Source organism: Gigantopelta aegis, chromosome 11 (genome assembly GCF_016097555.1).
Source record: "Gigantopelta aegis isolate Gae_Host chromosome 11, Gae_host_genome, whole genome shotgun sequence".
Lineage (NCBI taxonomy): Eukaryota > Metazoa > Mollusca > Gastropoda > Neomphalida > Peltospiridae > Gigantopelta > Gigantopelta aegis.
In genome coordinates this window covers 23,321,703-23,452,454 of record NC_054709.1, presented here as the reverse complement: position 1 = coordinate 23,452,454, position 130,752 = coordinate 23,321,703, and the positions used below count along the sequence as shown (strand labels likewise).

Below are 130,752 nucleotides of genomic sequence, written 5' to 3'. Positions count from 1 at the left end.
TTTTCAAAAAGGGGGGGGGGGGTCCAAATGTGATGACTGATGTCTCCTTTTACACAGAACAGTTAATGTAATCACGTTTCTCCTTAAAGATTACGGTTTTCAAAAGGGGGGGGGGTTCCAAATGTGATGACTCATGTCTCCTTTTAGACAGAACAGTTAATATAATCACGTTTCCCCTTGAAGGTAACGGTCGGTTTCAAAGAGGGGTGGGGGGGGGGTCCATCTTCAGTTTTCTTTTTAAATGAAGAATAAGATATAGTTTTCCCTCTTATTTCCATTAACAGAACTTCTAGAAAAAGTTGATCATTAATTGTAAACTGAACATTTTCATCTGAAATTGTTTTGATATTTTCTAAGTTATAAACAGGTACTACATATTGACTCTTAACATCTAGAATGGTTTCTTTAATTGTTTCAATATATTTTTTATCTTTAAGTAACGAGTTGTTAAATTTCCAAAGTCCTTTACACTTTAATTGTAAAATGACTCCACAATGGTCAGACCTGTAACTACTCTCTATCCATACCTTTGCTACAAATGTCATTAGATTTTCGGATATAAGATAGAAGTCCAATCTAGCTTGTTTCACTGGGTTCTTTTTTGTCCAAGTATACTTTTTTCGGTCAGGGTAAAGTTCACGAAATGGATCTTTAAAAACTAAATTTTTCACAATTTTCTAAAACTCTTTCTGCTTTAGGGTTATTAATATGTATATAATTTCTTGTATCTAGATTTTGGTTAAGCACCAAATTAAAGTCACCACAAAGAATAAAGTTTTCATTTTCAAATTCTTCAAGTAATTTCAAAATGTTCTCATAAAGAAAAAAAAAAGAAAAAAGTGTTTCCTTTCACTATCTAGTCATATGTTATGTTAAGACAAATATTCAACAGTATTTTCTTTGCCTATCATCACTGTCTATGTTAACCGTATAATAATATTGAATTTTCACGATAACACCACAGACACTGTTGTACATACATAGTCAGAAAAAATGAAGCAATCAGGTAATGTTAGAATATCGGCTAAAAAATAATACCACGTTTGAAAATATTAACAAATCCACATGTTCATTTAACTTTTCATTTTCCAACTTAATATCATGACAGTCATTTTTCAATTGGTCTATATCTAGTTCATTGATAACTTCCTCCTTTATCTCCTTTTTCAAACCGTCTCGAATAGACCTGACAGCACTTTCCACAGCCGACGTGATTAAATCTTTCAGTTCGCACTTTTGGGTGACTTCTGACAGGGTCTGTCTTATGTCTGCCAACTCATTCGTTGTTTCTGTCACTTCCGACTTTTTTTACAGGCATGTTGCTTTGTTAATGTAAATATCAACACACAATTAATTGTTCTATATCACATATCACATACTTCGTTTCTGTCCGTCTTGCACAATCAATCCAAACAAACATCTAAATTAGACCATTACCATGCGTGCAGCACGTGCTGACCCTTGACCTGTATCAATCATGTGTGAACAAAATATATCTCTTTCTCTCACCTTAATTAATATTTCTCACATGAAAATATCAGCGTAGATGGTGCAGAATACGTTTAACTTACACTCCATAGAATGTTACGGTTTAAAACCCATCAGTACCAAGACGTTTGGAGTTTTTTGGCCGAGGAAATTTCTACATGTGCCCCCATGATACTTTCTAAGAGAACCATCTGAGAGTTAAAGCTGTTACTAAAATAATACATAATATACTTAAAATATCTAGGTGTGAGTAAAGCTCAGCTAATAAAACTGCAGAACAAACTACTTGTATTTGTCTTTCATATGCATTTCAGCTGATGAACAACATTACTTTTTGTGTTCATTCGTAGGAAAAACCCACAAAAAAACACAACAAAAACAAAAACAACAACAACAACGGTCAAATGTTTCCTTTCACTATCCAGTCATATGTTATGTTAAGACAATATTCAACAATATTTTCTTTACCTATCATCACTGTCTATGTTAACCGTATAATAATATTGAATTTTCTGGATAGATCCCTGACATATAGGCCTATAAGTAGTTGTATTATAGACTCATACTGTAAGTAATGACTTCAGGTCCCCCAACCCTGACATTACCAAATGGTTTCTGGGGTAATAAAAATTGTGGGGGGGGGGGGGGGGGGGGGGAAGAATTTCCAAGACTTCCCAACTTGAGTTAGCTCCTATATTGTTTGATCTTATCTTAATGTTTTTAACATGCTCCTATACCACTAAGGTTTCGAGCATGACCACCCCGGGCTCGGTATCTGGATGCCAGTGACCCAGTCCGGGGCATTAAATTACCTAGGACAATTGTGATTTTATACCAATGAGGGAAGGGGATTTTTATAATTTACTTTTTATTGCGTCGTTTCTAAACAATATAAATCATAATTATAATTTACTTTATAATTCTATTTAATATATTCAATTCTGACGCACTTTTAGAACGGGTTTTCCAAAATTAAATAATTTACAGAGCTCATAATTAACCCTTACAGTTCAGTTGAGTTGGTTTCTAGGAAGTTGGGCCTAGGCCACAGGAAGTCTGCTTAACAGCAAGGAGGAGTTTTATAAGAGACACCAATTATATTGGGAACTTCAGTGTGGCCAAAACCGGGGGAGGGCGGCCCGGGGGCGGTGGGCAGTCCCCCAGACACACCTAACACCCCCTACGGCCGAAACCGCCTACGCCTATGGCCTAACCTATTTCTGGTGGCATGCCCCCCACCCCCCGGCGATCCTCCCCCAGCCAACCCAACCGTCGTGCCCTCCATTCTCGGTGCTCCACAATATTGTGCGGATGAGCCACTAGGGGAGTGGCCCCCTCCGCAAGATTAGCAGATAGAGGAAAGATTGCGTCTGGCTAGCCTGGCAGAGCGAAACGTATTCGGATGATCGTGAAGTCCAGAGGCGCCTCTCCGTAGTCCACGGGAATCTAAAAGTTACATCATTTACCAGACGCTGTGACCCTTTAATTTAGAAGACTAGTGGAAGGATACCTGGTATATTACCAGGTTACAACCACTAGGATAGGAGCAGCGTCCCGCCCTATTAAGTTCCTATTTCTTTTTATTTCAATAAATCTAAAAACAAGTATAAAATAAATTAAAACAAATTAAAACGAACATGCCAGTAACCTATCAATTTTTAAAAAATAAAACCAATTAAGAATTAAAAAGATTTATACAATATATTTGGTCGGCGAGAAGGGGGGTGGGGTAGGGGGGGTGTTACTGCCAGATAACATTCCCCCTACCATCAGCCCGGAGTAAATATAACATTCACTCACACCATTCATACCACACAATACTATACAATTAAAAATATTATTTATTAAATATAATATAAAATATACAAATTTAAAATTAAAAAACCGGTACAGTATAAAATTAGTAAAGTCCACCAGTCCGCAGCGAGCCAGGCGCGACATGCACACGGAGGAGATTGAGAAGTGGAGAATTAGGGCGAGCAACGTCCTTCCAACTCCATAAGGGAGAGGAAGCAATTAAAATATAGTAATACTGCCGCACCCTTTAACATATAATATATGCCAGCTCCCAGGCGGTCACTTTTGCACAAATCTAACAATGCCTAAGCAGTGTCCGCCTAGAAAGTTGGTCAATTATTTTATTTAAATAATAATTTTAGATTGGTAAACAAAGGCGACCACCAACCTGTCCTTCACCATTTTATGTTCTTTCGGTGGATTTAATATATTAAAAGCAGTAAATTGTAAATTAATTTTACTTAGGTAATTAATCAGCTTTAGTCTAATTTTGGAATGTTTGGTACACTCAGTCAAAAAGTGGTTAACATTTTCTATTGTATGGCATACCAAACAATTAGGTGATGATATTATTCTAATTTTAAATTTAGTGTCATTAAATGCGGATGAGGTATCCATCCGCAATCTTGCTAAAATTTTAGTAGCTTTAACATTAAATGATACTGGACCGGGGGGGGGGGGGGGGGGCGCCTTTGGCTTAATACAAGCATGCCACACTTTGGCTCTGTGGTCCCACTCCGTCTGCCACAGCCAACCAAAGTGCGGCTCGGCTATAGAATTTATTTCATTATGGTTATGTTCCACTGGTACGCCGATCACAGGGTCCAGCAAACTCCTTTTAGCGTTCGCATCAGCCAGTTCATTGCCTGCTATCCGGATATGCGCCGGGACCCATTCCATGGCGAGCTCAATTACTTCACCAACAATTTTATTATAAGTTTTTAAAATTTTGCAGATAATCTCTGGCTTGACACTACGGGCGCCACTGATTGCCTGCAGGGCACTAAGGCTATCAGAAAATAGGACATTATCTGTTAGGGCTATTAACTTTATGATAACGTTCGACCTACTTCAGAGAGTACAGTATGGCCATCAGTTCGGTGGTATAAACTGAAATATTATCCGACAGCCTAGCCCTAATGACTATGGGATTTTTAACATTACTATTTTTAATTATAAAGGCCATTCCTGTTTTTCCAGTATCAGGGTCCTTCGACCTGTTTGTATAGATCTGAATTACATCCGGGTAGAATTCCCCTAACACTATTTGAAAAATTATTTTCTTTAAGTTGTTGTTATCTGTTTTTATAATTTCTTCCCTGATGTGGTAATGAACCAATGGGGTGCCGATCAGCCATGGGAGGGTAGGATCAATTTCCACCCTACTCAATGGCAGGCCCACAATCCCAAAGTCATTTGCGAACTTATTTAAATATGAGACTACAGATATGTCCCTATCTCTGTTAATATTATTTATTAATACAGGTTTAAGTTGGTTGACTGGAGAACCAGGTACCAGACTACGAACTTTATTAATATACCTTAAACCTTGCCTGATTCTCCTAAGGGCTAAGGGCATAACTCCCAGCTCAACCATAACACTATCATATGGCGTACAGATAGTGCCCCCAACAATAATTTTGAGGGCCCTACCATATACGCTATCAAGTTTTCGGAGCTGGGTTTGACTGGCACAGCCAAAGGCCTGGGCACCATACTGCAGCCTGGACACAATAAATGCCTCAAAGATCATGAGCAATGTTTTACGATCTGCACCCCATGGTGTTCCTGATAATACCTTCAGTAAATTGAGGTAAATAACACAATTACCAGTAACCTCAGTAATGTGTTCCCCAAAACTAAGATTGTGGTCAAAGATTACTCCCAGAAATTTGACCGATTGCACTTGATTAATTATTGTTTCATTAAATTTTAAATTCAACCCACAGATTGATTTAAATTGTCTTTTCTTATGGAAAATTATACTTTTAGTTTTTGCATTTGAAATGGTAACACCCCAAGCTCTGGACCAAAGGGCTAAATTATTCAAATCCACCTGGAGATCTTTTTGAAGGTCCTCGTAATTATTTGCGATTCTCCAGAATGCCATGTCGTCTGCAAAGAGACCGACACTTATCTTAGATTTAATACTTTCATTTTTTGTAATAAGCACCTCTGCCAAATCATTGTTAAAATTGCAAATAGGGTGGGTGCTATTACTGAGCCTTGTGGGATACCATTTTCAAGTGTTAAAATGGGGGAGAAAGAACCACTATCATTGACTGCAAATGTTCTCTGCATTAAGAATTTTGAAATAAATGTAAACATTGCACCCTTGACCCCCATTTTGTATGCTTTCATTAACAATCCCCGTCGCCAGACCATGTCATACGCCTTTTCTATATCTACAAACAATCCACCCACTTTGTGCCCATTCCGCATGGCATCCTTAACTTCGGTTTGAAGGCGCACAATATGGTCGGTGGTGGAGTGATGCTTTCTAAAACCACTCTGGAAGGTAGACAACAAACTATTTACCTCCAGAAAGTGGACAAGGCGGTTGTTAACCATGCATTCCATGATCTTGCAAACGCTGGATGTCAATGAAATAGGTCTGTAATTAGTAGGGAGGGAGAGATCTTTACCCATTTTAGGGAGCGCAAACACCTCTGCGTGCTTCCACTCCAATGGGAGGTACCCCTCGCTCCATATCCTATTAAATAATTCCAGGAAGAGTTCTAGCGTTTTGGTGGGCATATTTTTCAGAAACATATAACTAAAATTATCAGGGCCCGGAGCCGTGGCCTTTCGGCCACCAAAAAGCACTATACAATTCCTGCAATTTAAATGGTGCATTATAAGGCAGGTCATCTTTCGGGGAGCAGGGTTCATCAGGGATAGGACCGGATTTTTCAATATTAATTGTTCTGCCTTGAAATTCTTTATTATAATTATTAGTAGATGAGTTATTTTTAAAAGTGGCTCCCAAAATATTCGCTTTATCTTGATTAGTTTTACAGTTTTTATTATTTTTAAGTATTACTTTAATACTAGATGGTTTCCCTTTCACCCTTTTGATCTTTGCCCACACCTCTCTAACCTTTGAGTTCCTGTTAAGGGAACCACAAAACTGAGTCCATGAGGTATTTTTAGCTTTATTAATACTGAGTTTTAGTTTATATTTACTATCTTTAAAATTCTTTATATTTTCCTCAGTATTATTATTTTTTTTTAATTTTCTAAACTTATTTCTCAATCTCTTAAGTCTAGAGAGTTCATCTGTCCACCAAGGGACCGGGTTATAATTATTTTCAGTGGTATAAAAAGGTATAGTTTGTTTAGCAATATCTATAACAACTGTAATCAAAGTTTTATTAAATTCATCTATATTAATATTTCTTATTTGCTCATGATCTAATTTGGCACACAAGTGTCCAAACCGGGACCAATCAGCTCTATTGAAATTCCATTTAGGTTTATATTTAGTTTTATTGATCCATAGATCAGAAATATTATACATAGTTTTAACTGGGATGTGGTCACTACCCAAGTCATCAAGGACCTCCCACCCACAGCCAGCGGCCATATTGCTGGAGACCAATGTAATGTCAAGACCTGACCAGGTGTGGTACGTATCAGATAAAAAAAAGTACTGCTACCATCGTTTAGACAAACTAGGTCTAACTTTTCGATAAAGGAATCGATAGTGCGACCTTGGAGATTGGTAACCTTCGACCCCCACAATTTATTTTTACTATTAAAATCTCCTACAATATATATATATTTTTTTTATAGTTACCAATCGGTGTCAAAAAATTATTAAGATTTGGTTTAATACCGGTAGCAGCCGGATGAACATAATAATTAAATATATTTATATCCCCAGACTTAGCGTGTATGGTAACCCCCACCACCTCGATACTTGAATGACCATTCTCGGCCTTAATCTGTGAATGGGAGATACTATTTTTAACAAAGGTAGCCACTCCTCCCCTAATTCTTTTGTCATTCGTATAAAAGAGTCCAGTATATCCCAGAATTTTATATTCAGTAAATAATTTAGTACGTTTAATTTTATCTGTAGTGTTTGCAATCCAGGACTCTTGAATGGCAATAATGTCAATATTTTTTTAGCTCCGGTCCATTTGTTCGCAGGCCTTTGGCATTCCACTGTAGAATGACCAGGCCCACACTGTCAACTCTCTTATTATTAACTTTATTTTTATTATTATTATTATTATAATTAGTATTTTTATTTATACAATCATTAATATTATATGTAGTGTGACGGTACATGCGCTTAAATTTGTTTCGCCTGTGGCGATTTTAATTGTGTTAGAGGGCCGTGTGCAGTTTCATTGCCCGTAGCCCAGGTGGGCAACTTGTTACGTAATACTTCGCGCGATCGGGCATTCCAATATGCACTTAGTCCAGCTGTGGAGGCCATGTGGCTAGTAGTTACGTAATATCTCCGGTAGTGCTGTTTATGGCCAGGAGATTGCTCGCGGTTGGCGATAGCCAGACTGACGATCAGAGAGAAATATATCGACTCTAGTAGATGTAGAATATGAGATGATACGTGAGGTACCGCCTTGTACCCCCAGGCAAAATCCTGATTTATAATAAATAGCTAGTGTTTTAGAGATATCGGGGAGAAACGTAAAAGGAAACTTCCTGGGAACGTTAGTCCGTTTGGACTTTGGTAAATATCATTTCTGCTCTGTGTATAACCTTGATGTGATTGATGTGACTTTAAATATTTTAATACTGTATTATACCAATATTCTTTAGACAGTGTCTTCGGTCATCTGACGAAGTAAATCGTAGACTTTTTGTTCTAACATTATACGAGTATTTGGTAATATAAAGCTTAGCCAGTCATCCTAGACGACCTAGGTACACTGTAGGTTATTGTCTTTATTGTGATAGGTACCAGTATTAATTCTGTGTCACAAGGTTACCGAATGAGTAGTTAGGGGTAATTAAAAATTAACCCGTTAGGAATAGAGCTGTAATTCCTTTATTAATTAAGTTCCCCTGGAAGCGTTCCTAAATTATCACACGTTACTGAACGAGTAGTAAGGGTTAACTAAAAATTAACCAGTTAGGAATGGTGTTGTAATTCCTTTATTAATTAACTTCTCCTGGAAGCGTTTCTCAATTATCACACGTGTGGGTGTGGTGTAACGGTGACGTGATTCGCATATTGTGTAACTAGACACCTAGAGATTAACTAATTAAGTGATCAGTTCTGGGTTGTTATTATTGCTGTTATTAATTAACTACTACGGCTGTACATTTGTCAGCGTAGATCAATACAGATTCCTAAGTGTATTGTGTTTTGTTGTGTTTCTAGTGCGCTAAACGTGCTATAATAATATATACTTTATATAAGATCGTATCTCTGATCATACCTAGAGACGAGCCATACTAGGGTTTAACAGCCTGTTACAGAGAGATCTAATAGATATACAGTTAGGAGAGATATTTTCATAATCGTGTTCTATTCAATTACGGGAATTATAGAATCCCCGTGACATGTAGACATAATGGGGGACGGAACAGTACTGATTAATGGATAATAACTATAGGTTAATCCACCTCAGCACTAGCTCGCGCCTCCACAACTATTAGATCCCTGGCTTTATACCATGAGACACTATGGGTCTCAATGGCAGCAGAATTAACCTTAATAGCCAGGTGATCATTAAGTACCCTGCACGCATCCCTGGACGCCACAATAATGTCGTCCAGAAATCTTTTTTGATGAGGGGCTTTGGGTATCTCTCGTGTCAGGAAAATACCAGAAATAATCCTGACAAGATCGAGAGCAGTTATAGGTTGTTCAAAATCTGATTTACCCGCCCCATAAGGTAACGCCGGCATAAGTTTTTGAAGTAACAGACTGAGCCGCCAAATTAACACTAATGCGACTCAGTCTTATTAGTCATGCTTGCGCCAGTCGCCGAAGCGGGACGGTGGGGCTCAGCGACTTGACTACCCGTAGGTCTTGGAGGAGGGACCCCATCCGCCATAAGGCGGACCCTATTATAATCAGGACACTCCTTGGCATGAGTGCAATGGTCCCCCCTACAGTTCGCGCAGGAAACCGGTCTAGTGCACGGACTATCGGGGGTTCTCCTGGGGTGGGCGGCCCCACACCTAAAGCATATTGGGTGCTCCCGTGTCTACCTACATTTTTTGGGGGTATGGCCCCACCTCTGGCATCTGGCACATTTGATTGGTTTAATATGATAGAGGTGGAGCGTATGATCCACCCCCTTGACCCAAATAGTCCCAGTCCCGGGGGGGGTGGGGGGTGGGGCGGGCAAAGAGGACATCCAAATAGCCATTATTCCACACCGTGATATTGGTGATGGAGAGGTTCGGGTTGGCTAATCTGATTGGGTGGAGCAGCGCACTGCCCTGAACTCCCCTCAGATCAGTTTTAACAACTCTCCTAAGAGAAGAGGGGGAGGGGGGGGGGCTTGGCTCTACCCTGTTGAGTCAACCCTCCTCTGTTCACAGTTTGAAAGGGGACTTTTTTGGCTGTAGAAGTGGGGGGTGGTCGTACTTGGGCCGCACCCCCACCCTCTCTCGTCGGCTTGACGTTCTTGTAGAATTGGGAAACCTCCCCCACCCTCCCACCCCGGTGACCCGGGGCATCCGCCCCAAGGGGGGGGGGGAAGGCTCCACCTCCATTTCCACGGAGTTAAGGTTAGTAGGCAAACTAGTGTTTACTTTAGTAGAAGCTAGTTCAATCCTCCTTTTGGCCCTAGCTCGTTTGGCCGCAGGGGGAGGGGACACCGTTTTAGTTAATAAGAAATCCCCCACGGTGGGGGATTCTACAATATTAGAACCAACTAATTTATACCATCTCTTTTCCAGAACCATCAGTTGACCGACCAAAACCAACCAAAACCAACCAACGACCAGAACTGTACATACAATGTAAATAAAATATTATTATGCACTTATATGTATGTATGGTAGTAGATACAACTTCCTCCACAGCAGACCAAGGTGAGTAATAGTCACTACAACAGATCAGAAGACTGCCACTAAGAAAACAAGATACAAGTAAGATTAGCTAACCAACTATCTAAAGTAACTAGATATTCATAAATCCCCTAGGGGGGCCTGGGTGGGACTGGGAGGCATACCTATCGATACTCGTGTGAATGTTATGTACCTACTACCAAAAAATTTCATATGCAAAGCACTAGGTTTAAAAAAAAAAAACTACACTCATACTATAAGGGAAATCCCCTTCAAATTAGATAGCTAGAATAACTAATAACACCCCCCCCCCACCACCACCACCTCCTTGCATTCACTATGCAATTCAAGGAGAGGGGGGGGGGTGGGGTGGCTTTGATCAGTCGTTGGAAACATAGAATAAGGACTCAATACAGTAGGAACAACCATAACATAAAATATAGGCAAACACAAACACAGCATGCACTCAGCATACCATAGGGTGCATGGACTAATGATAACAATGCACCCGTCCATACATAAAACCAAAATAATGGCCCAGCACACACTCCAATAAGGAGTCGGACAAAAGAAACCGGCTCCGAGTACACCACTGCACTGCATCCAGAAGGGACTGGACAAAAGAATACCAGCCCTTCCCCCAAACCCAAAATAAAACTTTCCTTGGCGCTGGCAGGACCTTGGGCAAAACAGACGAACCTACTCCACCTCCACGGCAACAGCATCGGCAACAGCATCCAACATCAAGCTCTCCATCAACGCCTCTACCTCGTCCAACATACACAATTGCTCGAGTCTCCCCTGAGTTGTCATGCCACGATCAGAAGAGATCAGGCCCCTTCTAAGGGCCCTATGGGCAACCTAGGGAGACACCCTACAGCACCAAGACGGTCATAATAATGAGCTACTTTCGGAATACTAAAAGCAAAACCTATTGGCTCTCTTCACTATTTCAATTAGAACGACCATCAAAATTGCGCCAAATTTCCTTCATGTAAAACGCGCACCTCTTCCTCTTTGACATAATCCTACGGGACTTTCAAAATTCCATAGCACCAAATACCCCCCGCCTGTCACCAACATTGGACTGCTGGTGCTCCCTTGCACTTGCCAGTGCAGGCGTTCCCTCTCTACAACCCTCCCCCAATCCTATCCTGGCCAGGATAGGCGTGTGCTACAACAGCTTGCTCTGAATGTGCACGTAAATCTCTTTGTCATTGTCATTGTCATTGTCTTGAGGTTTTGTAGGCAGTTTGTTTTTCTTGTCAATCACTGCACATCTGTTTGATTCAATAGTGCAACAGTAGGCTGTAGACTAATTAACTACGATCTGGATTTGTTTGCTGTTACAAAGTCTGTATCTACTCATTCTGTAGAGGCTGCTTTAGACGGCTTAATATCAGAGCCGGTTTAAGGATCCGAGGGGCCCGTAGCACAAATAAAAAACGGGCCCCCTTCCCAGCATATATACCCTCAGGATAATTCGGAATGTTTTCAAATTATTTTTAAATCGCTGGCATGATTCTGCAAGTAAGGTTTTGATTGGTGGACATGAGCTCCAACTGGCTGCTGTTAGATCCACATGTAATAGTGGAGCTAATTTTAATTAGATTGATGTGTTTCAATGGAATAAGTTTAAGGAGTTGGGGTACTCTGAATACCCATGTTGTCTCTACATATATAGCTGAGCACACACACACACACACACACATCGGACAGTAAATATCTTCAGGAGTATTATTATTTTTAAAAATATTTTTTTCAAATATGACATATTGCATTAGTACAAAACTGTGCAAAATACATGTGCTTTGTGAGGTGTACATTAAATTAGGTTGCACTGTAGAAACAACAGTTTCAGTGAGGTTGTCAGTTTAAGTCAGAAGACACCAGGTCCTGGTTGTCATAAAAATACATGATCAGCCACCTTTTGAAAAATGTATGTTATCTGTATAGCACATATTCAGTGCATAATAAAAAAGATTATGATTTTTGTGATTTAATTAAATTAAACTATACTATTTGATTAATTAGCCGTCACTCAGCCATGCAAGTTCACAATGACCTTGACCTTGACAATAATTACTGTGCATGGCTCTGAATGGAGTTTGAATAAAAATTAGCACTGAGGAAAAGTTGGTTTGGGCCTATAATTCATACTATAAAGATTTGAACATTTTTATTTACATGGTGTTTGACTTGGCATATACAACTGCTCTTAAATATGGTAATATATCTAGGCAACCTGAACTTAGATTTTAATAGCAATTTATTTTTTATTACAAATAACGTGCCAATATTGGGTTAATGTCTTTAATTTTCATAAACATAGTTAATGTTTCATGTATGTACTTCTGAAAGCTTAAAGCTGCAGTCCGTGGAATATTTTTATTATTTAAGCATATAGAATAGATGATCCAGTTCTGTTTGGTACATGAAAGGTCCACCACATCGCTATAGTTTTATTATTTAAGCACATAGAATAGATGATCCAGTTCTGTTTGGTACATGAAGGGTCCACCACATCGCTATAGTTTTATTATTTAAGCATATAGAATAGATGATCCAGTTCTGTTTGGTACATATACGATCCACCACATCGCTATAGTTTTATTATTTAAGCATTTAGAATAGATGATCCAGTTCTGTTTGGTACATGAAAGGTCCACCACATCGCTATAGTTTTATTATTTAAGCATTTAGAATAGATGATCCAGTTCTGTTTGGTACATGAAAGGTCCACCACATCGCTATAGTTTCGCAATGCTCGCTTATCTACATTATCTAGGTCAACTACAAACACAATGGCCAGCTTTGTTTTTATTCATTTAGCGGGACGCCAGTAGAACTGGGACTTTACGTGATTTGCGCAGGTGCTGAGCTTCTCACGAGATTTTTAATAAATTTAACTGTCTTGATTGAGGGTCGTCTCATATCTCCAAAACATATTTATATCCATAGAGGTATGGCACAACAATTCCAGCGGTCGGTGGGGGCTTTGCCTTGAAATTTTGACAGTGGCCAGCGGTTGACATACATGTATGCGTTACATGTAAGGGGGTCTTAATAATTCCGTAACGCTCTATGGGTAGAGGAAGAGGGTGTTGTGTTCGATTTACGTAACATTTTTCAAGACTATATGTTATTTTTATTCATTACTTAAGACGTAAAAAGGTGTGTGTTTTTTAATGTGCAGTCAGTCTAGGATCGATCCCCATCGGCGGGTATATAAAAGGCCATGGTATGTGATATCCGGTATGTGGGATGGTACATATAAACGATCCCTTGCTAAAAACAAACAAAAAAACAAACAAACAACAACAACTTTACCCTTTCCAAACGAAAGAATATTTATTTGAATTTGTCAGTTTTAACACACGTAAAATTAAGAAGTGAAAACGTTCATTGTCTACTTTAGTATATTTTATTTTAAAAATATATACATGATCAGTGTGTTACTATTATCCTGTTCAATTATTTAGACCCAAAGTTTTTTGCAAATGTTACGTTTATTTCCTATTCGATATTCGTTTTCTTTGCATTTACATGAAAACAAACCCAAACCCCGACAGGTCTTATATACAAATCATCATATAAAATGCACGAAGTTGACTTAATTCCACTTTTTAAAAATCTCTGTGTCGTTTGAATGCACGTTATTTCTCCTATAAATAACAGGTCATTTGCATATCAAAAGCATCATTCTATAGTGCGTTTCAAACTAATGTTCGGTTCTATCGTCCTATCCGCACAAATCGTAGTATGATCTATATTTAAGAAAATATCTGTAAACATGAAGCAGGCGCGGATTCAGGTGGGGAGTTCAAGTGACAAAACCTCAGTTTGAAAAAAAATATGTATCAAATATTATAATTATATTGTGGAATACACAAGCGCGCGCGCTGAAGAGAGAGAGAGAGAGAGAGAGAGAGAGAGAGAGAGAGAGAGAGAGAGAGAGAGAGAGAGAGAGAGAGAGAGACAGAGACAGAGAGACACGGTCGTCATTTATGTAACGACGCACTCAACATATTTTAATCTATGGTTATATGGTTATAGGGAGAGAGAGAGAGAGAAGAATATGGTATGCATGCGATTGGTGGAGGTGTGACCCTCTGCACAACCCCAACCCCACTTAAGGCTTCTTTTGTATATGGAGCGGGACGTAGCTCAGAGGTAAAGCGTTCGCTCATGGTAGGTCGACTGATCGATCCCACATGGTGGACCCATTGGGTTGTGTCTAGTTCCAGCCTGTGCACCACAACTGATGTATAAAGGCTGTGGTATGTGCTATCCTGTCTATGGGATGGTGCATATAAAACGTCCCTTATTGCTCATCAAAATTGCTTATCGGAAACAGTGGCCCATGTGGCGGTAGCGAGTTTCTTTTTCACTGTCATAATGCTCCGTAACCGTTTCGTCTGACGCCACATAAACGTATATCAAATGCGTTGAGTGTGTCGTTAAATAAACATTTCTCTCGTATGTATGTGTAGTCTATATGTATTTCTAGTCGATTAGTTTATAGGTTGTTAGGTTGTTTGATAGTGAATGATATGGAAATAAATTGTTTTTGGTGTTAAAGAGTTCATGCATACATTAAAGTAATACTCCTGATGGGTATGGAGAAATAACTTAATCAGTCGACGAACTCATTTCTTCATCACTATCTTCGTTAAGGGGGACTATCACAGGGGGTATTTTATTTCTTATACAACTATTTTGTTTTCTAAAATCTTCTTCGATCTTTATTACATGTTTAACTGCGTCAGTGAAGTGTGTAGGTGTGACAGAGTTCAATGCATGTGCAAGTTCTCTCCGCACCGTGGTAATTTTACCATCATTATGACGAGCTATGTGCCCTTTGACTTGACTCCAGATCAGCTCTATCGGATTGAGTTCAGAATGTCTTGGCGGCAGTCTTAGACACAAGTGCCCATGGCGTTCAGCAATATCATCAGTAACAAATTGCTTTGCACATTTGTTACTTTTCACAAGTTCATAAAGAACTGGCTTTGTCATGTTACTCTCAAAAGGTATATTTTTGATTCGTAGCCACGACTGAATTTCTTCCTTTTTAGCGTTTAGTGCAGGACATCGTGTAATCTCAGTTAATTTGTTGTGGTAGCTTGCGTTATCCATGACGATAACAGAAGGTTCTGGTAGAGAAGGCATAAGTTGTTCTTCAAACCATTTGATGAAATTGTCATGATTCATCTCACCATGATAGTCTCCGTCTGGTTTTTTAGCCTCAAAGATCAATTCACAGCCATCTATCAATCCATATTTATCACAGCCAGCATGACAAATAATAAGTCTTTTTCCCTTCTCAGTCACCGAACAGAGTTTAGGAACTCGATCAGCAGCGTCTGATTTCGGCAGGTGATTGGCGGTACTTGTGCCCGGGTGGATATCTGTCCAGTGGTGGGATGTTGTGTGGTTGACATTCACCCAGGTCTCATCTTGATACACTATTAAATACCCCTGTTCTCGTAAACTGGATATTTCATGGAGATAAGACAGTCTCCTGTCTGATATATTGGCGTCCTCAAAAATCACTTTTCCGGTTGTAAACATATGTTGGTATTTAAAATCGAGGTCATGGAGTGTTCTTCGTAAAGTTGATATGGATATGTTGATTCCACATTCCTCCCTTAAAGCCACGTTAATCTTATGTAATGTAGGTAATTCGCCCTCTCTATAAAATCTGTATACTCGTCGTCTAATAACATCTTTATCAAATAAATCGATGAGTTTTCGGTCGCGTTTTTTAACAGTGATTTCTGTGCTTGGATTCGTAGAGCTTAGATTTTTCACAGTTCTTTTTACTGTTGAAACCGAAACTTTAAGTGCAGCGGCAACTCAATCGACAATTCGATAAGAAGCATACCTAGGTCTACCGCGCTGATATTCATCTTCAAAATAATCGAAAACGTTCTTAATACACAATTTTACATCAACTGAAGTGTTTTTCGATTTACCCATATTTTTCCTCAAATAACAATAACAAGAATGTCGACTACTACATTTTCAATGAATTTATATACCCTACCTAACTTGTATTTTACGTGGTTTACACATTGCTACAATAGCACGTGCAGTCATAGATCGAAATAATGATGTTATTGACCAAGCAATGCTATCGTATTTTGAACATTCAGGGCTGTGTCTGCGGGATGAAAAAGTGGTTGAACCCATACGAGTCCGAACAATAGCCCTTTTTTTCCGCATTACAAATGTAACACCCCACCCCATACCCAGCCCCTAGCACCACCCTAAATACTATATATATATATATATACGTATGAGTTCCCAGTTTAGAGGCAAATTAAATAACATTTTTATTATTATTTGATGTTGGTGGCCTTTGACATTTTATCCCCCCCCCCCCGGTCTTCTGGGTCCGGCCCTGCATTAAATTTATTTATAAATTTGGAAAGCACATTCCTGCGGTGTGTGAGGTGATTTGTGTTTATTACTGTGCTACACCTCAGTTGTGTTAGGTTAGGTATGGTATGCTAATATATAATTGATATAATAAAATAAAAATACATAATACATTAGCTAAATTTATTAAATATAATGCACCTACAAGAAAGGGTTACATGTTCTGTTTGTTTACATCTATGTTTAACGGAAAGATTAGACAATGCTGTTACACACTGCAAAACAATAATAACCTTGATTTAGTGAAACAAGCTATAATGGCCTTCACGTAGCCTCAGATCCCAATGTTTTGATATGCAAATGGCCTTAGTTAGTTATAGGAGAAATAACGTGCATTCAAACGACACAGAGATTTTTAAAAAGTGGAATTAAGTCAACTTCGTGCATTTTATATGATGATTTGTATATAAAACCTGTCGGGGTTTGGGTTTGTTTTCATGTAAATGCAAAGAAAACGAATATCGAATAGGAAATAAACGTAACATTTGCAAAAAACTTTGGGTCTAAATAATTGAACAGGATAATAGTATACAAAAAACTTTAAAAGTTCTACTTACACTTTATAAAATATTAATTCTGAAATAGGAAGGTACGATTGTTGATAATACATTGTCAAGATCAAACCGGTTTTAACGAAATACTCTAGTAGCATATCATCAACCGAATGTTCTTAGTACAGCGCAAGATTTCTCATTTAATTTTTTTAGACGAACCCTACAATTTGAAATCGGCAAACGCACGTGGTAACTGAAACTGACAACAGCTAGGCTGTCGTTTGTGTTTTGCCGAGCAATGGCGGCACAGGCGACGAATCGAGCGTATACTTTTGACGATCTCCGTTCATAGCGAACACACACAAATTTTTTTAAAGTGCATTTGAGCTTGTATTTCACATTTGTACATGATATTATAATATGGTAACCAGAGACTGTAACTTTAATAACTAGCAGACTAAAAACATCAACACTATCACCATTTTCTTGTTATATACAGTCAACTGCAGCTGCCACTATGTTAAGTGTTAGTCTCACTAACAAAACAACAAGATCATGCCAATCTGATTAAAATTAGCTCTACTGGGTCAGCCACATGTAATAGTGGAGCTAATTTTAATTAGATTGAGATCATGCATAACACGTTATCAGATCACCATCTTTAATATCCCCAAACCTCTGACGTCACTGTCCTGACGTATTACACTAAAGGTTCAGATAATATTAAAACAACACGTAACAATAGGTTTATCACTGAAACATACACAATGACTAACAAAACACCGTCCGTCTATATAGGCTATAGCCATAGTCTGCTTTTTGTTCTCAAAACATGTTTTCTCATATATAAGTTCTGTTTGTGTCTACGTAGGGCACAAAAGAAAACAGTTTTGGCAAAAACAGATGATGTTCTGTGAAAGTAAATAAAATTCTACAAAAATTGTATGATTTAAGGAAACTGTGGTGTATTTCCATGTTAGTCCTAAAATAGACGTCAATCACAGGACTCATTTTGTCTTCGTATTTATTAAATTAAATATCACACGTCTTAGTGTAATTTGTTTGACTAGTTCGTCACGTTTGACAGGCAGGTCATTTTATGACATCAGTTTCAGTAGATACAGATATGTGGGAATAATAATAAGTTTCATCGGTGACATTTTATTATCTTATATTGATTTACTCACCGAGCATTACTATATGTGAAAAAATGAAATAGGTGTAATGACTTTTAGATTCTGTATAGAATTGTAAAGAAAATAGTCAGTAAATGTTTTAAAAGTTCTTTAGTTCCATTGTATTTAAAACTCCGTTATAGTAGTGAAAATATGTACTTGTGTGCAGTCTGCTAGATGTCATTTAAGCAACACAACTACTGTTCTTTTTGTTGCATTACAAAAAAACATAAAATTAAATACGGTTAATGGATATAAAACATGATTAATTAGACTACACACAGAAAAAAGGAAACGTCATAGTGATTCATACACCTATTCACTTTATGGTCCGTGGATCAACATTTTGTCGGGTGACCTATGATTATTTTTTTTGACATTCCAGTAATATAAAGATATATCTATAATATACTAAAACGCAAAAGAAACACAGGTCCTGACAATGAGAAGGAAATACTCTTTTAAAGCAATATCTTTGGTGGAATTGAACCTGAACGGTGCTAACGGACATGGCACACACGCACACCGCGGTCCCACCCGCGTGTCACTTTTATTACCCGAGTGACGTAACGGATTCTCAAAACACGTTATTTGCACGTGCTGGATCACCCGTATCGTGAATCCAATTCAAAAATGCTCAATGAAATGCTCTAAATGCCGACACACCTGGATTTAATCGCATAAAGTGAATTTGAGTGGTGGGAGACAACAGAATCATGTTTTTCCATATGCCGCGACTGTCGCAAGTCCAGCGAGGGATGGCTATCGGGATGTTGCAAGCCGATATACTCGTACTGCTGTAGCCAGACAATTGGGATGCCATTATTCGACAGTCGCACGACTTTCCCAACGTCACCAAATCACTGGATCCGTTAACAATCGACCACGCACTGGCCGGCAGAGGGTGACAATCGCAGCCGAAGACCGATACATCCGGGTTACCCACCTTAGGAATCGGATGATGTCAGCAACTCACACCGTACACCAGGTGCATGGCCCACGTGGTCCAGTGTCCGCCGATACCGTCCGCCGCCGTCTGAGGGCAGCAGGACTCCGTAACCGCCGTCCCTATGTGGGACCAATATTGACCCCTCGGCACCGCCAATGACGTCAACAGTGGGCGCAACAATATCAACAATGGCGACGTGTCCAGTGGCAACAAGTTTTGTTTACTGATGAGAGCCGTTACAACCTTTCCAACGCTGATGGCCGAATCCGAGTATGGCGACGTCGACATGAACGTTACTCCGACTGCTGCGTTCTGCAGGCCGAACGATGGGGCGGGGATAGTCTGATGGTGTAGGGTGGGTTTACATTCAACCACAGAACACAACTTCATGTCTTCAGACAACGAATTAATACCGTCGTGTACCAAAATGACGTCATCAACAACCACGTCGTTCCCTTCTTTGCTGCCCACCCACGTGTGCGCTTGATGCAGCAAGACAATGTCAGGCCTCACACGGCAAGGACAACACAGGCGTTTCTGGCTCAGCACAACATCCCAACTTTGCCGTGGCCGCCTTATCACCGGACATGGCACCTATCGAACACGTCTGGGATGACGTCGCCTGCAGGCTCGCGGACATCCTCATCATCTCCAGGCGCTGGAGGCAGCATTGGTGCACGAATGGAACACACTCCCTCAGGCATTCTTCCAACGGCTTGTGAACTCAATGAGGAGACGTTGTACTGCCTGTTTGAATTCCCGGAGTGGTCACACACGATACTGACATTGACAATGCTGCAGGTCGTCTTTTTCACATTTTGTAACATGAACCCCCACCCTGCTTTATGAAATGAAACAATATCCAAAAATGAATTCAATCCAAAATGTCCAACACCAATGTGTGCAGAATTGGAGTAGCTCCAAAATAAATGTTGAAATCCGCATTTAGTGTTGTATTTTTTATATTTTGTATCCAATTTAATGAGAACCTGCGTTTCTTTTGCGTTTTAGTATATGTGAAAATTTCAAGGTGTACTGACTTTTAAATTTTGACCAAATAGTATCGTTTCCCCTTAACCAGCAAACAGTATGCAGTTATCGAGCAATAGTAAAGTACAGAAAATACTAAAAGCTAACAATGAAATAATTAATCCTCTACCATGGACAGAAAGGATCTACATGTAGTAATAATAAACAGTACCATATGCACTATTATTACCTGAACATTACAAAGTGGCAGGCCTAGTTAGGGAGTCTGGTTTGTTTTCTATATGTTGGGTATAAATTTACTGCTCACAAAAGCAGATCTAGGGTATTGTAACGGGGAAGATATGTACATAATACTAATGTACATTGTATGATGAACTTCAGTGGCTTTTCCCTTTGACGGGCCACTTAGGTTAGGTCCTTATGTTTATCTTCTTCTTTTTTAATGGCGTCAACATCCTGTGTGTACTACTTTAACTTGTAGTGGTTTATATATTATTATCATCATCATCATCATCATCATCATTATTATCATCATAATTAACAAGATATTTGTTTCTTTCTGATAAAGTGCCTTTAATTTTTAAAATGCCATACTAAACCGATTTCTAATCTTATGTTGCGCCGCCAAATCGCTGACCAGTCCACAGTCGATTTTGTAAGAAAGAGTTTTATTCGGAACGATGCACAACAAAACTAGCCATAACCTAGTAGGTTGATTAGCTAGTTAGCTAGATGCTAACAGCTGTTTAATCAGCTTTTCAAAAATGTTCAGTAGAATGTTGTCACATTTGGTATTTTTGGCGCACAGTATCGACACCTAACTAACATTTAACGATTTGTTGCACTGAAAGTGAAATGTTCATTATGTTGTCGCTGTGTTTTGTCACGTAGACATTGCGACTGTCGCTACTAGGGTAGTATGTTGTAGTTACTGTGGCTGTCCCAGACATATTGAATACGAAATGTTGATATATTTTTATGGTTTAGTTTACATTTGCATCTTGTTCGTCTGTATATTTATATTAAAACAAGTCCGATTTCTTATTGCAATTTTTTTTTTTTTAAATTATTTTAAAAATTAATTTATCCATTTCTTCAACAAAGGGCCAGGGTGTTTAGCATATTTCAGACGGAACTGATGGACATACGACTGCGCTCCTCAAACTAGTCTACTGAAATAAACCTTGGAGACAACCAGAGGTTTATTTTAATTAACTACCCACAAACTAGCCCGAGTACTCTGACAGTAACTTGTAAGAGAGCTAGACGGACATTTGGACATAAATACGTTCTCATTACAGTCCGAGACCAAGCTATGTATTTTTGGGGCAATTGCCGACAACCAAAAAGTTGGCAAAGATTTCCGCTCTAATACCACAACAATCCTATGTTTGATGTCAAATACCTTTACATCGATCATTTTCGAGTTGATTGATTAAAAGAAATTCAGATATTAATCACTAATACACACACTACAAAAAGAAACCCGACAGCACCCACATTCAGCTAAGCTTTGGCAAACTCCAGATAGCAGAATTTTAAGTTCGCCGACCTATATCGTGACAGCCATTCCGTCTTCCAGGGTCCGTCTCAAAACGACAAGTGTTTTGTGTAACGACACCACTACAGCACATTGATTCATTAATCATCGGCTATTGGATGTCAAATATTTGGTAATTTTATCACTGTGTTAGAGAGGAAACCATTAGCCAACTCTTCCATGTTGTAACGTCGCTTGGTACGAGACGGCCCCTGTAACTTGCACACGGAGGAATTGCCCAGTGGGTGATCACGTGATCTACGTCACGAAATAGGACACCGAGCTTTGTAATTCTTGTGACGGAGTGTTGCGAAGCATAGCTGAATGTGGGTGCTGTCGGATTTCTTTCTGTAGTATGTGTATTAGTGATTAATATGTGGATTTTTTTTAATCAATTAACTCGAAAATGATCGATGTAAAGGTATTTGACGTCAAACATAGGATTGTTGTGGTATTAGAGTGGAAATCTTTGCCAACTTTTTGGTTGTCGGGAATTGCCAAAAAAATACATAGCTTGGTCTCTGACTGTAATGAGAGCATGTTTATGTCCAAATGTCCATCTAGCTCTCTTACAGTCAGTACTCGGGTTACCCACAGACCAGAAGTCTGCTTTATGGGGCGATCACACTGGCCCGAATGAGCTTCCGTTTGTTTTCTGTATACGAAAGTGGTGTGATTTTTTAAACTGGCCGAATGTCCCTCTGAATGTGTTTTCCCCAATGTATCACCGAATGCTTTCCGTTTGTTTTCTGAATGTTTTAAGAATGCTTTCAGAATAGACCGAATACTTCACGCATGTTGACTTCGAAAGGTTTCCTTTCCAAACGCTTTCAGAATGCTTTCAGAACACGGCGAATCGACCTAGAATGGACCGAACTCTTTCCGCATGCTTTCGGAAAGGGTTCGTCATGTTCTATGTCCATTCGGGGTGTTCGGAAAACATACGGAACATACTGTGCATTCTGGAAGTGTACGAGCAGTTCGGAAAATGTTCTGAAAGAATACTGGAAGGGTTCTGGCTATTCGTTATACATTCGGCGGCATAAATGAAAAAAAAATCTGGAAAGGATACTGAAAACTTTCGGAAAGCATTCGTCATGTTCTAGGTCCATTCGGGGTGTTCGGAAAGCATACAGAACCCAGCACCTCCAAATTTTCATTCCGAATGCACCAAAAACTAAACGCATGCTTCCCGAACGTTTTCCGTACATGTCGTATGCTCCTAGAATGCTTCCTGAATACTTTCCCGAATACACATGGACGCCACATTCGGATGGTCGATGAAAATTATTTTGAACATGCACAACAAATTTTTGGAGCTACCGAATGCCGTTCCGTATGCATCCATATGGAGCCGAACAGCCAGTATGCTCCTAGAACACACCGAATGCTTCCCGAATATGATCTGTTCGCTCCCCGAACACCCAAATTCCTATTCGGAAAACAAACGGAATGGCATTCGGGCCAGTGTGATCGGGCCATTACAATTTTCTTGCCATTCAATTTTCTACAAGAAACTTTTTTTTTTAATGAAGAAACATTTGTCCCCCCTGCCCCAAGCTTAAGTTGGGTCAGATTGTGACCCCCCCCCCCCCCCATTAAAAAACAAACGAATACAACTGGCCTCACATGCCAGTTGTTAGCACTGGTCAAAAGTTAGGTTTTTTGGTTTGTTTAACAATAATAAGTACTACAGAACGTTGATTTGTATGTAAAGAACCCTTGCTGCAAATGGAAAACAAATATAGTGGGTTGAAGAAATCCTTGGACAACTCCATTTGCATGTTTTGCTGTAAAACTGAACTGAGATTAATGATGATCATCAGGCTTCAGCAAATCCACTAGCCCTCAGTCCCGGCTAGTGAAGGTTTTTTCTAGGCTAGTGAAAGTATGAACTAATGCAATAATATATAGGGCAGTAGCCACAGCTTCTGTGAGGGCTGGCGACTTTCTCAAGCATCTGTGGAACACTGACCTCGATGGCATCGTGGTTAGGCCATCGGTCTACAGGCTGGTAGGTACTGGGTTTGGATCCCAGTCGAGGCATGGGATTTTTAATCTAGATAGCAAGTCCAAACCCTGAGTGTGTGCTCCACAAGTCTCAATGGGTAGGTGTAAACCACTTGCACCGACCAGTGATCCATAACTGGTTGAACAATGGCCATGGTTTGTGCTATCCTGCCTGTGGAAAGCGCAAATAAAAGATCCCTTGCTGCCTGTCGTAAAGATTGATGGATTATAGATGTTAGGGGATTATGGGACTATGGCGACAGCGGGTTTCCTCTAAAAAAAACATGTCAGAATGACCATATGTTTGATGTCCAATTGCCGATGATAAGATAAAAAATCAATGTGCTCTAGTGGCATCGTTAAATAAAACAAACTTTACTTTACTTTACTGTTTATTTATGGCAACCACTGAAAATGAAAATGGTGACAACTTGTTTATTTTGTAGATGTACTGAATGAGAGAATGTCGGAAGAGGAAGCGCTCTCTAGTGGCAGACAGCTCCGACGTAGACAGTGGTGGCAGGACAAGAGGAATACGTTTGTGGAAGGAAACACTGCTCATAGGAACACAAAACATGGTTTGTCTGATCAGTACAATCCCGTCAAATCAGGGCTGCAAATAGAGGCTGCGAAGAGAATTTTCTATAGAGCAGTCTATATTTTAGACCTAGAAGGTGAAATTGAAATTCACCTGCTAAAATTACCAAAAACTTGTACCGGGCACTATATATCATGGGAGCAGTCGTGTTGGTATAACAGGGTATAATCTGCCATACATTTTGGGGCTGTTCATCGGCCCCATTCCCCTAATATCTATAATCCAATACGAAACATTTTCGCAATTACGACCCAACAGTTTCCTAATTAAGATTCCCAAAGTTGCTCTATCGTGGTCACTTGAAACTCATAATCCCCCATCATATCCAACTCTGCGAGCAATTCTTTTGTCTTCTAATTTGGTGTCGATTCCGCAATCATTGACAATGCCCAGTGATGGCATCTTAAAAATAATTGTTGTTATGCATCAGTGGGTACTGTGTGTCGATGTGCTATTGGCAGAATAGAGTTCTGCTTGGGTGGAGGGTACGACGTATGCTAAATGTTTTGTTTACAAATTTAGTTGTATATTTAAAAAAAAATATGATATCGAACAAGTTTCGTTACGGCTTTCCGATTGATTGATTAAGAATCATGTGACAAACAAGTCTGACCTGGACATGCAAATTAGGTGTATCCTGTTTCAATACAGTCTCAGGTGACAATATTTAGAAATCTGAGGTAACCAGAAGTCTGTTCACATGGTTTTTACCTAGGTAACCAATTGTTCGGTTACATTAATTATATTTGCGTAACCTGTGGGTTACCTGATCGGTAACCTCAAAGTTATGTTGAAATTATAATTTAAATACATAATTTTTAGCTCAAACATAAAGTTAAAACAAAATACAACAGAAAATGTTTATAAAACAGTTTCTTTAATGCTTGCAAATTCAAACAAGTGACTTGTAGATGTTTCTTTTGTTTTCGTATGGTTGTAGATTTATTATTATTATTATTATCGACCACTTGTCACTGGGATCCCCAAAAGTAATTTTTAGTTGCCCGAATCTAAAAACCACTGTCTTCGGGCATCGGGCCACTGTATTTTAGAATCTCTGTACTTAATAAAGTTAACACTATTGTAAAAGGACTAAATATTAGTTCCAGTATTGAAACAAAATAGATACACTTGAGGGAAAAATCCCATTCCCTGGTTCCTCTGAAGAATAATGTACAACACTTACTGGTGCATGATTAGACTAATAAACAAAAAAATATAAACGACAACAAATAAAGGCTACCATTTGTCACTGATAATATGTAAAATTTGGTATACAGCAGTTTAATCCCCCCCAAAACCCCCAAAACCCCCAGACAACAAATGTCCAGTTTCTCTGAGCTACAATGTATAAAACAGGCTACTCATTAGTGCATGATTAGATTAATAAAAATAAATCTTATAATAACATAACAAGAAAGACTACAATTGACAATGATATTTTGCAGTGGTGATGCTACTTTCACTTTATCGATGGTACTTCTATACTACAGTGATATTCCAAATGTTTGTTATTTAAAGCTCATTATGTGATGTTAGTATTTTTCAACTTTTGTGACACTTTTGGATTCTTGTTTACGTTAAAAATGTTTTCAACATTTGTAAAATTATAGGCAATCCAATATTATGTCTTACATATATTCCTTTAGAGATAAAATAGCAGCAGATAATTTAGCTGCCTCTAAGGTGTGTTAATTTGTTTTCTCCAAATATTTCTTTCTTCTTCTTATTATTTAAAAAAAATAGTTTTTGGTATCGTTTTTGTAATAAAAAAACCGTTACTACAGTAGTTGTAAATTAAGTGAATTTTTCAAAATTTAAATGCACAACTCACTCCCTTTGAAGTAATGGCCGTACCCAATGTCACATAATGTGGCGAACAGCACATGCGAGTTTGTACATGGTTAATAGTTCTGCTCAGCGACTATTAGATTGCATATTCAGGGAATAATTTGTACAGAAAAAAATGGTTAGCAGTTGCTGCTAATCATTTTGTGATTTGATTAGCACCTTTGTAAATTTAATTAGCAGTTTCCACGTAGGCTCAAGCATGTAAGTTATGGACAGCACAATGAATCCCTTCAGAGCCCAAGAGATTTTGTGATCTACTGTATGTCTTCAGGATGTATTCTAAGCAATAAGATATACTGCGGAGTGTGAATAAATCATCATTTGATGTGTATTTTAATAAAATGATTTGTGTACCTTGATTGAAAATTCCAGTGTTATCCGTTTTGATGTATATGCTAAGTATTAGAGGACGTATCCACTTCTCCCTTGGGTCAATTTCGTGAATCCACGCGTTTACCATTGACAAATTAACAACCATTTTGATCCATGTTTTGCACAAGTGACGTCGGCACAAACGTTATTTTTAGAACACAGAAAGTCAACTACCGGTATTAATTCCGAGTTTTACCGAATACACGTGACGTCATTGAAAATTCGATTGAATACTGAATGTGACATTCTAACACTGAATTATTCAAGCCGAACTTTGCCAATTGAAAGAATGAAAAAAACACGCTGGTAATTTTGCTACAACCGCGAAAATGATTAGATTATTTGGTTCGCAGTATCAGCGATCCAACCAATTTCGCACGTGAGCTAGAATGCGAACCCCAACAAATTATTCCCGATATTGAAATTTAATAAAGTCGATCCGGTCAAAAATTAACATTTACCGACCAGTGGTATGTTACTTCTTTATTATTTACGATTGAATAGCGGGGCCATTTGAGAATTATGTAACATGCACTGGAAGGGAGCGGGGCATCATGGGATGCTTAACAAAACATAATTTAGGGGAGAAGGAAGGGCTGGTTGTTAAAGAGTTATGGAACTTAATTTTAATTCATAAAGTATAATGCCACCAGTTATAGCCGGTTGTTTTAACATATGTATTACTAAAGACTCCAAAGTAAAATGTGGGGGTGGGACATAGCTCAGTGGTAAAGCGCTTGCTTGATGCGAGGTCGATTTGGGATTTGGGCTATTTCTCGTTCTAGCCAGTGCACCACGACTGGTATATCAAAGGCTGTAATATGTGCTATCCTGTCTGTGGGGTGGTGCATATAAAAAATCCCTTGCTGTTAATCGAAAAGAGCAGCCCATGAAGTGGCGACAGCAGGTTTCCTCCCTCAATATCTGTGTGGTCCTTAACCATATGTCCGACGCCATATAACTAAATAAAAATGTGTTGAGTGCGTCGTTAAATAAAACATTTCCTTCTAAAGAAAAATACAAAAAGAAAATCCCAGTCATCATGACATTGACAGTGACATGAGGGCGGGAAATGTTGACAAGCGTTAGGTAATATTGTTGCATGTGACGGAGACAGCTGTCTGCACATTAACTTTTGACCGGGGTCTGAAACAACTGGAGTAGCACTTTAATGATCGAAAACCACTGCATGGAGTAATTAACCCAAGAGGTTCCCCATATTAGTTAGATGGTATCTGTATTGTTGGTAGTTTTAGAGAATTAGTGTGGCCATTATTTCGCCACTAGTCCATAAATGGCAGGACTGCCAAAGATGGGACCCAGCTGCCAAAAACCAAAATAGGGGATATAAGCTGGGAGTTCTTTCTGTATAGGGACTTGGGTGACGACCACGTACAGAGGGCGGTGGAAACACTGAAAGGTATTTTGTTGTGGCATTCAAGTATTATAATTATGTATATTCTTGTTTTGCTTTAGTGTGGGAAGGACAGCTGGTAATCTAAGTCAGACCGACTAAAGTAAACTGTAGGCATCTCTTACCCAGAAGTTACGAATAGTTATAATATCTATAACTGTTATCCTAGTATCATGACTGTCACAAACTGGAGCAACAACAAGGCTAAGTGATATTCAAATAATTTAATTACAAAATATATACACATGAATATCACACATCACACAACATACCACACCATCACACTACACATACACTATATAATACACCAAAACTAAACCCATCCCCAAAATACATGTATACAAAAATGTCTCGATAAACTAAAATACACCCCAGTTCATCTAAGGAAAAGTCTTAGCGCTGCAAAATACACATCTGAACGTTTCTGTTTCCAACATTCATTTACAATAGTAGCAATAGTCACTAGTCACGCTCATTCCAATAGTTACACCTGTCCTACTGTTCAGATACAAAAGTAAACCGCTACACTGGAGCTCACTATGGCCATCTCAAGCCACTGACGATCACACTGGGTTGTCCATGTCGACTAACCACATGAGATATCACAGACGTCGCCACCTCCAGCCACTGACGAACATCACACAAGACCAACATGTTGACTTCGTACACATGTACTCCGACAACACCGGATTAGGAAGACTGGTCCCTGGTCTAAATCCACTCCGGGACACTATAATGAAAATATAACATTTTCAAAATAAATTCATCCAGTAACCTTATTTTACTGGCGTAAGAAATCCATCTTACGTACTGCATCCCTGTAATAAATACACGTACATTTCTGTACACACACAGCAATAAATCACATTTAAAGCTAAACTCCACCTCACTTTGTAACTGCGCGACTTCACCTTACTTTATAACATTGCGTGACATAATCGTTACGCTCAAACATGAAATATATATATATATATATATATATATATATATATATATATATATACATACATACATACACAATTTATAATGAATAAATTACTTCCCAACTAGATACATATACAACTCACGCCAATCCAATGTTCACCACAGAGAAACAACTTCTTTCTCCACATTTCTGGCACAACCGTGCACACTGCAAACTTCGATTGACTGCCCAGACCCAAGCACACACAAACTATTTTATTCACACACTCACACTTGCTGCACGTGCATTCCCGGACACTTCGCAACATACATCCTCGCACAGGCCGACTCAAGGCTATCATTATAGTGACCTGGCCACACTGAAAACTTTACCGTACAACTGTCAAACCACGTATTCAAAACTTTCACACATAATTCCATACCGTATAATTGAAGCTATACGTAAAATAACACCCACATAACCTTGGATCTTGACACTTGACACACAATTCACAAGATCCAATTAATATGAAAATAAACTGAAACAATGCAATATTATCCAAAACACTATTTACACAAAGTATATACACGGGTGGCTTATGGTGCACAGCGGCTTAAAAGATCGGCCCCTACGTTATCCACACCCCTAATCGCTTGGATGGCAAACCTGTAGGGTTGCAACGTTAGTTCCCACCGCATAACCCGCCGTTGGCTAACTTAGCTGTAGTCATCCACACCAATGGTTGATGATCACACTTTCAGAATGAACTCTGTACCGTAAAGGAACCATTCTAATTTCTGGACAGCCCACACAATCGTCAAACACTCCTTTTCAATAGTAGAATAGGCTTTCTCCCGATCTAAAAGTTTCCTACTCACATACATTATCGGAAAACTCTCTCCCTCCTGTTCTTGCAGCAGGACTGCTCCCATTCCTACATCTGATGCGTCTGTCCTCACCAGGAATGGTTTAAATAAATCGGGTAATCTTAAAATAGGAAAATTTGACATGCTTTCCTTCAATGAAGAAAAAGCCCTCTCTTGACTTTCAGTCCATTCGATTTTATTCGGCTTACCTTTCTTTGTGAGATCCGTCAAAGGTACTGCTATGGCTGCAAAATTTGGCACAAATTTTCTGTAGTAACTTGTCAACCCTATGAATGCTCTCACCTGTTTCTTTGTTTCAGGTTTTGAAATGTTCAAAATCTTACCTACATTTCTTATTTCTGGTTGCAACTATCCTTGTCCAACCACATGACCTAAGAATTCTAACTTTTTGTATCCCATGATACATTTTGAAGGACGTGCAGTCAAATGATACTCACGTAACCGTTCAAATACTGTTTTCACCCGTTGCACATGCTCATTCCAGTCCTCTGTACCAATTAAAATGTCATCAATAAAGTGATCTACATCTTTCAGTCCATGCATGACTTTCCGCATCATTCTGGTGAAAACTGCTGGAGCATTTACTACACCAAATGGCATTACCTTCCATTGGTATAATCCATCCGGAGTTATGAATGCTGTCATCCGTTTGCTCTCTTCTTCCATAGGAATTTGCCAATATCCTTTACTCAGATCTATTTTCGTGAAATACTTAGTTAACCAGCTTGGTGTACAGTATCTCGGCCAATGGTATTGGTTCAGAGTCAAATATTGTAACCTGGTTCAACTTCCTGTAATCAACGCAAAAGCGATACTTACCATCTTTTTTCTTCACAAGAACAATTGGCGAAGCGAAATATGATTCTGATGGTTCAATGACACCCATGTTGAGCATCCCTTCAACTTCTGCTGCAACTACATCTCTCATATGATGAGGTAATGGATAAGGATTGGAACGAACTGGATCCGTACACGACAGTCTAATTTTGTATTCAATGCAATCTGTCCTACCTGGCAAATCACTTAATACATCCTGATATTCAACCAGCAAATCACTCACCTGTTTGTGTTGTTCTGTCGATAACTCTGTGGATACATCCACGTCTCGGTAAGTTTCCTGTGACAACAAAGGTGGTGATGAAATCTCTGGTACTTCATTTTCATTGGTCAAACTATTATCATCTACTTCAGAGACATCCACCAAACCTGCACCCACATACTGTAAACTCGCTACTCCTTCAAAAGGTGTCTCAATTAAAGGCATTTGTCCTAGAGGTATCTTCCTAACCTTACCCTTTGAAATGGTCCGTTGGCATATATCACATGATATACAATGACGTCGAACATCGCTAGATATTCCAGGCCAATAGAATTGTGATAAAATTCTATTCAACGTCTTCTTGATTCCCAAATGACCACTCATCAATGATTCATGAGCAAGTTTCATCACATTCACCCGCAAATTAACTGGTACCACAGATTGAACAAATAGTTTTCCATCCTCTACTTTGGGTGACGTATACCTTCGGTACAATATGTCCTCAAAAAAATAAGCAGAAGTACTTTTAGGTGTGTTTTTCTCATTACCCATTTCAGCTAACTGCCTCAGCTTGTCTAAACTCGAATCATGTTCTTGTTGATCTATGAATTCCGCTCTAGTAATCTTCATTCCAAAGTCAGACATCACCTTTAAAGGCTTCATACCAATTTCTCTAGCTTTACGCTGACACCTCGTTTCCACTGCACTAATCATTGGTTCTTGATCCACCCATCTAGGATCTGGCTTATCAGGCCCTCTTGTTCCTGGAATATTTCCCACTATCAGATCATACAAAGGGGTCTCCATGCAAGCTGCTCTCACTTTACCTGTATAAAATGGGGTATCTATGGAAATCCATGCCTCAGGAACAACTCTAACTGTTCCATCCACCAAAGTACATGTCTGAGTTTCATCCATCATACAGTCAGGATCCACTACTGACCTCTTGACCACAATGCCACTGCATCCACTATCCCTCAAGACATTGACTACTTTGCCACATACCTTTCCACTCTGTACTGGCATTACACGACTTATGTCACGTACAGTTCCCAAAGTCATTACAGACTTCTCCCCATCTTGAGAATTCCTCTCATCAGGACATAAAGCTGAACTTGCAACCCTGTCCAGGCCTTTTTTCTTTTCATCTGCCAAAGGTAAAGAACTTTTAACCAAAGGAACTGTCCTAAGTTTCTTTTCCAACTTCTGAGTATCTCTAGTACCATTCACCCGAGCAAATGAAACCTTCACACCAACTTTCTGACAATCCCTGGCTATGTGTCCTATCCGGTTACATTTAAAACATCTCCTATCCTTTACCGACATTAATGGGTTCCCATCTCTTGGTTTCATTCCCTTTGTAGTCGTCACATCTACCTCCCTATGATCTTTATCTTGAGCTGTACTTGAAAAAGTTTTGCTCCTGTGATAACTGGCACCTCTAGCTTCCATGTATTGCTCAGCTAACACTGCCATGTTCATCGCACACTTGGGTTTTCTTCAAAAGGAGGAATCTTAGGAATACTTGCAGGAAAAGATCTTGCCTGACTTGACGTTCCCAAAGATAAATTATCTCGTCTAGCTCTTTCTAACTCCAACTCTCTATTGATCAATTCCATCTTGAAATTCCTATCTGCACTATATTCGGCTTCCGACTGCTGAACTTTGGCATACTCTATTTCTAACCTTTTCAACTCAAGCTCTTCATTAACCTTTATCTTAGCTAATTCTATTTTGGTTTCCTCTTGTAATCTTTTAGCTTCCTGTTCTACTTTCTTAGCTTCTCTTCATGTTCTTCAGCTTCCTTTCTCAATATGTCAGCTCGTTCAAGTTGCTCTTTCACAAATACCTGCAAATCGGATCCAATATATCCCAAACTCTTCCCAAGTTCGATGATCCTCTCCAAATCCATGGTAAACTGAAAGGTGCTATCAATAATAAGTAAAATAACACTAGTATATGTACACTATCTACAACTTATCACTACAAACCTCTCAACTAAAGATACCCATTACAGGCATCGAAATAAGCATTGTGTCTGGTAACCTATTTACAGGTTACCACAAAATATAGCCTGGTATCCTGTAGGTTACCACAACTATATGAAAGTTAGAATTGAATTCCTATTACTACTACTTTTAACACCCTTGTATGTGTGTTAGATGATTATTGTAGTATACATGTATTTATGATTCATTCTGTATGTTATCACTGTTCTTAATGTATTACATATAATTCTTTACAAGTATGTGACTCATATTTAATAACTGAACAATTGAATAAATAAATAGATTAAAATTAAAATGTTCTGTTTTCTATTTTCTCATATTTTCTCATACAACAATGAAAGATAATAATAATTCTGAAATTGTATCGGTACGCGCGAACATCGGTACGAGAAATGAAATCCGGAAGTAAATTTATCTAGTGGTGCACTGCTTAAACACGGAGCCCGAAACCAATATGTATTAACCTGCTCATATACCACTGGAGTTTTGAGCATGTCTGTCACGGGTCCGGTCTCTGGATAGCCAATGGCTTGACCCGCGACAGAAGCTTAAATGTGGATTGCCGAAACTGCTTTCAATTGCACAAGTACGCGCGAACATCGATGCAATTCCTTACGAGAAAATGAAACGCAGAAGACCGGAATGCATTGTCTGGTTTATGTTCAGAAATTTTCTTACGACTTTTCTTACATGTGGTAACCTCACGGTAACCTGAACGACCGTTCTCGACTTATTTCGATGCCTGCATTAGACAAATAACATTCTGCCACCCCACAGATTTCCCAACCAAAGAAACCAGAAGTGAAGAAACAATAGTTCCGATCTTAACCGATAGCCTATTGCCACAAGGGTACTCCAATACTACACCAGTAGAAGTAGTATTACCTTATACGGCTGAGAATGCTATTTTCTAACTCCTTGTTACTCCAGTGTGCGACAGTTAAATATATCCCACCGCTGCCACCAAAATGTCACGAACTGGAGCAACAACAAGGCTAAGTGATATTCAAATAATTTAATTACAAAATATATACACATGAATATCACACATCACACAACATACCACACCATCACACTACACATACACTATATAATACACCAAAACTAAACCCATCCCCAAAATACATGTATACAAAAATGTCTCGATAAACTAAAATACACCCCAGTTCATCTAAGGAAAAGTCTTAGCGCTGCAAAATACACATCTGAACCGCTACACTGGAGCTCACTATGGCCATCTCAAGCCACTGACGATCACACTGGGTTGTCCATGTCGACTAACCACACGAGATATCACAGACGTCGCCACCTCCAGCCACTGACGAACATCACACAAGACCAACACGTTGACTTCGTACACATGTACTCCGACAACACCGGATTAGGAAGACTGGTCCCTGGTCTAAATCCGCTCCGGGACACTATAATGAAAATATAACATTTTCAAAATAAATTCATCCAGTAACCTTATTTTACTGGCGTAAGAAATTCATCTTACGTACTGCATCCCTGTAATAAATACACGTACATTTCTGTACACACACAGCAATAAATCACATTTAAAACTAAACGCCACCTCACTTTGTAACTGCGTGACTCACCTTAATTTATAACATTGCGTGACATAATCGTTACGTTCAAACATGAAATATATATATATATATATATATACAGTCGAACTTGGTCTAACGGTCACCTGTATATAACGGTCACCTGCCTATAACGGCCACTATAAATCCCCCCCAATGCATTTCCTTCTTTATTTGACCTGTACATAACGGTCACCTGTCTTTAATGGCCAGCGGCCACTATTTTTCACCCCAAATCGCAGGTTGAACCTGCTTTAACGGTCACAAGATGATCGTCTTGAAGACGTTTTTTTTTTTTTTTTTTAACCCTGGTTATGTCTTTACTTTTTAAATCATCTTAAAAATTATAAATTAAATGTGTTTATTTGGCCATGTCTGTAGCTTTGGGTTTATTTTCCGTCAATGTAAAGTTCCATTGTAATTCTCAGATCGTAATTGAAAAACAAACGGACCCTCAGTAACTTCTGTGACACTGAACAGTAGACGACTTCCCATTGGCAGTACATAATGTACTCTTTATGTATGATCACTCTATTCATTCTCAAGAAACAAAACAAATGAAGTGTTAAGTTAGGTGTCTGATTGTTTCTAGCTAGAGATGATTGATAAATAAACATGAATTGCTGAAGGCGGCGGTCAGTAAAGATGCCCCATGTTAGGATTATTTAATGACTCGTGATCTTATTCAGCTGTAATCAACGGTCATACTCCACTGAAGGATTAGCGGTGATATGAAACAAACACATGAGTTAAACATGCCACATGGGTAATAACCTTCAATTAAACAAAATATATTCTGAAAGTCAATGTCAGTGTTTGCGAAATGTATTAACGAATACGTCTGCATGCAAAATGCCACCAACAAATCGTACTGCTTTAACGTTAGAACAGAGAATCGACGTTATCAACAAATCTGAGAAAGACAATTTAAGTGCGCGAAAGATCGCCGATCATTTTGGTGTAGGGCGTTCGCAGATTAATTCAATTTTAAAAAGAAAAGCAGATGTTCTGGCCGATTTTGACACTAATATTTCAGCCAAAAGAAAAAGGCAGAAGAAAGCAACAGTCAATGATGACATAAACAAGCTAGTGTGGGACTGATTTAAAAATGCGACATCTAGAAGGATAAATTTGAGTTGGCTGTTGATTAAAGAGAAAGCACTTAAATTTGCCGAAGATTTGGGTGTCGCGTCGTTCAAGGTGTCAAATGGGTGGCTGGACTCGTTTAAACACCGACATAACATTGTTATGGGCACTACAAGTGGCGAGAGAGGTGATGTCAATAACGCTACTATTATTGACTGGAAGGCAAAGCTTTCGACCGTGTGCGAGAGATACACACCACAGGACATCTTCAACATGGATGAGACAGGCCTTTTCTACAGGGATACAACAAAGAGCACGTTCAAAGTTAAAGGAGAGGAATGTGCCGGTGGGAAGTGATCCAAAGAGAGACTGACTGTTGCGTTGTGTGCCAGTATGACAGGGGAGAAGCTTCCGGCTCTTGTAATAGGGAAATGTAAAAAGCCACGTTGTTTAAGAAAATAACGCCCGAGGCTCTACCTGTGATATACAAAAGTAACAAAAAGGTTTGGATGAACAGTGCTTTGTTTCAGTGGTGGATAGAAAAATTAAACCGAAAAATGAGATGTCAGATTAGAAAAGTGCTCCTGTTTGTTGATAATGCGCCTTCCCACCCAACAGTAGAACTTTCTAATGTTAAACTTGCTTTTCTTCCTCCTAATACAACTTCCAAATCCCAGCCAATGGACCAAGGAATCATTCAGACCATGAAACTCAAATACCGCAAGCGTCAACTGCAGCATGTTATTTCTGCCATGGAACAAGATGAAAGCAAATGTGGCACACAGTTGTTAAAAGATATTAACGTCCTCCAGGCCATTTATTGGATTCACAGTTCCTGGAAAGAAGTGGAATCTTCAACAATTAAAAGGTGTTTTGAAAGGTGTGGATTTCAGTCTGTCGAAGAGAATACATCAAACGGAGACAACAGCGATGAGGACGACGGTGACGACGATGTACCCCTGTCCATCATAGCCAAGTCAAAGGAATTGTTTGGGTTACCATTACATGAAGTTGCTGACTGTGATACACACGTCAAGACGAGTTACGAGTCTGTTGTTGATTGGGCTAGACCTGCATCAGTTCTTTTGAAAGAAATGGATAGCAATGAATCGGGCCAAAGTGATGATAGTGACAAAAATGATGATGGGAGTGATGAAGGCGAGATTGAAAGTAGGAAACAAAAGGTGTGTTCAATAACAGAAGCGGAGAAGTATGTGAGTTACTTGAAAGAGTTTGCTCTATTTCATGGCAGGTGTGACATTCTAAGCGCTACCATGGATATAGAAGAACATGTGTCTTCGATGCGAGTGGAATGCTATGGGAAGCAATCCAAAATTGGTGACTTTAAAAAGTGAATAAACAAAATAGGTGTGTTATTTGTGTACTATCATTGTATTGTGTTGTATTGACATGGACAGTCTCATGTAATAAAAAAAAACACTTATTTATAACACGTGTATCTTCTTTTTTTTATGACAGTTGTGATATGTTTTAATATACGTGTTCTAATTTTGAACCTGTATATAAGGGTCACCTCTCTATAACGGCCACTTTTGTCAAGTCCCTTGGGTGACCGTTATATACAGGTTTGACTGTGTGTATATATATATATATATATATATATATATATATATATATATATATATATACACATTAATACAATTTATAATGAATAAATTTCTTCCCAACTAAATACATATACAACTCACGCCAATCCAATGTTCACCACAGAGAAACAACTTCTTTCTCCACATTTCTGGCACACTGCAAACTTCGATTGACTGCCCAGACCCAAGCACACACAAACTATTCTATTCACACACTCACACTTGCTGCACGTGCATTCCCGGACACTTCCCAACATACATTCTCGCACAGGCTGACTCAAGTCTATCGTTATAGCGACCTGGCCACACTGAAAACTTTACCGTACAACTGTCAAAACACGTATTCAAAACTTTCACACATAATTCCATACCGTATAATTGAAGCTATACGTAAAATAACACCCACATAACCTTGGATCTTGACACTTGACAATGACCTAGTAAATTGTAGGTCCTCTGAATATTGGATGTAGAGAAGACTGAGGATAATAATTAATTATTCTAATGTTGGGTGATGTTTTAACTGTGAGGGGTAACTATATCCTTAATTACCAAGTGATTACATTTACGTGTGGTGCTCAGCCTAGAGGTGGTATGACACCGGTTGTAACAGGCCATGTAAGTACTGTAACACTTACCTGGTATTATATAATACATATTTGAAACTAAACTTGTGTTGTTGTATTTCTAGTGAATTTAACATTGGTTAATAGTAAATATATATATATACGATCTTGTTCCCTGAATAAACCTAGAGCCAAGCCACTTGGGTAGAAAACTATCCGATACAGGGGGATCTATAGGTATAGGTTCGGATATTTGAAAAAATGCTGTTACACTCATTGCAAGTTTCGGATTCTGTTGCCGGTGAACTGAGTGGTGGGAGCAGTTGCTGGTAACGGTGTTAAAAGCTCCGTGACAAGATTTTTGAGGGCTTCGTCCGGTATCTGAAATAGAGACAAAGCATAAATAAAACAGGTATTGCAATTGGGGGCTTTATAAATGTTATTGCAAATTCACTAGATATTACCAATGTTGTGGACTAGTGAACAGTTTTTCTAATTTCTATCACTGATGTGATGTAGAAAGTATATCAAACACACATGATTTTTCATCTAATTTTTTTCAAATGTGTGTTTTTATTTCCAGAAGGAAGTAGTGCTGAATCGCAGAAATTGTTACCAGCCCTGCAGAATGTCCGTGGTTTTAAATCAAAACTCATCGACACGATGAAACTCAAGTTAACACCAGTAAGAAATTCAAATCCAACCAAAAACGTCAGCAGACAGAAGAAACCGAATACGTCGAAAGACAAGGTTGTGACAAAGAAACTATCCCCAAAACCGGTTGCAAAACCTGACATGGTAACCATGGTAACTGGTGTGAGTGCGGTTGATTCTATAAAGACCTCTCCAAGTGCGCACATTCCCAAAACCTACGTGTTGTTCATCGGAAACCTCCCGTACGATGTCACCCGGGATCAGCTGGAAGGCCACTTCAGAAAAACGGGTTCGTGCACATCATTTGGTTTTCATTTACATGGCTCGAAATGGCAGCTTGTCAAAAGCAGTCCATTGTTTAGACCTAGGAGCAGGTGAAATAGACATTCACCTGCTCAACCCCTGCAATTAAGAAAATGTCAATGTCAAAAAACCAGGCAGTGGAAATTTAATTCTAATATACTGTAAAACATGAAATTAATGTGCGAGAGAAACTAATGCCATTGGTTGAAGGGATAATTTGGTTTTTAATTTGTGTGTATTTGTAGCAAAAGCTTTCAAAATTGCCGTAGGTAACAAAGTCGAGCCCTACCTTCCTTTTTGCCGTAGGTAACAAAGTCGAGCCCTACCTTCCTTTTTACCGTAGGTAACAAAGTCGAGCCCTACCTTCCTTTTTTATTGGGTCTGTCCTTTTCTGTTTGTAGGGGTGGGATTTAGCTAAATCGGTGAAGTGCTCTTTTGAGGTGCTTACATCGTGTGATCAAACCACCTTGGTGGATCCATTCAACTAAAAAAAAATTCTCATTCCAACTAGTGCACCACAATTGGTCAAAGGCCATGGTAAGTGCTTTCCTGTCTGTGGAAAAATACATACAAAAGATCTCTTGCAGCATTAGGAAAATTGTAGCAGGTTTTCTCTGATGACAATACCAGAATTTCCAAATGTTTGATATCTTATCAATGTGCTCTAGTGGTGTGGTTAAACAAAACAAACTAACTGTTTTTCTTTCAAGTGTGTCTCCTTTACTTACTCTTAAATAAAACAAGTGTGTCTCCCTTACTTACTCTTAAACAAAACAATCTTTAACTGTTTTTCTTTCAAGTGTGTCTCCCTTACTTACTCTTAAATAAAACAAGTGTGTCTCCCTTACTTACTCTTAAACAAAACAATCTTTAACTGTTTTTCTTTCAAGTGTGTCTCCCTTACTTACTCTTAAATAAAACAAGTGTGTCTCCCTTACTTACTCTTAAACAAAACAATCTTTAACTGTTTTTCTTTCAAGTGTGTCTCCCTTACTTACTCTTAAATAAAACAAGTGTGTCTCCCTTACTTACTCTTAAATAAAACAAGTGTGTCTCCCTTACTTACTCTTAAATAAAACAAACTTTAACTGTTTTTCTTTCAAGTGTGTCTCCCTTACTTACTCTTAAATAAAACAAACTTTAACTGTTTTTCTTTCAAGTGTGTCTCCCTTACTTACTCTTAAATAAAACAAACTTTAACTTTTTTCTTTCAAGTGTGTCTCCCTTACTTACTCTTAAATAAAACAAAATTTAACTTCAGTTAAATTCAACACATTCCAGTGACCTCTGCTAGCCTGGGGAGAGCCTTGGTTTCTATTCCTACTATATATTTCTGGAATTACTTCACTAAATGCTTTGTTCTATTTCATGTTTCAGGTGCACGTGGTGTGAAGAGTATTCGCATCCCAAAGGAAAAAGGAACCGACAAGGGGCGGGGTTTCGCATACATGGAGTTCAAAGATCGCATCAGTCATGGGGTGAGTGATTCCCAGAGATTGCACTGGAAACCTTTCCAGCCACCTACACCTCATTGAAAGTTAAAGAGTTTGTTTTTGTTTAATGACACCACTAGAGCACAGTGATTAATTGGTCATCGGCTGTTCGACGTCAAACATTTGGGTATATTGGGTACCTCAAATCCTACTCGTCACTTATTTACCTTTCAAAGGTGTCCAATTTAGATTTGTTTTTGTCTGAACAATGGGGTAGGGTGGGGGTGATTTTTACAACTCATTTTCGATATTCTGTTTTTCTGAATTTTTTAGCCACAAAATCAAAACTTACAAATGTCTTTTTTGAATGACAAAATATAAATTGCTAATTATCCGCTACAAATGACAGAGTCTATGTGGTAAGTTTGAATTTGAGGTTAGAATACTGGAAATGGTTGATTTTAGCAATGAAGGTAGATTTAAGCAAATATCTTTGGGAAATCAAGAATTTGATCTAAATTTCTTGAAAGCTAAGAAAATGCAACTGGGTGAAAACTAGCACTGAATACTGGATTGGTGTTTTGCTGATGTAGTGGACTGTCCAAACCAGCATCTGTATAATACAGATTTCGTGTACTTGATCAGTCGTGTTCACGGACAGTAGCTTGTGTGAAATTGGTCTACGTATATGCATATCAGTTTAGCAAGAGTCCAATGTATTTTCATCCATTGCAGCCCCACCACGACTGGTATATCAAAGGCCGTGGTATGTGCTATCCAGGGCATCTAGATTATGGTAGCCCCACTCTCATGGCTAGTGATATTCAAGGTGGGGCTAGTAAGTAGCTACTATTGCCATGACCGGCGGCTGCTGAAAACAATTTGTCAAATGTTGCAGTTAAATCTATTTTGTAAATATGAATATCATTCCCCCAACCCCCAATGTTAGTGTTTTTAAGCTCTATCACCCTCTTTAGGTGAATATCTGATTATTATTATTATTTAGTAAAATTGTATTAACTTACGGCTAGTGAATTTTTAATTGTGGCTAGTCGATTTTAAAAATCACTGATCCCATGGCTAGTGGATTTTATAAAAATTCTAGAAGCTATCCTGTCTGTGGCATGGTTCATATAAAAGATCCATTGCTACTAATGGAAAAATGTAGCAGGTTTTCTTTCTGAGACTATATGTCAAAATTACTAAATATTTAACATCAAAGCCGATGGTTAATAAATCAATGTGCTCTAGTGGTGTCATTAAATAAAACAAACTTTACCCATTACAGCCCTCAAAATAAGTCGCGAACGATCAGTTTGCATGACTATCACTATTTTCTCAGATGATACCCAAACGAAATAATATGTTTCTCAATTACGTTTTTAATTTACGTTTATATTTCTTATGGTGCTAAACATTCTTACCGACACCATTTTAATTGCATTAACATCTCGCATGATTTTGTCTCATGGACATTAAATGGGTCCTACTAACTATGTGTATCCAATCACACTGAAATTTACTTACAAATTAAAAAAAAAAATTAAGTACAATCTTTTGGTATGATCTATTCATCTGACACTTAGTACGATCCATTCTGATAGGTAACATATTTTCCTTCGAGTTGAAATTTCAAAAGGACTTAAGAGTAATCTAATCTGTTAATGAATGTTAGATACCATGTAACCATGTAACCTACTTTTGGAGCTTATTTTGAGGGCTGCATAACTGAACGTTTTGAAAATTTAAAATGATTAAATTTCAGATTGCTCTTCGCTTGCATCAGACAAAGCTGGGAGGGCGGCGGATAAACGTCGAGTTTACGCCTACCGGGGGCAAGAAGAAGAGGAGGGAGACCCTCACCAACAGAAAACAGAAAAAAATTAACAAATTGAAAAGCTGAAACGGAGTCTCGTAATTCACATGCAACTAAAGCAACCTCATTATATTTATGTAAATATGTGCAAGTTATTTGTATCTTCATTGTTTGCATGTTTTTTTTTTTTATATTTAATGAAATTATGCGGTGAAGTTCTGGGAAGGAAAAGTGTTGGAGATCTCACCAAAAGGGGATATAACTCTAAACAGATTGGAGGAAAGGAGATTTGTATAAAACGTTTTCAGACCAGAATATTATAAACACTTTGAGCAATGTAAATGACTTGTAAATGTTTAATATTTATTTAAGTGTGTGTTTTTTTGTTTGTTTATTAAAAAATTTTTTATCACCACTGGCCAGTGTAATTTATATGTACATGTAGTTTTGGTGGATGAAGAAAAATATTTATTCACTGCCCACGGTAATAAAACTTTCCAGTCTGGACTCTAGGCTTGTCAGCTAGCATCATTTTTATGATTGTAAAAACTGGTCATTAGAAGGGCAGGGCTCAAAATTAATAGAGCCAACTACAGGTATGTCAACATTAGGACGACCCATGTTAAGTTAAAAAAACAAAAAAAGAGATTTCTTTAACTTTGTATAATTACAAGCATTCCACTGATGTTTATGGTGATCATAGAGCTTGGTACATGTACAGGCATTTTCTTTCGGTTTCCATGCTAATGCTGATGCATAGCTTTTGTACTCTGACTTTAGTGGACTAGAGTTTGGAGTTTTCCTTCTCCTTACTAGGATTCTAAGTCTCTTCAGCCCAGTTTTTATTTTGGAGTTTGCTTCTCCTCAGAGAACATTGCCATATTAGCCAACTGCTAATTTTTACAAAAAATGGCTAAAAAAAATTAGACTTTGGCTAATAAAATAGTCTTTAAATTAACCACATTTTAATGATGTTCAAGGAAATACTCTAAATTTCTGAAAATTGGCTAAACTAAAAAAAATTCCAGTGTGAGCCGTCTCCTAGACTTTCTTGACTCGCGTCCTCTGTCTGGTCCATATTAGTCTAGTCTTTACCCTTTGGGTGACCCTACCAGAAGCTGAAGCTCAGCTGGCATAGCTCTCTGAGTCATTGAGATATGCAAGCTACCTCACCACATCAAGGAATGGACCATGAGATAGACTGATGTTCGATTTACTCTATTATCATTGAATGACATCGCTAAAACACTTAATGTTATACTTCAATAAACCTCATAAAATTACGTTGTTATTTCAAATAAGATGTCATTACGTAAAAAAGGTAATGGAAACTTATTTATTTGTATATTTAACTAAGTAAGTTGTGTTATGTGGTTTTGTATAATTTCTGACTGTTATACATTGATAAATTCACCAAAAAAATATTTTAAAGTAAAATGAGAGTAAAGTTTATATAAATACAATTCCAGTCCAAACCACATTGTTAGCAACTACAACAAATTAGCCTCCTACCTTTAATTACTGTTGGATTTCCTCCACCTTTTGTTCAGACAGGCATTGTGAAATAACTATTACAAAGACACATTTTCCACGTATTAGATGATAATCATGTCACCTATATCTAATTGGCAGGCAGCAAAAAATTGCATGCTTTTTGTCCTAGGAGATCTTAGCAAAGTTGAAATAGATGTCATTGTAATGGCGTTTTCACGATTACTGTCTGGACAAAATGTGGGTAAAATTTATTGGTAATTAAAGGTAGAGTAATTTATTGCAGTTGTTTGACGACAGGTGATGTATCTATAAAAGAGGAAACACTCCAAGTTTTTTCCATTCATCAGTTTAGCAAGAGTCCAATGTATTTTCATCCATTGCATCCCAACCACTACTGGTATATCAAAGATTGTGGTATGTGCTATCCTGTCTTTAGAACTGCTTTTTAGTTTCAAGCATTTGCTTCCAGATTAAGTGTCAGAAGCCGAGATTGGTTCCAATTCCACAACATAAATAAGAGCCTTGAACAGAGCTTATTGACCTCATTGCCAAAGTAGCAAATTGCTAATTTTATACAAAGTGGTTATAACATGCAATATTTCGCTAAATTAATCACTTTTTGACAATTTTCAAAGAGCTACTCCACATATCAGAAAAGTGGCTCAAACTAAATTATTTCCAGTGTGAGCCCTGCATGAAAGGTGTGTTGGTGCCAGCATACTGATTAAAAAGAAATGTTCATACAAAAACACCAATCAGCATTTGATTATGTTTTCAGAAGGATATGGGTGGTGATTATAACTAATAAAACAAATTGTATGCTTTTTGTTATGGTTCCTAAAGTCTTGAGTTTAGACATTAAAGTGGGTACAGCTTTTGCAGTGGCAGATCCAAAAAATCCATTTAGGGGGGGACATTATGACGTGGTCGAAGGCCACAAATGTTCCTGAAGGGATTCCTCGGATTCTCCAACCTAAAAAATTATCATCTCCCTCTTCCGAACCAAACTCTGGGATTCGTCGAAGCATGGAATCCTGCTCCGTTCACAGCCAGATTAGTTTAAAGGAGAATGTTTGAGTCTTTTTGTTATGTAGTGTATATTTTGTACTGCTTACAGTTTGTTACTGGAAGTGTTAATTTATGGTAATTCTGTTTTTGTGGAGCATCAAACCACTGTGTCTCTTGAAATGTGTATGTTTCAGAGTTATTGTACTACCTGGAAATCATGGAAAGTGCTTGAATTTCATGAGCTTCAGATGCCCTGGAATAATTACCTTTGTCTGTGTGTGTGGGGGGGGGGGGGGGGGGGGGGGGGGGAGGGGGAGAGGATTATGAGTGGAAAAAAAAGGAGAAATTTTGTTTTTATAAAAGTAGTAGTTTTCAATTGGAATTACAAATTATAACTTGTTTTACCCATCTGAATTTAATGATTGATCATATAAATTTAATGTATGTTTTGTCTGCTGAAATTAAAAGGAATGTTATGGTCCTCTAAGTGTAAGAAGTGTGATTGTTTAGGTAGAAATTTCAATTTTGTTCTACTATATGTAAGTACATGTCTGTATCACCCTATGAGAAAAGTCTGATCATGTTCCTTTGATTTCAGGCTGAGCTAGCGGGGAGACAAAGTGGTTTGGTTTATGGGTGAGCTGGTGGGGAGACAAAGTGGTTTGGTTTATGGGTGAGCTGGTGGGGAGACAAAGTGGTTAGGTTTATGGGTGAGCTAGTGGGGAGACAAAGTGGTTGGGTTTATGGGTGTCTTTTTGTAAATCAGTGACTTTAATGCACCAAACATTTTGCAAATAAATTAAAAAAATATATGGAAGTTTTTTGTTTTTGTTACCAATTGGTTTAAAAATTAGGCACAGGTTTGTTGGCTCAGCTGTATACATACAGCTACATGTAAATGGTCTTGGAGAATACCTTGAAAAGGTAATAGAATTTAGTTGATAAATACAGTGAAACCCATCTAATCTGGACACTGATCAAACTGGAATTTTCTAAATTGTAAAATGCGACCTTCTAAACACCAGCTTCTAGCTAAATCTGATAAATATACTCTATAAAAAAAGAAACGCATAGGCGAGATATCTCTTTAATACAAAGTGGTATAATTTCGTTATTTATCATCAGTAAAATTTGACATGAGTATGTGACAATGTTCTTGCTATGAACTGACGGCAGTGGAGGGCACTGAAATCAGTACCTTGTGTGGGCACCACCAGCAGCAATCGCTGCGCGACATCTCCTCAGCATAGACTGAATGAGTCTCAGAATCCAGGCACGTGGAATCCTAGCCCATTCTTCCTGCAGTGCATGTGACAGTTGCGGTAGCGTCTGAAGCTCCGCGTCACGCTGGTGTACACGTCTGTCCAGTTCGCCTCATAGATGTTCAATGGGGTTGAGATCTGGTGATCTTGATGGCCATGGCAGCAGATTAATGTTCTCATTCTGTAGGAAATCCATTGTTACATGTGCCGTATGTGGCCTGGCATTGTCCTGTTGAAAGAGTTCTCTTTGTCAATCCAAAATGGGAAGCATGTGACGGCGAAGAATTTCATCCCGGTATCGTACAGCTGTCGGGTTGCCTTCTACAAACACAAGTTCACTTCTGCCGGTATATGAGATGGCTCCCCACATCATGACATTCCCTCCAACATCCTGTCAACTTGGGCGTCGCAGTTGTTGGCAAAACATTCATTGCGGCGTCTGTAAACACGTCGTCGTCCATCACGTCGCTGTAGAAGGAAACATGACTCGTTGCTGAACTATACTAGGTGGCAATAAAAACGCAATCTCGGAAATGATCATGGTTTATTTTATTATGCGAGATCCCACAAAAATGAAACTGATACCACCAGTGAGACCAACCACTGGCCCATCTGACTGGCACTGTCAGCCGCCAACAGTGAATCGCGCATAACGTCTCTGGCGATGTCAACGTCATGGGGGTCAGTATTTCGTGTGACCTCCATGTGCTGCGATGCACGCCTGCAGCCTTCTAGGCATGGACATGCACAGGCGCCTCACCACACGTCGTGGGATGGCTGCCCAGTGATGCTGCAATGCCTGCTGCAGCTCAGCGAAGTTCTGTGGTGGATTCGGTTGGTTTTGAACACGACGTCCCAGCTCGTCCCACATGTGCTCTATTGGGTTCATGTCCGGGGAAACTGCTGGCCAGTCCAACACAGTGACATGGTGGGCACGAAGAAACGCCTGTGTACGCCTGGCAGTGTGCGGCCGAGCGTTGTCTTGCTGGAAGACGAGCCTGTTTCCGCCATGCCGTCTCATCAATGGGAGGAGGACCTGCCGCAGGATGTTGTCGACGTAGTGTTGCGCATTAAGGTTTCCCTGTACCACCACGAGTTCGGACCGGAAGTCAGCATTGATGGCACCCCAAACCATGACTCTGCCGCCCCCGTAGCTGTCCCCCTCCAGAACACAGGCCTGCGCGACACGTTCTCCACGACGGCGGTAAATGCAACGACGTCTGTCCGTGACACTCGCGTTAAATCTCGATTCATCCGAGAAGATGACATCTCGCCATCTCCTGGGTCGCAAATGCCCACCATTCCTGGCCCATAAGAGTCTTGCATGACGATGCCTGTGCAGGAGGATAAGGCCACGGTAGGGTCGGTGGCAATGCAGTCGTGCTGCGGCAAGACCTCTCCGGACAGTTCGGGCGCTGATGAGTCGTCCCCTGGTTCCCACTTCAGTCCTGGCAGTGCTTGCGGCTGTCAAAAAACGATTGCGCAGGTGCCGCAACCGTATGTTCCGGTCCTGTCTATTGGTCGTTACGCGTGGTGTGCCCGAACGACGGTGGTCATTGACGGTCCCTGTCGTCTGATATCGGTTGAGGAGCCGATTAATGGTTGACGGGTGCACGTGGAACCGTTGTGCTACCCGCAATTGCGAGTTTCCGGCATTCAACAAGCCAATGGCTTGATTCCGATCAGCGTTGTTCAACCGAGGCATCATGTAGGAGTGAGATACTCATTGCCACCCGCGTGTTCTGAGTGTGCCCGGGAATCAGGAAATGCACGTGCAAAGTGTTATTTCGCCAAGTGGTTGCGTGTGCGCGATTTACCGGATAATGCGTTTTTAGCATTGTTCCCCTTATGTTGGGAACAGGCCGGAAGTTGACCTTTACATGCTGCTGAAATAATGTGTACCACTGTACCATGTACATTGACGAATAGCGTCAACGAAGTCAAACCGGAACGTATATTATTTTGACAAAAGGAAATTGCGTTATTAATGCCCGCTAGTATATACTCGTCGGCAGTTTCCCCAAGTTCCACCCCTGTACTTCGTGCACCAGCAAACACGTAAATGTCGATGTTGACGTCGCAGGGTGGGGAAAACATATATGGTCTCCTAGCCCGTAAACCAGCTTCTCGAAGTCGGTTCCGAATGGTTTGTGCAGACACCCTTCTCAAACCAGATGTGCGTCTAGCAGTGTTCGTTGCTGTCGCAGTTCGGTGACACAAGTGCAGAACCCAAATGTAGCGATCTTGTGCTGCAGTTGTTATGCAAAGTCTACCACTTCTCGGCCGGTCTTCAGCTGATTGAAACTGCTGGTACCTGTCCCAGAGACGTGAAATGGTGCTCTGATGGATGTTCATGTGGCGTGAGACTGCTGACTGCGATTCACCTAACTGGAGGCGGCCGATTGCAATGTTTCGATTCGGCAGGCTTAGTTTTAGAATCTTGTAACTTGTCTACGTTGAAATGGAAATGAGGCATCATTGTGAGCATTGCCGCTTTAAATAACCATCACTACCCCAATCTTCTCTCTCCCCCTTCCCGAGTTTCATGTGCATTTCGCCAAAATCTGACCAATTCACGCAAATTTCCTGCAATTGTCGCACAACGTGCGTTAAATTTGTTTTAGGGTGCTATTGGACATGCTGTCCCATGCCAGGAACATTAACAAACATGGTCATTCAGCAACTTTGTAAAAAAACCTCGATATTTTGTAAAATCAAACACTTTTCTTCTTTGCCTATCACCTATGAGTTTCTTTTTTGATCTGGTGTGATCTGGTTTTGATAGGTTTCAAACATGTATGAATGATGTACACACCCTCATATTTTGGTTTCAACATGTATGAATGATGTACACATATTTCCCAAAATTTTCAGCCCCTCCGGTTGGACCAGTAGGGGACTAATCAATGTGCCCTAGTGGAAGAAGGAAGGAATGTTCAGCCCCTCCGGTTGGACCGGTAGGGGACTAATCAATCAATGTGCCCTAGTGGAAGAGGGAAGGAATGTTCAGCCCCTCCGGTTGGACCGGTAGGGGACTAATCAATCAATGTGCCCTAGTGGAAGAGGGAAGGAATGTTCAGCCCCTCCGGCTGGACCGGTAGGGGACTAATCAATCAATGTGCCCTAGTGGAAGAAGGAAGGAATGTTCAGCCCCTCCGGCTGGACCGGTAGGGGACTAATCAATCAATGTGCCCTAGTGGAAGAAGGAAGGAATGTTCAGCCCCTCCGGTTGGACCGGTAGGGGACTAATCAATGTGCCCTAGTGGAAGAAGGAAGGAATGTTCAGCCCCTCCGGTTGGACCGGTAGGGGATGTGCCCTAGTGGAAGAAGGAAGGAATGTTCATCGGTTGGAATGTAGGGGCAATGTGCCCTAGTGGAAGAAGGAAGGAATGTTCAGCCCCTCCGGTTGGACCGGTAGGGGACTAATCAATGTGCCCTAGTGGAAGAAGGAAGGAATGTTCAGCCCCTCCGGTTGGACCGGTAGGGGACTAATCAATGTGCCCTAGTGGAAGAAGGAAGGAATGTTCAGCCCCTCCGGTTGGACCGGTAGGGGACTAATCAATGTGCCCTAGTGGAAGAAGGAAGGAATGTTCAGCCCCTCCGGTTGGACCGGTAGGGGACTAATCAATGTGCCCTAGTGGAAGAAGGAAGGAATGTTCAGCCCCTCCGGTTGGACCGGTAGGGGACTAATCAATGTGCCCTAGTGGAAGAAGGAAGGAATGTTCAGCCCCTCCGGTTGGACCGGTAGGGGACTAATCAATGTGCCCTAGTGGAAGAAGGAAGGAATGTTCAGCCCCTCCGGTTGGACCGGTAGGGGACTAATCAATGTGCCCTAGTGGAAGAAGGAAGGAATGTTCAGCCCCTCCGGTTGGACCGGTAGGGGACTAATCAATGTGCCCTAGTGGAAGAAGGAAGGAATGTTCAGCCCCTCCGGTTGGACCGGTAGGGGACTAATCAATCAATGTGCCCTAGTGGAAGAAGGAAGGAATGTTCAGCCCCTCCGGTTGGACCGGTAGGGGACTAATCAATCAATGTGCCCTAGTGGAAGAAGGAAGGAATGTTCAGCCCCTCTGGTTGGACCGGTAGGGGACTAATCAATGTGCCCTAGTGGAAGAAGGAAGGAATGTTCAGCCCCTCCGGCTGGACCGGTAGGGGTCAAATCAATGTGCCCTAGTGGAAGAAGGAAGGAATGTTCAGCCCCTCCGGTTGGACCGGTAGGGGACTAAACAATCAATGTGCCCTAGTGGAAGAAGGAAGGAATGTTCAGCCCCTCCGGTTGGACCGGTAGGGGACTAATCAATCAATGTGCCCTAGTGGAAGAAGGAAGGAATGTTCAGCCCCTCCGGTTGGACCGGTAGGGGTCAAATCAATGTGCCCTAGTGGAAGAAGGAAGGAATGTTCAGCCCCTCCGGTTGGACCGGTAGGGGACTAATCAATCAATGTGCCCTAGTGGAAGAAGGAAGGAATGTTCAGCCCCTCTGGTTGGACCGGTAGGGGACTAATCAATGTGCCCTAGTGGAAGAAGGAAGGAATGTTCAGCCCCTCCGGCTGGACCGGTAGGGGACTAATCAATGTGCCCTAGTGGAAGAAGGAAGGAATGTTCAGCCCCTCCGGTTGGACCGGTAGGGGACTAATCAATCAATGTGCCCTAGTGGAAGAAGGAAGGAATGTTCAGCCCCTCCGGTTGGACCGGTAGGGGACTAATCAATCGATGTGCCCTAGTGGAAGAAGGAAGGAATGTTCAGCCCCTCCGGTTGGACCGGTAGGGGACTAATCAATGTGCCCTAGTGGAAGAAGGAAGGAATGTTCAGCCCCTCCGGTTGGACCGGTAGGGGACTAAACAATCAATGTGCCCTAGTGGAAGAAGGAAGGAATGTTCAGCCCCTCCGGTTGGACCGGTAGGGGACTAAACAATCAATGTGCCCTAGTGGAAGAAGGAAGGAATGTTCAGCCCCTCCAGTTGGACCGGTAGGGGACTAATCAATGTGCCCTAGTGGAAGAAGGAAGGAATGTTCAGCCCCTCCGGTTGGACCGGTAGGGGACAAATCAATGTGCCCTAGTGGAAGAAGGAAGGAATGTTCAGCCCCTCCGGTTGGACCGGTAGGGGACTAATCAATGTGCCCTAGTGGAAGAAGGAAGGAATGTTCAGCCCCTCCGGTTAGACCGGTAGGGGACTAATCAATGTGCCCTAGTGGAAGAAGGAAGGAATGTTCAGCCCCTCCGGTTGGACCGGTAGGGGACTAATCAATGTGCCCTAGTGGAAGAAGGAAGGAATGTTCAGCCCCTCCGGTTGGACCGGTAGGGGACTAATCAATGTGCCCTAGTGGAAGAAGGAAGGAATGTTCAGCCCCTCCGGTTGGACCGGTAGGGGACTAATCAATGTGCCCTAGTGGAAGAAGGAAGGAATGTTCAACCCCTCCGGTTGGACCGGTAGGGGACTAATCAATGTGCCCTAGTGGAAGAAGGAAGGAATGTTCAGCCCCTCCGGTTGGACCGGTAGGGGACTAATCAATCAATGTGCCCTAGTGGAAGAAGGAAGGAATGTTCAGCCCCTCCGGTTGGACCGGTAGGGGACTAATCAATCAATGTGCCCTAGTGGAAGAAGGCAGGAATGTTCAGCCCCTCCGGTTGGACCGGTAGGGGTCAAATCAATGTGCCCTAGTGGAAGAAGGAAGGAATGTTCAGCCCCTCCGGTTGGACCGGTAGGGGACTAATCAATCAATGTGCCCTAGTGGAAGAAGGAAGGAATGTTCAGCCCCTCTGGTTGGACCGGTAGGGGACTAATCAATGTGCCCTAGTGGAAGAAGGAAGGAATGTTCAGCCCCTCCGGCTGGATCGGTAGGGGACTAATCAATCGATGTGCCCTAGTGGAATAAGGAAGGAATGTTCAGCCCCTCCGGCTGGATCGGTAGGGGACTAATCAATCGATGTGCCCTAGTGGAATAAGGAAGGAATGTTCAGCCCCTCCGGCTGGACCGGTAGGGGACTAATCAATCGATGTGCCCTAGTGGAAGAAGGAAGGAATGTTCAGCCCCTCCGGCTGGACCGGTAGGGGACAAATCAATGTGCCCTAGTGGAAGAAGGAAGGAATGTTCAGCCCCTCCGGCTGGACCGGTAGGGGACTAATCCATCGATGTGCCCTAGTGGAAGAAGGTAGGAATGTTCAGCCCCTCCGGCTGGACCGGTAGGGGACAAATCAATGTGCCCTAGTGGAAGAAGGAAGGAATGTTCAGCCCCTCCGGCTGGACCGGTAGGGGACTAATCAATGTGCCCTAGTGGAAGAAGGAAGGAATGTTCAGCCCCTCCGGTTGGACCGGTAGGGGACTAATCAATGTGCCCTAGTGGAAGAAGGAAGGAATGTTCAGCCCCTCCGGTTGGACCAGTAGGGGACAAATCAATCAATGTGCCCTAGTGGAAGAGGGAAGGAATGTTCAGCCCCTCCGGCTGGACCGGTAGGGGACTAATCAATGTGCCCTAGTGGAAGAAGGAAGGAATGTTCAGCCCCTCCGGTTGGACCGGTAGGGGTCAAATCAATGTGCCCTAGTGGAAGAAGGAAGGAATGTTCAGCCCCTCCGGTTGGACCGATAGGGGACAAATCAATCAATGTGCCCTAGTGGAAGAGGGAAGGAATGTTCAGCCCCTCCGGCTGGACCGGTAGGGGACAAATCAATGTGCCCTAGTGGAAGAAGGAAGGAATGTTCAGCCCCTCCGGTTGGCCCGGTAGGGGACTAATCAATCAATGTGCCCTAGTGGAAGAGGGAAGGAATGTTCAGCCCCTCCGGTTGGACCGGTAGGGGACTAATCAATGTGCCCTAGTAGAAGAAGGAAGGAATGTTCAACCCCTCCGGTTGGACCGGTAGGGGACTAATGAATGTGCCCTAGTGGAAGAAGGAAGGAATGTTCAGCCCCTCCGGTTGGACCGGTAGGGGACTAATCAATGTGCCCTAGTGGAAGAAGGAAGGAATGTTCAGCCCCTCCGGTTGGACTGGTAGGGGACTAATCAATCAATGTGCCCTAGTGGAAGAAGGAAGGAATGTTCAGCCCCTCCGGTTGGACCGGTAGGGGTCAAATCAATGTGCCCTAGTGGAAGAAGGAAGGAATGTTCAGCCCCTCCGGTTGGACCGGTAGGGGTCAAATCAATGTGCCCTAGTGGAAGAAGGAAGGAATGTTCAGCCCCTCCGGTTGGACCGGTAGGGGACTAATCAATCAATGTGCCCTAGTGGAAGAAGGAAGGAATGTTCAGCCCCTCCGGTTGGACCGGTAGGGGACTAATCAATCGATGTGCCCTAGTGGAAGAAGGAAGGAATGTTCAGCCCCTCTGGTTGGACCGGTAGGGGACTAATCAATGTGCCCTAGTGGAAGAAGGAAGGAATGTTCAGCCCCTCCGGCTGGATCGGTAGGGGACTAATCAATCGATGTGCCCTAGTGGAAGAAGGAAGGAATGTTCAGCCCCTCCGGTTGGACCGGTAGGGGACTAATCCATCGATGTGCCCTAGTGGAAGAAGGAAGGAATGTTCAGCCCCTCCGGCTGGATCGGTAGGGGACTAATCAATCGATGTGCCCTAGTGGAATAAGGAAGGAATGTTCAGCCCCTCCGGCTGGATCGGTAGGGGACTAATCAATCGATGTGCCCTAGTGGAATAAGGAAGGAATGTTCAGCCCCTCCGGCTGGACCGGTAGGGGACTAATCAATCGATGTGCCCTAGTGGAATAAGGAAGGAATGTTCAGCCCCTCCGGCTGGACCGGTAGGGGACTAATCAATCGATGTGCCCTAGTGGAATAAGGAAGGAATGTTCAGCCCCTCCGGCTGGACCGGTAGGGGACTAATCAATCAATGTGCCCTAGTGGAAGAAGGAAGGAATGTTCAGCCCCTCCGGCTGGACCGGTAGGGGACTAATCAATCGATGTGCCCTAGTGGAAGAAGGAAGGAATGTTCAGCCCCTCCGGCTGGACCGGTAGGGGACTAATCAATCGATGTGCCCTAGTGGAAGAAGGAAGGAATGTTCAGCCCCTCCGGCTGGACCGGTAGGGGACTAATCAATGTGCCCTAGTGGAAGAAGGAAGGAATGTTCAGCCCCTCCGGTTGGACCGGTAGGGGACAAATCAATGTGCCCTAGTGGAAGAAGGAAGGAATGTTCAGCCCCTCCGGTTGGACCGGTAGGGGACAAATCAATGTGCCCTAGTGGAAGAAGGAAGGAATGTTCAGCCCCTCCGGTTGGACCGGTAGGGGACAAATCAATCAATGTGCCCTAGTGGAAGAGGGAAGGAATGTTCAGCCCCTCCGGCTGGACCGGTAGGGGACTAATCAATGTGCCCTAGTGGAAGAAGGAAGGAATGTTCAGCCCCTCCGGTTGGACCGGTAGGGGTCAAATCAATGTGCCCTAGTGGAAGAAGGAAGGAATGTTCAGCCCCTCCGGTTGGACCGGTAGGGGACAAATCAATCAATGTGCCCTAGTGGAAGAAGGAAGGAATGTTCAGCCCCTCCGGTTGGACCGGTAGGGGACTAATCAATCAATGTGCCCTAGTGGAAGAAGGAAGGAATGTTCAGCCCCTCCGGTTGGACCGGTAGGGGACTAATCAATCAATGTGCCCTAGTGGAAGAAGGAAGGAATGTTCAGCCCCTCCGGTTGGACCGGTAGGGGACTAATCAATGTGCCCTAGTGGAAGAAGGAAGGAATGTTCAGCCCCTCCGGTTGGACCGGTAGGGGACTAATCAATCAATGTGCCCTAGTGGAAGAAGGAAGGAATGTTCAGCCCCTCCGGTTGGACCGGTAGGGGACTAATCAATCAATGTGCCCTAGTGGAAGAAGGAAGGAATGTTCAGCCCCTCCGGTTGGACCGGTAGGGGACTAATCAATCAATGTGCCCTAGTGGAAGAAGGAAGGAATGTTCAGCCCCTCCGGTTGGACCGGTAGGGGACTAATCAATCAATGTGCCCTAGTGGAAGAAGGAAGGAATGTTCAGCCCCTCCGGTTGGACCGGTAGGGGACAAATCAATCAATGTGCCCTAGTGGAAGAAGGAAGGAATGTTCAGCCCCTCCGGTTGGACCGGTAGGGGACTAATCAATCAATGTGCCCTAGTGGAAGAAGGAAGGAATGTTCAGCCCCTCCGGCTGGACCGGTAGGGGACTAATCAATGTGCCCTAGTGGAAGAAGGAAGTAATGTTCAGCCCCTCCGGTTGGACCGGTAGGGGACTAATCAATCAATGTGCCCTAGTGGAAGAAGGAAGGAATGTTCAGCCCCTCCGGCTGGACCGGTAGGGGACTAATCAATCAATGTGCCCTAGTGGAAGAAGGAAGGAATGTTCAGCCCCTCCGGTTGGACCGGTAGGGAACAAATCAATGTGCCCTAGTGGAAGAAGGAAGGAATGTTCAGCCCGTCCGGCTGGACCGGTAGGGGACTAATCAATGTGCCCTAGTGGAAGAAGGAAGGAATGTTCAGCCCCTCCGGTTGGACCGGTAGGGGACTAATCAATCAATGTGCCCTAGTGGAAGAAGGAAGGAATGTTCAGCCCCTCCGGCTGGACCGGTAGGGGACTAATCAATCAATGTGCCCTAGTGGAAGAAGGAAGGAATGTTCAGCCCCTCCGGTTGGACCGGTAGGGGACTAATCAATGTGCCCTAGTGGGAGAAGGAAGGAATGTTGTATTTATTGACATAGCCCAGTGATAAAGCACACACTTGATGCATGGGCAGTTTAGGATTGATCCCCGTCGGTGGGCCCATTGGGCTATTTCTCGTTCTAGCCAGTGCATCACGACGCATATCAAAGGCTGTGGTATGTACTATCCTGTTTGTGAGATGGTGCATATAAAAAAGACCTTGCTACTAACTGGAACATGTAGCGGGTTTCCTCTCCATGACCATGTCAAAATTACTAAATGTTTGACATCCATTAGCCAATTATTAATAAATCAATGTGCTCTAGTGATGTCGTTAAACAAACAACCTCATCCCAGCCAGTGCACCAAGACTAGTATATCAAAGGCCATGGTAAGTGTATCCTGTCTATGGGATGATCCCTTGCTACTAATGAAAAATCTTTGACATCCAATAGACAATGATTAATAAATCAATGTGTTCTAGTGGTGGTGTTAAACAAGAACCCAAACTAACTTTAATGACACATTTTAATTATGGTTACATAGGGTTAACGACTACACATAATGAGAGTAATCCTACTACTGCCACACAGTGGACTATTGCAGACTAGCAGCAAGAGATATTTTATATACAGACAGGGTAGTACATACCACGGCCTTTTGTGGAGAAACAGCCGAATGGACCCACCAACTGTGATTGATCCTAGAACAACTGCACATCAGGTTAACACACCGGCCTCGGTGGCGTCGTGGCAGACCATCGGTCTACAGGCTGGTAGGTACTGGGTTCGGATCCCAGTCGAGGCATGGGATTTTTAATCCAGATACCGACTCCAAATCCCGAGTGAGTGCTCCACAAGGCTCAGTGGGTAGGTGTAAACCACTTGCACCGACCAGTGATCCATAACTGGTTCAACAAAGGCCATGGTTTGTGCTATCCTGCCTGTGGGAAGTGCAAATAAAAGATCCCTTGTTGCTAATCGGAAGAGTAGCCCATGTAGTGGCGACAGCGGGTTTCCTCTCAAACTCTGTGTGGTCCTTAACCATATGTCTGACCCCATATAACCGTAAATAAACTGTGTTGAGTGCGTCGTTAAATAAAACACTTCTTTCTTTCTTTCTTTCTTTCAGGTCAACACTTACCACTGGGCTATGTCCTGCCCCACTGGTGGGGTCAAACAAAACATTAACCATTGTGGAGGGGATGTCAAAAGTTTGTTTTGTTTAACAGCACATTGATTAATTAATCATCGGCTATTGGATGTCAAACATTTGGCAGGGCTTCTGCCAGAGGGTAAAATGGGTATGGCGCCATACTCAGATTTTTTTGCAATTTAAAAAAAAAAAAATTAACCTTTTAACAAAATTAATTACTCTCATCATTAATGTATGATTTTATTAACCCTAACCCATTTTCTTTCTGGGGGATGTCTCCCACACCCCCTGTTGACTGCATTTCAATTCCATAGCGCCATACCCAAAAATTTCTTTCTGGCAGAAACACTGTTTGGTGATTATCACTCTTAGTCATCAGAGGAAACCTGCTACATTTTTCTATTGGCAGCAAGGGATCTTTTATATGCACTTTCCCATAGACAGAAAAGCACATACCATGGTCTTTGACTGGTTGTGGTGCACTGGTTGGAACGAGAAAACACGCAATCAGTTGAATCAATCTATCGAGGTGAATCGATCCTGCAACGCAAGCACCTAAGGCAAACGCTCAACTGAGCTAAATCCATCTCCCTATTGTGGAAGAGTAAGATGACTACACAAATATCTCTGACTGACCTTTGACCTCCCCGGGTTAATGTTGAGATATGAGAACAGTTCTAACAAATCACACAACACTAGAGGAATGTTTGATGAATGTATTCTTGACATGAAAACACATAATACTGAAAAGTAGCAAATGTTGAACGAACAATACAAAATGTATACACAGTGTCTCGTTTCACCTACCATCTCATATATCCTGATGTATACAGGTATTCTAGCAATAGTTGCATTTATTAAATTAATCCTATGAAAGACCATCACACAGGTGTGCTCTATTATTAAATGTGAAAGAACTTTTTTCTTCTTTTCTTCTTAAAGTTAAAAGACATGTAGTCTGAAACTAAAAGGGGAGAGCTTGAACTTCCAAATTTCTTCCCTGGATCTTTCCCTGCACAAGTAAAACTGGATGTAGCATGCAGTGCAGCTAAAGAAATAGAGAAAACTAAAAAGCCCATTATTTGTATAGTCCCATCATTCTATTAAAATGGTTTTTGTAAATAATTTCAGTTTGGTTTGACGTAAGAAGAAAAGTAAAAGTATTATGGAAATAAGAAATAAATACAATTTGTGTGCAATTTACAAATCAATCGGCTCGGAAGTAAATAACTAGTAGTAAATTAAATAGTATGAAAAAAATGCAATCCCTGTGGGATGGACTATAAGTGCATCTTCACTTATTGCAGCCCAGCTTGAATTTGATTTTTCATCTTTTTATCAGATTTTAGTTTTCTTTTCTTGTCCACATATCAGTCTAGATCTGATTTAAAATGCTGAAAAATTAGCTGTATTCAAGTATGGTGCATGTATAAAGTTTCAGCTTTGTTAAGATCATTTGAGCTGTCAAGGCTTGGAATTCAGTTAATGGAGTGGGAAACAATTTTTGCTTCTCAAATTTTAAACTGGAAGCAAATGCTGGAAATTGAGTAGCAGTTCATTTAGTTGAGTGTCAAACAGTCTTTGTTTCTCAAATTTTAAGATGGAAATTGAGCAGTTCTGGGAATTGGACAAGACAAGACTACTAATTAGACTTACAGTCCCAAACAAAAATGCATGCTTGCGGCTAGGTTGTTACAAGGTAGTACAAGCAATGCAAGCTAACATTTAGCTCGCGTAAGGTAGTCAGTATTTCTGCAAGCTTGCCACATGCATGTTTTCATTTGTGAAAGCATGTGCAAGCTTGCTGCATGCATATCTTCAACTGTGCAAGCTTCCCGCAAGCATGTTTTCATTTTGCAAGCTTGCTGCATGCATATCTTCAACTGTGCAAGCTTCCTGCAAGCTTGCTGCATGTATAAGTCCAAATCATTTTCATGGTTTTTTTTTTTTTTTAATTCATAACTTCTCATATGATTTATCAAATTCAGTGGGAACAGTGGCTAAACAACCAAACATACATGTTACATATTTAGATAGTATTTACAATACTAATTAAAACAAAATTAATATTAATACATAAGAATGATAATACAATATGGTTAAAACAGAATCATCTTGTAATAATTGGTTTTTCAATTGGCCCCATAAATAATAACATATGCATGGCCATGAGAGGATGACATGGGCCATGTTTGGTTGAAATTAGCCTGGTGGAATTTGAGAAGATGTTGAAAATGTCTGAGCCAATCAGAGGCCAGGGTGGCCATCTTGGATTTTGAATCAGCCACAAAAATAACAACACTTAGTCCAAATGATTCTCTCATTTGGACTAAGTTTGATTGAAACCTGCCTGGTGGATCTTGAAAAGAAGCAAAAAAATGTCTCTTTCAATCAGAGGCCAGGGAAGCGATCTTGATTTTAAATCTGCCCGAAAAATAACAAACTTGGTCAGGGCCATGAGAGGATCATTAGGAATACATATGGTTTAAATTTGCATGGTGGAACTTGAGTAAAAGTTAAAAATGTCTCAGTTATTCAGAGGCCAGGGCGGCCATCTTGGAATTTTTATTGGCCTGAAAAATAACAACACTTGGTCAGGTCTATAAGAGGATCATTTGGACCAAGTTTGGTTGAATCCTGCTTGGTGGAACAGTAGAAAAAAGAAAACAAGAAGAAACAAACAAATCACTACACCACAGTGTGGATATCCAGATAGTGGAGGAATATAACCTAAAACAAGAAGAAGAAGAAGAATATAGGACCAGGAGCTTTTTAGCATATTAGTTTAGTCAAGACTATCCCACATAAATGGAACATGTCTATCAGACAGGTAAACTAATTTTGTAGCCTAAGTATCTGACAACATGTAGCACCTATTTTTTTTGTTTTAACTGTTCATGTTTTTCACTTTAAAACCATTGTTGTGTTTTTTAAAGAATTATACAAGATGCAAGATGGCTGCCACTGATGCAAGCTTGTAGGCAGATTGTCGCAAGCTTGCAGGAAGCTTGTTGCAAGGTTGCGGGAAGCTCGTCGCAAGCGTGCGGGTAGCTTGTCGCAAGCTTGCGGGAAGCTCGTCGCAAGCTTGCAGCAAGGTTGTAAAAAGGTTCCAAATACTAGCTTAAACTGAATACACTTGCGGCAAGGTTGCAACAAGCTTCCCACAAGCTTGCGGGAAGCTCGTCGCAAGCTTGCGGAAAGGTTGCAAAAAGGTTCCAAATACTAGCTTAAACTGAATAAGCTTGCAGGAAGCTCGTCGCAAGCTTGTGGCAAGGTTGTAAAAAGGTTCCAAATACTAGCTCGAAACGCGGTAGTTACTACCTTGCCACAAGGTTGTTAACAGCTATTTATTAAGCTTGCAATTTTTGTTTGGGGTGTAACCTTTTAAACAGACTGGAATGAATACTTGAGATAAAAAGTGGATTAAAAGTGCTTAGAATAAAATATATATTATTTCTCCTTAAAAATAAAGAATTCATGACCTATCTGGAATGCTGTCAAACAAGATAAAGTTGCTTGTGAAGTTCAAAGCATATTGTGCATCATTTGTGGCCCATCAATTTCAAGCCTTGGCGTTTATTTTTAAATATCAAATCTCTCACTTACTAGGCAGGTCCCTGCATGTACACAAACATGCAGACACAGGCACATGTGCAGGGTGTGTGTGTGTCTAGACTGGCGAGTGAACTTTATAGGCCATCGAGCAAGAGAGGTTTTGACCCCCAAAACCCTCTCCCTGCTCAGGTGTCTGAGAGAAGACATGGACAAAAGATGCGTGCACACACACACACACGTACATTATATACTGAGAGGAAGAAAGAAGGGAACACTTGATAACAGAGTTAACTTCGTGACACTATGGATGAAGGTTTTGATTGCAGATATTGTTTCCGGTCAGTGTTGGTGTGATCCTTATTTCTTTCCATCCGTAACTATATATAAATGCAGGCTGACACAACACAGACACAGACACATATACACAAAGACAATTATACAACTAACCAACGAAGAGTATTAAAAAACTTAAAAGATAATTTCTTCAAAATAGTAAATACATTTAATTAGGTGTTGGCAAAAATATGTTTTTCATGCACCATATTTGTTAAGTTACTATAGTTAAAAAACATCAGTGTACATAAGCCTCACTTGTCAATATTTAGTTTTTGATGGAAGCTTGTTTTATTGCATAGTCATTCCATGGTTTCTCATAGGTAAGTATTTACCAGTAACAAGAACTCCGACTTTGAATCTCAATGATGTACATGTATGGGGCCCGTTCAACTATTAAGTAATGCAAAATGTGTTATTTTTAATACCCCCTGTAATACTTCCATGTAATTTATGCAACACTAAGGCCACTCATCCCACTAAAATTATGTAATGTTTGTCAATAACCCCCATGCATTTCCTGATGTAAATTTCACTTTAATTCTTATATCATCAGTCCATTCCATTTTCCCACAAATTTTGTTTTTTTTTAATAATTTCTATTTGGTTTGACATAAGAAGAAAAGTAAGTGTTTTAGAAATAAAAAAATCCAATTTTTGCACAGATTTGTGAACCCTCCCAGAGTCCGCGGGAGACTCCCGGTATTGGATCAAGTCTCCCGACCACCTTCCCAGGAAAACGTTTCTCACAGGTAATCCTTAGTTACCAAGCATTAAAAACATTCAAGCTACAGTGGCTGTGTATTGACAATTTAGAAATCAATTGGCTCGGAAATAATGAACTTGTAGTAAATTCCATACTATGCCTAGTATAAAAAAGATGTTTCATCTGAGAATGTATATAGGTGCATGTAGTTTTGTTTCTGTTCCTTTTGTTTCAGCAATAAATACTAGACAGAAGATCGTTTTTCAAAGAACTAAATAGCAAAAACTGGCTGAAATCTATACTTTATAAATAAAAATAATAAAATCATTTTAAAAATGTTACTAACTCCTGACAAAATACTGCCCTTCCTCCCCATATGGCACAACTTTCCCTAACACATCCCATGATACTGATACCCTCTCCCCCCCCCCCCCCGAGAATTATGTAATTGTTGAATGACCACATGTTTGAAAGACACTCGACTAATGTATACAGAGTGATATTACAATAATGCGTTAATGGACTTGGTCATTCAATGGACTTGGTCATTCAATGAATGATTGAATGTTTAATGACACATTCCAGCACATCAGCTATTGGGTGCCGGCAAAATGTATACATCTTGGTTAGAATATCAATGTATTTACATCTTGGTTAGAATATCAATGTATTTACATCCATTTGGGTCCTAATGTTCCACTCAAGACAGAACTTTGTTCAAGTTTCTGGCTAGAATGAGAAATAGCCTAATAGGCCCACTGACGTGGAATTTGTTTTTTTTTAACGACACCACTAGAGTACATTGATGTCAAACATTTGGTAATTCTGACATATAGTCTTAAGAGGAAACCTGCCACATTTTTTCATTAGTAGCAAGGGATCTTTTATATGCACCATCACACAGGCAGGATAGCACACACCATGACCTTTGATAAACCAATCGTGGTACAATGGCTGGAATGAGAAACAGTCATACACAGATGGGGATTGATCCTAGACAGATCCTAGCGAGCATTTTACCACTGGGCTATGTCCCGGTCCTTTGTTAAGATCAAGACTTTGTGGTATCAGAAAAAACTAAATTCTTTTGCCTGTACCTCTCAACATGATACAGAACCTGTGTGAAATATTAATAATAATCATAAAATAATAATAATATGGTTTTTTCCCTTCTTTGTGAGGGTTTTATCATATTATACACTCCATGTGACTATAATGTAAAGAATTATAATTTCATAAAAGAAACTAAGATTTAATCAGACATACCATGCAATGTTAAACGGGGACTAAGTTCCATTAAATACACAATACATATACCACAACATGCATGTACCTGTACAGTCATACACATAAATTGTGTTCACACTTACACAACTTAAACTGGTTTAACTACATGTACACTGTTTTAGCTAAACCACTTTTGGTTGGAAATGACGAGCGTTCACACATGTAATAGCTATACTACATTTGTATACTCAGGCGGAAGTATAGTTATCTGCATTTGTATACTCAGGCGGAAGTATAGTTATCTGCATTTGTATACTCAGGCGGAAGTATAGTTATCTGCATTTGTATACTCAGGCGGAAGTATAGTTATCTGCATTTGCACAAAACAACACTGGACTAGAGTTTGTGAGGCTGTTGCTTATTTTGATTGTGATGACACGGTCACTTCCCAATTATACTAGTTTAACTAAAACAGTTTGCCTTCACACTTACAGTATTAACTGTTTTAGTTATACCAGTTTAACTAAACCACATACCGAAGTGTTTTAGCTATACCGGTTTACATGTAGGTTTACATGTAGCTGTACCGGTATAGTGAAAAGATCGCGTTCTCACCTACATTTTAAACTGGTTTAGTTATACCAGTTTTGTTAAAACGAGTTTAAAGTACAAGGGTGAATGCAGATATAAATAAATTCATTACACAGAGAATAAAAGATCCCCACAACAAAATAAGCACTGTAAGGGTTTTTTCACAAGTCATCTTATATTGACTTATTGTACCAATATCAGTAATATACATGTATATATATATATACACATGCACGTGCCGGTAATATACATGTATATATATACACATGCACGTGCCGGTAATATACATGTATATATATATACACATGCACATGCCGGTAATATACATGTATATATATATACACATGCACGTGCCAGTAATATACATGTATATACACATGCACGTGCCGGTAATATACATGTATATATATACACATGCACGTGCCAGTAATATACATGTATATATATATATACACACGCATGTGCCAGTAATATACATGTGTATATATACACATATACACACGCACGTGCCAGTAATATACATGTATATATATATATACACATGCACGTGCCAGTAATATACATGTATATATATATACACATGCATGTGCCAAAAACACCAAATGTCAGTACCAAATCGGATTAAAATGGACATTATCTCGCAACTGAAGTAAAAAATAAATCAAGTGAATTAAAAAAATAAAAAAATAAAAATTGGGGTGTGTAGGTTGGGATAATAGGCAGTAACGAAAACTGAAACTTACATATATGTAAATACTGATTATTTGAAACATGCAATTCATAATAAAAACATTTAAATTACTCTTTTTTTTTTTTTTTTTACATAACTGTAAATAAACATGCATATCATAAAACAATTTAATATTACCGAAAACACACTTGTACATGTATACAGGGAATACACATTAAATTAATGTAATTATTAAATTTCAGTATAAAAAACAAAGTATATAGCTGTACAAAAAATTTAAATGATGCATACAATAAATGAAAAACAAAACAAAAGAAACCTGAATACATAATTAATGTTTAAACCGTTTAAATAAAAACATGTACCATGTCGACTGCAACCAAAAACTGGTTCTGCCACATTATAACTCATCCCAATACAAAAACATACATTCATAAACTCTAGTAAACATTTTATACACCAATAGCTCATTTGCATAATTATCTGATATTCTCTCAAGTCCTGTAAATGATTATAAAGTTTTAATACAAACATAAACTCACAATTAATTACTTTAAAGAATAATGCCAGATTATTTTTGCGAGTACGGTATATGCTCACTGACAGTTCACTGTCACAGTTTTCATATAATTTTAGAAACTACATGTAGCAAAATATAGTATACTGTGGTTTTCAGACACGTCTTAAAGGGTTATTCTCAAATTAGCATTATGATAAGCAGGGCTAGCTCTGGGCGAGATGAACATTTCATCAAATTACCTCTTCGAACTTAAAACATTACAGAAACCCAGTTATTTTCCAGCAAAATATCATTTATTATATGAAATTATTTTGCAAAATTCACCAATTGATTTAAAAATTTGAGTGCCAGAGCTAGCGTTGCATCAATAAGCAAATTTTGTTCTTGTAAAATATAAAGATTATACCTTGAATTTATAAATTGAAAGACAAATAACTGGCGACTATTTTAATGGCTGTGTGATGAAGATTTTCTGTGTACGTTATTACTTTCAGCCAGTTTAATATTCTTAAGGAAAAGAACTCTTTCTGGTGAGTGACATTCTTGAGTTAATTATGCTAAAATTACAAACATGTATATGAAGGATTGATTAACTAGAAATTAATTATCATAAATTCATGTTAAATGAAAAAAAAAATTATACTTACATGTACAACTTTGAGAATGGAACTTTAATGGCTAACAATTGCATAAAAAATTATTCGTCACCTACAGATTTTGTTTGCATGATCAATTGCTTTACAATTTTGTTTTAAAATATAATTATTAATGAATTAAAGAGCATATCAAATGGAGTGTATGCAAGTGAACAACTCAGTGTGTCCACATCTCCTTTATTTAAAAGAATCTCCTTTATTTCAAAGAATCTCCTTTATTTCATGATTCTGCTAGATTTCCTTTATTTACTCCTCTTTTTTTAAAACAAATCTCCTTTTTTGGAAAAAAGGAGATTGTCTGCATTTTTATTGACTTATTTCCTCACAATTGAGTGTGTAATTGTATTCAAATGACTTTTATACTTTCAAATTGAGCTCCTTCTGCAACAAAACACTGGTTTATAAGGGTGTATTGTCTATTTTCCCATTCATGTCCCATTCATTAATAGCTTTAGTTACATTATTGATATTAATGAACCAATTATTAGACTACACCAGCAAGTGCAAATATAACACAATTTATTTTTCTTCCAATTTTAAAATTAGCTTTACATTAGTCCATTTATAATTCATTGCAGGGTGTATACTACCAAATCAAATCCCATAGACGACAACAGTAACATATCATATGTGGCTAAAACTCCTACCTGCAGCGTATCAATCAACATAAACGCCACGGATATAAATACTACCACCCCTCACACTTAAAGTGAATCAGAAAAAATTGGGGGTCAAGCTGCTTGTTTCTGAGATAACAGGTAGCGTCTATGACTATCCTAGATCCGCACAAAATTCGAGTACTTTTTTTTACAGGTACCCCATACATGTTTCAAGCACAAGGCTACTTGACACATTGGTACTAGATGAAATAAAATTGCATCTTTTTTTTACCCAGATGAAACTATTATTTCTTACAACCAACACACTCACATTTATAACCAATCACAGGACTTGTGGTGTTCACTTCTCTATGAAAAGTTCGGTACACCTCTTTGACACCTCTTTGACCCAGCCGGAAATTATTTGGTTTAGTACTACCTGCAGACTCATGTAGCATCATAATACTAGGCTTTCAATAAGTAGTGTAAATATTAAGTAGTCACATAGGAAAATAAGATAATTATCATTATATACTATGTTGTACATGTAATTCACTTGCTGGTGTACATTGGATACATTGTCTGCTTCTATGATAAAAGGTAATACTATAATGTACTGTGTAGCATATAGGTGTTAATGAAGTACATGTAGGTGAGGATGGAATGGCTATGATGGGTAAAGGAAGAGGCCATTCATTAAAATAAAAAAGCTATTAAATATCCGACTTGTAGTATGTTATGTTATTTAGAGAATAACTAACGAGCTACGAGGAATTATGAATTATCTGTCCCAAGTGAATGAATGTTGTAAACCCGAGCCTTTGGAGAGGGTTTTCCACCATCATTCACAAGGGACTTACATGTACGAACAAGAAAAAAATCGATACTGCTCTGTAACTAAAAATTGCTTTGTCATGAACTCATGAATGGAAACATTATATGAATGAAAGTGAAGTTCTGGCCATGGCAAGCAACCAACCAAATGTCGTGATTTTTAAGCCAGCCAATCAGTGGCTGTAGAAGCAATCTGCACACTGTGCAGAGATCGAAAAAATATTATCCCGTATATTTGAGCTCATATGGGTAATAAAATTTATTACAACATCTTGTTAAAATCTTATAGATTGTGGACAGATTTCTTCAGGGCAAACCTTGAAATGTTGACTAGATGCTGTCAGAATGCATCTCAGGTCACTTGTTTTTTTTCAAAAAATTTGACAGACAAAAAGGGGGGGGGGGTGGGGGGGGGGGGGGGGGGGGGGGGAACCATGATTCAAGGGGGACTTTGCAAAGCCAAGTTGCTAGGACCTTCAGAGTCCATCCATCAACTATTGGACGACTTGTTGAACGTCATCAACAGACCGGGAGTGTCCGTGATCGACCTCGACCTGGTCAACATCCCGTTACGACCCCACGCCAAGATCGGCAGATTCGGCGACACCACCTCTGTGACCAGTTCAGAACTGTGATGATGACAGCAAGCAACACGATAGGATGTCATGGAAGGACTATCCATCCGATGACGGTCATCCGTCGACTCAGAATGGCTGGACTCAGATGCAGACACCCGTACAACGGTAACATCATGACACCGCGACATCGTGCTGCGAGACTAGTTTACTCTCCAGAATGGTAATCATCCACCAGCCTTTTACCGGAGCATTGTTTTCTCAGATGAGTCCCGTTTCTCTGTCTCCTTTGCCGACGGAAGAGCATGTGCGTACAGGAGACTCCATTAATGGTACGCCGACGGATGTGTGAGGGAACGTGATCAGTTTGGCGGCAGTTGTCTGATGGTATGGGGGGAAATCAACTGTGATTTCAGGAGTGATCTCATCATTGTCCACTATGCCTTTACAGCCCAGTGTTATGTCGACGTTATTCTAAGACCAGTTCTCAAGCCACTTTTGCGCTGTCACTGAAGACCAGGAGGTCCCCTTCTGTTTCAACAAGCCAATGCCCATCCACATACTGCAAGAATTACCCAGGCATTCCTGCAACAAGCCGGTATCACCGTTATGAACTGGCCCGCCGTTTCACCTGATTTGAACCCAAATGATCATGTGGGATGAGTTAGGACGTCGTGTATATCACCACCAGCCACCACCGCATATCGTCGCTGAGCTTGCACAGGCCTTGCAGGAGGAGTGGAGGAACATTCCTGTGGCTTATTTGAGATGTTTGTGCCAATCCTTTCCCCGTCGTCTTCACGCATGCTCACGGGCCAATGGTGGACACACCAGATACTGACCCTGATATGGGGGGGTTTGAACTTTTCGATTACGAATGCAACTTGATTACTGATGATAACTGGCCATGTTTCCATGTGAATGTATCTTATGAATACCAGTCATTAATGTCATATTACATTATCCATCAATTCATTAATAGTTTGTCGTTATTTGCAATGAAAAGTTGTTTTTGTGTTTTCATTGTGTGTCAGTATATATAGGTATGTAAATTGCTCTCCAGAAGTACAAAGTGAACAAGAAATGTATTAATAATAAAATTACATATCACAAATACAAGTATACATGCATATACATACATGGACATTAAAACATAGTATTAATGAATTAAGTACTAAAACTGATTAGTGCAATGTTTGTCTCAGTTTGTGCAGCAACTTCCTGAACATCTGAACAAACAAGGAAAAGACTATTTGTTTAATGACACCTCAACACATTTTAAAGAAAGTTTTTTTGTATATAACAACACCACCAGAGCACATTGATTTTGACAAGTACACATAATCTTCAGAGTCTGACATTTTTTCATTGGCAGCAAGGGGTTTTATATGCACGGGAGAGCACACACCTTTGATATACCAGTTGTATTCAGTTTGCGGATGATTTTTTTTGTTCATACCCCGATAAATATAAAAGAAATAACAGTTAAATGTATATGTAAACTTTCAAACCTAAACCACTCCATTAACTGCTACAGGGTAGAAAATTAACATGAAAACCATGGTTGCCAGCAGGGCCAGTTGAAAAATAATCTTACTGGTCCTTCTCAAATTTAACTAGCCCTCCAATTCTCACATTGAAAGTTAACTGCGCATTCAAATTCAAAACTTGAATGTTCTTTGTTAAATAATCCAATAGCCGATGATTAAGTAATAAATGTTCACCAGTGGTGTCATTAAACAAAACAAACTTGTTAAATAATAAGCATGTGCTCACCATATATACTAGTAGTAAACTGATAATAAATAAATGAATAAAGTGAAAATGCATATAAAAACATGTGATTAAAGTGAAGACTAAAGGCTAGAACAGCCAATGTATGCTGCTTGACTTGCATTGTCTGTGAAGTAAAACATAATGCAGTATTATGTACGAATAGACCAAAGGTAGAACTGCGCATGCTACATGTATAGTAAACTCTTCTTGGAGTGGCAGTCCTCTTTGAGGTGATCAAAAAATCAGTAAAGAATTTCCATGGATCCATGGAAACATCCACTATTTTGCCAAATGCCCTGATCATGTATTACTTTTTTTTTATCATATTACAAAGGATAAAAGCGTACAGATCTATTCTTATTTCATATTCCATTTCTTCTGCTGCCAGACCTGTAGTTCGCGCCAGCACAGACGCAGTGTGTTTTGTTACATTCGATTCAGTTTCAGTGCGTTTCTTTTTTAACTGGCACCATACTCATCATCCACTGAAATCGATGGTTGCCTAATGGACTATTTTTGTAAAATTCTTAGTCACCCTTAACCAACTGCTAATATTCAACCCTGCTGCTATACTGATAGTTTATACAGCTGCTATGCTGTGACTTTTATACTGTTCCACTGACATTATAAGTAAAGTGGGAATTTATATTGCTACAATGTATACTACGACTTTATACTGCTTCACCAAGACTATACTGCTCTAGTATGACTTTATACTGCTGTTAATTTATACAGATATACTTATACCGTGACTTTATTATTTATGCTGCTCCATCATGTTCTAAATAAAGTTTGTTTTGTGTAACAACACCACTAGAGCACACTGATTTATTAATCAATGGCTATTGAATATCAAATATTTGGTAATTTTGACATTTAGTCTTAGAGAGGAATCCCACTACATTTTTCCATCAGTAGCAAGGGGTCTTTTATAAGAATAGCACATACCATGGTCTTTGATACACCAAATGTGGTGCACTGGCTGGAACTAGGAATAGGCCAATGTGCCCACCGATGGGAATCAATCCCAATCGGACCGCACATCAAGCAACTGCTTTACCACTTGGCTATGTCCCACCCCTCATGTTCTGAATGTTCACAGTTACACTTCATACTGCATGTCAAACCAACAGAAAATCATGGCCTTTGACAGTCTTACGCTAAAAAGCCTTTAAAACAGGTTTCTGAAGTGTTATCGTCAACAAGTGCTGGGGTGTCATTAAACAAGCATTTTCTCTTTGCTTCTTAACACCCACTAGTGTCAAAATAAATACAATCAAAACATGATATCATATTAAACATGGTGAATAAATAGACATGTACACAAGACATTTACACCCCCCCCCCCCCAATATTAGGCCTACATAAGCTTTCAGAAACACTACTGCACCTACATATGGTCTCAATAACTACCTTTCTTCTGGCCTTTGTTCCTCCGCTAGTTAGGAGCATCACACTGACTTGATTAACACTAAGCAGTCTTAAATGTAGACAAAACGTTTGTTCGGTTTAACGAGCACATTGATTTATTAATGTCATAACATATGATAATCCATGAATAAATATGACTATATTATTTTGTGATTTCCAAAGATCTTCAATATTCACAAGTATCCTGAATGTTTTCATAACGATACTTTTAGATTTGTAGTTACATGTAGCATTCTATGTATTGGGTGCGACTCCGAAGAAACATTTGCATTTGAGTGTCCTTATCTGAGAGGTTCCGTCTCACTAATCCACTAAAGTGCTTCAGTTAGACTTCAGATAACAACTACCTGTGAACAAGACACATGGAATGCAGTATTTGACAACCTTTCTTGTGGCGGTATTGAACGACACATGGATGTTAACACATCAGTATACCGTGGCCCCAAATACAGATCCTAACAAATGTGGCCCCTCATAAAAGTGTTAATATCTGTGGCCCCATATGCCAATCTGGCCCAGAAACACACATAAGGTTTAGATTATCATAATCCACTATGAAATCTTTCTCCATTTATCTGTTGGCCAAATTGTCACTCATAATGGTCATGTCTATTACTCACAAGGAATCCTCTTATTACTGACAAGAATCCATTTTGTTCTCACAAAGATCCTGTTTTTCATAAGAAGCTTGTCTGTTGTTCATAATGATCCTGTTACTAATGGAGATCCCTTGCTATTCCTAAAGATACTCTTATTCACAAGGATCCTGCTCCTTACCGACAGGAATACTGTCCATTGTTTGCAAGGATCTTATCTGTTGTTTGTAAGAATTGTCTGTTATTCAATTGGATCCGGAATGTTAGTCACAAAGATACAGTGTTATTCACATAGATCCCATTTGTTATTCAAAAGAATATGGTCTGTTATTGACAAGGATCTTGTTATTGACAAGAATATGCTCCATAATTCACAAACATCTTGTCAGTTATTTACAAGAATGTAGTCAGACGAAAGACTTCTTTCTGTTATTCACATGGATACTGTGTTATTCACAAGCATACTGTTGATCATCATAAGAATCCTGTCTGTTAATCACAAAAATATTGTCTGTGATACACAAGGATACTGTTCTTTATTCACATGGATATTGTGTTATTCACAAGGATACTGATCGTTATTAACAATGAACAAGAATATTGAACGTTACAAAGATAACACCAGTTATTCATAATATTTTCTGCTATTCATTAGGATCCACTGTGATTTACAAGGATATTATCTGTTATTCGCAAGGATCTTGTCTATTATTTGGAATGATCCTGTGTGTTAATCATAAGGATACTGTTATTCACAAAAATACCATCTGTTATTTACAAGGATGTCGTGTTATTCCCTAGGATCTTGTTATTTGCAAAGATCCTATCTGTTATAAATAAGGATAGTGTTATTCACAAAGCTACCGTCTGTTATTCACTGTGATTTATAATGATGTCTGTTATTTGCAAGGATCCTGTCTGTTATTCATAAGGATACTGTTATTCTCAAAGATACTGTCTGTTATTCACCGATTTACAAAGATGTCTTCTGCTAACTGCAAGGATCCTGTCTGTAAATAACAGTATCTCTATGAATAACAAACAGTCTGTTATTCATAAGGACACTGTTATTGACAAAGCTAATGTCTGTTATTCACAGTGATTTACAAGGATGTTGTCTGTTATTCACAAGGATCCAGTTTGTCCTTACGAAGTGTCTGTTTACTGCTGTCCCATGTAGCAGTGTCACTTTGAAAACAGTTCCTTGTAGTTGAGCAGCATGAGCTCGATGACTTTCTGTTCGAACTTGGCGGCAAGCAGGCTGATCATGGGGTCGGTCTCGAGCGGCCGCATCAGCGTGGGCGCGAACACGATCGCCAGGTTCTCCGCACTCATCATCGTCTTCTCTTTGTTCTCTGCAACCCTGCAATATTATGGAATATTTGTTTGATGATATCTCAGGACATTTCTTTTTAAAAATATGATTGCTATTTGGTATCTAATATATGATTATGAGAGAGAGAAAGAGAGAGGCAGAGAGAGAGAAAGAGACAGAGAAAGACAGATGGAGAGACAGATAGAAAGACAGACAGACAGACAGACATAGAGAGACAGACAGAGAGCGTGAGAGAGACAGAGAGAGAGAGACAGAGAGACAGACAGAGAGAGAGAGGAAGAGACAGAGAAAGACAGATGGAGAGACAGATAGAAAGACGGACAGACAGACAGAGAGAGAGAGAAATAGGCAGAGAGACAGACAGAGAGAGTGTGAGAGAGACAGATAGAGAGAGAGAGAGAGAGAAGGGAGATACGGAGAAACAGGGGGAGCGAGAGAGAGGCAGATGAAGAGACAAAGATAGATGGAGAGATATAGAGAGAGAGAGACAGAGAGACAGACAAACAGAGAGAGACGGGGGGGGGGGGGGGGGGGGGGGGGGGGGGGGAGAGGAGAGAAAGAAAGAGATATGAGGGTTATGGGAGCCAGAAAACCCAGTTGTCACATAATATGCTCTTTCATATATTATATTATGGACTTTCTATTGACATTGACACACAACAGCCGATCTATATTTTTGTGCTGGGGTGTTGTTAAACATACATTCATTCATTCTATGGACAGGAGAGTACATACCATGGTCTTTAATGTACCAGATGCGCACTGAAACCTCCCCCTGCCCAAATGACAATGAGAAAACTAAACAGCCTGGAAAAGCAAACTGGTCTGATATTGAGGTGAATGGCCTGTGTTTGCGGAACTCACCTAACCAGGTGACACAGAAGGTACTTCAATGTTTGGTAATGAGCAGGTGCCATCTTGCTACAGATGTCTTTTACGAGCTTCACTTTCTGAGGGGTTTCAAGATCGTCACGCTCTGAAAGGACAACAAAAACAGAAACATCTACTTACTGGTTTACTGCAATAACACGATCCACCATTGGTATGAATGCCACTCACACATCTCTAGTTTTGTGTAATGGAGTCATGAAATCAAGGGCCATAACTCTGACAAAACTTCATGAAAGTCAAACTTACCTGTAGCAGGTACATGGTGGAGCTATACACAAAATGTCAGCTCAATATCTCGAGGCATTGTGAAAGAAAGGTCCAGAAAACTGTATGTAGGACAGACTGATGGACAGACAGACAGACATAATGAGTGTGATGAAAACTGTATGTAGGACAGACTGATGGACAGACAGACAGACATAATGAGTGTGATGAAACCTATAATCCCCTCCAGTTGGACAAGAAGGGGTCTAATAATATGGTCATAATATGTTACAAAAAATAAAATGGGTTACCAGAAAATGTGTTCATGTATCCTGTAAGTGGGCCATGAAAATATTCCATTTCAAATTGATGTACGTTCAACACGGTTACTTCCAGTTGTTGATACACCAGTTTCGGTTACAGCATGATTCACTTTGAACTCAGTCTATTTACAGGTCTGTGTGGCTGTATTTCTTGGTGTGTCAACAATCACACATTCTTACAGCATCAAGTTGAACTTTGTACATGTAGACTAGCAATGGTTTACACTTATTTATAGCATCATTAAAATTATAGAATAATGATTAGTTTTCATCTATGGCATTATGAAGCATATAAAATATTCATGCATTTATTTATAGCATCAAGACGAAGATTGTACTTATAAAAACAAATCCCAGTTCCCATTCATTTCTATCCTTTGAATTCCATCTTATTTCTTGCCCATCTGGCAGCTCCTATCTTAAACTTGTGCTGTCTACACCCACATCCCAGTCCTTGTCTCTCCAACCACAAATGCTTGTACAATAAAGATTTGAACTTGTTTGCAACATTATGAAGCTTCTATGGTTCTATGGTTTAACTATTTACAATTACTTTTAGCAACAAGAACCTTGTAGCTTACACATCAACAAGCTTGAAGACTTGTGACTCTTACTTGTAGCATTAACAAGCTTGTAAACGTATGACTGTTATTTACTTATAGCATCAACAAGCTTCAAAACTTGTGACTGTTACTTATAGCATCAAAAAGCTAGTAGAATTGTAACTGTTACTTATAGCATCAAGCAGCAGCTTGTAGACTTGTGACTGTTACTTACTTATAGCATCAAGCAGCAGCTTGTAGATTTGTGACTGTTACTTATAGCACCAAGCAGCATGTTGTAGACTTGTGATTGTTACTTACTTATAGCATCAAGCAGCAGCTTGTAGACTTGTGACTGTTACTTACTTATAGCACCAAGCAGCAGCTTGTAGACTTGTGACTGTTACTTACTTATAGCACCAAGCAGCAGCTTGTAGACTTGTGACTGTTACTTACTTATAGCACCAAGCAGCAGCTTGTAGACTTGTGACTGTTACTTACTTATGGCACCAAGCAGCAGCTTGTAGACTTGTGACTGTTACTTATAGCACCAAGCAGCAGCTTGTAGACTTGTGGCTGTTACTTACTTATAGCACCAAGCAGCAGCTTGTAGACTTGTGACTGTTACTTACTTATAGCATCAAGCAGCAGCTTGTAGACTTGTGACTGTTACTTGTAGCATCAAGCAGCAGCTTGTAGACTTGTGACTGTTACTTATAGCACCAAGCAGCAGCTTGTAGACTTGTGGCTGTTACTTACTTATAGCATCAAGCAGCAGCTTGTAGACTTGTGACTGTTACTTACTTATAGCACCAAGCAGCAGCTTGTAGACTTGTGACTGTTACTTACTTATAGCATCAAGCAGCAGCTTGTAGATTTGTGACTGTTACTTATAGCATCAAGCAGCAGCTTGTAGACTTGTGATTGTTACTTACTTATAGCATCAAGCAGCAGCTTGTAGATTTGTGACTGTTACTTACTTATAGCACCAAGCAGCAGCTTGTAGACTTGTGACTGTTACTTACTTATAGCATCAAGCAGCAGCTTGTAGATTTGTGACTGTTACTTATAGCACCAAGCAGCAGGTTGTAGACTTGTGATTGTTACTTACTTATAGCATCAAGCAGCAGATTGTAGACTTGTGACTGTTAGTTACTTATAGCATCAAGCAGCAGCTTGTAGACTTGTGACTGTTACTTACTTATAGCATCAAGCAGCAGCTTGTAGACATCAAATGAAACCAGTGGAATGGGAAGCAGTCGGAAGTATAACTTCAGTGCACTCGTGATTGTGTTGATATCGTCATATTTGTTTGCACTGATATCTGCATTATCAACATCTAGAAACATAACACAAATGTTATCAACATCTAGAAATATAAAACAAACATGTTATTAACAACAATAAATATAAAACAAATGTTATCAGTATATCAAGACAAGACAAGACAAAACAAGACAAGACAAGACAAGACAATTTTTATTCAGTATAAAGGCCAAAGGTCCATAATACAGTCAGAAACTGTTATACATGTTTGCGCATGTGTACTGTTTGCACAGTATACTATAGGTATATATTTAAATATTTAAGTATTTCTAAGTTTTTGCACATTATAAAGATAAAGACATACATTGAATAATACATCCAAATTTTCTGATGTCATAATATCTATAAAGGTTTGCAATGATTTTTTTTATAAATTTAGAAATATGGTGATCTCTTAGTACATTATAACGCTTACATCCAAGCAAAATATGGAGTTCATCCTCAATATATCTTAATCCATGATCCAGGCAATATGGACAGAGTCTTTTAGTGTAGGCTATGTTGTTATATCTTCCTTGGTCAACCGCAAGTCTAAAGTTACTACATCTAAATCTTGTATATATTACTTTAAGATAAACAGGGATTTCATAAGTGAGATAACGTTCTACATTTAACAATGACTTACAATGCTTCTAATAAAAAGTATCCGATAAATTAGTAACATAACTACACCAATTTTGCTGAAGATTATCAAACAATCGTTGTCTAAATTTGACTATAAACAATTTTACATCTCCAACATCTTGAGCTATCCAAACATAGCCAAATCCTGATCTAAAATGAATATTTTTAATATAAGTCACCCATGTGGTGCGTCCTGCTTCATCCAGTGTCTGTAGCATTGTATAACGTTGACTGGGAAGCCTGTTTACATTCAGTTCTAAAAGCCTACACCAATACTTAATAGCTTTGATAGTGTAAATAAGCCGTAAAGGAGCTCTACCACATTCACCTAAAGCCATAATATTACTGGTGTTTTTCATTAATTTTAAAAACCATTTACACATTTTAATCTGAACATCTTCAATAATTTTACAATAACAAGTACCCCATACTTCTGAACCATAACATAAAATTAGCATTACCACAGAATCAAATATCTTAAACAGATCTTTACAAGGAATATCACCAAATTTCTTTTGATACCTATATATTGCCATCATGGCTTTTTTACCGTGTGCTGCAAGACAAGTTTGGGTTTTAGTCCATATTAGTTTTGGTGTAAACATAATACCCAAATATCTATAATATGTGACAACCTCAATACTATTTCCATTAAAAAAAACTTTTTTCATAGTTCTTTAGAGGACCTTCATTTCTAAAAAACAATTACCTTGGTCTTTCTTAAATTCACAGTCATACCTGTAGTATTACAAAACACTTTTAATGCACTAATTTTCTTTTGTAGCTGTAAAGGAGTGTCAATATATCAATAAATATAAACAGACAGACAGACAGACAGACAGACAGACAGATGGAAAAACAGACATAGATACAAAAGGTTTACCTTTATCAAATGACATTCTGATTGATTCAACATCATCATGGAAACCTGCTATGCGATACAATCCTTCAGAGCTCATGCCTTTAAAATAAAAGGAGAATAATATACATGGTTGGAATGGGAAAACCCCAGCAAATCCTTCAAGGAGGCTTAATCCAACCCAAACTGCTCAGACAAGTGCTCCACTAACTGAGCTAGATCCTGCACCATGCTGGATAACCAATTCTGGATTAGCTTTTAATCTAATTTCTTAAAGTTAAAGTTTACAAGTATTAGTTTCTTTTTTGTTTAACGACACCACTAGAGCACATTGATTTATTAATCATCGACTATTGGATGTCAAACATTTGGTAATTTTGACTTGTAGTCTTCTGAGGAAACGTGCTACATATTTCTATTAGCAGCAAGGGATCTTCTATATGCACTTTTCCAGACAGGACAGCACATACCACAGTTAATGATATGGCATACCAGTTGTGGTACACTAGTGAGGATGGGAAAACCCCAATCAGAGAATGTGTGCAGTGAGGTGGTTCAATCCTATAATGCAAGCACCAGACAAGTGCTCCTCTGACTGAGCTAGATCCCACACCATGCCATGTAGTCAATTCCTGGTCAGCATTTAATCTGGCAAACATTCCATGATCTACAATTATAGTGTATGGGAACTGGTTGGAATTGCATCATCAGTCATCACTAACAAGTCAAGGGCCATAACTCTGTAAAAAATAGATATATCACCACAAAAGTCAAACTTGACCTGTAACAGTACATGATAAATCTATCTACAAAATTTCACCACAATATCTTGAGGCATTGCGAAAAACGTTTTAAAAACTATATGTGGGACAGATGGATGGACGGACAGACAGAAGGATGGAGATGGAACCTATAGTCCCCCTCTGATTTGACCGGTAGAAACTAACAATAGTATTGGGACTTGGTTGGAATTTCATTATTGATTATCAATAATAGAGTCCAACAAATCAATCATCTATCACTGGATCCTCACCAACACGGATTCAGATTTAAAAGTATTAAAATATACAATTTAAATCTGAAATATGGTAAAATAAACAATGCAAAACAAAGATAAAAATGTGGAAAACGAAACCGACAAGTTAAACCATGAATAAATCACTTGGTATGGATTAAAAAGAGCTAAAAGAAAAGCGAAGGAGAACGAAATGTTGGCAAGTTCAGACCAGTCCATGTAGGATTGGGGGAAATGCACTATGTTACCCAGAGGCTAGGATAAGATAAAAAGAAATTCCCTAATGAACCGTACTCACCTCTGCTTTCTATTTCCTTGATACACTTCTCCACGACGTGGGGTATTCCTGTCTTCTGAGCCTTGACCACCGTGGTGAGGTCAGCACCATAGATACGCTTCACGTACCGCATGTCGGGCATGCAGTCATTCGGAACCTTCTCGGAACACTTCTTGTGAGCTTCAAACCCACAGTCTACAAATTAAATATTTATTAACATTGCTTCTCCCTGTAAATCTCTCTGTCCAACAATAAAACAACTCACAATTTTTTGTTGTATGAAATAATAGTATCAGACTACCAACTGCCAGCACTAAGTTGGCCAACTTTCTACTGTTAACAACTTCTACAACTGTCCGGTTGTTAGTCTGAGTGTTTTTAAAAAGTGATTCTCACTGTATAACCTATTAGATGTTAATCTGAGCGCATCCATCATAAGTTAGAAGTTGGGGAAATTACAATGGAACCATCGAGTTGGTCAACTTCATTGTGACAGTTGACAGTCTGACCCTAGCATAAAATTTTGGGGGGACATCGTTGTTAGTCTAATTACCCTGATAAAAATGTACACAAGAACACTACATCACAATCAGTTTATGACTCTTTCACCAAGTTTATTTTCATTTTTACTTTCACACAGTGATGTGTGATCCAAACCTCAACATTTGATAAAAACTTTGACATTTGATACAAACCTTGACATTTGATATAAACCTTGACATGTGATACAAACCTTAACATTTGATACAAACCTTAACATTTGATGCAAACCTCAACATTTGATAAAAACTTTGACATTTGATACAAACCTTGACATGTGATACAAACCTTGACATTTGATACACACCTTGACATGTGATACAAACCTTGACATTTGATACAAACCTTGACATGTGATACAAACCTTGACATGTGATACAAACCTTGACATTTGACACCTTGAGCAATTAACCCCCACATGAAGTTAGCACAGAAGTCACACCAGTGAAGACCCATAAAATTCTGAAGCTGAAAAATACGAAGCAACAAGCATTCTGAGAGTACTGCAAAAGCAATACAATACTGGGCCCAACACATTTTCATATCTCAAGTTCAAACTCTGTCAAAAATGGGTAAATTGTCATGAAAGTCAAACCTGATCTGTAATAGTACATGATAAAGCTATACACAAACTTTTAGCTCAACAGCTCAAGGCAATGTGAAAACAATATCTGGAAATCTATATGTGGGACAGATGAATGGGATATATGGACAGACAGATACACAAACAGACAGTGATGAAATCTATAGTCCCCTCTGGTTGGACTGGTAGGGGACTAAAAAATATTAATTTATAAAATTCACATTCCCATATCTACTACCTGTCCTAGTTTACCTGTATCAAACTTTAGCCTCAAGAATACATAGTAACAAAAGTTTGTTTTGTTTAATGACACCACTAGAGCACAGGATTTATTAATCATCGGCTACTGGATGTCAAACCTTTGGTAACTTTAAGTTAAAGTCTTAGAGAGGAAACCCGCTACATTTTTCCATTAGTAGCAAGGGATCTTTTATATGCACCACACAGCCAGTGCACCACGACTGGTATACCAAAGGCCGTGGTATGTGCTACCCTGCCTGTGGGACGGTGCATATAAAAGATCCCTTGCTGCTAATGAATTTTTTTTAGTGGGTTTCCTCTATGACTGTGTCAAAATAACCATATGTTTGACATCTAATAGCCGATGATTAATAAATCAATGTGCTCTAGTGGTGTCGTTAAACAAAAAAAACAACAAAAAAAAAAACGTATATGCACCACCTCAAAGACAGGATAGCACATACCAGTCGTAGTGGCTACATAGTAACAAGACAATATACATGTTTTCAATTCTCTAATTACAACAAATTATGTTGCTATAATTACAGTATACATGTTTCAATAACTACTGTCAGGTGATATGTCCAATCCTGTCTGGTGGATGCTGCATATATAAAAGATCCCTTGCTAATCGGAAAGTGTAGCCCATTATGTGGTGGCAATGTGTTTTCTGTCTTATTTTCTGTGTGGTCCTTAACCATATGTTCGATGCCATATAAGGCCAGTATTTTTTAATTTTTAGGTTTACGAACAAGAACTTTTGTGCACAAAGGTAGGAGAAAGGAAAAAACCGAAGAAAAAACCCCTGTTTGGGGTGTATCAGTAGGGGTGATTTTTTTTTCTCACTGTTACCTTACGAAATGCGCCACAATAGACTAGAATGGTAACTTTTTTTTTTCTTTAGAGCTATTTGTGGAAGTCAGCGGCAAAAAAATAAATAATAAAAATGAAAAATACGCCTTTAAAAAAAAAAATATTTGAGCAAAATTTACGTCGGCGAATAATAAAAAAATACTGGCCTAACCGTAATTAAAATGAGTGATAAAAAATTACCTCCTTCCATGTTTCCAGTTACAGTACTAATGTAAATAGATTCAGTACCCATGTTTTAACTCTTTCAATATGTATGTTTTCATATCTACAGCAGGGCTTAAAATAGAGGCCTGCAAAAAGCAGTTCATTGTTTAAACCTAGCAGGTGAAACTAAAACTAAAAACAAAAATTGCAGGTAATTTTTTTTGCGAGACAGATGTAGGAAGGATTATAGCATCAGGGCCCGTGCTAGACTTTAACATAATGCTATTTGAATGGCATTGCCATGACGTTAAAGTCTAGACTTTAAGGTTTATAAGCACGGGGCCTGCTATTTAGCTTGTAACTCTGTTACATTTTAATTCTACAATGCTTAAAAATATATTTCAATGATCCAATATTCCACACACTATTCCAAACCCTTCCTTTACCATGTGCTGTCTTATTACTAGCAGGCCATATTTTTTCTTAGCATGCCATATTTCTTTTGCCCTGCTACTTTAGAAAAATATCAGCAGGCCATATTTTACCTCCTATTTCAAGCCCTGCTACAGTATTAAAGGCATATTATCTCGCCTTCACGTAAAATACTCAAATTTCATTGGTTATTTAACCTTTGAAAAAACACTTATACAACGCATGGGCGGAGTCAAATCTCTTATACCCCCACCTGTAACATTGGACTGTTGTTATTGTATTAATGCGCCATGCAAAAATTTGTCTGTAACTAAAACATGGCTGTTAAATGATTTGCCAACCACTCGAAAATGAAATTGAAGAAAAGCGAGCATTTTAATGTGGCGAAGCATTGTAACATTACAGCCAGTTTTGAATTTGAATGATGTCAGTATTCCAATGATGTCACTTTACATCTCCTAACACTAAACTGGGTACATGACATTGATACTGAAGGTTTTTTGTTTGAACATTATTAACGTACTTGGATGTGTTTGAAGAAAATCTTTAATTAAACATGTTGGTAAGATAAATTCATTGTAGAAGCATCACTAGGGATTTATGGATTCGTTAGAGCAAGAATGGTGGATGGCCATAGCAGTGTTCGAGATTAACGGTATCCCAGTATCCCGGAGATACCAGAATTTAATTTTGGATACCAGACTTCAAGAACCCAGTATCCCACCGGGATACCATATAAGGTTCTTGGATTTATTAATACTGCATTTTTATTTTTTGCTGAAACAGTGAAAGTCGTCATTTACTGGTGAAGTTAAGTAACAGTATTTTTGAGCTCTTACTCAGTCTAATGCCATGCCGTAACAATATCTCCCCCAACTCGTACCCAGTCTAATGCTGGGAACCGCTAAGTCGCTATTGTTTTTGTTGGATGTTTCCTCCCTTCAAATTTTATTTGAGATATTGATCGATTCCACATCTGCAGAAAATTGATACAGGTAGGTTTATCGCTAGTAATGTCAGAAACGCTTATTGATTACTGCTAAATATTAATTTATGTCAATATTACGCAAAAATAGATGCAGCAAATATTTTTGCCAATTCCGTTTAATTGCGAATTTCACGAATTCTGCGATTTTGATTGCGGTGTGGCAATAGATTGGGAAAGAGAACGGTGTCGTCCAAATTTGTTATGATGTTATTTATGAACTTCATTTAAGTGGGATACTAAATGCTCAGGTGGGATACCAGATTTTGAATTGTTAGTATCCAACTGGGATACTGCCCAAAACTTTTAATCTCGAACACTGCCATAGTTGTTTGTGAATCGTCAAGTGGGGATTTAAGCATGCCAGTCCCTGGCATCATAAATGTCCCCACCTATGCTTTAAAAGTTGATGGAATTGTGTTTTGTTATAACTGACCATGTGTTAAATATAGGAGATGAATCTATCGAGCTGTCACCCACCCTGATTGTTTTGGTTTTCTTGCATGGAAATTTTAATTATCATAATTAGGTTATTAGGAATATGTTATTCCCATGGACCTTTCTAATACTGACTATCTGTCTGCAAATCATAGGTTATTCCCGAGGACCCTTCTTATACTGACTATCTGTCTGGATATCATAGGTTATTCCCGAGGACCCTTCTAATACTGACTGTCTGTCTGGATATCATAGGTTATTCCCGAGGACCCTTCTTATACTGACTGTCTGTCTGGACATCATAGGTTATTCCCGAGGACCCTTCTTATACCGACTGTCTGTCTGGATATCATAGGTTATTTCCGAGGACCCTTCTTATACCGACTGTCTGTCTGGATATCATAGGTTATTCCCGAGGACCCTTCTTATACTGACCGTCTGTCTGCACATCATAGGTTATTCCGAGGACCCTTCTTATACTGACCGTCTGTCTGCACATCATAGGTTATTCCCGAGGACCCTTCTTATACTGACCGTCTGTCTGCACATCATAGGTTATTCCCGAGGACCCTTCTTATACTGATCGTCTGTCTGGAGATCATAGGTTATTCCCGAGGACCCTTCTTATACTGACTGTCTGTCTGGATATCATAGGTTATTCCCGAGGACCCTTCTTATACTGACTGTCTGTCTGGATATCATAGGTTATTCCCGAGGACCCTTCTTATACTGACTGTCTGTCTGCACATCATAGGTTATTCCCGAGGACCCTTCTTATACTGACTGTCTGTCTGGATATCATAGGTTATTCGTGTGGACCCTTCTAATACTGACTATCTGTCTGGACATAATAGGTTATTCGCGTGGACCCTTCTAATACTGACTATCTGTCTGGACATAATAGGTTATTCCTGAGGACCCTTCTTATACTGACTGACTGTCTGGATATCATAGGTTATTCCCGAGGACCCTTCTTATACTGACTGTCTGTCTGGATATCATAGGTTATTCCCGAGGACCCTTCTTATACTGACTATCTGTCTGCACATCATAGGTTATTCCCGAGGACCCTTCTTATACTGACTGTCTATCTGGAGATCATAGGTTATTCCCGAGGACCCTTCTTATACTGACTGTCTGTCTGGATATCATAGGTTATTCCCGAGGACCCTTCTTATACTGACTGTCTGTCTGGATATCATAGGTTATTTGTGTGGACCCTTCTAATACTGACTATCTGTCTGGACATAATAGGTTATTCGCGTGGACCCTTCTAATACTGACTATCTGTCTGGACATAATAGGTTATTCCCGAGGACCCTTCTTATACTGACTGAGTGTCTGAATATCATAGGTTATTCGCGTGGACCCTTCTAATACTGACTACATTTTTTGTATCTGTCTGGATACCATAGGTTATTCCCGAGGACCCTTCTTATACTGACTGTCTGTCTAGATATCATAGGTTATTCCCGAGGACCCTTCTTATACTGACCATCTGTCTGCACATCATAGGTTATTCCCGAGGACCCTTCTTATACTGACCGTCTGTCTGCACATCATAGGTTATTCTCGAGGACCCTTCTTATACTGACTGTCTGTCTGCACATCATAGGTTATTCCCGAGGACCCTTCTTATACTGACTGTCTGTCTGGATATCATAGGTTATTCCCGAGGACCCTTCTTATACTGACTGTCTGGATATCATAGGTTATTCCCGAGGACCCTTCTTATACTGACTATCTGTCTGCACATCATAGGTTATTCCCGAGGACCCTTCTTATACTGACTGTCTATCTGGAGATCATAGATTATTCCCGAGGACCCTTCTTATACTGACTGTCTGTCTGGATATCATAGGTTATTCCCGAGGACCCTTCTTATACTGACTGTCTGTCTGGATATCATAGGTTATTCGTGTGGACCCTTCTAATACTGACTATCTGTCTGGACATAATAGGTTATTCCCGAGGACCCTTCTTATACTGACTGACTGTCTGGATATCATAGGTTATTCGCGTGGACCCTTCTAATACTGACTACATGTATCTGTCTGGATATCATAGGTTATTCCCGAGGACCCTTCTTATACTGACTATCTGTCTGCACATCATAGGTTATTCCCGAGGACCCTTCTTATACTGACTGTCTGTCTGGATATCATAGGTTATTCACGTGGACCCTTCTAATACTGACTATCTGTCTGGACATAATAGGTTATTCACGTGGACCCTTCTAATACTGACTATCTGTCTGGACATAATAGGTTATTTCCGTGGACCTTTCTAATACTGACTATCTGTCTGGATATCATAGGTTATTCCCGAGGACCCTTCTAATACTGACTGTCTGTCTTGATATCATAGGTTATTTCCGTGGACCTTTCTAATACTGACTATCTGTTTGGATATCACAGGTTATTTCCATGGACCTTTCTAATACTGACTATCTGGCTGGACATAATAGGTTATTCCCGTGGACCTTTCTAATACTGACTATCTGTCTGGATATCATAGGTTATTTCCGTGGACATAATAGGTTATTCCCGTGGACCCTTCATATACATTTAATATGTTCCTAAACATATTTAATTCAACTATCTGCATAATATAACCACCATATCTCACTTTTTAATATTTTGTAAAAATAGTTAAATTATGTGGATGGTCCAATTAATAATTCTAAACTGAAAATTGCTGAGAGAATTTTTATCTATTGTGGTTCAATTTGGCTGATACAATAGTGAGGTTTTGTATCCCAAATTAATGTAATTTTCATTTATTAACAATTTTTTCGAAGAAATTAGGTCCTTAAATTCATGACAATATGCCTTTAATGTTTCTATAGTTATAGTTTTCATGTTTCTATAGTTCCAATTATAGTAAAGTTTTCATAGTTACTTTAAAACAGTGAGCTTTCTCTGTGTCCTTCCAGTCTGGTGGCAAGTCATCATCATCAAGGTCCTCTTCATCCTCTGGAACACACTCCTGAAACAAAGGGAGAGACAAAAGTGGAATGAATGAATGAATGAATGAATGAATGAATGAATGAAAGAATGAATGAAGAATGAAGGAAAAAGTTTGATTGTTTCTTTTGTTTAATGACACCACTAGAGCACATTGATTTATTAATCATCGGCTATTGGATGTCAAACATTTGGTAATTTTGACAGTCTTAGAGAGGAAACCCACAACATTTTTTTCATTAGTAGCAAGGGATCTTTTATATGCACCATCCCACAGACAGAATAGCACATACCACGACCTTTGATATATCGTCTTGGTATGTATTATGATGTGGTATGTATTTTGGCGTGCTATCTTTAAATAGCAAGTGTGCGTCATCAAAGAAAAGCTATGAGGTCAAAGGCAGAAGTTTTTGTTGACAGAAGTATTTTTTATTGATAAGAATAAAGTAATGTTTACAATTTGCCAATTTGCGGTAAGTATAAACAATTAAAATGACCATATAACTAAAAGTACTATTTTCCGTAAGGCACTTTTTTAACATGCATAAACATCCCTCTATCTCCAAAGTTTCACAATGAATTTTACTCACCTGCTGCACGAAACATTGTCGTCTGCTACTAGTGAAATAAACACATGGCAATTAGAGCACCACTATGTCAATCTATTTTCATGGACGTCTAAATGAGTCCCCTGTCCTTATTTTACATGCACTGTATATGGTTATATTGGGTCAGGATTAAACGACGTTCAAGTGCATATTACATCTTAAAATAATATCTATTTCATATGGAATGTGTAGTGGACATTGTTTTGAATGAAAGTAATAGTAAACAAACACACAAAAAACTCGAAGGACTGCCAAATTACCCCACCTTATCAATATACAAATAGTGACTATGTTTGCATTGGGCTATATGGTTTACATCAGATGATAGGGTTAAAAAGTATTTTAATGGTGTTATTTTTTATGTGTATTATTAATATGGAATTGTTTCCAGTTATATGGAGTTATTTTTCTTGAATATTGGTCATTCAGAAGTTATCTGGATGTTCTGCTTCAAAATACATACCGCATCAAAAAGGTTAGAATATTACAGTATACACAAGTAAACTAAAACTAAGAATCTGACTATATGTTGAATTTAATGTTTATATTTTAATATATATATTAGGTTATGTCTCTGTCAATAATAACAAGAAAAACATCGTTATTTTTATTTACACTACAGGAGATCTTTGCTTATCTGTGCCTAAACCCATACCGCGAGGATACCAGTCGTGGTAGAACGAGAAATAGCCCAATGAGCCCACCAGTGGGGATTGATCCCAAACTGACTGAGCATTTTACCACTGGGCTATGTCCCACCCTGAAGAATGAATGAATGAATAATAAATAAATGATAAATGAATGAATGAATGAAGAATGAATGAATGAATGTTTAATGACATGATTCGATCACATTTCTTCTACCAAATATATGTTTCCTAGTTTGCTTCAGATGATTGCATTCCACCAAAATGTGATGTACTGTCAGAGTACACTGAGGTGGAGTATCCTTCTTCAGAATAAATGAATGTGTCAAGTCTGTGTGACCCATGTGAGCATGACACAAGACTATTTCATCATTCCTGCACTGCCTATAGAACGACTGCCACTCTCCCAGGATTGAAGATGAAAGTGGCTTACGAACAAACATCTGGAAATGTTAAAACTGGATATTCAGTACTGTTTATTTTATTTATTTAATAATCATCGGTTATTGGATGTCGAACATTTGGTAATTTTGACATATAGTCTAGAGAGGAAACCTGCTACATGTTTCCATTATCAGCAAAGGATCTTTTATATGCACCATCCCACAGACAGGACAGCACATACCACGACCTTTGATATACCAGTCGTTGTGCACTGGCTAGAATGAGAAATAGTAAAATGGGCCTACCGATGGGGATTGATCCAAGACAGATAACACTTTACCACTATGCTACATTGGGTACTGAGATTGGTCCTAGGGTTAGGATTGCTTAGTTTTGGACTGAGAATATGATTTTTTTTGGACAAACAGCGTAAAAACTCGGAAACACAGTTAAAAATCTGGAATTCCAGATTTATCTGAAAAACTCTCTTCTCATTAAACAAATCAACACATCGGAGGTGTCGATAACAAACATGCATTTCCTTTATCAGTCTAGTGAATGTCACTCTACTGGGACATAATTAACTCAATGGCATGGGTACTTAGTGCCAATCTGTAGTTCATAAAATATTTGTCTCTTCAAGAGATATACCAGCCTCGGTGGCGTCGTGGTTAGGCCATCGGTCTAAAAGCTGGTAGGTACTGGGTTCAGATCCCAGTCGAGACATGGGATTTTTAATCCAGATACCGACTCCAAACCCTGAGTGAGTGCTCTGCAAGGCTCAATGGGTAGGTGTAAACCACTTGCACCGACCAGTGATCCATAACTGGTTCAACAAAGGCCATGGTTTGTGCTATCCTGCCTGTGGGAAGCGCAAATAAAAGATCCCTTGCTGCTAATCAGAAAGAGTAGCCTATGTAGTGGTGACAGCGGGTTTCCTCTCAAAATCTGTGTGGTCCTTAACCATATAACCGTAAATAAAATGTGTTGAGTGCGTCATTATATAAAACATTTCTTTTTTCTTCAAGAGATATAACTGTTTTGTGCCAATTCATTCATTTTAACTTATTTTCATGCTTATATCCAATTAAGGTTCAAGCTGTCCTGGGCACACACCTCAGCTATCTGGCCAATCTATATTTCATCAAATATTTGTATCTTTTTAAGGGACATAACTTCTATACACCTATCTGTATTTCATCAAATATTTGTATCTCTTCAAGGGACATAACTCCTTCACACCGATTTGTATTTCATCAAATATTTGTATCTCTTCAATGAACATAACTCTTCAAGTGCGATAAGTCACTGACCTGGGTGGACAAAACTCATCCATTCCTATAGGTAGTAAATATTTCTCTCTCTTCAAGTGAGCCAAGTGACTGACCTGGGTGAACAAGACTCATTCATTCCTATAGGAAGTAAATATTTCTCTCTCTTCAAGTGAGCCAAGTGACTGACCTGGGTGAACAAGACTCATTCATTCCTATAGGAAGTAAAATTTCTCTCTCTTCAAGTGAGCCAAGTGACTGACCTGGGTGGACAGGACTCATCCATTTCTATAGGAAGTAAATATTTCTCTCTCTTCAAGTGAGCCAAGTGACTGACCTGGGTGGACAAGACTCATTCATTCCTATAGGAAGTAAATATTTCTCTCTCTTCAAGTGAGCCAAGTGACTGACCTGGGTGGACAAGACTCATCCATTCCTATAGGAAGTAAATATTTCTCTCTCTTCAAGTGAGCCAAGTGACTGACCTGGATGGACAAGACTCATCCATTCCTATAGGAAGTAAATATTTCTCTCTCTTCAAGTGAGCCAAGTGACTGACCTGGGTGGACAGGACTCATCCATGCCTATGGGTAGTAAATATCTTTTCAAGTGAGCCAAGTGACTGACCGGTGTGTCCACTTGGAGCCTGTCAGCGTCCTGCCCGTCGGTGAGGTCGATGCGGCGGGCAGCTCGGCTCTTCGTGCGGTACTTGGACTTGTAGTTGTAGGCGAGGTACGGGGACTCCTCGTAGTTCGACTCATTCGACAGCGATGAGATGTAGTCGGCTGCGCGCAGCTCAATGTAGAAGTGGATGAGCCCGTCCGCGACGAGATCGTGTACCGTGTCGAAACGCTTCTCGCCCACGAAGTGCTTTCCCTCGTAATACAACTTGAAGTTCTTTGTTTCTCCATTGAATCTGAAACAACAGTGAACACAGAGATAAAAGACAAGATATGCTTCTTGCCAATAAAGTGTTTTCCCTTTTAACACAGTTTTGAAGTCTTTTGTTTTTCCATTCAAACTGAAATGAAAGTGAAAGTACAAATAAAAGACAAGAAGCTGACATCAGAATTCCAACAGAAGTAAACACAATAAATACATTTCATAACAGGGCCACCAAAAAGCAAACTGGAGAGTCTACATGTATCTATCATGTTGTTAAGACAAAGGTATTTTCTAAATGGATCCATAAATGGATCCATACATGTACATCCATCCACAAGTATAAAGAAACTTCAGTGTACATTAAACAATCAGATGATATATAAACAGTACATATTAAAAATAGTGTTTTGAGAGCTGATGGCCAGTATAACTATAAGTATAATTTTGGACCTGATGGTACGAGACCTGTGTAAATATAAATGTGGTATGACAGCAGTATAATTGTAAGTGTGGTGTCACTGGTGTGAGACCTGGAGACCTGATGGCCAGTGTAACTATAAGTCTGGTGTGAGACCTGATGGCCAGTGTAAATATAAGTCTGGTGTGAGACCAGTGTAACTATATGTATGGTGTGAGACCTGACAGCCAGTATAAATATAAGTGTGGTATGAGACCTGATGGCCAGTGTAACTATAAGTGTGGTGTAAGACCAGTGTAACTATATGTGTGGTGTGAGACCTGAAAGCCAGTATAAATATAAGTGTGGTATGAGACCTGATGGCCAGTGTAACTATAAGTGTGGTGTGAGACCTGATAGCCAGTGTAAATATAAGTGTAGTGTGAGACCTGATGGCCAGTGTAACTATAAGTGTGGTGTAAGACCTGATGGCCAGTGTAAATATAAGTGTGGTGTGAGACCTGATGGCCAGTGTAGCTATAAGTGTGGTGTGAGACCAGTGTATCTATAAGTGTGGTGTGAGACCTGATGGCCAGTGTATCTATAAGTGTGGTGTGAGACCTGATGGCCAGTGTAACTATAAGTGTGGTGTGAGACCTGATAGCCAGTGTAAATATAAGTGTAGTGTGAGACCTGATGGCCAGTGTAACTATAAGTGTGGTGTGAGACCTGAGAGCCAGTGTAAATATAAGTGTGGTGTGAGACCTGATGGCCAGTGTAACTATAAGTGTGGTGTGAGATCTGATGACCAGTGTAACTATAAGTGTGGTGTGAGACTAGTGTAACTATAAGTGTAGTGTGAGACCTGATGGCCAGTGTAAATGCGTCTGGCGCCCGTTCACTCTTGCGGACGAGATAACACCCGTCTCCCTCACTCAATAGCTGATCCGTCTCCTCACGACTTATGTTCCCGTGAAACCTGCAACACACAAAACACAGATCTGTCACTGACCTCAATGTGAAAACAAACTGGGGGAAATAATTAATTGTTCACCTAACTTAGATTACAGGGAGCCCTTTAAGATATTACCATACATTTACCACTTAAATTTACATGTCCCATGACAGTAACCCCTTTTATCAGCTAACTCGAAAATGATTGATGTAAAGCCATTTAAAGTCAAACACAGGATTGTTGTTGTTGTATTAGAATGGAAATATTTGACTAGTAACTGTTTAGTAGGCACAGATTGTGCAGTTTGATATTGTCCATAATGAATGCATCATAACTGTACACATGTCCGTCTTGCTCTGTTACGGTCAAATTAATTCTGTATCAAGAAGAAAAAAAATATATAGCTGCATTTCTTTTGTTCTTCAGTAATCCATTAATATAAAGATAGTTTACTTACTCTTTGCCATAGAAATGTGGTTTGTACAGAACCTGAAATGACAAATTAATAACAAAGACAAATTAGACTTGAAACAAGAAAATTGGTTTTCATTCAAGAGATTTACACATTCAACAAACTTAAAGTAAATGCTTGCCAATGATTAATTCTTTGCTAGTGTGATATTATTTTTCTTTAGCAAGTTTTGATCACAAATGACTTTTACATGTATAAGCATTGTTTCAGTAAAGGTCATGTTGTAGCGCACACCTGTTATGGGTGCAGATGTCGACCCATGCCAGCTCCTCCATCCAGGACAGAAAAAGGTTTGGGGGGGGGGGGGGGGGGGAGGGAGAGAGAGAGTGGGGTTGCCCACACTGGCATGTGTAAGGAAGCACAAGCAGTCTGCCCAGGGTCAGTACCAGGCTAGGGTTGGTGTTACTGAATTTGGAAATGTCGTGTAGGATTTTTTTTTAAAGTTTTTTTTTTTTTTAACAACACCATTAGAGCACATTTATTTATTAATCATGGACTATTGGATGTCAAACATTTGACAATTTGGACATATAGTCTTAGAGAGGAAACCTGCCACATTTTTGCATTAGTAGCAAGGTATCTTCTGGGGTGCAGAAAGTGCTCGCCCGCTCGCCAAATGCGAGTAAAAATTCTGACGGACGAATAAAAAAATGCAACTACCAGTCCGACGGGCGATCTGGAGGGGGGTCTGACCGGATTTTATTTATTTGTTATATTATTACTTTTTTTTTTTTTTTTTGCAATAAATCCACGACTTCGCATCAGCCATGCCAGAATTCCAAACTATTCAAACAAACGGTTCAGAATGATGACGAAATACACAATGATACATGTAACCGTATAATGGCATATTGCCAATAGGCTACTTCGGAGTTCCAAACTGCGCAAGCACGATATTCCGGAAATGGGTTATAGCGAAATTAGAACCATGAAAACGGCCCTAAATGAAAACTGAACCAAATTGGACAAAATGGAACCTAGCGTTTGCTCAAACGGCACTAAAATCTGTGGCTATAATTATATAGCTTAAACGAAAGCACAAAATTAAATATATGGCTAAAACGTCATTACAAACATGTGTTGTTTAATTATGCAACATTTAATAATGGATGTTCGGACCAAACATTTTCAGGTTTTAACACCCTAACACCATTTTCGCTTATTGATACATTGAAATGCTGTTATAGCTAACAACAAAAAACCCCAACACAAAACCCCAACCAAATACACCCACCCACCCACCAAAAATATTTTTAAATAAATAAATAAAATAAATTAATAAATAAGAAAACCCCAAAACCAACCCAACACCCCCCACCACAAAAAAAACCCCACCCCACAACAATACGAAAATGGTTCCGTTTTGATAGTAATTTCGATTTAGTCTCATTCCTCAGAAACGAGCCGGTCAAAGGTCAATAGTTCCTACAAATGATTTACTTCTAATGAAAATATGTTACCGATGTGTTTTCAATTTATTTTTCTGTTAAATACTTGCGGGATGTTACTTGAATTTTGTGAATCTATAAGAAAGAAATGTGAAAAACATAGTCTTGACTAACAGCTTTTGAGTCTGATTTAGTTCGTTTGCCACGTGGATCTTGATCACTTACCAAGCAATCTAATTAAAATTAGCTCCACTATTACATGTGGATCTAAAGACAGCCAGTTGGAGCTCATGTCCACCAATCAAAACCTTACTTGCAGAATCCTGCCAGTGATTTAAAACTAACAACACGCCGCAGTACAGCGAACTATACCAATACGTACGGGGTGGGTTATTAGTCTTCAATTTTACATTAAAAATTATTTATTTATTTATAAAATTAAAAAAAAACTAAATCAGTCTTCAGTTTTACATTACAAATTATTTATTTTATAAAATAAAACATGTTTTAAGGCATTCGTAATTCACACGAAACATGTCGTATACCCTCAGGATAATTCGGAATTTTTTCTAATTATTTTTAAATCACTGGCAGGATTCTGCAAGTAAGGTTTTGATTGGTGGACATGAGCTCCAACTGGCTGTCTTTAGATCCACATGTAATAGTGGAGCTAATTTTAATTAGATTGCTTACCAAGTGTCCTCAATGTTTTGGTTATCAATACATGTGTGTTTTGTGTTCAGAGGGTTGGTAAAATAGCTGGACGTAAACTGAGCCCATGAAGTGGGTGAAAATGCTAGGAGGTACTGTGCATGCTATTATAAAGATATTGTTAAAAAATAATAATTAATATATTGTTCTATAGGCTGGCAGACTAGTAGAAATTCTGGCGGACTAGTAAATTTTGCTTGGTTCTGGTCCGACGGGCTAGTGAAATATTTTCCATTTCTGCACCCCTGATCTTAATTCTTTTATATGCACCATCCCACAGGCAGAATAGCACATATGACAACCTTTGATATACCAGGCGTGATGCACTGGCTGGAACGAGAATGGCCCAATGGGCCCACCGACAGGGATCGATCCCAGACCAACCACACATAAAGTGAGTGCTTTACCAGTGGGCTACATTGCCCCCCTCCATAGGATTAAGTCAAAACAGAAAAGGATGCATAATTTTGTGAAGGTAATTTGATGCATAATTTTGTGAAGGTAATTTGATGCATAATTTTGTGAAGGTAATTTGATGCATAATTTGGAGTGATTCATCGAAATTGAAAATGGATCTAATTGGTCAATTTGACTTAGATGATCGAAAAGGAAGCTCTTTTCAGTAAAATGTCATTCATGATAAAAATACATGCATCAGTGTCTCATCCAATGGGGGGTTTGTGATTTTCTAGAAACTACTGAAATGTTGTTCTCTCCACATTGTTATTTAAATCAATAAGTTTACGAACATGTCACAACACTGGCACTGTACAATGGAAGTCAAAGGGTCAAAGTTGGAGGTGCATTCAACTTTTGTTAGAGAAGTTAACGTTTCATCTGGGGAAAAAATTTGCAATTTTATTTTATCTAGTACCACTGTGTCAAGTAGCCGTGTGCTTGAAACATGTATGGGGTACCTGTAAAACAAGAGCACCAGTGTGGTACATGATACGCCCACCAGGAGTTTGATGGAAAACCATATCTATATTAATGAATATGTTACGGGTATGATTCAATTGTAATTATGTGAAATTGCAATGGGATGGATGAACAGTTTGTTTTGGACCAACCACCATCCCAAATTGTTCCTACATTTGAGGTTTGATGGTCCTGTATGCATGTGTATGCAAGATATGGTCTGGACAAGAAAACGTTAACAGACGGATGTATGGACGAACAGACAATGCCATACCATAATACGACCCATAGATGATCGTATAAAAAGTACTCAAATTTTGTGTGGAACTAGGGTAGTTATAGACACTACCCATTATCTCTGAAATGAGCAGCTTGACCACCATCTAAGCTGGTCAAAGTGCCAGGTGGTAATTTGTGAGTGGACTATTGCCCTCTCCATGGTTTTGATTACTGGGTATATTAAAGTTGTCAGCAGAGTTTATGGTCTGAAAATTGATGGTGTGCAATGAACTGCTGTACCGAAATTATGTAGGAGAGCAATTGCTCTGTGTGAAATTCACAGAAATAAATTAGCAATATCAGCGTGTGACGAGGTAAACTGGCTCAGCTCAGTTTTTGTACTCACCTCTCTTTGGCAAATAATCCTTCTAGGCTGAGGCGCTTCCTGCTGTAGTGTGTACACTGAAAACAAATTAGAGAAGACAAACACATCACTGTATGAACCTGTACACTCTAGACAGAAGTGGTCCCAGCCTATGACCCAACCACCCACAGAGAGGGTTGACAGAAAAGGATCGACCCTATAACTCCAGGCAACCAGATAGTGGGTCCACGGAAAAGGTTCGACTTTATAACCCCACCACCTGGAGAGTAGGTCCACCAAAGTGGTTTATTACGTGGACCCATGCACCTAGGACAGGTGTTGCGGACTCCTGCCTCTCAAAATATGTTGTGTCATAAATCAAATGTTCACTCCTTTATCTTCTTCTAAGTGACAAAAAGCCTGATAGGAATGGAAAAGAAAGGAATGTTTGTTTAATGCCACCTCAGCACATTTTAAACTCCTTCTCTTTGGTGTCTAACATATCGGTTCCTCTGACACAGACAGCTGCTGCCATTGTGCAGGTTACTCACATCAACGATCAGTAAAATATTTTTATATGCAATTTATAATACAGCTGCAAATCATGAAATGTTCACGAGCATAAAACTTTAGCAAATTTAGCTACCAGCTATATTTACAGAGACGTACTACAGACCGTCCAAAAAAATGTTTGTGTGACTGAATTGTCGGTGAATTAAACACACAATAATGGTTAGAATCGACTGATTAAACCAAAATAGATAGCAAACAACAACAGTTAGTCAGCATGCACATTCTGCAATTTTCTACTAAAATCAAGCTGTCTGTAAGCTGCATAAAATCAAAATAGATCAACAGTATTATTTAACCTGATCCTACAGCTTGAGAATTTAATTTTTTTTCAGTTTCTGATATGACCTCAACTAAGATCTAATGTCGCTAATATTTCACTTATTTGAATGTTCTAAATGTTAAGATCACTAATATTTTATGATTTACAGTAATCAGAAAGGCACCTACATGTACTATCATGGCCTTTCATATAACCACAGGACACTGACTGGAACGGGAACATATTATTTAGTTTTAAACCCGTACCAACTTGTAATAATATATTTCTACAAACAAATCCAATACAGTAAATTAAAAAAATATTCCTAACAAACTGTATGCCTGTAGTTTAAATCTCATTTTTAACTCAGAGCTGAGACAATGAACTGGACCAGCCAATGAAGGTAATTGCAAGTCGACTGTTACTTGATATACATACACTTGTACATGTTGCACACAGAAGCTACACTTAATTAGTACAGAAATGCAGTTACTTTACCTTGGCTTTTCTGTTTGATGGTAATTTGTTAAGCAACTTTTTTTTAAATTTATTGAATTTTTCTTTTCTAGAGTTTGTACATGTATGGGTTTAAAACATAACAATGTTTAAACAGAAGTTTTTGCATTATTCATTGCAGACTTACATGCCAAATATTTCATTGGTTGACCAGGGAAATCTCTGCCTCTTGCCCGATTAACCAACAACAAATTTTATTTTAATTTGATGAAATAATTAATACTTTGTTAGAAAATTTGATTTTATTTTGAAATATAACTGGGTCCAGCAATTTTTGAAGTTTTAATAAGTAATTTGGTGAAAAGTTTTGTAGCCGTACATGTGTGTACATGTAGGTTCCCTTTTGATGCAAACAGAGTGTACATGTATATAGATGGGTTAGTTCAGTCTAATGTGATTACAACTATACAGACAATTTCAGCTTCACTTCCTCAACCCCACCACAGCAAATCTAGGTCAGGTTTTATCAAGTCATCCGGCACTTGACATACTTCTTCCTGTTACCTGAGCAGGCACAGTAACCACACATCATGACATGGTGATGTATACAACACGAATATACACGTAAGGCCGAATTTACAATGGCTGTTTTAATCTTACATTCGTGTAACTACATACATGTACATTTACAATGGCTGTTTTAATCTTACATTTGTGTAACTACATACATGTACACTTACAATGCCTAAACACCTAAGAACAGACATCGTAAATTCATTCAGCCCATAGTCTTCTAAACAATATCAAATTAATACAGATTAACATCTCTCTCTCACTTACTGTCTGTTTACGACTGTTTGAAGGGGAAGATACAAAACAGTACTTATATGTAGGGTGGGAAGCCACATTTTACAATATTGTTTTAACGGCCTCTTTCTTCTCTCTCTCACTTACTGTCTGTTTACGACTGTTTGAAGGGAAAGATACAAAACAGTACTTGTATGTAGGGTGGGAAGCCACATTTTACAATATTGTTTTAACGGCCTCTTTCTTCTCTCTCTCACTTACTGTCTGTTTACGACTGTTTGAAGGGAAAGATACAAAACAGTACTTGTATGTAGGGTGGGAAGCCACATTTTACAATATTGTTTTAACGGCCTCTTTCTTCTCTCTCTCACTTACTGTCTGTTTACGACTGTTTGAAGGGAAAGATACAAAACAGTACTTGTATATAGGGTGGGAAGCCACATTTTACATTTTACTGTTTTAACGGCCTCTTTCTTTGTAGAAGTGAAGCTTTTTGCCAGATAATAATTCGAGAGTTTGTAATAAAAACAAAACAGATCATAAGTGCACCTAATTGGTGGTTTTTGTGTTTGAATGTTTTATAATTGAACACTGCATTTTATGTACTTGGACAAATTTTAAACAGCAGTTCTCTTACTGTCATTTATCTAAAAATTGTAGAAATATATCCATTAATTTCAAAGATTTTAGGGTACATAATTTTACCCTCCGTACCCTCTGACAGAAACCTTGGAAATGAAATAAACACAGACACATACACATACACACACACAATTCAGTAATAAAAGTGTTTTTTTGTACAACTAAATAAAGTGAAAAGCCAAAAAGATAAAAAAAGAAGAAGATAAAACCAGAAATAAAATCAGTAAGAACAGTGAAGAAAATTATCTTTTCTTGGTAGAAGTGAAATAAACACAAACATAGACAAAGAAAACACAGACACATACCAATCAGTGATGAAGGAAAAAATAAAATAAAAATCTAAACAAAATTAAAAGTCGATACACAAAAAAAAAAGAAGATAAAAAACCCACAAAAAAAGAAGTAAAAAGAAAATAAAAAAAATAAAATATAAAAAAATAAAAAATAAAATGAATGAGTAAAAGTGGTGCTGCAGTAAAAGGACAAACTGTACTCACGGTACGTCTTCCATGTGGGCAGCGGCTGACTCTCTTCCCCATCTGAAAGTACAGTAACATAGTCGTAATTGTGTTGTCGATGGCGACGACCACCGCGGTGCGACCGCCTCACAGTCTCAACCACCATATAGTCCATCACAACACGAGCACACAGTCTAGCTACATGTATAAAACACCCGTATCAAAGTACGGTACACTGTACACGTTTATCTTCCTCCGGGAATCACCTCAAGCTACATGTACAAAACACAGTTATCTTCCTTTGGGAATCACCTCAAGCTACATGTACAAAACACAGTTATCAAAGTACTGTACACTGTACACGTTTACAGTTATATCTTCCTCCGGCAATCACCTCAAGCTACATGTACAAAACACCGTTATCACAGTACTGTACACATACATGTATATTTATCTTCCTCAAGGAATCACCTCTAGCTACATGTACAAAACACCATTATCAAAAGTACTGTACACGATTATCTTCCTCCGGGAATCACCTGTAGTTACAAACCACATTAATTAACACTGGACAGTACATTGTAACTTGTATAATTAACACTATACAGTGCATTGTAATATAGTTGTATTATAATGATAACACTACAATTTACATATTCATTGTAACATGTAATAACACTGTACAACCACATGGTTATCAACACTAGTCCATTGTAAAACCACAGCCTAACTATAACACATGATTATCAACACTACAGTCCATTGTAAAATCACAGCCTAACTATAACACATGATTATCAACACTACACAAATGACAATCAATTGTAAAACCACAGTCTAATTATAACACACAATTATCAACACTACACAGACCATTGTAAAACAAGTCTAATTATAACATAAAATTATCAACACTATACAGTCCAATGTAAAATCACAGTGTAAAACAGTCCAATGTAACAGCACACAGTCTAACTATAATACACACTTATCCACACTACAGTCCATTGTAAAAACACACAGTCTAACTATAACACACAAATATCAACACTACACAGTCCATTGTAAAAACACACAGTCTAACTATAATACACAATTATCAACACTACACAGTCTATTGTAAAAACACACAGTCTAACTATATAACAATAATCAACACAACTCAGTCCATTGTAAAACCACAGTCTATCATAACACACAAATATCAACACTACACAGGTCATTGTAAAACCGGTGTAACTATAAGACACAATTATCCACACTACACAGGTCATTGTAAAACTGGTGTAACTATAAGACACAATTATCCACACTACACAGGTCATTGTAAAACCGGTGTAACTATAAGACACAATTATGAACACTACACAGTCCATTGTAAAACCGGTGTAACTATAAGACACAATTATCCACACTACACAGGTCATTGTAAAACCGGTGTAACTATAAGACACAATTATCCACACTACACAGGTCATTGTAAAACCGGTGTAACTATAAGACAATTATCCACACTACACAGGTCATTGTAAAACCAGTGTAACTATAAGACACAATTATCAACACTACACAGTCCATTGTAAAACCAGTGTAACTATAAGACACAATTATCCACACTACACAGTTCAATGCAAAACCACACATAAAGACACAATTATCCACACTAAACAGTCCATTACAAAAACACACCCGTTGTACTATATAATCTAACTATAAGACACAATTACATGTATCAACACACCACCAGTCAAACTACTAGTATACAATTATCAACACTACACAATCCAATGTAAAACCACAACTGTTGTAGTCTAACTACATGTGTATAAGACACAATAATCAACACTACACAGGCCAATGCAAAACCAGTCTAACAGTCCATTGTAAAATCACACAGTCTAACCATAACATACAATTATCAACACTACACAGTCCATTGTAAAATCACACAGTCAAACTATAACATACAATTATCAACACTACACAGTCCACTGTAAAACCATGGTCAGTCTAACTATAACATACAATTATCAACACTACACAGTCCACTGTAAAACCAGTCTAACTATAACATACAATTAACAACACTACAGTCCACATATGTACTGTAAAACCAGTCTACCTATAACATACAATTATCAACACTACAGTCCATTGTAAAATCACAGTCTAATCATAACACACAATTATCAACACTACAAAGTCCACTGTAAAACCAGTCTAACTATAACATGCAATTATCAACACTACACAGTCCATTGTAAAATCACACAGTTGGACTATAACATACAATTATCAACACTACACAGTCCATTGTAAAATCACATAGTTGGGCTATAACATACAATTATCGACACTACAGTCCACTGTAAAACCAGTCTAACTATAACATACAATTATCAACACTACACAGTCCATTGTAAAATCACACAGTCTAACTATAACATACAATTATCAACACTACACAGTCCATTGTAAAATCACAGTCTAACTATAACATACAATTATCAACACTAGTCCACTGTAAAATCACACAGTCGAACTATAACATACAATTATCAACACTACAGTCCATTGTAAAATCACACAGTCTAACTATAACATACAATTATCAACACTAAAGTCCATTGTAAAATCACACAGTCGAACTATAACATACAATTATCAACACTACACAGTCCATTGTAAAATCAGTCTAACTATTAACTATAACATATAATTATCAACACTACAGTCCATTGTAAAACCACACAGTCTAAGTATAACTCACGATTATCAACATTATGCAGTCCATTGTAAAACCACAGTCTAAGTAAAAACTCACAATTATCAACATTATGCAATCCATTGTAAAACCACTAGTCTAAGTACAGCTCACGATTATCAACATTATGCAGTCCATTGTAAAACTCAGAAAAAAGAAAGAAATGTTTTATTTAACGACGCACTCAACACATTTTATTTACAGTTATATGGCGTCAGACATATGGTTAAGGACCACACAGATTTTGAGAGGAAACCCGCTGTCGCCACTACATGGGCTACTCTTTCTGATTAGCAGCAAGGGATCTTTTATTTGCGCTTCCCACAGGCAGGATAGCACAAACCATGGCCTTTGTTGAATCAGTTATGGATCACTGGTCGGTGCAAGTGGTTTACACCTACCCATTGAGCCTTGCGGAGCACTCACTCAGGGTTTGGAGTCGGTATCTGGATTAAAAATCCCATGGCTCGACTGGGATCCGAACCCAGTACCTACCAGCCTGTGGACCGATGGTCTAACCACGACGCCACTGAGGCAGGTCTGTAAAACTTAGAAATCACAGTCTAGTTATATATATTACATGATTAAAAAAGTATTGTAACCTTTTATCTCCCTTCAGGAATTTATTATAACATGTTTATCAACACTATATGTATATGCATTGCACATGTTCTGATTACTCCGGGAATTGAGGATAAATACATGAAGATGACTTTTGGTACATATATAATCCTCAACATAAATCCAATGACAAACCTAACAGTTTCCTTGTTTTGTTTCTCTGTTTTTGTTTATTTGTTTGGTTTTGGTTTTGTGGTGGGGGGTTTTCATATATAATACATACATTGTACATACACTTGTCTGGAGCGTACAGGGCTTCATATAAAATGGATTAATAGCCTTACAAAGTATAAGGGAAAATTATATATAAATTAAAAAAATATATATTTATATTTAAAAACGAGCTCAACCGTGTACGAAAGTAAAAAACGGAACTCTTCTTTTTGTAACACTACAACAGTCATGCGTGACGTCACAGGTGAAACAGCCATGTGGGGAAAACACGTAATGGCCGCATAATGGAAGCTCTTATCATCGATTAAGTTAATTGTTATTACATCTTTGTTCGCGAGAAATCGCGTTTCTATGAATGGAAAATGGTCCTTTGTGCAGCTGTCAACTGTAGTAATGACTCAAGAAGGGTCAAAGGCATTGGGTATTACTCGATACAGGCGAGAGAGAAAACGTACCAAAGTATATATGGGTACATAATCTTCGGCGAAAGAACTATGTTGTCACAAAACACTCTGTTCTGTTCAATAAAAACAAAACAATAAATGAATGTTGTCTTGTTCATATATTTATTATACCAAATTGAACATCAAAGTGTGCACTTATGACAAATAGTTGCGTAGTAACGTGTGACAACTTCACCAACATAAAAATGCTACACTGAGAAAATCCTGACGATCTCGCCACAGCCTGAAAAAGTGAAATAATAAGAAATGTAAACTTAAAAAATGTTACATTACATGATGAAACAAACCATAAATGTGTACTTTACGTGTATTTATTATAATAAACTGTAAACTTAAACAAGAAAAAACAAAATCGACACGGGGCGAGATCGCCAGGCTCCGTTGGAAAATCCTGGCGATCTCGCCCCGGCTTGCAAGTGAAATCGTCAGAAATGTAAACTACCAATGTATTACATTTTACAACAAGAAAATCAAAACATGACTACTGCACATGTATTTACTTAATGAAGTAAACATAAAACAGCTTGTAACTTGAATATTGTTGAGTTATAATGTACTGGCGACTTCGCTAAACAGACATGCAACACGGAAGTAAATATGGCGATCTCGCCACAGCGTGTGCCAACACAAAACTAGTAGTATAAGTGGTATAACCCTGTAGTTTTGGCACAAAAACATGCTGATAATGACAGTAGATATATACTATAATATATGTTGTAATATATGTCTTCTAGCAAGTCTAATATGTATGATAACTTCGCCTAACGATGAAAATAAGTCCTGGCGAAGTCGCCCCGGGCGAGATCGCCAGGCTCCGGTGTTACAAGGTCAATATAGATGTTTCACAATAAATTAGTATATAAAAATGTATGTAAAGCACATATTTAGTCTTTAAGTAATAAAAGATTACATAAATCGACCACATTTTAATAATTTTCAAGGAAATGTACCAAAATTTGAATTTAAAACAAAAATGGGGCTAATTCAGTAATTGCTGTTTGGTTTGACCTAAGAAGAAAGGTAAAAGCGTTTTAAAAATAACATTTTTTTTTAACTATTTTTGTGTGCAAATTTACAAACCAATCGGTTCAGAAATAAATAACTTGTAGTAAATTGTATAGTATGAAAAAGGGCGTTCCCTGTGGTACGGACCATAGTAAGCTACATACCTATTTGGTACTGGTTCTGTGTAGTCATCGCGTCGTATGTCGGCTCTGGCTACGAGGGCTGTCCTGAGCACTTCTGGATACAAACATATAATCGGGAAATCATAATGTTCTAGAATGCACTGCAAGTTGGTGGTTTGCATTTTGTCGCCGATTTGGTCTACTTCTAAACAACAGATACTTTCTTTTACCGTGTCCATTGGTCTGCAGTTGCCACACAAACACCAATCTCGGTTTCCCAATCGCGCAATATTTTCGACATTTTCTTCCAATTTATCGCCTGAAGATAATCCTATGTCGAAGTCCGACTCACTATCATGTTCGGAACGTTCGGGCTCAAACATAAACGGTTGGTAAGCCATTGATCAAAGCGCTAATGTAAACAAATCTATCAAAAAGCACATGGTTTCACATATTGTTTACTGGCTGGCTGTTCACGTGCTACGTCACAGCCAATGCACGCGGCTTTTCGCGTAGTTATTTTATCCATGCGCGTAAAATAGAAACCGTGTTAATATTGTCAATTAATCCTAAACCCGTTAACACATTAAACATTTTATTGCATCATTCTTCATTTTAGGCTCCATATTTGTTTAATTTGGCATTAGAGCCAGCCTACACCTTTCCTTTAAATAAAATGTACCATGGTAATACAAAAATAAAGTTTGTTTTCTTTAATAACACCACTAGAGTACAATGATTTATTAAACATCGTCTGTTGGATATCAAACATTTGGTAATTTTTTGACACAGGTTTAGTCTTAGAGAGGAAATCCAGTAAATTTGTTCATTAGTAGCAAGGGAAGTTTAATATGCACCAACTTACAGACAGGATAGCACATACCACAGTCTTTGATATACCAGCACTGGCTAGAATCAGAAATGGACCAATGGATCACTGATGGAGATCAATATTAACCCGTCCATGAGGCATGCACTTTACACCTGGGCTATGTCAGTAAGGGAGCACAGACAGGATAGCACATACCACAGCCTTTGACCAATTGTGGTGCACTGGTTGGAACCTCAGGCGAACACTCAACTGACTGAGGTAAATCCCGACCCAATGGTAATACAAGTCATGTACATGTATGTATAATAGAGGTCATACCGGCATTTGACCCTGACCTGAACCTCAGCGTTGATACATGAATGAACTATATTGTTCACACCACTGCTTTCTACATTCTGCAACAGCAAGCAATGTCAGTGTTCACGAATACTTGGAATCTTTTCCAGTGTGGTCATTCAGTTTTATACGAAGTGCAACCCCTCATCCCCCAAAACCCACCCAACAAACCCCCTTCCTTGGGATATATACCCGGTATATATCAAATTTTTATCCCAGCAGTCACTCACAATGGGTTTCATATTTTCTTAGTGAGAAATATTCTGCATTGGTTTAGCATACAACCACCACATAATTTAAAGAGTTTGCATTTATGACCTTCTGTTTTCATTGTCAAATTTGAAATAAAATTAATTTTAATACAATTCATATAGATTTTAAAACTTCATAAGCAGATAATTATTTAAGTTGTAGAAACATGTATTGAAAATAAAATGCTTTTACAGAGAAAAAATAGCTGGGGTTATATAAAAAAAGACTTTGTACCTATTACTATCAAATGTATGTCCCTCATGAAATAATATACCGGTACTCTTAAAAAAAAAGTAGGGGAACCTGAAATATTAATGTTAATATCAACTATTAGACCGAACATACATTTTGACAACAGACATCCTAGTAAAGAACATTCAGGTCTCTTTATCAACACCGAAGCATATTCCATAGTTTGCACATGCATCATGCAGTTGCCCCATACAGGTGCATGGGGTGTCATTCTCAATTTTGACAATTTCCAAGAAGGTCCATTAATCACTGTGAAACATTATTTCTGTCAATATTATTCATTCTGCTGATCATACAGTTGTTATTGTTTTGTTTTTAGTCATTTTTATTGTTTGAATTTGCGATTTACTGATAAAAAAAAAGTCTACTTTCAAATTTCACGACCCCAATTGTCCTTCAAGATCTTTGGTTGTCATAAAACCTACTGTAATACTACCAGTTGTAATGTTTGCCCAATTATTATCATATAACCATTCCCTACAGCTAATATACCTTAAAATTTTGCCAATTGTAAATTCTTATTAGAGTTCCCCTACTTTTTTTGAAGAATATATTAATTTTTCACTTGCTAAAGCTCATGACAAGTAAAACTTATTTCACTCATGACATAAATCTGATCATAACTTGTTTATTATCCTCTATATATATCACATTAATCACCAAAACATGCTGATTCAAAATTCTTTTAGAAATTTGTATAGACCTTTGAGCATGTATATTGTTAATCTTTACTTTAAAGGGACATACCCTGGTTTTGACCCGTGAAAATTAACACGAAGTTTATTCAATCTACAAACCTGTAACACATTTGGATAAAGTTACAATTGAATGAAATATGAGTCTGTGACTTTGACATGGTGAAATACCCTCTAAAAATAGACAAAACCTTGACTCCATAACTGTTACTTCTCAGACGCACGTGCGTTTTTAAAAATATGAGAAATGCATTTTGTGATATAAAAAACACCAGGATGTCCAAAAACATTTCGAATGTATGGAAATAAATAATCTAAACAATAAAATCGAAGTAAATTATGATTACAGTTATCAAAAGCGGCTCTAATAGTAACCAATATTCCTTAGTGTTTAAAAACTAGGGTATGTCCCTTTAATGTAACAATATGTAACTACAAGTCACAGATACATGAATACTGTACATGTACATGCATACAATTAAAGATTGCTTTGCTTAACAACACAACTAGAGCACACTGATGTATACTCTGTCAAAAAAGAAACGCACAGGTGACAGGGAAAGAAGAAAAGTGTTTGATTTTACAAAATATAGGTTTTTTGTACAATGTTGCTGAATGACCATGTTTGTTAATGTTCCTGGAATGGGATAGCATGCCCAAATGCACCCTAGCTAAAACAAATTTAACGCACGTTGTGTGACAATTGCAGGAAATCGGTGTGAAATGGTAAGATTTTGGCGAATGAACGTGAAACTCAGGGAAAAGATTGGGGTAGTGATGGGTATTTAAAGCTGCAATGCTCGCAATGATGCCTCTAATTTCCATTTCGACGTAGACGAGTTACAAGATGCCAAAACTAAGCCTGCCAAATTGAAACATTGCAATAGGCCGCCTCCAGTTAGGTGAATCGCAGTCAGCAGTCACACGACACATAAACGTCCATCAGAGCACCATTTCATGTCTCTGCAGCACAAGATCACTACATCCGGGTTCTGCACTTGCGTCACTGAACTGCCACAGCAACGAACACTGCTGGACGCATAGCTGGTTTGAGAAGGGTGTCTGCACAAACCACTCGGAACGACTTCAAGAAGCTGGTTTACGGGCTAGGAGACCGTATGTTGGCCCCGTCCTGTGACGTCAACATCGACATTTACGTGTTTGCTGGTGCACGAATGTACAGGGGTGCAAACTGGCGGCGAGTATGGTTCAGTGACGAGTCATGTTTCCTTCTACAGCGACGTGATGGACGACAACATGTTTACAGACGCCGCAATGAACGTTTTGCCAACAACTGCATCGCCCAAGTTGACAGATTTGGTGGAGGGAGTGTCATGATGTTGGGAGCCATCTCATATACCTGCAGAAGTGAACCCTCAGACCAGAGCTGGTATAATACGCTGTTTACCACTTGTCTACGCCCCAACCCTCAGACCAGAGCTGGTATAATACGCTGTTTACCACTTGTCTAGTCTACGCCCCACCCCTCAGACCAGAGCTGGTATAATACGCTGTTTACCACTTGTCTACGCCCCACCCCTGAGACCAGAGCTGGTATAATACGCTGTTTACCACTTGTCTAGTCTACACCCCACCCCTCAGACCAGAGCTGGTATAATACGCTGTTTACCACTTGTCTACGCCCAACCCCTCAGACCAGAGCTGGTATAATACGCTGTTTACCACTTGTCTACGCCCAACCCCTCAGACCAGAGCTGGTATAATACGCTGTTTACCACTTGTCTACGCCCCACCCCTCAGACCAGAGCTGGTATAATACGCTGTTTACCACTTGTCTAGTCTACGCCCCACCCCTCAGACCAGAGCTGGTATAATACGTTGTTTACCACTTGTCTAGTCTACGCCCAACCCCTCAGACCAGAGCTGGTATAATATGTTGTTTACCACTTGTCTAGTCTACGTCCCACCCCTCAGACCAGAGCTGGCATAATACGCTGTTTACCACTTGTCTAGTCTACACCCCACCCCTCAGACCAGAGCTGGTATAATACGTTGTTTACCACTTGTCTAATCTACGCCCCACCCCTCAGACCAGAGCTGGTATAATATGTTGTTTACCACTTGTCTACGCCCAACCCCTCAGACCAGAGCTGGTATAATACGTTGTTTACCACTTGTCTACGCCCCACACCTCAGACCAGAGCTGGTATAATACGCTGTTTACCACTTGTCTACGCCCCACCCCTCAGACCAGAGCTGGTATAATATGTTGTTTACGCCCAACCCCTCAGACGAGAGCTGGTATAATACGTTGTTTACCACTTGTCTACGCCCCACCCCTCAGACCAGAGCTGGTATAATTCGCTGTCTACCACTTGTCTACACCCAACCCCTCAGACCAGAGCTGGTATAATACACTGTTTACCACTTGTCTACGCCCCACCCCTCAGACCAGAGCTGGTATAATATGCTGTTTACCACTTGTCTAGTCTACGCCCCACCCCTCAGACCAGAGCTGGCATAATACGCTGTTTACCACTTGTCTAGTCTACACCCCACCCCTCAGACCAGAGCTGCTATAATATATTGTTTACCACTTGTCTACGCCCAACCCCTCAGACCAGAGCTGGTATAATACGTTGTTTACCACTTGTCTACGCCCCACCCCTCAGACCAGAGCTGGTATAATACGCTGTTTACCACTTGTCTACGCCCCACCCCTCAGACCAGAGCTGGTATAATTCGCTGTCTACCACTTGTCTACACCCAACCCCTCAGACCAGAGCTGGTATAATACACTGTTTACCACTTGTCTACGCCCCACCCCTCAGACCAGAGCTGGTATAATATGCTGTTTACCACTTGTCTAGTCTACGCCCCACCCCTCAGACCAGAGCTGGCATAATACGCTGTTTACCACTTGTCTAGTCTACACCCCACCCCTCAGACCAGAGCTGGTATAATACGCTGTTTACCACTTGTCTACGCCCCACCCCTCAGCCCAGAGTTGGTATAATACTTTGTTTACCATGCACTTGTCTACGCCCCACCCCTCAGACCAGAGTTGGTATAATACGCTGTTTACCACTTGTCTACGCCCCACCCCTCAGACCAGAGCTGGTAAAATACGTTGTTTACAGCAATTAATCAATAGGTATCTGTTACCGTTACTAAAATCAAAGTAAATGCACACACAAATAAACATCTGTGAATAAAGATAACAGTCAATAACCCCAAACATCCAACACACCCACAGATCACAAGTAGAAAATGTTTATCCTTCAATCTACATTGTATGTTACCAATGTGTTCAAGTAGGTAACCGTATCCATCTCCATACACATGTAACACGCTGGTACACATGCAAAAGTAAATAAAATCACACTGTATTCATTTCCAATGCAACAACAATGCATTCACGTCCATGTAAGTTAACAGTATATAAAACTTCATGTAAGTTAACAGTGTATAAAACTTCACTGTAAGTTAACAGTGTATAAAACTTCACTGTAAGTTAACAGTATATAAAACTTCAATGTAAGTTAACCGTGTATAAAACTTCACTTTAAGTTAACAGTGTATAAAACTTCACTGTAAGTTAACTGTGTATAAAACGTCCATGTAAGTTAACTATAAAACTTCCTGGTCAGTTTCGCTATGTATGAGATCACTTCCTCGTGTGATGAATGAGCTTATTTATACACGAAAGTCACTAAGCTCATGCTACTTGTAAGTCTATACCCTACACCTGCCTCCAGTAAACAGGATTTTCATCTATAATACTGCAGTAGATTCACATAAACAGAAAAACCTAAGTGTTTTGGAAGTTAAAATGTTTTATATTTATGCCCAATTTGTATTTTATCAGTACTTTATGTGCTACATTATTTTCAAACTGTACATGTAACATGTAAAATGTATGTTAGACTTTTTAAGGGGAGCTATCACGCTTGCTCCTCATCACTCCCAACACTAGTTCACCAAGAGTAATGTATAGCGTGTGAATTTATGTGGTATCAATAAGGTAATATCTTAAATGACTCCATATAATCTACATTAGGGAAGCAGTTTTAATCACATACCCTGTACTCCCCTCAATTTTTTTATGTAGATTGTTTTTTGTTTGTTTGTTGACACCACTAGAGCACATTGATTTATTAATCATCAATTACTGGATGTTAAACATTTCACATTTAGTCTTAGAGAGGAAGCCCACTACATGTTTTTTAGTAGTAGCAAGGGATGTTTTGCATGTATATATATACCATCACACAGACAGGATAGTACATACCATGGCCTTTTTATACCAGTCGTGATGTACTGGCTGAAACAAGATCCTAGAGCGACCGCACATCAAGCGCTTGCTTTACCACTGGGCTAAGCCCCACCCCTCCCGGGGTTCAAGACACTAAACAGCCATAGTCTATATACAGGGCAGGACGTAGCCCAGTGGTAAAGTGCTCACTTGATGCATGGTCACTCTGGGATCCATCCCCATTGGTGGGCCCATTGGGCTATTTCTCGTTCCAGCCAGTGCACCATGACTAGTATATCAAAGGCTGTGGTATGTAGTACCCTGTCTGTGGGGTGGTGCACATAAAAGAACCCTTGCTGCTAATCGAAAAGAGTAGCCCATTAAGTGGTGACAGCGGGTTTCCTCTCTTAATATCTGTGTGCATGGTCCTTAACCATATGTCTGATGCCATATAACCGTAAACAAAATGTGTTGAGTGCATCGTTAAATAAAACATATCTTTCCTTTTTACTAATTTTAGTCTGTAAGAGCTGATACAAGCAGGTACATGAAGTTAAACACACAACCCTTTCCATTTTGTATGCAGGAGGGGTCGGAATGTAACCCAGTGGTGCCTGATGGGTGGTCGTTTATGATCGATTGGGCTATTTCTAATTCCAGCCAGGGCACCACAAATGGTACATATAAAAGGCCTATGGTATGTATTATTGACACCCAGTAGCTGATGATTAATAAATCAAAGTACTCCAGTGGTATCGTTAAACAAAACAAACTGTAGCTGTTCTTTATGCAGGAGAAACCACACCAGCTACTTTTTTACTTCACAATGACCACCTTGTAAATAAAACGACCACCTTGTAAATAAAACGACCACTGTGTAAATATAACAATCACCTGGCATTGAAGAACATCACAAAGTTCACCACTGTCCACGTACAGACTCATCTGATAGACACCGAGGCCATCACTAACAACGGTATTAATTACAATCGTACAGGACTACATCATGCAGGCTAGCAAAAAATCTTATGGCGTGGGATACAATTTCTTTTCTCAAAAATTAATCTGGAAGCCGGCATAAGCAGTGTCTGGTAACCCATGTACATGCACGCATTTCAACGTAAGATACAATTGTTATTTTGTGTTACTTCTAATTATGATTTTAACTACCTACATGTACATTATACATTATCTTCGACACATAGTGTGTTCATGTGTGTGTTTATGAGTGAGAGAGAGAGAGAGAGAGAGAGAGAGAGAGAGAGAGAGAGAGAGAGAGAGAGAGAGAGGAGAGGAGGGAGGCAGAGAGACAGACATATAGAGAGACAGGGAGGGAGGACATTTTTCAAAATTCAATCGTAATTTGGAAACATTTTATTAGGCCATTTTGTTATCAGTCAAGATGAGGGACCAAGGACAAATGAAGTGTAGTACGGGCTTTATGTTAACGTCACCTACTGTGTTAGTAAAAAGGGGAGATAAACGACTAGTGTAAATCATTAATGTGTTAACTGTCAAGTGTAGGTTTAACTGAAATTCATTCATATCAACTTATTTTCATGCTTATATCCAATTAAGGTTGAACACGCCAGTGTTTCTGCCAGAAAGAAATTTTTGGGTATGGCGGTATGGAATTGAATGCAACCACAGACAACAGGGGGTATAAGGGACCTCCCCCAGAAAGAAAATGAGTTAAGTTGGGGGTTAGGGTTAAGAAAATCATACAGTAATGATTATTATAATAGTAAATAATTTTGTCAAAAGGTTAACTTAAAAAAAAACAATATGCGAAAAAAATGTGGGTATGACGCCATACCCGTTTTACCCTCTGGTAGAAACCCTAAATACTGTCCTGGGCACACACACTTCAGCTATCGGGGCTGCCTATCCAGGACAGTGAGTTACTTGTTAGTGGTTAGTCAGAGAGAAGAGGGTGTAGTGGTCTTACACCTACAAATTGAGTTGTTAAACCTTGCACTGGGTGGGACCCAGTACCGGGTTGCGAACCCAGTACCTACCAGCCTTATGTCCAATGACTTAACCATGGCACCACTGAGGCCGGTATAATGAAATGATAGTAATCACATGATTCCAAGGGACACAACACTTGGGAAAAAATTGATGATCACTATTTAACTCCCTTGATGCACATCTTCAGACCACACAGACTGTGTGTGAAGTGTAAACTTGGTCCATACAGCACAATGTGATCAGTAGTACACACACAATTTTACCAGATGGACGGGCAGATGGTTGGTCAAACAATATCATACAAATTAAAGATTGTTTTGTTTAACACCACCACTAGAGCACATTGATTTATTAATCATTGGCTACTGGATGTCATACATTTGGTAATAGTCTTAGAGAGAAAACCCGCTACATTTTTCCATTAGTAGCAAGGGATCTTTTATATGCACCATCTCATAGCCTTTGATATACCAGCCATGGTGCACAGGGTCACAATGTTATACATTACGATTATACAGGGGACAATATTTCAAAATCATAGGTAACCGGAAATCAGTTCACGTGAGTCTTACGTAGATAACCGATTGTTCGGTTACGTGAACTGACGTGCAAAAGAAACTATAGCAAGACTCTGAGACACTACTGAAGAAAAACCAAAACATGTTGCATGTTCAAAAGATATATGTTCATGAGAGTGGTGTTTTGGCATGTTGTGAACAAAACTTCATTCAATAAAATCATAAAATGTTCAAGACACTGTGCTACAAAGACATATGGGGTCAAAATGAGAACAGCTTTTCAACACAGTATGTTAAGTGTCTGCAAAGTCACTAAACACTGAATTAATAGCGAGTATGTCCACCTTGTGCATCAATGCATGCCACAACAGATCGCTGCATTGATGATGTCAAGTGCCGGATGACGTTAGCGGGAATCCGTTGCCATTCGTCAATTAAAGCTCTCTCCATGTCCTGACAGTTGGCTGGTGGTACTGGTCGTCTTCTGATTTGTCTGTCAAGATGATCCCACAAATATTCGATGGGGTTCATATCAGGAGAACATGCAGGCCATGGCAAAACATGAATGTTCATGTTGTTGAGGAAGTCCTGTGTCATCCTTGCAGTATGGGGTCTAGCGTTGTCATGCTGGAAGAGTATACCACATGGCTGCTGTTGAATAAATGGCAACAGAACGGGTTGCATAACTTCATCTCGATACCTCTGTGCATTAAGGTTACCTTGAATAATAACAAGCCTCGTTTTCAAGTCCCCACAGATTCCTCCCAAGACCATGACACCACCTCCTCCAAACGATTGAACTTCCTGGATACAGTTCTGCACTACACGTTCTCCTTGACGTCTGTATACACACTGTCGACCATCAGCTCTAAACAGGCAAAACCTGCTCTCATCACTGAATACAACTTGTCGCCAGTCTCGCACTTGCCAACGGTGATGCCTCCTGGCCCATATCAAACTGTAATATTGGTGTTGTTGCGTTAACATAACTCCACGGTAGGGTTGACATGCTCAAATACCATGTTCCCGTAATCGTCTTGACACTGTCTGTCGACTAACACAATGTCCTAATGCCGTTGATGCGAATGTAATCACGGGGAGGAAGCGATTTCGGAGATGGAGAATGCGCAAGTAATGGTCTTGAATGGGCGTGGTCACACGCGGTCTTCCACTCCTAGCCCTGTCAGTTGCCTGCCCTGTCTGCCGAAAACACTGCATCAACCTGATTATGGTAGCATGGGTACAAGCGAATGTTCTTGCAATGTGGTCATGCGTGGCTCCCAGCTGGGCCATACCAATGGCTCTCTCTCTCTGTGCTGTTGCTGACAAACGAGGCATTTCTTGTGTGCTTTCGGGTACTGTGTTACTAACGTGCAGTTTCAAGAGATTTTTATACCAGTTTAGCATGCGCATTTCATTATATGGGTGCAGATGTCGTTATAGCAATATGCACGTTTTTTATGAAAATTTACACTTTCACCGGCTTTAGGTAATTGGATACATTTGGTTGTACTTGGGCGACACTTTTAACCACCATTTCATTTCCATAATCCAAATTATAAAGGAATTGAAATACTTTTTTTTTTGGTATACTTTCTTTTGGATGTCAGTATACATTGTAGTTCTTGTAATCGATGAGTTAGGCCTACCTAATCCTAAAACACTTGAACTACAGTTCTGTGCTACATTGGTCATTTTCCACTCAGTGCTTACGATGAGAACAGACGTCTCAGCTTGTGCTCTCAACTTGCTACCCCCCCCCCCCCCCCCCCCCCCCCCCCCCCCCCAACTAGGGGGCTTGTTAGCTAGCTATAGAATGTTGATGGAGTATTGAGTCGTGTACACCAGGGCATGTGAGACCGTGACTCTGGTGTACGGCGACTCGGTACAAACGAAAAGGAAGAGGGGGGACTAGGAAGAGGGAATGTGCACTAGGGGGCAGCACATGGGAGACCAAAACTGGCAGCTCAACCACCAGTGGTGGTCCCTTCTGCGAAGCCACTCCCGCCGACCCCGCAGAAGAGGATGACGAAGCCAGCAGCCCCGGCATCTACAGGTGCGGCCCCCTAAGTACTTGACACAGGTATGTGTGAAGAAACTATAAGTGTTCCGACCTCCACTCCACCAGGGTGACTCCAGTGCAGTTGTTGACTATATAGACAGCTCCCATTGAGTCGTCGGCCTGTAAGAGGCCTGTTGTGAAGAGGAAGGCTACAACACCGAGCGAACAGCCTGACAAGGCATGCACAGAGCCGCTGCAGCCAAATCCAGACCAACCCGGGGACTTTCTCCTGATGGCTCCCAAGCTTCGACACCTCATTAGGATGGACACTACTGGGAACAAGACTTTCATCAAGAGCCACGTGCTGACCGACACCTTCCAACCACTTCCGAGTGGCGAAGGGGAGGTCTCAATCTACCCATCCACCACCAATGATGGAATAGCTCTGGTCTGTCTCCCCAAGCGATGGAATAACATCTACAAACAGGGACTCCTAGCGCCAGAAATGGACAACTCATTGCTTCATCGCATGATCAAGCTTGTCATGGGCCAGGACTACATAAAAGGAATTTACCCGGATAATTTACAAGTAATAAAGAAAAAAAATTACTTGAGTATACATGTATGTGTAAAACATATAAGAAAAACAAGATATACACACACATGTATAACATAAAAATCTTACTAATATTAGGCTTAAATATAACGTAACTTTAGATAAAAATTATTACTAAGCTAGCTCAGCTAATAATAATATATATATTTATTAAAATTTAATAAAATAATCTTAAAACCTTATTTTTTCGACAGATTTCCCTGATGAAGCCTGAACAGGCGAAAATTTTAATTAAAGAGGGATATATGACTTTTAAAGGAGGCTTCTGACTTTTTCTTTATAAAATATATTATCTCAAGCCCCCTTGCTACTTTAGAGGAGAGGTGCCAGCAACACAGAAGGATTTTCTATTCGTATAGATATATATATACTTCAAAAAATTGTAAGGTATATTAGCTGTGGGGAATGGTTATTGCAGCGCTAAATTTGTATGGTCGTCCGGTAGTCTGTGACGACCTAATATTCAGTCGGGCAACTTAATTCTATGATACTAGTTGCTCGTCGGACGACTGACTTTTTTTTTTTTTTACACCAAAAGGCAAGTTGTGTCCCATAATAATGTGCAGTTTCCTTGCCCACAATTGCTTTTAAACTGTCGTTATCTAGTAAAGCGTCAGTCAAAATCATGTGGCTTTGTTTGCCACTCGGAACTCCTCGGCCGATTCTGTGAGACATCGGGGAAAATTGTAATCGGCTGAAGTATTCCGAATAGTAAACATTCCAGTGCATTCGATTGGAACATAGAGTGCATTCGACTGAAAAATAGCTGATGTGTCGCCAAATCATAAAAATCTTAAGCAATTAGGCCCTATGTGTACATGTGTATAACTACAAACATTTAAAAACATTATTAAAAAGTAATGTATTTAATGTCAGACAGTACATATTACATTTTATATTGACAACATATTAATTCCAAACCTGTTGGTTGCTATTTTATTGGAATATAAATATAACTCTATTTTCAAAAAACGGATATCAGGGCAACCAAATTTTTGGAGGGGCAACCTCAATGTGAACCCATACTTGCCCTCTGGGCAAGCGACTAAAATCCTTAAAATTGAGCACTGTATATGATAATAGTGAATTAATTGGGCAAACATTACAACCGGTAGTTCAGTATTATAGTAGGTTTCAGTGTTTCCCCCAGGATTTTTGTTCAGAGGGTTGGCAAAATAGTTTGACGTTAACAGAGCCCCCAAAGGGTGCGAAAATGCTAGGAGAGTTCGGGGGCATGCTCCCCAGTAATGTTTTTTTTTAATTTCCAGTTGTTTTTAGATGCATTATGGAATACATGAGGGTGTCATGTACACTTCTAGAAGGAGATATTTTAAGATAGATTTTAAAAATAATGTTTATTATTATTAAATATTTGCATAATGTCAAAACAATAATTTGAAAAAGAAGTATAAAAGTATTAGACTAAGTACAAACAGATAATACATATTACTGAATTACTGATTGTAATATGTATTATCTGTTATCTATCTATTTATCTAAAAGTAAAACCCAAGTCTTCTAGAATTTTTAAAAAATCCATTAACCATGGGATATGTGATTTTAAAAATTAATTATCCATGATTGAATATTCATTAGCCCTACTTCTGTATGTATATGACTTTTATGACCACCAAAGATCTTGAAAAACGATTGGGGTCAAAAGTGAAATTTTAAAGTTGATGTTTTTTTTATCAGTAAATCGCAAATTCAAATAATAAAGAATGACCAAAAACAAAACAGTAACTGTATGATCAACAGAATTAAAAAGACTGACCGAAATAATGTTCCACAGTGATTAATCGACCTTCCTGGAAATTGTTAAAATTGAGAGAATGACACCCCACACATGTGTACGGGCCAACTGCGTGATGCATGTGCAACTATGGAATGTGTTTCGGTGTGTTTTGATAAAAGACCTGAACGTTCTTTACTAGGATGTCTGTGGTCAAAACGTATGTTTGGTCTAATAGTTAATATTAACATTAATATTATATTTCAGGTTCCCCTACTTTTTTTTAAGAGTATATATATATATATATATATATATATATATGTATACAAATGTATGTATATGTATATATACATATACATGTACATATACATGTATATCTGTAGATGTCTATGTGTATATGTCTATGTCTATGTATAAGGGTAGGGTAAGGCAACAAAAATTAATATCATATATAAATAAATAAATAAATAAATAACAATAAAAAGTACAGCTAATCTTAACAAGAAATTAATTTGAATAATAGTCAATCGTATTTCTTGCTCAGTCGATCATTATGCCGACCTCTTGGCAAGAAGGTTATGCACACTCGTTACCTACAGGACTATTGCTGAATGAAATTTTATTTTTATTTACATATATATATTCTGTCAAAAAAGAAATGCATACGTGATAGGGAAAGAAGAAAAGTGTTTGATTTTACAAAATATTGTTTTTTGGTACAATGTTGCTGAATGACCATGTTTGTTAATGTTCCTGGAATGGGACAGCATGCCCAAATGCACCCTAAAACAAACTTAACGCATGTTGTGCGACAATTGCAGGAAATTGGCGTGAAATGGTCAATTTGGGCGAATGAACATGAAACTCGCGGAAAAGATTGGGGTAGTGATGGGTATTTAAAGCTGCAATGCTCGCAATGATGCCTCATTTCCATTTCAACGTAGACGAGTTACAAGATGCCAAGACTACATGTATAAGCCTGCCGAATCAAAACATTGCAATAGGCCGCCTCCAGTTAGGTGAATCGCAGTCAGCAGTCCCACGCCACATGAACGTCCATCAGAGCACCATTTCACATCTCTGGGACAGGTACCAGCAGTTTAAATCAGCTGTAGACCAGCCCAGAAGTGGAAGACCTCGCATAACAACTGCAGCACAAGATCGCTACAACCGGGTTCTGCACTTGTGTCACTGAGCTGCCACAGCAACGAACACTGCTGGACACATACCTGGTTGGAGAAGGGTGTCTGCACAAACCATTCGGAATAGACTTCGAGAAGCTGGTTTATGGGCTAGGAGACCGTATGTTGGCCCCGTCCTACGACGTCAACATCGACCTTTACATGTTCGCTGGTGCACGGATGTACAGGGTTGGAAACTGGCAGCGAGTATGGTTCAGCGACGAGTCATGTTTCCTTCTACAACGACGTGATGGACGACGTGTTTACAGACGCCGCAATGAACGTTTGGCCAACAACTGCGTGGCCCAAGTTGACAGATTCAATGGAGGGAGTGTCATGATGTGGGAAGCCATATCATACACCGGCAGAAGTGAACTTGTGTTCGTACAAAGCAACCTGACAGCTGTACACTACCGGGATGAAATTCTTCGCCGTCATATGCTTCACATTTTGGATCGACAGAGAACTCTTTCAGCATGACAATGCCAGGCCGCATACGGCACGTGTAACAATGGATTTCCTACAGAATGAGAAAATTAATGTGCTGCCATGGCCATCAAGACGCTTCCGCAACTGTCACATGCACTGCAGGAAGAATGGGCTAGGATTCCATGTGCCCAGATTCAGAGACTCATTCAGTCAATGAAAAGGAGATGTCGCCCAGTGATTGCTGCTGCCCACATAAGGTACTGATTTCAGCGCCCTTGTGCGACACTATTTGGTGATGAAAATGCCTCCACTGCCGGCAGTCCATAGCAAGAACATTGTCACATACTCATGTCAAATTTAATTGTGATACGATCATAAATAACGAAATTATGCCACTTTGTATTAAAGAGTAAATTCCATGAATAATAAATCTCCTATGCATTTCTTTTTTGACAGAGTATATATATATATATATATATATATATATATATCAAGGCTCGAATTTGGCAGGGGGCAGGCTCGGTACGAATGAGATTTAAGGTGAACCAACCCAGGGTAAATAGGACTAAGGGCAAAACAATGCAGAGTTCGAAATGGTTTTAGGTCAAAACAACCCGGATTCATCTACAAACTATCACAAATAAAATGAAATAAACCTCCACCGTATTTGATTTTAAAACAATGGTTAATCAGCTACATAACCTTGATGCTGATTATGCATCTTCGGCCAACACCTAAGAGGGCTTTGAACCGCAATTCGATATGGCCTCTTCTGGAGGGATTATTGCATGGGTTCTTTTGGCCACTAAATAGTAACCATGAACATCTAAAAATATGATCATCTTTTAAAAAAACACTATGACTGATTACAGTTAACATTCACATCAACACAGTGGCATCTTCATGGGGGTGAACTGAAACCTTTGTGGGGGCGAACTGGTTATGCACGTGGGGGCGAACTGACATCCTACTTGTGGGGCGAGCTGACTGGGGGCAAACACACCTGAGGGCAAACTGGCTTGGGGGGCGAAACGTCTGGTACCCACTTACCTGTACATAAATATGTTTAAAGTAAAATCAAATGAAAATAAAGTCCACTGAACACTGCTGATATAATAAACACCATTCCAAACACACTCCCCCCCCCCCCCTAAAACAAATGGCGTCCGATTAGAGTATTGTAAAGTCGAGAGTACAGTAGACACAGTGTTACTTTCTATGACGTCACATTCAATCAAGGTCACTTAAAAGAAATGTTTTGTTTCTAGAGCATTTTATTACATTTCTTTTGTATTAAAAAAACCCTCCTTTTTTAACCGACTGATGAAAAGGACAGTAAAATTCATAAAACAATGATAATGAAACATCATACAATTTTAAATGGTGACAAATGCAGACTAGCTGAAATGAATCCATGACGTTTCGCCCCCAAGACAGTTCGCCCCTAGTTTGACCTGTTCGCCCCATGTACCAGTTCGCCCAAGTCGATTCACCCCCAACTATTTGTCAGTTCGCTCCCAACTTTCAGTCAGTTCGCTCCCAACTTTCAGTCAGTTTGCCCCCAACTCCCAATTATTTGTTACTTTTAAACAATTATTGATTTGTGTATGTTTCTTTTCTTAGCGTGATTTGCTAGTCCAGTCGTTGGTCATTCCTAAGCATTGTTATCATGAGTTGTCATTCTATCCGTGGTATAAATAGCAGGCTGTAGTCGTCCTTTTGGTTAAAATAGCAGAACGTTTTTGGTGACCGCTGATGTTGTAGTTTGTTGTATTTGTCCGCTAAAAATGCACATGGGAGTGCGCGAACTCGTTTTAAAATAAGGTAGGGTTGCACCAGAGGCAGCTCGGCACCCACAGATGGGTCCAGACCACACACTCACATCGACACAGTGGTATAGGGGGGCAAACTGGTATCTTTGTGGGGGCGAACTGGTTATGCACGTGGGGGCGAACTGACTGGGGGCGAACAGACCTGGGGGTGAACTGACTGGGGCGAACTGGCTTGGGGGGCGAAATGTCTGGTACCCAGCTGAAATCAGTATGGAACATTTTGTTCTGGTTATACTTATTTGTATCGCATTATTTCTGTGAAACTTGATCTTAACCTACTGGTGTTTTTATTAGCAAAAACAACTGCTGAAGCGCGAGCGTGCTCGCAAATTTCACAAACTCTTTCCGTGCCGTACAGTTAAAAAAGAAACGCACTGAAAATGAATCGTCTGGTATTCCCGTTTTTTCTTGTCATTACATTAATGGGACATTCCTGATTCTGCTACACTGCAAGGTGTTTCCGACTAATAAAATATTTCTACGCTTAAACTTACATATATTAAATATATTTTCTTGTTTATAATATCAGTGTCTGTATATTTAATGTGTTTCTGGTCGTCTTAATATTTGTAAGAAACCCAAACTGGATTTTGTCTCCACATAATTTCGTACGTAGGAAAAAATTTATTTTAGAAAATAAAATGAAATTTAACCTATTGTCCGAACCAAATTGTTAACAACTACGAAAAATTACTCTCCTACCTTTAATTGCCGTTAGATTTCCTCCAAAGTTTGTCCAGACACATATCTTGAAAAAACCATTACAATGACACAGATTCCACATACCAGACGATAACCATGTCACCTATATCGACTTCGCTGAGAGCGCATAGGGAAAAAAGCATGTAATTTTGTATCAGCTGCCATTTTGACTTTTTATGGAATATTCTTCAAGAGGGGTGAAAGGATAGGACTTAATCTAACAACGTCATAACATGTTATGTTATAAAAGTAAACGTGATGACGTCATATTATTATTTATTATTATTATTATTATTTTAATACCACTAGAGATCATTGATTTCATAGTAATTGTGTCACATACTTTGGAGGCTTTCACCCCTCTTGAAGAGTATTCCATAAACAAGCAACATGGCAGACGGCAGAAAACTGCATGTATTTTTCCCTATGCAATCTCAGGAAAAAACAATATCGGCGACATCGTTGCAGTCTCGTGTGTGGAATCTGTATATTTGTAGTGGGTTTTTTTGCGATTTGTGTCTGGACAAACTTTGGAGGAAATCTAAAGGCAATTAAAGGTAGGAGAGTAATTTTTTTGTAGTTGTTAACAATTTGGTTCGGACAGTAGTACAAATATTAGAACGACCAGAAGAAACACGTTTAATATACAGACACTAATATATTATGAAAAATATATTATTGATATGTAATTACAATCGTTAAAAGGTCTCTGTTAGTCGATAACATCTTAAAAATTGCAGCAAACTCAGGAATGTTCCCTTTAACGACATCTGTGGCATCGATGGTAGATGATGCTACTACTATAGTAGTAGTACTAGATGAGTAGATCGACAAGTTTGATTAAAATGAACACATGAATAAGACAACACGCCTCACTCTCTTTCAAGTTCTAAATTATTGAAATAACAAAACAAAACAAACAGAATTTTAAAACCTTACATTGCATTTTGACCGCCCTCAATTTCACCATTCACTGGGCAACATACAGCCGCAAATTAATTGAATGTTTAACCAAAATCTATACGATATCGGCCATTTTGGATTAACTGGTTTTATTCATTCGACGCAACGCACGTATTTGTACCAGTTTAAAATTTAGATCCTACTAAAAAGGTTCTAATAGACCAAATCAATTCCTAGTGCCGATAATGTTAACGTTTACGAATAAAACTGATAGAAGCAGCGTATCAACACACCCAGGAGTACAGCAATAAAAAGTGTGGCACCTCACATCTAATCTACCTGCAAGAAAATGGGTGGTCACATACAATACAATACAATACAATACAATACAATACAATACAATACAATACAATACAATAACTTTATTTCCATGTTCATATATGAATAATAAAAACATAGTCTGGTTGACTAGCAAAAATAAAGTACATAAAATATTAAAACTACATTCCCTGGAATATTTTTTATTATTTAAGCAAATAGCACAGAATATCTAATTATTTTTGGTACATATAATGACGCCGCACTCCGCATTGGTTTCACTACGCTGGCTTATCCAAGTCAAAAACAAAGCCATGATTTTGAAAGTGGAACACTTTTGACGGGCTCGTACCGATCTCGGTTTTCATTGGCTTATCACAAGTATAGAATTCCCCAACAAGAGATCACTTGAGATTTCGCAATTTTTGAAAAAATGCAACTGTCTTGATTGAGGGGTCGTCTCATATCTCCAAAACATATTTATATCCATAGTGGAATTCATTGTTATTAAGATAAAATTTTAAGTAGGGTAATATTTAAAGGTTTTACGGTAATTTAACAGGAAGTAAAATATATATTTTTATTTGTATTTTCTTTTAATTAATTTTTTTATTTTGTTAAGTGGATACACTATTGTAGTAATAATAGAATATTTTGGTGAATTTTAGGCGTAATTGTTATGGGTAATAATTTTTATATGATTGTTTATTTGGGATGAACCAATGAGATACGATTTCGTCCTCGTCTTGCCCGTGTGGTCAAACTTGGAACTTTACTTTCTGATGTGTTTTCATAGGGTTAACACGTAAGTTATTATGGTTTGGGTAAATTAATGTTTTAGGGGTGTGTTAAAGCCTAGATTTTAGAGTTTCTCTCTCTCTCCGTTTCCATATGCTTTATTACTGGCTATGGGGTTAATCGTTGTACATTGTTAGTAAAAGAATTGTTGTAATTTTGTTGGTTGTGCATGGGGGTGCACATCATTTATTTTTCTTGGAAATATTATTTCTAAACATGCAGACAAATTTTAGTTATTTGTTTTCCGATATATGTTTGTTTGAGGTTTGGGATATTCACATTTGTAATACGGAAATTAATTGTAACATGGAAGAATTGTATTTTTGGGATTTGGTGTAAATCATCTTTCAAATCAAATTGATAGTTTCTGATAGGGACTATTTTATTTGTAATAGGAGTTGTAGCCTAAATTACCGATATTATAAGTTTTTTCATGTAGACCGGTGGTTTATTTGGTATGGAACTTTCAAATAAGTATATTTGTCGGAAAATCTCAGGGTAATATTATCGTATAAACTTGTCAAATGTCCACAGTATTTTGTTAAGAGCTCTTTGTCTTTGTGTGTTGAATAAATGTTTTAAAATTGTTGTGTTTTGGTTAACCTTGTGGCAGGTCGTTAGATTACTGGACAAACCATTATTATAAAATATATTGAGTCCACAACCGAAAGGGGTGGCCGGACCTGGCGTGGAAATTTATTCTTTTTGTAAACACCGAGTCACATGATTTCAAGTGAACTCAGGGTTTCGTTTCAGTACCGTATCCTCAACCGAACGTTCTTCATACAGCGCAAGATTTCTCTTTTGATTTTTTGAGACGAACCCTACAATTTGAAATCGGCAAACGCACGTGTTAACTGAAACGGACAACAGGCTGTCGTTTGTGCTTTGCCGAGCTATGGCGGCACAGCCGACGAATCAAGCGTATACGTTTGACGATATCCGTTCATAGCGAACACACACGACTTTTTTAAAAGTGCATTTGAGCTTGTATTACACATTTGTACATGATGTTATAATATGGTAACCAGAGAATGTAACTTTAATCGCCAACATCAAAAACTAAACTACAACTCTGTCTAATAAAATACATTCAATGTAACAGATTCTATTGTCTTTTGTCTGATCTTCGATATTCGGTAAATTAAAATAAAGATTATTAAGTGGCAGGGGGTCTGGTTAGCAGAGTAGTTCGTGCTGTGTCCAAATCTGAGCAGAGTTGTGCGACTGTAATGAGTTGTGTTTTAGGGCAGTTGATGACATAATAACATTTTTCGTATTTATTTAGTGTTTGGAATATTGGGAATTATTGTGCGAGTGTAATAAAATATTTTCTTCTGTTCGTTTCTAGCTGTTTGCACAAGAAAATGTGTATCGTCTTTCACTGCCTCTTTACAAAGCTTGCAGAGTCGGGTCTTTTCTGAGAATATTGCGGCACCTGCCTCTTTTGATTTCGAGGCGGTGTGCACATATTCTAAGTTTGGTTAAATGTCTCCTTATTTAATGTTTCGAGGTATAGGGCAAGGTGATATGGTCGTACTATGTGTTTATAATATAGCAGTTTTTCAGAATCTTTTAATTTTTGTTTAAAGTATTGCCTGTAGTTGTTGTAGTTTTCAGTTACTAGTTTGTTGAGTGTTTTCTTGTTCTTTGGTGTAGTGCTAATAGCTATTATGTCGATGCAGTTTTTCTTAAGCATGTTTGCTGTGTAGTTGTGAAAGCTGTTTTTGTTATTGTTATTGAGTAGCTTGCTGTATTGAGCTGCATCAAGTAGAAGTTTGCGTTCTTGAGGTATATTTTGTAGGTGTGCCCAGTAGTGTTCAGTAGTTTATAATGTTCTGATTGATTTCATTTATTAGTGGGTATCTGCCTAGCTCACTTTTACATGCAATATTGGTTGTGTTTCTTCCTACCTGTAAGTTTAATTTGCAACATTTTATATGTACTTTTTCGAATGGTTCTGATTCTAAAAATGTCTAGTAGTTTATTAGGGTCATGGAAATCTTATTATTTAGTTCAGTGCCCCAGATTTCACAGCTATAGAGTAGGATCAGTTTGATTAAGTGTCGAATAGTTTGTTGTATATCTGGGGAGGTGGAGGTGATCCAGAAAAAGATTTTTGGAGTCTGAATAGGGTTTTAAGTCCTTTAGTTGCAAGATCTGTTTAGGTTGTATTTAAGTTTCCATTAGTGTTAATGGTACAGCCTAAATAAATATATGTGTGTGTCTGTTCGATTTGCTCCATGCCGTACTGAAATGCTTCATGTTTTGGTTTTCCTTTCTGGATAACCACGGAATTTGTCTTTTTCAAGTTGACTGATAAGTGCCATTGTTGGCTATATGTGTGGAGTTCATCTAACGCTTTTTGTAGGCCTTGTTTAGTCTCTGATACAAGTACTAGGTCATCTGCCCATAATAAATGCGACACTCTTTCATTTAGTAGGTGGGGCAAGTGGCAGTCGCTGGAGAATGTCATATCGGCTAAATACACGTTAAACATAGTGGGACTTATATTATCTCCCTGTTTCACTTCTACTGTAGATGGGAACATGTCAGTTATTTGATTGTTAATTTTGATGGCTAGTTTGGTTTTGCTGTACATGGCTTTTAAGATCTGAAAGAATTTCCCGCCAAAATTAATACCCAGTCTAAGTAATTTAAGGAGTAAGCCGGTCGAATGCTTTGTGGAAATCAATGAAACAGAGATAAAGTTTGCTTTTTTTCTGTTCAATGTATTTGTTAATCAGCGTTTTTATGATAAAAATGTCATCTGTAGTTCTTCTATTCTCTCTAAAGCCAACTTGGTTATCTGCTATTAGGTTTTCTGATTCAATGTGACGTGTTAATCGTTTATTTAATATGGAGGAGAATATTTTCCCTAGACGGCTTGTAATGGTAATTCCCCTATAGTTGTTCGGGTCTTGCTTAGATCCCTTTTTGTGTATTGGTGTAATATAACCAATTGTCCAAGAGGACGGTAGTATCCCATACTGGAATACTTTGTTGAATCAATTTGCTATGGGTAATATGATGATTTCATTTCCATATTTTGAAAATTGCGTTTGTAACTTGGTCTAAGCCACATGCCTTGTTGTTTTTCAGTGATTGTAGAGCTGTTTTAATCTCTTTGGGTCGTGATACTTTGGTTCTAGTACAGTGTTGTTAGTTTGGGTAGTTTCCGTTATCAAAAAAGTTCATCGAGCAATCTAGCATCAGATTTTTATATTCATGGTTGTATTTTGGGTAGGTTCAGCATTTATATCTCTAAAAATGTTCATGTATTTGCTTTGCCATATTTTCTGGCAGGTTGATACTTTTGTTGGTTCTTTCTGTTAGGTTATTTATTATTTTCCAATATGCCTGTGGGTTACTGTTGTGTAGGTTTTGGAGTTTGTCGTAGAACATGTTTTTTTCTTTTTTTTGTGTACTTTCTTTGCATTCTTTAGTTTTATTTTATTTTATATTGTATGTGTTTTCTCCTAATTCTAGTGTTATTAGGTTCCTTAGATATTGATTTAACAATTTCGGTAAATTTACGCTTGAGGTTTTGGTTGTCTATTGGCATTTCTACTTTTTTTTTAGCTTTTTAGATGCGAATTTTGGGACATGATCTAGATGCTGCTCCAATAAGTATGTTGTTGAAGTTGTTTACTGCTGTTTCTATATTTGTGTAAGAGTTGTTGATGGGGTCATTCATAAAAGTTTGTAGGCCTATTTTGTATTGTGCTTCATCACCTAGGAGGTTGTTTATATATGCCATCTTGGTTTTTTCAGACAGTTGATATTTTGTATGCATTGGATGAAGTGGAATAGCGTCATTACTGGTATGGGTTATGTTACATTTTAGTATGACAAATAAGGAGCAGTGAATAGATTCTTCTGTTAAGTAAGAGATATAAAGACCGACTACATGTTTCATAGTTCTGTCATCGGTTAGAACATAGTCAACTGCGCTGTTTCCCTGGTAGTTGAAGCATGTGAGTTTTCCTAGATAGTCCCCAGGCATTGGTACAAACGATGCAAAGATCGAGCTGGAGGCTGGTGGTTCGAATCCAGTGAAAGGTTAGTTAAATTTAAATGATTGTTTGTAATGTGCAGGTCCATATGTAATGTGAATAGGAAGCTCAGAACGAAGATAGGAGTAGTGGATAGAACACACACACCCTCCTCCCCACCCCTCAAAAAAAATAAAAATATATATATATATTTTTAAATTAGTTCACAATGTGCATTACATACAACGTTCCATCATCCGAAACACAATGACTACCTCTGTTTGACCATGTCAAGCAACTTCTCGCTGTAGCGCAGTCGGATAAGTGGTTGGAAGAAACGATGCAAAGATCGAGCTGGAGGCTGGTGGTTCGAATCCAGTGAAAGGTAAGTTATATTTAAATGATTGTTTGTAATGTGCATGTCCATATGTAATCTGAATAGGAAGTTCAGAATGAAGGTAGGAGTAGTGGATAGAACAACCCCCCCCCCCCCCCCCCCCAAAAAACAAAACAAAAAACAAAACAAAACAAATTCTTTCTTTCTTTGTATTTCTCCCCAAAAAAGCCTTTTTTTGGTATAGTTTGTACACTTAAAACGTACGAAGGCTACTGGGTTGAAGAGAGGTTTATTGTGTTATACTAACCCTTAAAACGAAGGAAAGCTGGGAGAGAAATGTATCGAGGCTGTTTTATTGTCTAATTTGCTATATCCCGCCCTTTCAAACGAAACAAAGGCCACGGAAAGTGAAGGATCCGGTTTTATGACTATTTTATTCTGTAATTTGCTACGTTCTGCCTTTTAAAACGTAAAAAGGATGGGGACAGACTATGAAAACGTAACAAGGCTTGGGAAAAACAGGTTTCTGCGTTAGTTACTGTTTTAATGTGCAATTTGTTGCGTCCTGTCCTTTAAAAACGTGAAAAAAAGACTGGGGAGATTGAGGGAGAGTTTTATTCTGTCATATCAAGACTTGAAACATAAGAAGGCTGGCGAGAGACATGTATCATGTAGAAATGATTGTTTTATTGTGTAATTTGTTATGTCCCGCCGTTTCAAGCGAAAGGAAGGCTGGGGAGCGACAAGGATCTGGCTTTATAACTATTTTATTTGTGTAATTTGCTATGCTCTGCCCTTTTAAACGTAAAAAGGCTGAGAAAAGACAAGGAGGTGGGTTAGTTACGGTTTTATTGTGCAATCCATTGTGTCTCGACCATGAAAACGTAACAAGGCTTGGGAGAAACAGGTTTCTGCGTTAGTTACTGTTTTAATGTGCAGTTTGTTGCGTCCTGTCCCTTAAAAACGTGAAAGGAGACTGGGAAGATTCAGGGGACTGGATTAAAGAGTGTTTTATTCTGTCATATCAACACTTGAAAGGTAAGAAGATTGGGGAGAGACATGTACCATGTATAATGATTGTTTTATTGTGTAATTTGCTATGTCCCGCCCTTTCAAGCGAAAGAAATGTTGGGGAGAGTGAAAGATCTGAGTTTGTGACTATTTTATTGTGTAATTTGCTACTTCCTGCCTTTTAAAACTTAAGAAGGCTGGGGAGAGACATGGATACGGGATAATGACTTTTTTTTATTGTGTATTTTGTTATGTGCCGTCTTTTCAAGCGAAACAAATGCTGGGGAGAGTGAAGGATCTGAGTTTGTGACTATTTTATTGTGTATTTTGCTACGTTCTGCCTTTCAAAAACGTAAAAATGCGAGGGAAAGACATGGATCAGGGATAATGACAGTTTCATTGCGTGATTTGTTATGTTCCCACCCTTTCAAGCGGGAAAAAAGGCTGGGGGTGAGAAAAGGATTTGGGTTTATGATTATTTTATTGTGTAATTTGCTACTCATTGCCTTTTAAAACTTAAGAAGGCTGGGGAGAGACATGGATAAGGGATAATGACTTTTTTATTGTGTATTTTGTTATGTCCCGTCATTTCAAGCGAAAGAAATGCTGGGGAGAGTGAAGGATCTGAGTTTGTGACTATTTTATTGTGTATTTTGCTACGTTGTGCCCTTTTAAACTTAAGAAGGCTGAGGAGACAAGCAGCTGCGATTTTATTGTGCAATTCTGTACGTTCCGAATCTTAAAACGTAACAAGACTTGGAAAAAGCAGGTGTCTGGGTTAGTTACTGTTTTAATGTGCCATTTGTTATGTCCTATCCTTCAAAACGTGAGACGCCTGGGGAAATTCCGGGGCAAAAGTTACGAACGTTCGCTGAATTTCACTCCTTCCCTCACACTCAGTTTCGGGCTCCTCTCTCTTCCTTGCCATAATTTGTAAAGTGCAAATTATACAAACCTGTGTTACCTTTTTATTACAAAACATCAGTACCACGTGGTTTATTAAAAAGCAATATTTTATTGTCTTCCTAGGTTGCATTGCACGTTGTGCACGTTCAGAATGTGCATTACGTATGACGTTCCATCATCCGAAACAAATGACTACGTCTATTTGACCGTCTCAAGCATATTCTCGCTGTGGCGCAGTCGGTTAAGGCATTGGTACAAACGATGCAAAGATCGAGCTGGAGGCTGGTGGTTCGAATCCAGTGAAAGGTTAGTTAAATTTAAATGCTTGTTTGTAATGTGCATGTCCATATGTAATGTGAATAGGAAGCTCAGAACGAAGAATGGAGTAGTGGATAGAACACACACACCCCATCGCTCCTCCCCACCTCTCAAAATAAAAGAAATAATATTTTTGTTTTTTTTAATTCGTTCACAATGTGCATTACGTATAACGTTCCATCATCCAAAACCAGTGAAAGCCTCTATTTGAACATCTCAAGCATCTTCTATCTGTAGCGCACAGTCAGTTGATCTGCGATTGGTACAAACGATGCAAAGACGAGTGTGCTGGGCTGGTGGTTCGAATTCCAGTGAAAGGCGTAAGTTATAATTTAAATAAATTCACTAGTTTGTAATGTGACATGTCAACCCATATAGTAATGTTGAATACGCCATGAAGCTCAGGAATGAAGGTCAGAGTAGTGAGAGCAGAGTAGAGTGGATAGAATACCCCCCTCCGTCCACCCCCCAAGCAAAAAGATATAAAAAAGTAAAAAAAAAAAAGACAAAAGAAGAAACCCCCACTTTTTTTTCTTGTTTTCCCCCCACAAAAGCCTAAAGTCCCTCTTTTCATATATAAACCTCACCAAAAATCATCTTTTTGTGCATAATTTGTACACGTAAACGAACTAAGGGTTAAGGAGAGACATGGAGTAGGCTTAATCACTGTTTTATTTGGAAACTTGTTACAATTCTCGACCCTTTAAAAGTAAGGCTGGGTAGAAACAGGGAAAGCTAGGTTAAGAGAGGATGATACTAACCCTTAAAACGTATAGAAAGGCTGGGGAGAGAAATGTATCAAGACTAGCGACTGTTTTATTGGTGTAATTTGTTATATCCCGCTCTTTCAAGAGAAAGAAATGCGTGGAAAAGTGAAGGATCTCTGCATTTTGTGACTGTTTTGTTGTGCAACATTGGTACGTTCTGCCCTTTAAAATGTAAAAAATGCTGTGGAGGGGACATGAACACGTAACAAGGCTTGGGAGAAACAGTTTTCTGCATTATTTTCCTGTTTTAATATACAATTTGTTGCGTCTTGTCGTTTAAGAAAAACGTGACAAGAAGACTGGGGAAGGATTCAGGGAACTGGATTATTAAAGAGCGTTTTATTTGTCATATCAACACTGGACAAGGTTTAAACAAGGTGGGGAGGAGGACATGTATCATGTATAATGAAACTTTTATTGGTGTTAATTGTTTATGTCACGCCATGTCAAGCGGACAAAGCATGCTGGAGAGAGAGAATTATGGTTCTTATAACTGTTTTATTGTGTAATTGCTGTTGCTCTGCCCTTTTAAAACGTAACAAAGCTTGAGAAAAGACGAAGGAGGTGGGTTAGTTACGTTACGTTTTTTTGGATACCAATTCAATGCTTTCGAAACCGTGTGAAAACATAAACAATGGCTTGGGAGAAACAGGTTTCTGCCGTAGTTTCGGTTTTTAATGTGCAATTTGTTTGCTTCCTGTCCTTTAAAAACGTTTTGACAAGAAGGACCGTTTTTGTTTGTTGTAGTGACTGTTTTATCTGTATCATTTGTTAGGTCCCGCCGTGGCAGCGGGAAACAAACGTCTGGAGAGGACACAAGTATTTGGTTTATGACTATTTTAGGGTGTAATTGCTATTCAGTAACACGTGGTTATTTAAGTAAATCTATATTTTATTGTGTTTCCTGTATGGTTGCATTGCACGTGGTGCCACCGTCACAATGTGTATTACGTATAACGTTCCATCATCCAAAACCAGTGACAGCCTCTATTTAAGTCTCAGCATCTTCTCGCTGTAGCGCAGTTCGGTTGAGCGGGAAAAT

General features: G+C 39.0%; 3 protein-coding genes across 4 annotated transcripts; 1 reads left to right on the top strand and 2 right to left on the bottom strand.

Moving 5' to 3' along the window:
• The first annotated feature begins 20,949 nt into the window (after window positions 1-20,949).
• Window positions 20,950-45,328, top strand: LOC121385293 (uncharacterized RNA-binding protein C365.04c-like). Its single transcript, XM_041515913.1, has 5 exons — window positions 20,950-21,043; window positions 24,333-24,464; window positions 38,392-38,751; window positions 40,143-40,243; window positions 41,964-45,328. Exons 2-5 carry the CDS (start codon window positions 24,350-24,352, stop codon window positions 42,099-42,101), a joined length of 714 nt encoding a protein of 237 aa, XP_041371847.1. The 5' UTR covers window positions 20,950-21,043; window positions 24,333-24,349; the 3' UTR covers window positions 42,102-45,328.
• Window positions 45,329-69,559: 24,231 nt separating this feature from the next.
• LOC121385286 (N-chimaerin-like) lies at window positions 69,560-121,396 on the bottom strand. 2 transcript variants are annotated; one of them, XM_041515906.1, is made up of 13 exons: window positions 121,297-121,396; window positions 97,681-97,722; window positions 94,489-94,544; window positions 90,832-90,863; window positions 90,285-90,398; window positions 88,765-89,053; window positions 85,160-85,246; window positions 78,947-79,031; window positions 78,045-78,218; window positions 76,756-76,833; window positions 75,124-75,261; window positions 72,827-72,938; window positions 69,560-71,989 (listed from the first exon to the last, which is right to left on the bottom strand). In XM_041515906.1, exons 1-13 carry the CDS (start codon window positions 121,325-121,327, stop codon window positions 71,812-71,814), a joined length of 1,416 nt encoding a protein of 471 aa, XP_041371840.1. In that variant the 5' UTR covers window positions 121,328-121,396; the 3' UTR covers window positions 69,560-71,811. The 2 variants fall into 2 exon arrangements, with proteins under 2 accessions (XP_041371840.1, XP_041371839.1); XM_041515905.1 differs by lacking the exon at window positions 121,297-121,396 and having other exon boundaries at window positions 97,681-98,554.
• LOC121385287 lies at window positions 101,753-103,389 on the bottom strand. The gene is made up of 2 exons (XM_041515907.1): window positions 102,834-103,389; window positions 101,753-101,887 (listed from the first exon to the last, which is right to left on the bottom strand). The coding sequence occupies exons 1-2, from the start codon at window positions 103,190-103,192 to the stop codon at window positions 101,836-101,838; spliced, it is 411 nt and encodes a 136-aa protein (XP_041371841.1). The 5' UTR covers window positions 103,193-103,389; the 3' UTR covers window positions 101,753-101,835.
• Window positions 121,397-130,752: the final 9,356 nt, after the last annotated feature.

Coding starts and splice junctions, on each gene's coding strand:
- LOC121385293 (XM_041515913.1), top strand. CDS start 24,350: ATGTCGGAAGAGGAAGCGCTCTCTAGTGGCAGACAGCTCCGACGTAGA. Junction 24,465..38,391: donor TCATAGGAACACAAAACATG/GTTTGTCTGATC, acceptor TTTTATTTCCAG/AAGGAAGTAGTGCTGAATCG. Junction 38,752..40,142: donor AGGCCACTTCAGAAAAACGG/GTTCGTGCACAT, acceptor TTCATGTTTCAG/GTGCACGTGGTGTGAAGAGT.
- LOC121385286 (XM_041515905.1), bottom strand. CDS start 97,816: ATGGACTATATGGTGGTTGAGACTGTGAGGCGGTCGCACCGCGGTGGT. Junction 85,247..88,764: donor GGCTCCAAGTGGACACACCG/GTCAGTCACTTG, acceptor CCTTTGTTTCAG/GAGTGTGTTCCAGAGGATGA. Junction 79,032..85,159: donor AGAAAGCTCACTGTTTTAAA/GTAACTATGAAA, acceptor CGTATTTTTCAG/CTTCAGAATTTTATGGGTCT.
- LOC121385287 (XM_041515907.1), bottom strand. CDS start 103,192: ATGGCTTACCAACCGTTTATGTTTGAGCCCGAACGTTCCGAACATGAT. Junction 101,888..102,833: donor ACAGAACCAGTACCAAATAG/GTATGTAGCTTA, acceptor TCACTTTTTCAG/GCTGTGGCGAGATCGTCAGG.